Source organism: Marmota flaviventris, chromosome 1 (genome assembly GCF_047511675.1).
Source record: "Marmota flaviventris isolate mMarFla1 chromosome 1, mMarFla1.hap1, whole genome shotgun sequence".
Classification (NCBI taxonomy): Eukaryota; Metazoa; Chordata; class Mammalia; order Rodentia; family Sciuridae; genus Marmota; species Marmota flaviventris.
Window position 1 is genome coordinate 171,010,544 of NC_092498.1, and position 144,179 is coordinate 171,154,722.

General features: G+C 39.3%; 1 long non-coding RNA gene across 2 annotated transcripts; it reads left to right on the plus strand.

Annotated features, from left to right (window-relative positions):
• The first annotated feature begins 37,567 nt into the window (after positions 1–37,567).
• LOC114104988 (uncharacterized) lies at positions 37,568–75,532 on the plus strand. Of its 2 annotated transcripts, none has more exons than XR_003584927.2 (4): positions 37,568–37,699; positions 40,825–40,977; positions 42,576–42,708; positions 75,329–75,532. It is a non-coding gene; the product is annotated as an uncharacterized lncRNA (long non-coding RNA). The 2 variants fall into 2 exon arrangements; XR_003584928.2 differs by having other exon boundaries at positions 40,884–40,977.
• Positions 75,533–144,179: the final 68,647 nt, after the last annotated feature.

Here is a 144,179-nt window from a genome sequence, read left to right on the forward strand (position 1 = left end):
TTTGGTTTTAGTATTTCTAGTCCTCTTTAATTATGCAACAGATGAGGAATGTAGAGTGGTTCAGCCGTTATGGACTGTCTGGACCTAGTCCAATTAAGTATACACATGCCCTGTGACCCAGAGATTTCACAAAAGAGGACATGGTTGGCAATGCTTATCCAATTCTTATTTGTTGGGTGTATAAGAGATGTGTTAACTTAAAATGCATATTTCCAAAGTAACATATATTTTTTAAAAAAGTGCATGCTCATTCTAAACATATCCCAAATGGGGATCCTCTTTGAGGATGGGGAATAGGAATGAAGGGAGTAAGCAAATAAACAAACAAGAAAAGGGTCTTGCTTAGGCCAATCAGAAATTTGCTATCCAACATGCCTGACGGCTCCCGTTTTGCCAGGAAAGAAGGAGGTTCTGGGGGTCTCATTGTTTATTCATTTGTTTTGTCCCTTTTCCCAACTTCATTGTGTTTCTGTTTCTCTTGTCACTTGATGCAATATTTTGTCTGTTTATGAAGTCCCTTATCTATGGGGGATATGTTCCAAGGCATGCTGCAGATGCCTGAAAGCTGGGGCAGTACTTTATATAGCGTTATGATTTAGATATGAGGTGTCCCCCAAAAGCTCATGTGAGGGACAATGCAAGAAGGTTTAGAGGCGAAATGATTGGGTATTAATACATCCAGTCAGTGAATTAATCCCATTATAGGGGTTAACTTGGTGCTAAGTATAGGCAAATTTTTATGTAGTTAAACAAGTCTAAATTCCCTTTTATTAAGTGCTGGTTAAGCAGATCTTATTTCCAGCACTCCTGTATTTTACAGGTAGTTTCCTGAATTTTCTTCTAAGGCATTTTTTACTGAGATATAATATTTGTACATCTTTTTGGGGGTACATGCTTATGGGATAATTATGGTCAACTGATGCATATACACAAGGTGTAACAATCAGATCAGAGTAATGAGCATTTCCGTCTTTTTAAACATTAATCATTTTCTGTGCTGGGAATTTCATACTCTTCTCATTATTTTGAAATACATCATAGATTGTTTTCACCAAGTGTTACCCTATTGTGCTATGGAAAACCCAGAACTAATTCCTCATCACTAACCATGGTTGGGGGCCTCTGATTTGGCTTCTTTCCATCCACTTCCCCCTACTCTTCCCTTTCTCTGGTGACCCCAATCCCATTCTGTTCTTTTGCAAGATTGACTTTTTAGTTTCCACCAATGAGTGAATGGTATGTGTTTTTTAGTGTTCGACTTATTTCACTTGACATAGTGATCTGCATTTCCATCCCATATTGTTTCAAATCACAGGATTTCACTGCTTTTAATGGGTGAATAATATCCCATTGTGTACATATGCTATATTTTCTTTATCCACTCATCCACCATTGAGCATCTACATTGATTCCTTATTTTAACTATTGTGAATAGAGTTCCAATAAACATGGGAATGCATATATGCTTTTCGTATAATGATTTCATACCCTGGGAAATTATAAATTATATGTCCAGTAGTGGAATTGCTGAAATATGTAGTAGTTCTATTTCTTTTTTTTTTTTTTAAGCATCTACATGCTTTTTTCCAAATGGCTCCACGGACAATGTATGAATTCCCATTTCAATGCAACTTCACCAGCCTTCCTTTATTTATTTATTTTTGTCTTTTTGATGATACTTGTTCTAACTGGGGTGAGTTGATATCTCATTATAGTCTTGATTTACATTTCTGATGACCAGTGAGCTTGAGCATTTTTAAAGATTTCAGTTCACTCCAGTCAGAATGGCAATTATCAAGAATACAAGCAACAATAAATGTTGGCGAGGATGTGGGGAAAAGACACACTTATACATTGCTGGTGGGACTGCAAATTGGTTCCATCACTCTAGAAAGCAGTGTGGAGCTGGTTCTGGAGCTACAGGATGTGAGTGGAAATGTCTCTAAGTCATGGAGAGCAAGTGCTGGTGGGTCAAGACTTGTGGCATTGTAGCCATGGTCCTGTAGGACATGGATGGGACCTTGCCTAGGTCACAAGGGACAAACTTGCATGGTGCTAGGCTCTTGGCACCAGCAGTCATACATGGTCCTAAGGCCATGGGTTGGGGAGGAAAGCTTCTCTACTTCCCACAGGATGAGGGCAGCAGTACCTGGGATTGGGGCTGCTGGTTGCCATGTTCTTGGTTCTGCAGTACCCACGGTACCAAGGGACAGGCATGGGTGATACCAGGATTTTGGCACCAGCAGTCCCCACATCAAGACTATGAGTTGGAAAGATCTTCTCTAGCAACCATGGATGAATGTAAGTAGTGCCAGGGATTGGGGCTTCCAGAAGCACATCCTAGAGCTATGGAATGTGGCTGGGATGTTTCCCAGTTCCCAACAGTCAGGCTCAGGCTGCCAAGGATGCTTTCCTTAGCTCCCACCAGGTAATAGGTGGTGCCAGGGTTTAGTGATGCTGGTAGCTGAGTCCTAGAGCTGTGGAGGGGTGTGGCATGAGCCTTTCCCAGTTCCCAATGGACAGGTAAGAGTGAACCCAGGACTTTGTACCAACACCTGTAGTCCCTAAGGCTGTGGTCTGGGAAGGAGACCTTCCCTTATCCCTCAGTGCAAGTGTGAGTGGGACTAAGGCTTGTAGCTATGACATCATGTGGTTCTGAAAGTGCTGTCCTCATGAAGCATGTGCACAGGCCTAAGTCTTCCGGCAGCATCAGGGTGCCGGCTGCCAGCCCCCAAGGCAGGACAGCAGCTAGCAGCCGCTGTTCTAGCAGGTTGGGTTCTAGTGACTGCGGGAGACCAAATGTGGATTCCTTCTTTGGACGAGAGCAGTCACTCTTAGACCAGCCAGCTCCACACACTGGATTTAAAGCTTGTGAAGACTGTGGAATTCTGCAGTTAGGATACCGGCAGCTGCTATGGTTGGGGTTCCGACATTTTTCTGCTTACCTTTTTCAGGTAGTGTGATGTTCCCCCAGCCAGAGAGCAGGTATCAAAGTTGCAGTGTGCTTTTTTTTTTTTTTCTCTAGGCTGCCTTTCTGACTTTTTTGGGGGTGTTAGGGTCCCTGCCACTTTTTATTTCTTGCTCTGGTTCTCTGTGGCAGTCAGGTACAGTGTACCTACCATCTTGGATCTATGTTGATTAAATAATTTTTCAAAAAATTTTTACCTTTATATCTTCATCTGGAATTTGCTTTTTTGGTAATGCGATATAGGGGCATGACTTTCTTTCTTAAGAATATCTAGTTGTGCAAAGTATTACTAAGTAAATTATTTCTAATTATTAAAGTAAAATTGGAACTTTGTCATCTTGCTATGTATTTTACTCTCTTTTATCGTGGGAGTCTATTTTGGGATTATCAATTCCCTTCTACCGATCTGTTTGTTTCTATGAAAATACTACATTGATTTGACCTCTGTGGAAAGGAAAGACCTGATGTGTGCAGAATAAACAGTTCAGATAAAAATGATCTCAAATCAAGATAATTTTAAAATCGCTAATCCTGAAAGCTAGAAGGCATTAGGACAACACATTTGGAAAGATTTTCCAATTTTGCATTTTTTTGTAGTTTTTTTTCTTTTTCTTTTCTTTCTTTCTTTTTTTAATTTTCGTTTTTTTTTAAACCAGGGATTGAACCCAGAGTCACATCCCCAGCCCTATTTTGCATTTTATTTAGAGACAGGGTCTTGCTAAGTTGCTTAGGGCTAAATTGCTGAGGCTGGTTTTAAACTCAAAATCCTCCTGCCTGAACCTCCTGAGTTGCTGAGATTACAGGTATGCACCAGCACGCCTGGCTTAGAATAGAGGCATTTGAAAACATACAAGATTGCAAAATATTTACCTCATGCACCTTTTTTAGAAATCTACTGTAATACAAAATATATAGGAGAGCTGGGCATGGTGGCAACACGCCTGTAATCCCAGTGACTAGGGAGGCTGAGGCAGGAGGATCATGAGTTCAAAGCCAGCCTCAGCAATTTAAGGAGGCCCTAAGCAACTCAGTGAGACCCTGTCTCTAATAAAATATAAAACAGGGCTGGGGATGTGGCTCACTGGTTAAGCAGTCCTGGGTTCAATCCCTGGTACTATACCCACACACACATTTTATATATATATATGAAAATCAACATAGAGGAGAACGGGAAGCAGGAGGTAGAAGGTCTGGTGGAAGGGGAGAGATAAAGGAAGTTCCAGATTGAGGGCAAAGGATGACACAGGATAGGTGGGGTGTATCAGGCAGAGAGGAAAAAAAAAAACGAAAAATGGATCAGGTCACAAAGCTCCAAGACAGATTTCTTTAGGAGGAAGAAACTGATCAAAATCTGATGTGTCTGATGGTCTTGAGAGGAGATTGAGGAACCTGACAAAGAGTTGTGGTTTGAATTAATTTCCAATAAATGTCTAAAACACTAAGCAAATGATTTAACAGCAATACCGTTATTAGCATCAGAGAAAAATTTTTAAAAGGCAGAAATGTAAAAATGAATATAGTTCATTTCATATCTGTGCTATGAATAGTGTTGATATTATAATTTCTGCCATCATGGTAATTGATCTGTTCTATAGAAGCATAATAATAGTGAAAAAAATGGACAGAGCTGAGTGTGTGGTAGGAGAAGAAAGAAACAGGTCCTCCTCTTCCATTGTGAAAAATTTGGAAAAACCCAAAACAATATAAACACCACGTTATTTAAGGATCTGGATGAATATGCTAAAATAATTACTTAAGTTCTTGTCTTTAAAGGCAAAATATTAGAGGCCAAGGAATTCCTGTTTTTCATAAGCAAAAAACTCAGACAAGTAAACAAAGTCATTTTCAAATTAAACTTCCCAGGTGTATTTTGTTCTGTGTTTAAGTTATCATGGGCAGGGATTATTTCCATAACATTTAAGAAAGTGTTTACAAAATGATCCTAAAATTCAGAGACTCTGTCTTTTCTTCGTAACAGTACAGTCTTAAAAATTCAGAGCAGGTTCTTCCTGGATTTTTGTACACAGTCCCTCCTGCCACACTGGGGCTGGGTGTGTAAATGTCTTGGGAAACATGAAGGAGGGGTGAGAGTCCCAACATGGGAGGTGATTCAGATAAGTAGTTCTTCACTTTGGTTTGGATGAAAATGGTGGGAAAATGTATAAAAAGCTTGCCTGCTGTATTTTTTGTCCTTGTTCCATTTCTAGCCTCAAGCAAAAGTACTAAAAATCAGCGAGTTCTTCTGAAATTTCTAGTGCCGGGTGTTCTGATTCAAGACTTTAATAAGTTCCAGTCAGTCTGGGGGGAAGCAGCTCAACTCTGATTCAGACTTCTGCTTTGGAAAGGTTGACTTCTTGCCTTTTATCCTCTTGAATCTTTTCGGAAGGTATTTTCTTTCTCTCTTTCAACGTGCCTGTCGATGAGTTTCTCTCAAAGCCTGCTCCTCTTTTCAAAATGGATCTGTTCAGTGAAGCATTTCAGGGGCAAGTGATCACCTACTCTTTTACACTGTCCCGTTAAGTGGGTCTCTGTGTCAGTCTTTCTGCATTCTGGTGGGCTTTTAAAAATCGGAAGAGTCCTTCAACAATGGTGTCTTTGTTCTCCTTCTCTGGATGACTCTTCCATTGTGAGGCTTTAGCACAGAAATGGGAAAGAACAGTGCTAATTATGCAATTCAGAGTTGAGAGGTATGATCCTGACCTATATAAGGCTAACACGTGACGGAGGTAAATGTGTATTTACTTTAACTTCTGGGGGAGCAGGCTGTGATTTGGTTTGATATTTTATTGACATTTGATGTGCATATTTTTTTTTTGCATATATCCTTTAGTAGTTTTGCTATAAGGCTTTATACATTTTTGGACACGATCATTCATGCTCTTATAGTTTGGTTCTTTTTGTTCCCTTTATGGGTTTGGCCACATATGTGTCACCCAGAGAGAAAGACTCAGGATCTACTGCAATTCAGACTCTTGAATAACACCTGTTCTTTGTTGAGCTCTTGATGGATCAATATATACAAGTTTTTGGGTATACAGTAGGTTCTGATATCACTGACTACAGGTGATAATCCTAACAAATAAGGCTGAGTTAACCCTTGGTTGCAGTCTGGATGGTATAGAAGTCGGGTCTACCTTGTGACATCCATTTCTTGTCAGTTATTCTTTTCATACACTTATTCAACGTATGCCCATTAAGTCCTGAGGGTTTATTAATGGAAGCCTATGCAAAGCTTTGTCCTTCCTAGGTTCCTTTGTGAATTGCTGTATGGCTCTGTGTCCTTCCCTGAGCATCCTGAGTTTGTGTCAGTGTTTCTTTGGTATTGCCCTCTTTTTACAGGGTTAGCATCCCGAGTGGTTACATCCTCAGCCTTCTGTGGTCATTAAAGGGGGAATGGAACACTCTGGTGGGAACAGTCTTTTCCTCTTAAGAGTCTTGTCTTAAACTCAGCAGTTCTTTTCTCAAGCCCGAGCCCTTCCTGTGGAGGTCGACGTTAGTTCAGGGCAATACGGTTTAATCCTTTAAAATTTATTTCATTTGGCACTGATGGAGGTTGGGTTGTGCATTGGGGTATGGTTTAGATATGTGGTATCCCCCGGAATCTCATGTGTGAGACATGGCAGGAATTTTTCAGAGGGGAAATGATTAGATTATGAGAGGTATATCCTAATCAATGGATTAATCCAATGATATGATCCTCTGATATGGATTAACTGGGAAGGAACACTAGGTAGGTAGAGTGTGTCTGGGAGAAGCAGGTCAGTGAGATGCGACTTGGGGTTTATATTTTGTGCCTGGTAAATGGAGCTCTCTTTTTGCTTCCAGGCCACTATGAGCTGAGCTGCTTTCCTGTGTCATATTCTTCTACCATGATGTTCTGCATCAGCTTGGACCCAGAGCTATGAGGACCATTGACCATGGATCGAGCCTCTGAAACTGTAAGCCCAATATTGTTCTTGTCAGGTCTTTTGCCCATAACGATGAAAAACCTGGTTAAACCAGTATGCATATATATAAGCATTTAGGTGTGTCTGTATATGTGTAAGACATGTGTATATGTATATATTATGTGCATATACACGTAGATGCATAAATATATTTGTCCCTTGATAGAGTCAAGAGACTGGTCCCAGGACCCCCCTCCTCCCCACCCCATGGATACCAAAATCTTTAGATGCTCAATTTTCTTATATAAAGTGGTGAAGTATTTGCACACAACCTATACCCACCCTCCCTTATACTTTAAATCATCTCTAGGTTCCTTATAATACCTAAAACAATGTACATGCTGTAGAAATGGTTGTCAGTAGTCATACTGTATTTATGTAGGGAATAATGACAAGAAAATAAAAAGACCTGCACGCATTCAGTGCACATGTGATGTTTCCCCAGGTACCTTAGATTCTGAGCATGCCCATGGGAAGGAGTTTTCCAGCCCTGGATTCACTTCTGTTTGCAAAGAGCCTAGAAGAAGGTTTCTGGAGACAATATGGTGTTTGTTCTTTCAGTTCTGTTTCTCAAAATGGCCAGAACTCAGACTGTCCTTAGATTTTTGTTATCAATCAGGGTGCTCTGATCTATGGATTCTAAATGCAATACTTTTATATATTTTTCTTTATGTACTTTCCATATTCTCTATTCAAATATATAATTTTTATAATGGGAAGTGTTATGGTTTGGATGGGAGGTGTCCCCCAAAAGCTCACATGTGAGATAAAGCGGGAGGTTTCAGAGAGGAAATGACTGAGTTGTGAGAGCCTTAATGCAATCAGTGAATTACTCACCAGATGGGATTAAGTGAGTGGTCATTGAAGGCGGGTGGGATGTGGCTGGAGAAGGTGGGACATCGGGGGAATGGTTTGGGGGTATATATTTGTATCTGGCAAATGGAGATTTTTCTCTCTGTGCTCTGATCACCATGTGAGCTGCCTCCCTCCACCACACTCTTCCGCCATGATGATCTGCCTCCCCTCCAGCCCCGAGGAATGGAGCCTGCTGTCTATGGACTGGGACCTCTGGAACCCTGAGCCCCCAAATAAACTTTTCCTTCTCTACAATTGTGCTGGTTGATTCCTTTAGTCACAGCAGCAAAATAGCTGACTAAAACAGGAAATATGTATTAAACCTTTTCAATCTACCTATGCCTTTGCAATGTAAAGTCTTTTTTCCATGAAACAGCAGATTTGGGTTTTGTGCTTTTTTTTGCCTTTTGTTGGTGTAGTTGTATATTTTGACATAATCATGCAATGGGATTTTGTGCTTTAAAAAATCTAGTATGATGATTTTTGGATTGACATGGAATATAGATTGAAATGTCCATTTACAGTTAATATAATTACTCATCTGGTTGGATTTTCATCTACCATATTGGTATTTTATTCCATTTATCCATCTTTTTTTTATTTCTCATGTCTCAATTCTTTTGGGTAAATTACTGCATTTAGCATTTCCTTTTATTTGTTCTATTGACTTTTTATTTATATCTTCTTGTATTATTTTAGTAGTTGCTCTAGAGTTAATATAATTTAAGGTTAAGACTTTCAAAGGACATGAACAATGTAAGAGCATTATGTCAGCATAATTTATTTCTCATCTCCCTCCCCCCCACTCTTCTGTTGATTCTTGTTATGGTCTGAATATGTCTTCTTAATGTTCATGTAATAGAAATTTAATCCCCAAATTCATATATTAATGCTATTTAGAGGTGGAAGCTTTGGGAGTAATTAGGATTAGATGAGGCCATGAGGTGGGACTTCCATAATGGTATTACTGGCTTTACAAGAAGAGAAAGAATGACCCGAGCTAGCATTCTTTCTTTGTGCCACTATGTGATGCCCTCTGCCCTGTTATGATGTAGCAAGAAGACACTTTGCCATGTGCTGAGCAGATTCTGGTAGTATACACTTGGATTTCCAGCCTCCAAAACTGTGATTTGGAGGCTGGATTTCCAGCCTCCAAAATAAACTTCTAATCTTTATAAATTATCCAGTCTCAGGTATTTTGTTATAGCAACAGAAGATGGACTAAGTTCTCAACTATCCTTTCTATCTTTGCTAACATTCCTTAAATGTTCACACATTTTCCAAATTTTATACTTGTTCCTTTAATATGTTTTTCACAATTTCTTAAAAGTCTCTGTTGATAAATCCAATATCTGAGCTTTCACTAGATTTGTTCCTATTGACTTTTTATTTTTCTTGATTATGAATCACATTTTTTTTTCATGTTTCTTCACATGTGTCATGGTTTTTAGATTTTATGCCAGGCATCATATGTAAAGAAGAGTATAACAATATTCATCACCATAAAAATGGTGTTGCTTTTTATAACAAACTGTTTGTATGAGAAAATAAATCAATGTAATTTGCAGTCAAGCTGAATTGGGGATTTGACCCCACTTTAGTCATTTATAGTCACCACTGGCTCCAAATGCTTTGAAGCATGAAGCCATGACCTTCAATAGGGTCTGCTAAAACTCCAGAGATTCCCAGTTGCTGGCTTTTAATGTCTCTAGGAGTCCTCTTTCCTATCTTGGCCTGCCTCCAACCTTTTGCAGCTCAGAGTACCTCTGTTCACCTCGGTGCCCTACCCTTCCCTCTGGAGGGGAGTACCCTCCATCTAGATCCAGGATACCTTGGATGGATTTCCCTTGGCATTTTGAAAAATACTTTTAGGCATTTTATATTATTTGTTACTTGATAAAGTATTAGATACTTTATTGAGCTGAGAAATTCGTATGTTACAAAATTAACCTCTTTAAGTCAGTGATTGGGGAGCATCTAGTGCCTTCACAATGTTAATTCATGCAAACACTACCTCTCTCCAGTTCCAAAACATTTCCAGCACTGCAGAATAAAGCTTCATACCCATTAAGCAGTTTCTCCCAACTGGCACCTTCTCTCCAATCTCTGACAGTCTCTTGTATACATTCTCTTTCTATAGATTTATTTATTCTGGATATTTCATATATAGAGAGAATCACATATTACGTAATGCTTTCTGTCTGGCTTCCTTCACTTTGCATAAGGTGCTGGATGCTTTCTTGGTGTTGTGCCCTGCCCTCGGCTTTGAGCACCCACACCCATCACTTGGTGGAAGTCTGGTCTCTGTCTTGACCTTGGGCTTCAGTGGGCCACTGCTTGATATTTGTATTTGGCAAAGGCTCTCAGCTCTGTCTTTCTCCATACATGGGCACTCCAGTAAGTTCTATGGAAAGAGCTGACAGGGTGGGAAAGACTTGCTCGTGATTAGGATTTCTTAGATTAGAATTCATCACAGAAGCCCTGTGGAGCTGTTAATGGTTCCTTCAAAGTTTGGCTAGTTTCACCTTATTTTTATCTTTGGCAGATTTGTCTCGTTTCTGCTGTTCTGCCAAAGGATAAGGAAACTGTGGAATCCTGGTTAAGATTCATCACTTTTGGGAATTTGTTTGGCTTTCTTTGCATCTTCAAAAATCTGATGAACCTTTAAAAAGTGTAAATGGGTAGCTTTTCTGGGTTGTTTTGATTTTGGGGTTTGAAGTGACATCTTGTGACTTTTTACACCCTCCATTTATTTTTTAAAAAATTATAACATATTCTTAAAATGCATTTTTAAAAAATGTTCATTCATTGTTTCACTATTATAGTCAAATGAACATAATGTGACATGTACCATCTTCAGCGGTTTTTGAAGGCACCGTTCAGTGATATTAAATACATTCCTATTGTGCTATCATGGCCGTCATCCATTTCCAGGATGCTTTTCTTTTTGCAAAACAAAACTCTGAACCCATTAAACAATCACACCAGTTCCTTGCTGTCTTCAGCCTCCAACAGCCAACACTCTGCTTTCTGTCTTTATGATTTTGACTGCTTTAAGTATCTTATATAAGCAGAGTCACACAGGATTTGTCTTTATTTGGCTGGCTTATTTAACTTAGGATAATACTCTCAAAGTCCACCCATACTGTCATAAATGACAGGTTTTCTTCCTTTTCGAGAGGCTGAAAAAATTCTATTATATGCACATATCATCCTTTGCTTATCCATTTATCTGTCGATGAACTTTTGATTTACTTTCATATTTCAGCTATGAGGAATAATGCATATAATACTGTTACAAACATGCATGTAGTAATATTTCTTTGAAATTCTGCTTTTAATTCTTTAGGGTTTATTCTCAGAAATGAGATTGCAGGGGGCAGGGGTGGTGGCTCAGTGGTAAAGTATTTGCCTAGCATGTGTGAGGCACTGGGTTCGATTCTCAGCACTGCATATAAATAAAATAAAAAGGTTCACCACCACCACCACCAACAAAAAGTTAAAAAAAGAAAGAAAGAAAGAAATGAGATTGCAGGATCATGTGCTAATTCCATTTAAAAATATTTGAGGAAACAACATACTATTTTCCATAGTAGCAGTGCCAATTGAATTCCCAACATTGCACAAGGGTTCCTTTTCTCCATATCCTCATCAGTATTTATCTCCCTCCTTCCCTCCCTCCCTCCCTTCCTTCCTTCCTTCCATCTTTCCTTCCTCTCTCTTCCTTTCATAGTAGTAGCTCTCCTAGTGAGTATCAGGTTGTTGGGGCAGGCCTCCAAATCAAATGACACTACCTGTGGACTATGTTATATTTCAGGTGTGTATTCAGGGCTGGAACTAGCTATGTTATAGTTAGCCAAAGCCAGAAATACTGTGATTCAGCATATAGACTCAAGTTCATAAACATTATCTTGTGAGCATGTGTCCCCTTAATCAACCTGTTGGCACTGTGCCTTTTTTGTTTGGCTTGCATATAAAAAGGGCCTATGGTCATGGGCTAGAGAGAGGCTAGAATGGAACTGACTGGGGCTGAAGCTGAAGTTAGTAGCTGCTGGCTCATGGCTGTGGCCACCACTGAAAGAAGCATGTCTACTATCCTAATTGCATCTTGCATCTTCTTTCACCTGCTGAACCTGAGTCTGTTTCCTGGGTCAGAGCCCCCGCCACGACCCAGATGGTACCTCATTGTGGTTTTGATTTGTCTGTCCCTAGTGATGAGTGGTGTTGAGCATCTTTGCAGGAGCTTAGAGATCTTTCTTGTTTGGAGAAATATCCAAGTCCTTTGCCTACATTTAAATTGGGTTGTTTACTTTTTATTGTTGTGGTTAGGAGTTCTCTATATTCTGGTATCCTTTATTAGATGCATGATTTGCAAGTCTGTCCCCCCATTCTGCATATTGCTTTTTCACTTGGTTGACAGTGTCCTTTAACATACACAAGTTCTTAACGTTCCCAACATTCAGTTGGTCTGTTTTTCCTTTTGTTGCCTTGTCTTTGTGCCGCCACCGTCCAGCGCGGACAACTGAACCAAAGTCACTCGTGTGAATTTGGAGTGACGCAAAATACCACGCAGACATGGAATACCTTTTTATATGAGCTTCAGGATGGTTTTCCTGGCTCCCAGCCTCAGGTTCCCACGAGGGGGGCAAGATAAAGTCACGAGAGGCTGATGAGAGAGAGAGAGAGAGAGAGAGAGAGAGAGAGATGGTGGTGCAGGGTTTGGAGTTGGCTTTTATTGGGGGACTCTGTTTCTTAGAACATTCTATCCAAACAAGGGCATTGGGTAGGATTACAAAGGAACAGGTGAGGGTAACTCATCCCCAAGGGTTAACCTACTCCTGGAGCCTCACCTCTGAGCGGAGGTAAAGCCCAAGTTATTGTGGGGTACAATAATTGTTCAGTATCTCTTGCTCAGGACTAAAGGGCATGTATTTCCAGGGCAGCTCCTGACACCTTTGATGTCATATGCAAGAAGTCATTTCAAGTCCAGTATGGTGAAGTGTTGCCCTGAAGAGTTTTATAGAGTTAGCTTTTTTGATTCTTTTTTGAGTTAATTTTTTGAGTAAAGTGTCAGATAAGGGGGTATGTGCATGCAGATTCACAGGCTTCTTTTTTTTAAAAAATTTTTTATTGTTGGTTGTTCAAAACATTACATAGTTCTTGATATATCATATTTCACACTTTGATTCAAGTGGGGATTCACAGGCTTCTTAGCAGCATTTGGAAAGACTTCTTTCCCCATTGAATGGTCTCAACACTCTTGTTGAAAATCATTTGGCCATACTTGTGGAAAAATTTTTTCTGGGTTCTCTATTCTCTTCAATTGGTCTATATGTCTGTTTTTATGCCAGTACCACAGTTTTGGGTTCTTTCTTTCTTTCTTTTCTTTTTTAAATTTCTGGACCTTTGTAGTAAGTTTCAAAATTAGGAAGTGTGATTCCTCCAACTTGGTGTTGTTTTTCAAGATTGTTTTGTTTTGGCTCTGTGGGTCCTTTAGGATTCCATGTTAATTTTAGTATGGATTTTCCCATTTTAGCCAAATGTATCATTGAGAATTTGATAGTCATTGCATTGAATCTGCAAATAACTTTGGGTAGTGTTGATATTTTAACATGGATGCATGGGTAGGGGGTTGTCTTTCTATTTATGTCTTCATTCATTTCTTTGAGCAGTGTTTCGTGGTTTTCATTACACAAATGGTTCATCTCCTTGATTAAGTTCTAAGTTTTAAAAGTTCTTTTTGATAACATTATCAATGGAATTATTTAATTTTTAAAAAAAATTTAGATTATTTTTATTGTTAGTGTATAGGAATGTAAATGATTCTTAAGTGTTCATCCTACTCTGGTCAGAGAAGATACTTTTTATGATATAGATCTCTTTTAAATATATTGCAACTTAATTTTTTACCGAATGTGAGGTCTATTCCAGAAAATGTCCCATGTGAATCTGAGAAGAACATGGTCTGTTGTTCTTGGATAGAGTTTTGCATGTGTGTATGTTAAATTAACTATTTGAGCAAGTTATCTCCTCTCTGGTTATTCTATTCAGTAGCGAGAGTGGGGTAATGAAGTCTCCAACTATTATTATCATTATTATACCTTCATGTTTTACTAAGCCTTCTATTAACATATTATATCCTGTCTCTTATAAACTGTTTTAATTTAAACCCTCTTTTGTCTGGTATTAATATAGCCACCTCTACTCTCTCAGTTAACTATTTGCATGAAAAAAAAAATCTTTTTCCATTCTTTCACTTTCAACCTATTTATATGTTTACATCTAAGGTATACAGCTACCACATGTATTGTGGCAACCTCTGTCTTTTAAATTAAGGGTTTAATCCATTTATATTTAAAGTAATCATTCCTAAGGAAGGATTTTTTTTTTGGTTATTTTGTTATTTGTTTTATATAGGTCGATAACTTTTTTGTTCCTCATTTCCTGCATTAATTTATTTTGTGTTTACTTGCTTTTTTGTAGTTAAAGATTTTAATTTCCTTCTCATTCCATTTTGTGTACATTTTATAATGATATTCTATATGGTTGTCAAGAAGACTGCATTCAACATCTATGATTTAACTCTCTAATTTGTATTTAGACCAGCTTAATTTTCCTGTTTCATTGAGCTTCATGTTTTTTTTGTTGTTGTTGTTGTTGTTGAACTCAATGTTTTAATCTAATAAAGTGATAAGTCAGATTTTCCCCCTTTCCTCAGGGTTTGCTGGGTTTTGTTTTTGTTTTGGTTGTTGTAGGCTGTCTCCATGCCAAAGATGAACTTGAGACATAAACATAAGATCATGTCTCCTCTTTTTTTCTGAGCCTGCTCCTTTCCTTGGGCATGCAGAACAACATTGTAATTTTCCCCATATATGTGGTCTCCTAAAAGGAGAAAACAGAAAATGGAAGGGTAGAGAAGGTGCCAGACCTTTCATTGTCCTGGAAGTTATTTTCAGTTTATAAGGCAGAGACTTGTAACGACGTGGGAGGGTTGCAACAGTGGCCACTTACCTCTGTCAGCACCTCCCTGATCACAAGTAGCAAATTAGCTACCAAAGCACAGATCCCTGTTATTTGGAGGACCAGTGTGTTACTGCCCACCTTGCTCTTACAAGCTGTGTTCAAGCTCACACACAGCCTGCTCCAGGGACATGTGTGTGGCTGCTTGAGGGATGGGTAGCTGTTGCTGAGGGAAGACCTGAAACTGATCAAAATTAACTGCAATTTACTGTCCAACCCTTCTGGAGGTTGCAAGCCTCCAATAGCCTCAAGTTCCAAAATTATAACACGAGACAGATTTTTCTCATGGGATTGTTGTCAAGGTGTGGAGAAGATTCGTGGTTCTTCCTGCTCTGCTGACTTCCTAGAATCCTCTGCCCGTACTTGAATGTAAATTATGAATATAATTTTGAAATAAGTTTATAGGAAGTGATGACCAACTTAATAGCAAGAATCTTTTCAGTTTCACTGGAAGTGCCTGATTGTGGCACTCAATTCCATCTCTTTGCTTCTTTCTCACAAGTCAATTAATTGGCCCAGGTTTTGCATTTATAATTTTTTTTTCATTTAAAGCAGTTTTTCCACATAAGTATGAATCCTAGTAAAATATACTTCTTAGACTTGAGTGTTTTAAACTCAATTGGTTATCTACATTGAGGACAATAAAATCAGATTCTCACCTTAGATTATATACCAAAATCAATCTCTTCGCTCGTCAACCCAGGCATTCCGACTTCTGCTTTGACTATTTTATAAAATCTGATATAGACAAAATTTTCACTGACCTTCATTCTGTTAAATCAAATCCAATGGCCATTTTCCTCTCAATATTCCTATTCAACCTTTCAGCACTATTCATCATAGCAAATGGTTTCTTCTCAAAATAGTCTCCCCCTTTGGCTTCTGTGATATTGTACTCTTCTGATTTTTATTCTCTCCTTGTAGCTTTGCTGCTCAGTCTTTTCCTTAGCACTTACTCTTCTACTTGATCTGCACATTTTAGAATTCCTCAGTGCTCAATCCTTTATGTTTTTATACTTTCTCTGTAGATAATCTTATCCATACCCATATATTTACCTATAACTACATGGTGATGACTTCTAAATTTGCACCTTGAAATTTGTGCCTTGGACCTCAAAATTCATTTGAATTCACTTATATCTCTGCTGGATATATGTGGTATCAAGTCTACAGGCTCTTCAAAAATTAATATTATTGCAACTAAACTCATAACATCTTGTGACAATGCTCCTCTCACAGTGTTCCTTCATCTCAACAATCCATGTAGACGTCCAAGTCCCAAACCTAGAAGTTTTATTATACTCTGTGTGCTCCCCACTCACTAACTAAATTCATGCAATTTCTTCATGTTGAGTTTTGTTAAAAAATGTTTTTAGTGATAGATGGACACAATATATTTATTTTTATGTGGTGCTGAGGATCAAACCCAGGGCCTCATGCATGCGAGGCAAGTGCTCTACCACTGAGCTACAACTCCAGGCCTCATGTTAAATTTTGAAGATGGATCTGAAACTCCTCTGCTTTTCACTGTCTCTACTGATATCACATTGGTTCATATTATCTGCAACCGTGGTCTGGTGTACAGTAACAGCCTCTGGATGGATTTTTACTCTTTTCCTCTACCACGTCTCTACAAATCAGCCTCTGAAGTCTCTCTCTAAAAACATAAATGATATTACCTTGCTTAATACAGTTCAATATAATTAAAACGAAATCCATACTCCTGTCAGGCATGGTGGTACACTCCCATAATACCAGCGGCTTGGGAGGCTGAGGCAGGAGGATTGCGAGTTAAAGCCAGGCTCAGCGATTTAGCAAGACCCTAAGTAACTCAGCAAGACCCTTTCTAAATAAAATATAAAAATGGGATAGGGATGTGGTTCAGTGGTTAAGTGGCCCTGGGTTCAATCCCCAGTACCAACAAACAAACAAACAACAAAGCCCCCATACTCCTCCTCCTCACAACAAATGGGGGTCTTCCTTTTCCTGCTTACTTCCCCATTTTCCTCTGAGCCATGAGAACTTTTCCTCAGAATGCTTCACACACACTTATATTCTTCCTGTTCTTGGAAGAGGTGAAGCTTGTATGTCACAGTGAACCCCAGCTATGCATAAATATAACACACCAATTAAAAGATATAGAAGCCGGTGCACTAGCGCATGCCTGTAATCCTAAGGGCTCGGGAGGCTGAGGCAGGAGAATTTCGAGTTCAAAGCCAGCCTCAGCAAAAGCAAGTACCTAAGCAACTCAGCGAGACCCCGTCTCTAAATAGAATACAAAAAGGACTAGGGATGTGGCTCAGTGGTCAGGTGCCCCTGAGTTCAATCCCCGGTGGTCACACTGCCTCCTCTTCTTTTGTCTGTGTAGGATCCCTTTGCCTTTTTTGACATAAGAGTACTTGTGATGGCATTTAGGGTCCATCCAGTTAATTTAGGGTAACCTGAACTCAAATTCCTTTATTACTCTACACCACCAATCCCCAAAAGCCAAGAGACCAATGTTCTCTCTGATATGTGGATGCTAACCCATAATAAGGGGGGAGGGAAAAATAGAAGTTCACTGGATGAAAGGGGAATGAAGGGAAAGGGAGGGGAATGGGAATAGGAAAGACAGTGGAATGAATCAGACAGAACTTTCCTATGTTCATATAGGAATACACACCAGTGAAACTCCACATCACATCAAACCACAGAAAGGGCTCTTCCTTAGAATAAGTTATACTCTATGTATGTGTTATTTGTCAAAATATAGATTCAGAATACGTTTTTTTCCACATAAATTTTGTGTTTATTTTTTACTTACTGGTTTATTGGCAGTTTTTCTTAGACCGGTGCTAATGAATAGAAATGCAATAAGAAACACATATAAAACTTTTAATTTTCTGAGAGCCACAATAGAAAGTGAAAAGAGACGTCTAAGATTAACTATGATGGTATGTTTTATTTAATCCAGTGTCACCAAAATCTCCCCATTGCAACATGAAAACAATATGAAAATTATTACTGAGATGTTTTACATTTTTTGGCATAAAGTCTTCTTTCTTTGGTGTGTATTTTATAGTCACAGATTTGAGTTGGTCACATTTCAAGGGCTCAATAGCCACAAATATCTAGTGACTACTAAACTTAATGAGCACATGGTAGATATATAAGATATGTGTATTTTGCTTTAAGGCCAATACAATGCTTGCAAAGAATATATATATATATATATATATATATATATATATATATATATATATATATATATATAGTTATTTTATGATATACATTATATACACATACAAATGTACATAAGTGTATATATTTTACATACATATATATTTACATATATGTTTGTATATTATTTTGTGAATAAGAGGCCAGCAAAATGTCATTCCCAACCATATAATAAACCTTTTTAACATCGGTATAGATATATATTTGTAGACTCATGTGTATCTGAATTTAACTGTAACTAGAAAATTAAGTGTTTGTGATCATGAAACATCACTGGATGATAAATTTCACAAGTTTGTCTTCTATTATATCAGAATATCTTATTTGCATTTTAGGGGCATTTGTGAATGTTCAATATTCTGAGATTTGGTGAAATGGATCTTAATACATATTTATTATAATGTTTTCTTCAGTTATGGTGAATTCAATTAGAGAGAATTACTGTGGAATTCATCCTCTTAAATATTTATTGTCACATAATATTTTAGATTTGAACAGTGGGGAAATAACACAGAAGCTCATAGAAAAATTAGAAGACTAATGAGATTCAATCTTTAATTGTGTATGCATAATTTTGAATCGACTAATGCTAGGCAACACATGCATATTCAATTAAAAATATTAACAGTTATTGAGGGGAAATTTTTAGTTAATAATAAAATAAAATAAAAAGCCTCTTTAATCACTGGAAGAATCCTCAGAAGTGAAAAAGAAAACTCTACATCAACTTAAACATTTCAGGACAACCAATTTCATTAATTTAAAACAACTTCCAGTGCTAAGGATCCAAGCAAATGAGCTATTTTCTTTAAAAATTCTGGTTCATCTTGGGAGCATTAAAATTAATAGAACTTATGATCTTGAATTCTATTCATTTGTGAATGTGTTTTCTGTAAGTACACATAATTGGGGTTGGGATCTGACAGCCCCTCATATATAACCACCATGAATACACATTGAGTTTTACACTATTAATATTTCAGGGGATTCGATTCATAATTATAGAAATCGAACACACTCATGAATGTACTAATGTAAAAAATCTTATTGCAAGCAAGTGCAGTGCCCTGTCTTCATACAGCATTAGGATTACAAGTACTAAGCCAATATATCAATCCAAGGCCTGGTTCTTTTCCCTAGAGCTCTGGAGTGGGGAAGGTGATAGTGTAATGCCAGATTCGTGGGACCCCAATAGACCTCCAGGAGCCGAATCTGATGCAATCACACAAGAGTCTTTATTGCAAGCTCGAGCCTGGATTCATAACCGTTTCCGACGCAGCGGTTCCAGGTAGTGAGTCCTGGTCCTTTGTTCAGTGAGATTTTATAGGTTTTGGGGGGATACTCTATGCGTCACAACATCACACAGCAAATCATTCCATACCACGGGAAAGTTAAACAACAGCTCTTAACATTGATTAGCACATTCACTGGTGGGAACAAGTTGGGTAGGGGGTGATTGGTTAGTACAAGAGGGGATTTGTTTGAACTGATTGGTTTAAGCCATGAGGGGTGTACATGCTAAACTACATGGTTTCCCAACAGGTTATCAACCGTCATAAACTACTTTGGTGCTCCTCTGGCATCTCAGGTATTTTCCCTGTCTCCTGCTGATTGGTGGTTGCTAGGGGGTTGCTATGGGTCCTCACCTAGCCTGACTGAGTCAGGGACACCTGGTGCCACAGATCTCTCCTGTTATTTGCAGACAAACGACTCGGCAGGGTGGGTATGTGCCTAGGAGTGCTCTGTGGGTTTTTCCAAGGACAAGGGTCATGCCTCCTCCCTCTGGACAGGACTTGAGTTAGAAACTATTTTAAAAAATGGAGACACATCAGTCTCTCAATAGGAGATGCAGTGGAAGGGAGGTGGGAAGGCCAGGATAGTCTTACACTGGAGTCACATTTTGTAAGATGAGAGCTGGTCATTGCTTCCTGCCTGAGAAACGGGTTCTCAAAATTGAGGATCACCAGATCTTTGTCTAGGCATGCTCATTTGCTTTCTCCCAAGTTGACTCTTCCTGGTCATGTCTATGTCCTTGATACATATTTTCCTGGAGGCACAGCCGGGCTCAAATTCTGAGGCTGTTCTGGAAAAGGCAGGGGGAATGCTCAACACCTCAGTTCTACCAGTCAGTGGTGTCTCAGTTTGCACTACTACCACAGAACTGGTGATTGCTGTGCCCAGGGGATGCTCCGTGGTTGGATGAGGCCACTTGCCATGGGACTTTCCTTAGCTGACCTGTTTAGAGCTCTGCTTCCCTCTCAGCTCCTGCCATTGTTAGTCCTCTATTCCTGGAGGTGGATATTACCTTTCAATTAAAACGGCAACAAAAACCTTAGACCCATTTCTCTAAGATGTAACTGTGATGATTGTTGATTTTTGACTGTATGATTACTAGAATGGGATTTCTGTGATTTATGAAAGTCATTTTTTTTTTTTTTGATACTGGGAATTGAACCCAGGGGCGCTTAACCACTGAGCCACATCCCCTGCCCCCTTTCACATTTTATTTAGACACAAGGTCTGGATGAGTTGCTTAGGTCCTCACTAAGTTGTTCAGGCTGGCTTTGAACTTGTGAATAGATTCCTGAATCGCTGGGTTTATAGACGTGCCCCACCTCACCCAGGTATGAAAATCACTTCTGAAAACCTCAAGAAAGTATGAAGTAGGTAGTGACTGCTTTAAGAATTGTACACGTTTCTGAGTAATAAGCACAAAATTTAATAGATGTCATATATTTTGAACTTAGTATAATGCTTAAGAATGTTTAGAAGAGTTAAATGTGTGTGTGTGTGAAGAATTGTGACTAAAAGAATTTTAGGTATTTTCAGTATTTACATATGTAATCTGGGATTTAAATGTTTAAAGAACTGTAAAATGGCTTAATTAGGGGAACTTCTGAGAATATGCAAAAGAAGTGCTAATAAACCATTGGAGTCCAGATCAAATACATTGAGAATCAAAAATGAAAATCTATCACACTGAAGGAAAACATCTATGAAGAAAGAAAGTGGGAATGAGAAGAGAAAAACTCCTTAGGACTAAAGAAATAGAATGTATTTAGGTGATCATGTAATCACGTAGAACATAATACAATGATATAATCATATGATTGTATTATCTAGTATATACACATAGTTTGGTATACATTATAATATGTACTTTAATATCATAAGGAATATATTATAATAAATATGAGCCCTGAAAAAATGTAGTTCATCATTGCATATCACATTTACTTAGCAGGCCACTGGATACAAATATACCTTCATAATCAAGAAAACATAGTTTCCCATATAGTTAGCTATATCATTTCTCAGAAGTACTGGTATTTCAGTACAATTCAAAACGGGATGGTATTATTCACAATTTCCACGTGCAGAATTTTGACTTTGTTTATGCTTTTAAAAATCCATGAGTGTGTACAATTCAAAAGCTTGATCATTTGACTCAGATTCTGTATCTATTTTTTAAATTATTCTTTATATATATATATATATACCTTTATTTAATTTATTTATTTATATGTGGTGCTGAGGATCAAACCCAGCGCCTTGCATATGCTAGGCAAGCACTCTACCAGTGAGCCACAACCTCAGCCCTCAGATTCTGTATCTAAGAAACATTTGGTATTCAATTATGCTAACAATAAACTTTATGAATATGCTAATAAAATGCATATATTTTACTAATAATAATTAGGATCGGAAAGAATAATGAGCATTATGACAGGTCAGATGAATTTCCACAAATGACATCTGGTCTTTGGTGTTAAGATGTGAATGCTTTATGATTAAGAAGCTCATGACAGCTAGTTACAATATGTGTATCATGTTCATTTCCATTCCTTCATCTAAGCACTCCCACAAACTTAGATATCTGTGGTAGATGACATCTGTGGGAAGTAGGTTCAAACTGTCAGGACTTTTTCAGACACTCTGCTGACTGCTCCAGACTTGGAATAACCCTATAGCATCTGGATCCATTTTCTTGCTGTCCAATTCCTCTGTATTTGCTGACCATTCCTTTTTCTGATAATCTGTATTAAATTAGAGAATTAGACAAAGAGAAAAATACTTGACCTTCCCACAGATTCACTTCCTATCCTTCACTGAATTTCCAAGGTAGCAATAGAGACTCTTTCCATAGATCTCAAAGTAAATTGCAAAATTCTCAAGCTTTTAAGTCCCATTTCATTTTCATTCATTTTAATATAGAGTGCAGCGTGGAGTTCTTTAAGAAGAGGAAAGGGTATTGTGGAGCCAAATAAGCACTGCATGGGTGTTACGGGGGCGCTATGGTGCCCCAGAGGCTCGATTCAAAAGTATTGGCAGCTTAGCAAATGGATCCCATAGTACAATGGTTCAGATACATTTATTTTGAGAAATGGGAATGGATGAACTACTTTTCTTCTTGTTTATGTCTCTCCTATTTGGTCTAGTCACGAGATGGGAACACAGAACTCAAATATTCTACCTTGGTTAACTTCCTTACATGGGTGGGTTGCAGGCAGATTTAGAATGATTATAAAAGGAACCTTTAAACTTGATTTTTAAAAGTAAAATATAGTTTGTGCTTTAATATCTTTGTTCCATGCCTCTAACCCTACCCGCTATCAACCCACACTGTATCCCTGGTTCTGTCCTTGAACTTCATTCAATCCCTGCTTTCCATTCAAGCCCAGATTCACTCCTTGTCCTGCCCCCATCTCTTAGTGAGGTGCTGGTCACTTAGGGATGGATGAGGGATGGAGTGTGGGTTAGGGACAAAGTAGGGTGAAGGGCGAATTGAGGGTCTTTTAAAAGGTCATGGTTAGATAGATATTGCAAAAATTATTTATAATATTTAAAATGCTGGTTTGACAGTCCCTTCAATCAACTTGGCACTCTCAGAACATCTGTGTCAAAATATCCTGCCACTTCACTAGACAAAAATGTCGTCCTTTGACCATCAGTAATCTCAATGACTTTTTACCTAGAACATTGATGGGGGAGAGATTACTGGGGCTGTCAAAGATTGTTTTACAAATTTATCAACAGAGATGGAGAAGAGGAAGAGTTTTTGAAAGTTGTTACAGATTAATATGTATTCCTATATTTCTTTTTCTGCGTTTGGCCTTTTATCTCATTATCTCTCTTCTACATGGACTTCTGGAAATTCTGCCAGTGGTTCTTTCTTTGTTTGTTTTTAGTACCAGGGATTGGACCCAGGGGTACTTAACCACTGAGCCACATCTCCACCCCCCCCCCCTTTTTAAATTTAAAGACAGGGTCTCACTGAATTACTTAGGGTCTTGCTAAATTGCTGAGGCTGGCTTTGAACTTAGGATCTTCCTGCTCTCTACCTCCCAAGTTGCTGGGATTTACAGGCACATGCCACATGCCCAACTCTGCCAATAGTTTCTGACTCATCAAAGACACTATCTCTAAGGGCATTTGCACACACAAATTGGTTGGAAATTTTGTGTCACCAAGAGGCAGCTTTACACACTATGGAGGCATGAATATAAATATATTGATTCCATGTCAAACAAAGATAAAATATGAGTTTGTGTGGGTGAGGAATGGGGTAGGTCATAGATCAAAGTCTCAAGAGGTAAAGGGACCCTGAGCAGTCCAAAAGCAGAGGCTTAAATTTGAGCTCAAATTCTTTTGTAACATCTCCAACAAATGGTCAGACACAGCACGTGACCAGGAATGCCGCCCTCATATGGTATAATATTCCATTTCCAGTTGATTCTAATTCAAGCTTTTCCTTAATTAGAGCTGAAATCTGCCTTCCAGGTCCCTCTCCTTCTATTCCAAGTGTAATTCTCTGCAAACACAGACTGAGATTATCCCATCTTCCCCCGGACCACTTTTCAAATATTTCATGACAGACCTAACTAAGCTCTAACTTTTGATTTAAATGAAGTCTTACCTTTAAAGTGTGACACTGAGGGGTAGATCAGAAATGATAGAATCTTGGCATTGATCAATCAAATGCCACCGTGTGACTTTTCTCAAAATTTACCACCTTATCCATCACAGTACAGTGCTGCTTGAGATCAGGTGATTATTTACAAAATCCCTGATGTGTGCAGATTCTCAGGACTTAGAGTTGCATTTATAACCAAACATACTGGCAGATGAAAGGGTTTTCAAACAATAAACTAACCTTCAGGAGACACCCTGTGGGTCCAGATAAAATAAGGTTTTTGAAAGGTAGATTTTAAATATATTATTCTGATATCTTTTTTAAAACTCTATTTTATCTATTTATTTTTATGTGGTGCTGAGGATTGAACCCAGGGCCCTGCATGTATGAGGCGAGCACTCTACCACTGAGCCATAACTCCAGCCTTTATTCTGATGTCTTAAAATAATCTATAAACTGGCAAATACTTAAATGTGTATTATTTAAATATTTTTAGCTTAATCATAATTTTATACTAAGAGAATTGGAATATTTTCTTTTTTAATAGAAAACATTTAATTAAAATAGACTTCCACCTGGGCATATAGCAAACACCTATAATCCCAGAAGTTCAGAAGGCTGAAGCAGGAGGATTGCAAGTTCAAAGCCAGCCTCAGCAACTTAGTGAGGACCCAAACAACTTAGTGACACCCTGCCTTAAAATAAAAAATAGAAGGGCTGGGGATGTGGCTCAGTTTTTAAGCACCTCTGGGTTCAATCCCCAGTACCAAAAATAAATGAATAAGTAAATAAATAAATACACAAATACACTTCCATTCTATGCTATAGATGTTTTTATCAATATTCTTTTCCTGAAATTTCTCTATTTTTTGCCTATTTTGTTATCTGAGATAAAATTCTAAGGCTTTGCCTCCATCTCTTATGTTTTAATGCAGAGATTAAAGTAATCCTTTTTGAAATTATGATGACAGTAGGCCATGCTGAAATATTTATCAAACATATTCATAATTTCTTTATTATGTGACTCTTTTATCTAATAACTAAAAGTTGTTTTAGACAGAAAAGGATGGGATTAATTTTTCTTGTGAAGAAAAAATGAGAAGAAAAAATAAATAATTTATTACTGCACTGTGGGTTTTTAAACTTAGTAAAGAATAGCAATGAAAATAATTATAAGAAAGTTGGAGAATTTCCATATTTTTAGATGGTGAACTGAAAATGTTTTCTTCTTAAGGATGAGTGAATTTCTTCTGTATATTGAACAGAAATTTTACATCTTGAAGAGTGGGGGATGTTTTTCAGAGTTGGATCTCTTGTAAGGTATAAAGTTCTTGAGAACATTTAACATCTTCATTCATTTATTGATCATTTCTTCATTATCATATCATTCTTCACTTATCATTTCTTTTATTTTAATTGGATGATAACATGTTTTTTATTTGTTCTTTTTAGTTATACATGGCAGTAGAATGTATTTTGGCAAATTATATATACATAGAGTATGACTTATTCTATTGAGGACCCTACTCTTGTGATTGAACAGGATGCAGAGTTACCCTGGTTTGTGTATTCAATTACAAGGCTAGGAAAGCTATGTCTGATTCATTCTACTATCTTTCCTATTCCCTTCCCACATCTCTTTCCTTCATTTCCCTTTGTCAAATAGCATTATTTTATGATGCTACCTTTGTCACTGGATAGTTTTTAAAATATCTGTATAACTTATAATTTCCTTGGGGCAGGGTCTGTGTTGTTCCTGTTTGTATTATCTATAAAGCTGATAGACACTCAATGTAATTTCCAGTTCCTTGGACTCTTGATATTGCTACTGAGTACCATTTTCATGTTGCTAAAAATCTGTGCCCTAAATAATTCTCAAATATAGATTTGCATTACAATGCTAATTTATTTAATTTTCAAGGAGTTTGAAAATACATTTCAGAATTCTGTAGGGCCCTGCAAAAAAGAATGTGTTAGACATAGGGTGGTTTTTTTATTGGTGAACAATTAAACCATGGGGAGGAACAATGTTGAATACCAAAGCCATAAAATGTGACCAATGGGTCTGAGAGTATAGGCAGAGCATAATGTATTTTCTTCAGCTCCTAAGCTAAGTGAAAAAGAAATTTGAATTCATATCCCACCTATGATTTTATAAGCCTTGCAAAACCATTTTTCAATTTGGCATTATTAGCAGCCTGATTGGAAGCCACAGAGTCTGCCGACCAGATCTGATGAATTGAAAATCAGAACGAACGGGTTTTAAGATAGCAACATATAAGCAGAGCCGCTTTACAGAAATAACACCAATAAATGACAGAGTTGCTATTCTAAAAAATACTTGGAAGCACTGAAATGGATTTATTCATGACAATGACAGTTATTTTTTTTTCTAATCTAGATTAATTGATAGAGAGCAGGTTTAAGGAAGTAGGAAAGTTTTAATTCAATGACATCAAATGACAAAAATCATTGAACTAGATCTTTATCAAAATGGATATAATTTTAGGTTTTAAGTAATACAATGCAGGCTGTTCATGAAAGGATACTTTATTGGCAGCAGATATAACTCTGCAGGGGGCTAAAACAGTATAGAGCTGTACAATCCAAATGAGTATCGGCTGGAGAACAGCCTCAAATAGATTTATTCCACTCTGTAGGAATACAGAAAACACGAATTTTTCAAGAATGATTTGAAAACTCTGAATCAGTGGAAGTACTGATGGCTCCAAACATTGCTACAATGGATTTTCTACCTGAAATTTTGATGGCTCCTTAGTTATTTCCCAGATATATCTTTTACCAAAGAGAAAAGAGGCTCTGTTCCATTTATGATGTAAAGGAAACAGTCAAATCAAAATTGTACACGTTAAAGAAATGTGTGTGTGGGTGAGTAAGTAGATCATGAAATAATTTAGAAAAGTTGTTCCTGCGATTCTGAAACCTGAGGTGTGAAGTCCCATAGAAAGGACCATAAGATACAAGAATCCTGCTGTCCTGGGATTGACATGTTTGGGGGGCGGTGGTGGTGAGATGACAAAGAACTAATAATAAATTATATAGTGATTTATTTATTTATTTACTATTGGTTCTTTTTATCCATGATACCAGAATCCATTTTGATATAATTATAGAAACATGGGCTATATCTTATTTTAGTTAGGATCCCTTTCTTACTGGGATTCACTGTGCTATTTTCATATATGTACATGGGAAAATCATGTCAGATTCATTCCACCATCCTTCCTTTTCTTATCCCCCACTTCTTTCCCTCCATTCCCCATTGTGTAACCCACTGAACTTCTATTCTTCCCCTGACCCCTTCCCACTTATTGTGGGTTAGCTCCCACATATCACAGAAAGCATTTTACCTTTGGCTTTTGGGGAGTGGCTTATTTCTCTTACCGTGATAGTCTCCAAATCCATTCATTTGCTGGCAAAAGTAAAAAAGTCATTCTTCTTTATGGATGAGTAATACTCCAATGTGTATGTGTATGACATTTCTTTATCCATTCATCTATTGAAGGGCACCTAGGTTGGTTCCATAGCTCGACTCTTGTGAATTGAGCTGCTATAGACATTGATGTGGCTGTGTCACTGTAATATGCTGGTTTTAAATCCTTTGGATATATAATAAGGAGTGAGATAACTGGGTCAAATGGTGGTTCCATTCCAAGTTTTCTGAGGAATCTCATACTGGTTTCTAGAGTGGTTGCACCAATTTGCAGTCCCACCAGCAATGTATGAGTGAACCTTTTCCCCCACATCCTCGTCAACATTTATCCTTATTTGTCTTCTTGATTATTGCCATTCTGACTGGAGTGAGATAGCATCTCAGTGTAGTTTTAATTTGCATTTCTTAATTGCTAGAAAAGTTGAACATTTTTTCATGTATTGTTGACTATTTGTATTTATTTTTCTGTGAAGTGTCTGTTCAGTTTCTTTGCCCATTTATTGATTAGGTTATTATTTTTTTGTTGTTGTTTGTTTGATGTTAAGGTTTTTGATATATATATAATATATATATATATATATATATATATATATATATATATATATATATATATATTAGAAATTAATTCTCTATCTGAGGTGCAGGTGGCAAAGATTTTCTCCCTTTCTGGAGACTCTCTCTTCACACTCTTGATTGTTTCCTTTGTTGCGAGGAAGATTTTTAATTTGTTGCCATCCCACTTATTTATTATTGATTGTTACTTCTTGTGCTTGAGGAGTCGTGTTAAGGAAGTCAGTTCCTGAGCTGATATGTTGGAGTGTTGGGCATATATGTTCTTCTAGCATGTGCAGGGTTATGGAAATAGAAAAAGCAGTTATGAATTCATTTGGAAAAATAAGAGGCCCAGAATAACCAAAGCAGTCCTTAGCAAGAAAACTGAAGCAGGAGTCATCACAATACCAGACCTAACATCATACCATAGAGCTCTAGGGACAAAAACGGCATTGCATTGGCATCAACAGAGGCAAGAAGACCAATGCAACAGAATAGACACACAGAAACAAACCCACGAAAATACAATGACCCCATAGTAGACTAAGGCATCAAAAAGCATAGATTGGAGAAAAGATAGTCTTTTCAACAAATGGTGCTGGGAAAACTGGAAATCCATATGTAGCAGAGTGAAATTTAACTGCTGTCTCCCACCCTGAGTTACCTAGTTATTTATAGGGGAAAAGTGAAATGACAAAGATTAAGGAGGGAAGACAGAGAGCAAGGAGGGCGTCTGGAGGGCAGCAGGAGACTGTGCTGGTTGCTGTATTGGATGGAGTGGCCACGGAAGGCTGGACTGAGGCAGGGGTTGGGGTTCACTCTGGAGAACTGTAAGGTCAGAGTCAAGTAGATCAGAGGGAAAGAGGAGAGGGAAGGCGACAGGTAGCAAAGCCACGGAGAGAAGGGGCCTGGCAGATCACATTTGGTTTGTCTCAAGACCCATTTAGCACCTTTGGCTTCCATTATGAGGGGGATGGGATGCCACTGGAAGATCTTGAGCAGAGGATTTTAAGATTGAGAGCTCAGTCTCATTTTTTCAGTTAGTGCTGTGGGCTGAATTATGCCACCCCCATTCATTTGCTGAAATTTTAGCCTTCAATGTGACTGGGTTTGGAGATAAGACTTTTGGGAGGTAATTAATGTTAAATGAGGTCATAAGAGTGGGGTCTTAATAGAGTAGGATTTTTTTTTTTTTGCTACTGTGTATTGAACTAATAGTCACTTGACTACTGAGCCCCATCCCCAGCCCTATTTTGTATTTTATTTAGAGACAGGGTCTCACTGAGTTGCTTAGGGCATCTCTTTTGCTGAGGCTGGCTTTGAACATACAATCCTCCTGCCTCAGCCTCCCGGGCCACTGGAGATCCCAGTAGGATTTTTGATCTTACAAGAAGAGAACAAGTTCTCTCTTTTGTCTACCACCCATTTTCTTTCTTTCTTTTTCTCTCCCTTCTCCTTTTTCTCATTCATTCTCTTCTTCCTCTTTCCCCCCTTTCAATTTTTTTCTTTTCCATTTCTTTTTCTCTTTTCACCTTTCTTTTCCTTTCTCTGCCTCTACCCCACCCTGTTATTATGTGAGGACACGAGAAGGTGACTGTCTGTAAGCCAGTAGGAGAGGACTCACTAGGAAACAAATTGGTCAGACTCCTTGAGCTCAGACTTCCTAGCCTCCAGAATTGTGAGACAAGAATCTTTTGGTGTTTAAGTCTCTTAGTTTAGGGAATCTCATTATGGCAGACCACATGCACAGTATAAAAAAATCTAAAAAACTGCAAATGGTAAAGCACAGTTCAGATTTTCTATACTGTGTATAGATTTTCTATACTGTATGTATATATATATATGTATGTGAGTGTGTATGTTTGTGTGTGTGTGTGTGTGTATGTGTGTGTGTGTGATGCCTGGGTTTTATGACTCTCCTTTGTATGTGTAGTGAGATGAAATCAATTGTTGTTTTTTTTTTTTTTGAACTAAATGTTAGCTTATTTATTCTGCCTTCTAAAGTAGAATAGCTGTTGGAAAATAAATCTTCATATGGCTTGTTTCAGTTTTTGGAGGGCATACAGGAACTTGTCAGGCACTTAATTCTGAAGCATTTTATTTTAAAAGACTGCAGGGAAGTCCGGGTTTCTTCTTTGTACTATATTTCAGCCATTATTGGTTAAGTGGGTTTTAATAGGCCATCCTGGAAGCATTTGTTGTATTATTTCTATGAAAAAATGCAATCTGATTCCTAAATCATTGACTTCCATGTGAGCTTTAGGAACACAATCCATTAGCACTCTGGAAATTGCCTATCCAATCCGCGACAAACAGGTAGATTTGGTAACAATCAACCTTCAGTAGACCGAATAGTTATCAGTGAGTTTTTCAAATAGGACTGTCTTATTCATGCCTCTGAAATTCCTCCGGGGGTTTGGTTTACAATCTTTGGACGATTTCTTGATTGGATTTGAAATTCAGACTGCTTCAGAGATTTCGTCTGCAATTAAACAACCAGGGTAGGGCTCAATCCATACAAGTTAAGAATAGAGAAAGTTCCCCCTGTTTCTTCATCTGGTATGTTCCCTCTGTGAAGAAATTTCTGGTGGCTTTTCTCAAGAGGTATTGAGGTGGAGGTCTAACCTCCTGGGAGGTGGGTAACAACTTTTGGAATGAGCGTTCTAGCACTGCAGAGAAGAGATGTTGCAAAACTATAAGGAGCAGATATTCTGCAACTGGGCAGAGTATCTCACTTTTGCAAATGATCAGCTATGGGACTTCGAACAGTTTCCTTCTTCTCTTAAACCCAGTCGTTCACTTCAACATTAGAATTCTACCTACTTGATTTGAGCTGAATGAGGATCAAATAAAGTAATATTTGTAGTACCTGGTATTTACCAATACCTGCTACTTATTGGGTATGGTAGATGAATGGCAAAAATGACCATGATTTGATACTCTTTCCTGTATCCACACCTTTTGAAATATGACTTTAGAGTTTCTCCTCTCAAGGGATATAATCTATTTTCTCATCCCTTGAATCTGAAATTTTGGACATCTGGCCAATGTGATATGGTGGCTCCAAGCTTCTACTTCAAGAGTCTTTACATTCTTCTCCTCTTCTCTTAGAACTGTGTGCCTGTATTGCAAATGAACTTGAGCTATATTGCTGAAGGATGAGAGAGCATGTGGAACAATCTGAATCGTCTCATCTGAGTCCACCCCAGATCAACTGGACCACTGGTAACTCATCAGTGATGGCAGATAGAGGGTGATGAACTTGACCCAGATCAGTAAAACTTCACAGCCCATCCGAAGACTTATGGGTTGACTGAGCCCAAATATAATACCACTGAACACCATCAAAAAAATCAATGTTGGTGTTCGTTATTATTATCCTTTTTTGAGGTACAATTGATATACCATAAGAGTATCTTTTAGTCAGACTTTTTGTTGCCAAGATCCAAGAACCTGACAAGAACAAATTAGAAAAGGAATAGTTTATTGGGGGGCTCACAGTTTCCAAGGTCTCAGTCCAGACAGTGGCTCCATTCCCTGGGGCTCAAGGTGAGGCTGGACATCATGGCGGTAGGGTATGGTGGAGGAAAGTGGATCAAGACATCACACCAGGAAGCAGAGAGAGACTAAGCTCAGCTCACCAAATATATATTCCAAAGGGATGCCCCCAGTGACTGAGCTCTTCCAGCCACACCCCACCTGCCTTCAGTTACCATTTGGTTAATCCCTATCAGGGGCTTAATTCATGGATTGGGTTAAGACCCTCATAAATCTACCTTTTCACCTCTAGGCCTTCTTGCATCTTCTCACATATGAACTTTTGGATGACACCTCAGATCCAAACCATAACAGTGTACGTATCTGAAATACATAATTTGATGAGTTTAATATCTGTGGTGATGAAGAGTATGTATATACCAATTAAGCCATCACCACAATCAAGCTAACGTAGCCATCACTCCTCAAATTTTCCTGTGCCCCTTTCTAATTGCTTCCCACCATCCCACTTTCCCAACCCATGGCGTCTCTGACCTGATTTCTATTACTTTAGATCAGCATGTATTTTCTAGAATTACATATAAATGGAATCATATAGTTGGCATTCTTTGCTGTCTGTCCTTTGACTCAGTGTAAATATTTTAAAATTCATTCATGTTGTTCTGTGTAAACTGCTGAATAGTATTCCATCTTATGGACATACCAAAAATAGTTTTATTCGCTTATTAATAGACAATTGGGATGTTAGGTTCACTCAATATTATCATAAATAATATTTCCATTCTCTTTAAGTGAAATTTATGTTATAAATTATAAGTGTGTTTTAAAGTTGTACACTGAATAACATTCTCATAACAAATACCAGTTTTATTTTAATGACACTAACTCATTGTGAGTTTATACGGAAAAATAAGTCAACATGAATAATAAAGAAAATTTTGGATCCATGAAGACTAGCCTATCAACTCCGTATTCACAGAAAAAGAAATGACAATGTCTTTCAAGTGAATATTGAACTTTTAAACTATACTCCTAATAAAATTGAAGCAAAAATTAAAATGTTTTTATGCATCAGTTCTCATCAGTGACATTGGTCAAAACTGAAATTTTGAAAAAAAGGAAGAAGCGACAAAGATCAAGGAAGTGAAGAAAAAGGAGGAACAAATTTGTAACTACTGCCCAGGCAGCACATTCAGCAACCCATTCCATTTTCTAAAATTCACTTACCTGTGGCCAGAAATTCCAACCCTCAGACCTGCCACATTTACGACCCACAGTTTCTTGCATATGTTTTCAGAAATATCCCCTGCATGTACTTGCAAATACAAAAATCACTCTTCTTTGCCTTTTATTTATTTATTTTATAATGTATCTTTGCACAGGCTCTGGTCAATTCCCAGTACTGCAAAAACAAACAAAATGAACTAAACAACAACAATAAATATATCTTGCAGATCTTTCCTGTTTATATTTTTCTTTTCCTGTGCTGCTGGGCAGTGAACCCAGGAACTTGCGCATGCCAGGTAAGCTCTCTATCACTGAGCTACCGCTGGTTCCAGATCTTTCCTTTTTAATTGCTTCCTACTTTCTGTTGTAAGATTTGGCCACATATGCTAAGGTTGACCAAGTATGTCCTGGAGACTGAGATCTATCCTGTGCCCCATTGGCATGAAGCTGTGAGAGCCAGGAGGAGGAATGTATATTTAATTATTTCACACAAGAAATGGATCGGATGAGGTCTACCTCTTTTTTGCAATTGGTTCTCCACTAGAAAGTCCACTTTTTGTTGGTAACCTGCTTCCATGTTCCACAGAATGCCTCTTATCAATAGGTAATTTTTTTTTCTATCCCCCTTGGTACAACCAACACCATAGTGATTTTTTTTTTCAAGTGGCACAGATTGAACCCAGAGCCTCTCACATGCCACTGAGCTACATGCCCAGTCCAGCCTTGAGGTATTTTTAATGCTGAGTGACACAGATTAACATGGGGTATCTTTGCCAACAGGGTCTGAGTTATTTTCTGGCCTTAACAGGCTACAGTCTGGCCACATACCATCTTATTTAGTATTCTCAGACTTCCTGCTAGCCTCTGAAGCCGTTTCACAGGTCTAAGATCAATTGCCTAAGTTTCAGAGCTGCCCTTAACTTTGGCAGTGGCACAGGAAATTGTGCCTGCACCGACACATGTCTCTCCATATGTCTCAAACAGAAAAATTAATAAAAGGAGAGGGGTGCGGAAAAAGCCTGACACATGCAACATGGGCGCCTTGGAAAGGAAACTGCATTTATTGGCAAGGAGATGAAGACAAGGAGGAAAGCAGGGCTACCATCTGTATCTCCTTTCTGAAGTGAAGCTGGAGAGAACTCCCCGACGCTGCCGGACAGAAGAGTCAAGGCCCTGGAGGAAGAAGGCCTCCAGTACTTGGGAAATTGCAGTTAAATTCAATGTCAAAATACTTTCCCCTGAATTGCCTGGCTGCCCTGCTTTAATTGGTGTCACTGAATCTCCCTCCTTTTCTTGACACAGCTGGTCCCCTTTCTGCTTCAGGGAAGAGTGCTCGCCAGCTTCTACCTGTTTTGTTTGTGGCATGTGTAACGTTAAAAAAATTGTGCTAGAATAGCTAACATGACATTTATCATTTGAGCCATTTTAAGGGTACAGTTCAGTGGTGTTAAGTACATTCACATTTGTTATGGTTTGGATGTGAGGTGTCCCCGAAAAGCTCATGTGTGGTTAGGGAGCCTTAAACTAATCAGTGAATTAATCCCTTAACAGGATTAACTGAGTGGTAACTGGAGGCAGGTGGGTGTGGCTGGAGGCAGGTGTGTGTGGCTGGAGGAGGGGGCATTGGGGGCGTGGCTTTGGGGTCTCTATTTGTCTCTGGAGAGTGGAGTCTCTCTCTGCTTCCTGATCACCATGTGAGCTGCTTCCCTCCACCACATTCTTCCTCCATGATGTCCTGCCTCCCCTCCAGCCCTGTTGAATGGAGCCTGCTGTCTACGGACTGAGACCTCTGAATCTGTGAGCCCCTAAATAAACCTTTCCTCCTATACAGGTGTTTTGGTCAGGTCTTTTAGTTACAGCCGCAAAAAAGGTGACTAAAACAACATTGTTACACAACTGTCACCAACAGTCATCTCTAGGACATTGCTCATCTTATAAAACTGAAAATCTACGCCCTTTAAAAAATACCTCCCAATTTCTCTCTCTCTCCTCATGTCCTAGTAACCACTACTCTATTTTAAAACTCTCTCTCTCTAAATTTGGCTATTGTATGTAAGTAATTCATTCAGGCAGAATCATTTGAGTTTTTTATTTTTGTGATAGTCTTATTTCACTTATGGTAGTATCTGTGTACTATGTCTTACAATTCTCTTCCTTTTTAATGATGAATGACATTCTGTTGCATGTATTCATGACACTTTGTTCATTCATCTGTTGATGGGCATTTGGGTTGTTTCAGTCTTTTGGTGATTGTAAATGATGTTGTCATGAACATTGATATACAGGTAACTGAGTTCCTGCTTTCAATTCTTTGGGGGTATATACCTAGAAGTAGAATTGCTGGATCGTCCAGTAATGTGGTGCTTAATATTTAAAGAACTATCATACTATTTTCCACAGTTGCTGTACAATTTTATGTTCCCATCAGCAATGTACAATTTCTCCATATCTTTGCATGGAACATGTAACTTTTGATAATCACTGAAAAATACCTATTTCTTTGTTTGATAGTATGATACTTAGAGAACTAATAATTCTAGGGAACTAGCTATTCTTCCAAGTCCTTAGTTCAAAAATAGAAAAAAAAAATATATATATATATCTCCTATTAAATATATAATGCATGGTATATACATACATTGTATATGTAACATATACAACTATATATAAATATATAATACTCGTCAAATATATATTCAAAAATACATCAGATAATGTATATATCTATCAAAGGACTGATGCATGAATATTTAAAATACACTCTCCTCCCCACACTTTTACTTCATTCCTTTCCTTCTTTGGACATTACTCCATCTCTGTGCTTATTTTGAGCATCCAAACCCCATATAACAGCGATAAATAGTTCAATTTCAGCCTCCAGGCTCCTGAGAGAAATGTCAGGGCATTTTGTTCTGTGCCTAATGGAGGACCCTTTACAATGTGGATTCTACTTGGCAGTTACTCGTTTTGTCAAACGCAAATGAAGAAATATGCCATTGTTCCCAGGCAAGATCAAATTTTCAAACCTGGTGGCAGATAGATTGCAATGAGACCTATAGCCAGGATAGAGAGAGAGGACGTGCCTTGACAAGAGGGCCATGATGCCAACTGGCATCTGGCAAGTTACATCACAACAAAGTCAGACTTCCTTAAATACCAATTGACAGACATTCTGTGCTAAGAAATCAGGACATTTCTGCCATCATAATAAATTCCATAACAATGGAAATTGCAGTGGGTCAGTCACAGCCTGTGACATGGGAGGAGGAGCAGCAAGACACAAGCAAAACCAATAACAACAATAATAAAAGAGATCATCTATTGAACCCTAATTATGTGCAAAGTACTTAATAATAACTATTATTTTGTACCCTGTTATTAGGTACCAGATGCTGATGATAATGTAGACCCTTTGAATGTGTAATCTTGTTTAATCATTACCATGCAACTATCATATCAACTAGGTTCACCTAAGTTGTGCAACAGTAATAAATAACTCCCAAATCCCAGTGGTTGAGTGTATTAGGTGCTTATGTCTTGCTGACATAAAGACTGTTATGATGGAGGTCCCCGATAACTCTGGAGGGCAACTCCACTCTGTATTTCAGCTCAGAAATTCTAGCTGCTTCTATTGTATTACATTTCTGTATCAACACACCCTGCCATGATCCATTAAACCTAGGAAGAAAGATGTGGAATATCAAATACCTGTGACTAAATGTATCCACCTGGAAGGGACAGGTGTCAAAGCTGCTGACATCTTATTGACTAGAACAAGTCACATGGGCAGAACTAACTATGAGAGGGTAGGGAAATGCAATCCTTTGGAAAGCCCAGAAGGAAAGGGACCAGATCTTGGAGACTATGCATGCATGCCTCATTGGTAAGTACCACTATTATCTTCATTTATAGATAATAAAACCAACACAGAGAGATTAAGAACACTCATCCAAGGCCACTCTGCTGCTCAGGTGGCTGGGTTTAGATGAAGGTGTGTCTAACTGCTCAGCCCGGGCTTTTCACCACACAAATGTTTGCCTCCCCCAAAGAAACCACATTGAGCTAAAGTAGACACAGTTTTCTTCATCAGGGTTCGTTGAGTATTTTCAACAATGTCTGAAAATGAGAATTAGAATTTAATATCATAATCCACTGAACCACACTGTGTGAAAATTAGAGTATTCAGGAGGAGAGGTGAAAGAGTGAGATTATGCTTAATTGTGTTGAATTGCAGAGTAAAGTGTGTGGTTCTCTTTCCTGAAGATGACTATCTCATCCTTAGCTAATCCCAAGGCCCTAGTTGATGGGAACAAACACCCTGAACGGATTGCTGTCCTGGATAAACCCAGTTTAGTGCGAACACACACACATTTTCACAAAGGACGGTTGAAATGTTATGCAGGAGGAAGGAAATAATTGATATTCAGAGCAAACACTGACCGTATCATCTGTGGGGTTAAAAATACCTTTGTGTTTAATAAACAACCTTGATTGGCCCGTGTTGCCATAGGAGACTAAGGCCCCAGGGTTTAGATCAGCCCTGTCCAGTAGAAACCAGATGTGTCACATATTTGAATGTAAGGAACAGCTGCCATAGACAGGCTGGGACATGCTGGGACTCACTAAGTTGCTGGCCATAAGGAACAACAGCCATAGGCATGCTTAGTCATGTCTGGTTGCAACTGATAAGGAGCTCTAAGGGGCACTAGCCACAGGCACACTTAACAATGACTGGTTACAATCCATAGGGAGCATAGCTCCGTGAACATGCGCCAAGAACATGCCCTTTTGCAATTACATCATCTCACAGGATATAACCAATGGACGTTGACTTTCACTGGGTGAAACTAATCACCAACATACACCGCCAACTTGGAACTATTTTTAAATCTCTTGTCCTGCCACATCAATGATGCTGCTCCAAAGACATCAGGGAGCCTGGCCACCTTGCTGTCCATGCCCAGGTCGACTCCACCATTCCTAATGTCAAACCGCTGGCTGGAGAGAACTGCCCTTTGTCTAAGAGAAGTTGCATGGCATCCAAGGTATTTTGGGGCTTGTGGTTGCCCTAGGATTGTGTGATTTGCTCGTGGTGTTAATTAATGTGCATTAAATGCTAGGTGGGATGCTCCAGCACACCCAACACTTTTTGCATTCATTGTTATGTGTGATGATTGGTGTGATTGAATATATGCTTGCATTTAAAGACAATCTGCCTTGGAGTAATTATTGATAAATGCTGCTTGCAACATTGAATTTTCTGCTTAGTCACATTAAAAATTAGTTTAAAAGGAAAGTGAGATGAATCTTAATAATATTTCTTATTTAATCCAATCTATTATTATCTTTTAAACCCAATATGCTGTCATTCAACATTCCATGGATTGTAGTTTCAGAATATAATCAATATAAAATTATTCATATTATGTATTATTACTTATCAATTTTTTTAAAAAGAAAACCTGTTTCAAATTCTGGTGTGTATTTTACACTTACGACATATCTCAGTTTGGATTAGTTACGTTTCAGGTGCTCAGTAGATGGCCACTGAACTGAACATGGCAAGTCTACATTGAGAGGAAGGCAGAGGAGGAAAGGGTGAACTGTTCTGTATGAAAAAATGTAAGAATCATGAGTTTCCTGGAAGGTAGGGCAGAGTCAGCAGGAACAACCAGGGAGAACAGTGCGGGATTCTGGAAAGGGAGCCTGTGGGGAGATTGGTGGCTTGGGAAGAGGGGAGATGTCCTGTAATTCATCATAGTATAATATGGAGTAAAGAAAGCAGGCTCAAGATGAGAAACACAATTCAGTCCAAAAAGTTCAGGGTCCTGAAAATCAGTGTGGGGATGAGATAGGGATTTAGGATAAATCGAGAGAGAGAAAGAGGGAGAGAGAGAGAGATACACTAAGTCTTAAAAGAGAAACTCCCAGGAACCATTCAGATACAGAAAGCACAGCTGTAAATCTTGAGTGACAGGCTCTTGGCCCATGCCCTTGTAAAATAAGAGAAATTTGAAAGATCAGGGAAAGATGGTGTGAAATTGTGCAACTTCACTTTGACTCCACCTCCAACCTGGCCCCTAACTACAGCCCTTTGAGAAATACTGGACTCCCAGTCCAAGGTATAGCTCCTCACTCCCTTGACTGTGTATCTACTTCCTCACTAAATCTCTATCTATGCCTCTGTCTGGCCCTGGTTGAAATTCTTTTCTGTTACATACATCCATTCCCTGGATGCTTCTCGAGAGACTTCTCTTCTCCCATGCAGAAAGGGCACTGGGATTCTGGTGCCTGCAATGGGGGCTTGAATTATTTAAGGTTAAAGGTTAAAAGATAGGGAAATACCTGGTAGCCAGATTACCTCTAGAGAGAGGGCATCTATGTTAAATAGAAGAGCTACAATATCAACACCATGAAATCTTTGCTATTCTTTTATGATACTTTGCCCAGTGGTAGGTCACAAGAGGATTAAAAATGACCCACTCTACAAAGACGGTAGGTCTTATGAGAAACATAGACTTGATACTGGTGTTGAGAAGCAGGTTCGACTCCTGTTTGCTGGGTGTTGAAGACTGGACACCTGAGAAAGAGGCAAGAGCAAAAACTTTTATTTAAAGGATGGGAGAGGGAGAGGGAGAGGGAGAGAGAGGGAGGAAGGGAAGGGAAGGGAAGGGAGAGATGCTCTTCAACAGAACAGGGGGTCCACGTTGGTGCCCGTGGGGGTGAGGGGTGTCCTGCACCTTTTATAGATTTTAGATTTCCTTTGTTCTCATGCCCCTTCCCTCTCAACCTGCCTAAGTGACCCAACAGGTAAAGTGATCTAAGGGTTGGAAGGAAGCTGGCCAGGGGTACAGACAGGGAGAGAGTCATCCAGGGGGTACTCATTAACTCCTTGCTGGGAGGAACAATTCCCTGGAGGCTGATAACCTTGGCAACAGGTTGGAGGAGGGGTAGTGTCCTCAAGTTAATGTTTTTATCTCCTTTGACTCATCCCCCCCATCTTCCTGCCCAATTGGTCATTACCTACACTGACTATCCTTTTGTTCCTTAAACTGGAAATAAAATCCTGTATCTGTTAAGACTACTTAAATATATTGTGATATAAGTTAACAGCTCATGGTGCAACTGTTTAACAAAGTGTGCCATTTTATTTCACAATCAGACAATTGAGTAAACTCAACTGTTTGAACAACTCAAAGATCATTTGCAATATTTTTCCTACCCTAACCATTTATTTTCCCTTTAAACTTTTGATCACTTTTTTAAAGTATATTTTTTTAGTTGTTGATGGACCTTGATTTTATTTATTTGTATGAGGTGCTGAGAATCGAACCCAGTGCCTCACACATGCTAGGCAAGTGCTCTAACCTGAGCCATAACCCCAGCCCTTCCTTGATCACTTTTTATTTGGGGATTTTACAAATTTTTCCTGGGAGACCTTAACTTTGACATTTATGTCCTCTTCCCCCAAATTCACAGAGGTGCTTTAGAGGAATCAAAATCCCGATTAAGGGCTGGGGTGGTGGCTCAGTGGTAGAGTGCTTACCTAGCAGGTGTGAGGCCCTGGGTTCGATTCTCAGCACCACATATAAATAAATAAAATAAAAGTCCATTACCAAATTAAAAAAAAATATTGAAAACAAAAATCTGTATTAAGAAAAAGTCAATGGGCTGGGGTTGTAGATCAGTGGCAGGGCACTTGCCTGGCATGTGTGAGGGACTGGGTTTGATCCTTAGCACTACATAAACAAAATAAAGGCATGCTGTCCATCTACAACTACAAAAAGAATTAAAAAAAAAAAAGAAAGAAAAGAAAAAAAAAGTCAACACAGCTTATTAGGAAATGAAGGATGAAAGAGCCCTCGAGTTTGATGAAGTGGGTCACCCTTTGTTTTTGTGGGGTGGCTGACTAGGGTGTCCTTGAGAAGGGTAACCACCATGAAAGAAGGAAGCAAGCAACGAGAAAAGATGAGGGGGGGTCCATCATGATGAGAGGAAAACTTAAAAAGAACAACTTATTTCCCAGTGAAATCAAACCAACAGGCTCATTTGTTGGATAAGAAACATCCAGAGAAAGGATGTTAATAAATAGTCGTAGTTATCCCGCTTTGAGGTTTGCATTACATTTTTGTTCACGTATAAGTACATTTTATGCGGTTTCACCTGCCAGATTTTGGTATGGAGGATCAAAGTGCCCCGAGACTGACTTTTCTTTTCTATGAAAAAAAGAAAATTCTGGAGCTTCGAAAATTACTTGCATTAAAAAGAGAGAGAGAGAGAGCGAATGGAGGGCATGAACCTGGATGATTGGCAGAACAGGAAGGTAAGTCTTTGGTGGGTACATTTACTGCGAACCTGGGGACAAATTCTCGGAGGTGGAATGGGTGGCTTATTGTTCTTTTTGCTAAAATTCTTTCTTCCAGCTGAAAGATCATGACGAAAAGCCAGCTTTTTTTTTTTTTTTTTTTTTTTTTGCCTGTTGTTGGTCCCTTCAGTTAATTTTAGCTTGATTTTAAAGACCTATTTTCATGAAAGTTTTTTTATTTTTTATTTATTTTTAAAAAATTGAATCTCTTTCCTGTACTCAGATGGTCTTCTGCAAAGACCCAGAGACAGAGAGCCAGGAAGAAAGGACTCAAATGCTTGAGGCCTGACCATGTCCCTGAGGCCAGATATATTATCCTTTTGGGTTGACTTATGAACTTCTATAAGGAAGAATGAAGGAAAATCTGTTCACCTTTTATCTTAATAAAATATCACACCAGAAGGAAAGAAAGCTCCAGAGAGAAACAGAAAGATCACAGTGCTTTGTTTCGACCAACAAAAGTCATGCTCAAAAAATAGAAAAAAAGAAATTTTTGGAGGCACGTCGTGCCCACTAGGCATTTTGTTGTAATTAGGGAAGAGTCAGACAAGGCCACTGGAGTGAACAAAGCTACACATATATTGGCTTCCCTCTTTGATAAATTTTATTTTTTTTTCCAAAATGGGTTTGGTGTGTCTGTGCGTACGTGTATGGGATCATACTAGTGATCAGACAATGAAAGATTCAAACTAACCGTTAAACAGATGATGAAATTGACCTCAAAAGATAGAAAATAAAAAGTCCTAGAAAATGACAAATGAGAGCTTATTTCTCAGAAGAAACATGTTTGTTCAGAACAGCCAAAAGGGCTTTGCGAGCTACGTTTGAGGCACAAAGAAGGGCTGGCCCAGCTTGGGGCAGACAATGTCATGCTACACAAATAAAGAGGAAAAGGGCCCTGCTGCCCAACTTTGATTTTTGCTTTTCTGTTTCCAAAGGGGAATGAGATTTAAGCAAGATGGATAAACTAAAAATCAGTGAAGAAGAATTAAAGTTTGAGAGAAATTTTGAGAAGAGCTGTTGGGCCCTGGCAAGAGACCAGATCCTGGGCTCCTCCATTATGGTCCCGTGAAAGAAAGTCATGGAGTGGGGGTGGGGGTGTGTGTGTTTCTAGAACCCTGGGGAGGAACAAACATCTCAGCTTTCAAAAAAGAAAAGGATGAAAGAAACAGCAGGCTAATAAGCTTGACCTTGATCTGAAATAATTAAAAAAAGACTCTTTGTGAATAACTAGGAAAATAAAAATGGTAATGTCTCACTCTTAGCTTAGGTTTCTCAAGTCAGGCCTTATTATTATTATTATTATTATTGATTATTCACTAGACCAGTGGAGACTCAGGGAATACCATAGACAGTGTAAAATGTCATCATTTATGGTTCCATATGGACAGTCACCTCTTCAGAAAAGCAACCCCTTCCTTAGCACCTGGTCTACAGCAGTTACCTAGGTAGTGCCCATAAAAGTCTACCTTATTTTATTCATAACATGAACCAGTATCTAAAATTACATTGCAATGCCTTTATTTGTGTGTAATCTGGCCTCTCTTTCCCACTAGAATGCAAACTCCATGGAGTTGAGAATCAAAAGTGTCCTGGCCTTCTCTGTATTCCTACTATCTTAAACAGTGCTGTCAACAGCAAGCATTGAATAAATGCCTATTCGGTGAATGAATGTTGCGTTTTTCTAGTGTAAGTACTTTATCAAATATAAATGTGGGGTATGGTTTTTATTTCATCAAGGCATTTTGATACCGGTGATGAAAATCAATCAGAAGGTCAAGTTCCGTTTCCCCAGATGTGAAGATTGAACACCTGAGAAATGTGGAGGTAGGTGTAGAAAAAAGTTGTATTTAAAGGGTAAAACAGAGACTTCTGCAAAGGGAAGGGGGCGCAGAGCTGGGTGTACGAGGAGGTGGGGTGTCCTGCCCCTCTTCTCTCTGTATCTTGCCTAAGTGATCAGAGGCCAAAAAGTGGGGAAGAAGCCTTGCACCCCAGGTGGGAAGAAAAGAGCCACCCAGGAGGTATTTATTAACAACTGCCACAACTCCTTTCAGGGAGGAACAATTCCCTGGAGGCCGGTAGCCTTGGTAACAGGTTGGAGGAAGAGGAGGAGGAAAAGGAGGAAGGGCTTTGGAGATATTAGCATTTGATTTCCATTCCTTTGGAAGCATCTAGAAACAAATTGGCTGACCCCTCTTGTAATCTCCTTCTTTGACGGTTTATTCAATTCTTTAAGGATGTGACTCTTGGCAAATAGGACAGTCAATGCTCTGAAGAGGACATGGTTTGTTAATTTCAATACTGAGAGTTGAAAGCATTTGTTGACCATTTGATATGAAACACCTCATTAGGACTCTCCCCTAAATGAGAATGGCTTTCGCTTCACAAAATTCTATTGAGCATCTACTATAGGCCTGGCACTAGGTGCCGTGGATCTAGCAATTAACGAACAGAACTTGCTGATTCTGTTTTCATGTGAAAACAATTTACAATTTCATCGAAGATTAGATTGTTTGTATAATCAATGTTAATACGTAATTATTGTGTGCACATTTTGGTTAAATATGATGACTTTTAAACGTTCAGATTCATGTCATTTATTTGTGTACTCTGCTCATGAAGGTAGCCCCAGATCACAGTAGTTCTTGAGCACTTGAAATGTGTCTAGTCTGAATTGAGATGTTCCTTTAGTGTAGAGCACACCAGTTGTCAAAGAATTATTATTAGAACACAATGTAAGATATCTCTTTAATAATTTTGCATGGATTTTATGTTGAAGTATTGTTTTGTATATATTGAGTTACATGAAACGCTAGTAAAATCAATTCCAGCTCTTTTGATTTTGTACTTATGTGGCCTTAAGAAAATTTAAAAATGACTTATCTAGCTCCCATTTTATTTCTATTGGAAAGTAGTCTTCACATTATCTCCCTTTAAGCTTGGCTGGGGTTTATCAAATACAGATTTTTAGTAGATAGGAGCACTGGGGTAAGGAAAGTCTCAAACATTTATTGCTGGGTCACAGAATCCTTCATATGGAAGGTAGAAGATGTGAGTTTCCATGGGGACAGGAATGACCTAGTGTTTCCCGAGTCCCCTTGACCATGAGCCTCCTTGGAACATCCTTTCCTCCTCACTGATCCAAGTGGCACGATTCTGTTTCTCTTAGAACCAGGAATAAAGGACCGAGAGCAGAATAGGCTGTAGTTCACAAGGTCAAATCTTCAGTTTGCTTTTTTAGATTTTTTTTTTCTTGCTTTTCTCAATAAAAATCTGTTGATTGTTTTAAAGTAAATCCTATTTTAAAATGTAACACACCAAATCTTGAAAAGTGTGGTTGATTAAAAAAAAAATATTGACTGGATTGACCAGAATGGTTTTCAAAATAGGTAGTTGTGTAACACGGAATGTGGTTGGGTGAGTTCTTTGTCTTGTGAATTTGAAGAATGAGATCCACAGACACTAGGGTGAGAGTGAAATAAGGATTTATTAGAGTGATAGAAGAAAGTAGATCACTTGAAAAGGGAGGGGTCCCAAGAGAGATTGCCCATGAATATCTGTTATCTAAGGTTTTGTTTTGTTTTTAAGCAAAGTATACCTTTATTATCTATCTATCTGCTTATTTGTTTGTTCTAATTAGTTATACGTGACAGGAGAATGCATTTTGACACATCATACATAGACGGAGTATAACTTCTCATTCATCTGGTTGTACATGGAGTAGAGTTACACAGGTCATATAATCATATATGCACATAGAGTTATAATGTGTGATTCATTCTATGATCGTTCCTACCCCCATACCTTTTCCCCTTCCTTCACTACTCTCTGTGTAGTTAAAAATACAACTATTCTTCCCCCACACCACACCCCATTGTGAATTAGCATCCACATATCAGAGAGAACATTTGGCCTTCCATTTATCAGCAAATGCCATGATTTCATTCTTTAAGGCTGAGTAATATTCCATTGTGTATATATAACACATTTTCTTTATGTATTCATCTGTTGAAGGGTACCTAAGTTGGTTTCATAGCTTAGCTATTGTGAATTGAGCTGCCATAAACATTAATGTGGCTGTGTTACTGTTTTTATGGGTTTCCTCTGTCCCTTTGTTTGATTGGTATGATGACATGTAAATACAGGATTCAGAAAGAGGTCAGTCAACTCTGTTTCATGTTCTTCGACAAATTGGGAGAAAATTGATCTCTAAGCTTTTCAGTACAAGAGTGGGGCGAGAGTTTGTTGGCACAAGAGGAAGTGTTTTAGAGAAGATTTTGGGGTTGGCCATTGCTAGGGGTGATTAAGGTAGAGCCACTGTGGTTGAAGCTGTCAGGGGCAGGGACCAGATGCTCTCCAGACTAGGATGGCATTGTCTCATTCTCTCCTTCCCTTCTCCTCCAAGGTCCTTGTCCTGTCTCTGCCTATGGGTGGCCTACCTTTCTGTCCGGTTGTAGATAGGCTTTTTCACTTGGACGGTAGTAAGAGAGAGAAATCCAGTGAGGAATGGTGCAGAGTTATTAGTTGATAATAATAATGATACTAAATAATCAATTAATAATGAATTATACTCAATAATTATTAATTAATTAATGTTAATTAATTAAATAATGGTACCAGGGATTGAACCCAGGGGCACTTAACCACTGAGCCACATCCCCAGCCCTTTTGGTATTTTATTTAGAGACAGGGTCTCACTAAGTTGCTGAGACTGGCTTTGAACTCACAATCCTCCTGCCTCAGCCTTCCGAGCCTCTGGGATTACAGGTGTGTGCACCACCGTTCCTGGTGATAAGTCACATTTTTGACAGAATATACCGTTTAAAGAACCTGTATTCTGAGAAACGATAAATCCCAGAAAAACAATTGAACTGGGAGTTACTCCAGAGATAAGTTACCATTTATTATGTTCAGAAGTCCTTGTTATAAAGGTAACCAGGTGACATCTGGGTGTCTGCTACAGTGTCATATGCCTCAAATGAGTTGTTTTCCACCTCCCCAGAGTGTCTACTCCAGAGACCCCAATTCCATGCCTTCAGATCAACAGAATCACAGCTCTGGGTTTCTCATAACTCTGCTTGATTCTCAGACTTTCATGCCAACATTCTCTCCAGCATTAAACCCACTAGTTATATGTTCCAGGGACAAGCTATAGCATTGGCTTTCTGGTGTAGTCTACGTGGATTTTTTTTTTTTTTTTTTTTTTTTTTGTTAACACAGCTTCTGGCAGAAACTAGAGTAGAAACTCTCCATCCTAATGATTCACCTGCGGTAGCCACTCCCTACAGTGAGAGAAGAAACACTGGCTGCGTGAAAGGTCCCTTTTGATCTCCCTGTGTTTTCTACATCTTGTAATTGAAACTAAAAAGAAATGTCATTTTTTCATAAATGACAATATATTTTTATTGTCTTTTGTGTCAGAAAACATATCAAATAGAAATTAATAAGGTTCAAGAAATGAGACTGTGGAAAAACTGAGTGAGTGAGTCTTTGCCAAAGGTCGTGTCTGGGTGATACATCCAAATTGGATGTGGCAGGGTCGGTCTGACTGTGGGGTCAACTTCATGGGGAATTTCTGCAGTCCATTGACACAGCATAGCAACAAGTTGAACTGACCATTAAACCAGTTTAAATGGTAAGCCAAGGCTTTTGCTCAGTCATACCAATGAAGTCATAAGAAACCACCGTCCAACTAATAAATGAAAACAGTATAAAGTGAATGATACAATTAAAATTCTGCTTTCCCATTGGTGTCCATTCAGTAGACCAAAACGCCTCTTTTTTTTTTCTTGGTGTGTGTGAATGTACTGCAGATGCTCCAGTGTGAACTTGTAGATACTTACTTTTAGATACTTATTTGCAAGGTGGCATTGAAATTTTAATCTAGAACTGAAAAATGCTGGCTTGCTATGAAGACCATCATTTCATCATATGTATATGTGTGTGTACTTGAGCATATTATGCATATCTACTTATTAAGAACTGCAGAATGCCAGCTCATCAACTAATAATTAAGTTGCTATAAATCCGAATCAAGATGACACTTTTTATTTCCACAGGGAAAGTCACTTTTTGAGTGCTTTTAATACAAAACAATACATTTCACAGTATAAAAGTTAGAATTCCTAATAGGCAAATTAAAGGGAAAAATTAGCTATAATTTTACCACCCAGATATAACCCCACTAAGCTGTTCATGTCTGTCCCCCTTCATATTAGAAATGAGATCATACCATAAATTATATTTTTCTAAACTGGATTTATAATGTGATTATTTATTCTTCCTTGTTTTGTTTAGATTTAAATTATAAAAACCATGAATGCATGCTCTCTTATAGCATATGAAGAAATATTGCTGGATAATTGTTTTTAATTGTTTGCTGTTACAGATCATTTCAGGGAGTCTCTCTGCTCATACATTTTTTACACTTGAAGTGATTATTCCTTCAATTGGAATAGATGAGTCAAGAAATAAGTATATTTTAAAGGTTTTTTTTTCTGATACATTTTACCAAATTGCCTTTCAGAAATAGTTTCCCTGTCAGCACATAATTAATTGTCTGATAAGCACCAAGATAGTGAAGAAATCCACGACTTTAGGAAACTGACAACCTACGAGGATGATACTTAGATATAAATACCTTTTGAATAGTCAATTATTGTCATTTTGCAATAACATTACCACTTAAGAAAAGCTTTCAAAATAGCACATCTAACATTTATTTATTTATTTTTTTTTTAAAAAATAAGCCCTTAACAATGGTTTAAGTAATTTTTATTTATTTATTTATTTTTGGTCCTACTTAATGGCCAAGTTCATAAAGTCTGAACTGACTGTTAAACCAGACCAAATCTGCTAAATTGTCTGTCCTCTTGGTCTGAATTCTCCAGTCATGCAAACACCCCAAAATATGTAAACCGTAAAATCACAAATTGTAAATGTGTGGAATGTTAGCAGCACCTCCGGACCCATCTTGAGCTGTTGCTGAGCTGCTTTCTCTCCATCACAATCCAAATAACAATACTCCGATGTCGTGCGAAACTTATATTAAGTAGGTTTGTCTGCTTTGCTTGGGTTTATCTGTCTGTCTCAATTCAATACCCAGGCTCACCCAGGGAACTGAAGAGGAGAGGGGGGGAGTTTTTGTCTTCCTCCATAATATATAAAATGGAATATTATCCATCCTTAAAAAGGAATGAAATTCTGACCATGCTACAAAATAGGTGAACCTTCAAATATATATGGTAAAATTGGTAAAAAATAATTGGTTTGGTAAAATTGGCTAGAAAAACAAAAGGGCAAATACTGTATGATGATAGGAGCTACCTAGACGAGTCACATCATAGGGACAGAAAGTAAAATCCAGGTTACCAGACATGGTTGGGAGGGAAAATTAGAGTTTCAGCTAGGAATGATGAAAAAGTTTTAAGGTGGATAGTACCATTGGTTGCACAGCGTTTGATGGTACCCAATGCCATTGACCTGTACATTTAAAAATGGTTAAAGTACAAATGGTTGTGGAGGCACATGTCTGTAATTCCAGGAGGGTCATGAGTTCAAAGCCAATCTCAGTACTTAGCAAGGTACTGAGCATTTTAGTGAGACCCTGTCTCAAAATAAAATATAAAAAGGACTGGGGATGTGGCTCAGTGGTTAAGTGTCCCTGGGTTCAATCATATATATATATTTTTTTTTTTTTGAGATACATATATGTGTATATATATATATATATATATATATATTTTTTTTTTTTTGAGATATATATATGTATATATATGTGTGTGTATATATGTATGTATATATATATATATATATATATATATATATATATGGTAAATATTAAGTGATATATATTTTACCATGTAGAAGAAAGGTAGTGTCTTTCCTAACTTCTAAAGCCTTGATTGGTTTTGTGTGGTTTTTGTGCTATATGTAAAGTGAATCATGTAACATAATTTTTTTGTGTCCGGCTTCTTCCCGTCAATGTTACTATATGTACAATCCATCCGTGTTGCTGGATGTGATGGTTGGTATACACATGAGAGAAATTGCTGCACCACATTGTATACTGACTACAGTGTAGGAGAGCAGTGGCTATTGCCATTCTGGTCAACACCTGGTATTCCTATTTGTTTAGCTATTGCATTGGATTGTGGTGGTGTCTTGTTGTAGTTGTAATTTCATTGATATTTTCCTGGATGATTAATTGGTAGTAAATACTTATGTTCCAAATATCAGGATTCTTAATTTCACAAGAAAAAAATACTTCTTGATATTAAATTCCAAATAGACCCCAGTACAATAATACTGGGTGATTTCAACACACCTTTATCACCAATAGAGTTTATCAAAACATAAAGTCAGTAAAGATATTTCTGACCTAAATAAAACTGTAAATCAAAGGAACCAAAGAATTGACATCTACAGAATATTTGACCCTACAACAGTTGAGTTTACTTTCTTCTCAGCAACTCAAGGAATCTTTTCCAAAATAGATCGTATTCTAGCTCACAATGTAGGTTTTTAGCAAGTAAAACAGTTGATATAATCGCATGAATACTACCAGATAATGAAACTAGAAATCAACAGCAAGTAAAATAACAGAAACCACATAAACACATGGATATTGCACCATATTCTTTTTTTTTAGTTGTAGTTGGATACAATACATTTATTTATTTATTTATTTACGTGGTGCTAAGAATCAAACCCAATGCCTCGCACATGCTAGGCAAGCGCTCCACAGCTGAGCTATGACCCCAGCCCGAATCATACTCCTTTAAAAGATGAATAGATCTTAGAAGAAATGAGAGAAGAAAACAAGATATATTTAGAAACAAATGAGAAAAGAGATGCAATACATCAAAATCTCTTTTAATATGTGCATTGGCCATTTGGATATCCTATTTTGTGAAGTAACATTTACCTATTTTTCAAATGGATTGCCCTTTTATTTTTCTTATTGATTTCTTTCCCCTCAGTACTGAGAATCGAACACAGGTCTTCACACACGCTCTACCACTGAACCACACCCCCAGCTCTTTCTTATTGATTTATAAGTGTTCATTATTTTTGAGCTTTTATGGGACACATATGTTCCCAAAAATATCCCAACATTTTTTTAACTGTCTTAATGAGGACTCTTGATAAATGTAAATCTTTAATGTAGCAGAACTCTTTTTCTCTGTTTATGTGTTTTAAGAAATCTTTGCTTATGCCCAGGTCCTGAGACTATTCTCCTGTGTTATCTTCTAATACTTCTGTGGTTTCATATAGAAACTACATATTCTTTTGCAAGTAGATCTATAAGGTATTTGGAATTAAATTTTGTGTGTGATGTGAATTTAATGGGGTGGGGGGAGGATGTTGAAAGTCATTTTGTTTTACGTACTGGTAGCCAATTCACATCACAACATATAGTGAAATAATTGATTTTACCCTCTACCCTTAAATGCCAACTTGCAAATGCATTTGAGACTAAAAATCTTCCTGTAAGAAGTGTGTGTGTGTGTGTGTGTGTGTGTGTATCATATATATATATATATATTTTTTTTGGTACAGAGGTGCTTGACCACAGAGCCACATCCCCATCCCTTTTTATTTTTTATTTTGAGACAGAGTCTTGCTAAATTTCTTAGGGCCTTGCCAAGTTGCTGCGGCTAATCTTGAACTTGTGATCCTCCTGCCTCAGCCTCCTGAGTCTCTGGGATTACAGGCGTGTAATCCACTACAGGTGTAACCCACTACACCTGGGTTACACCACATTTTCCTTAACTATTCATCTGTTGACAGACCATGAAGTATCTAGGGCATAATTTTTTTCCCCTTCTTTCTTTCTCTTTCTATTTATCCTGTTGGGGATTTATAGTATTTTTGGAGTTTTAGGGCTTAGCATCTGCTTACCATTGTTTTGGGTTTTTTGTAAATTAAAAAAAATTCTCATACATTATCTCTAAGTTTTGTTTTTGTCCTGTGTTTTCTTGGTTCTTTGGGGGATCCCAGTTTTGATTATCACATCGTCAGATCTTCCCCCTCTTCACACCTAGTCCTTAGCTATTTTTCCCATCTCTTTGACTTCTTTGATTGCATATTTTCTTCAGACTTATCTTCCAGCCTATTGATTTCTCCTTTTGAGCTGGGATTATTTTGCTTTTTAACCTATTCATTGAGTGCCTATTTTCTTTCACTAGATTTTTTTTTCTTTTCTGTAATCTCATGTGATTTTTATGGTTCTCAGGTCTTTGTTGAAATTCTCTTTTGTCCTTTACTATCTTAAATATTGTATTTAAAATACAGTACTTAAATAGAGTGCTTCAAAATCCCAGTGTAATTATTTTAATGTCTACATCTTCAACAGATCTATTTCTTTTGACTTTTATTCTTTTGATTTTTTTTTTTTAGCTAATTTTGGGGGCATGTTTTGTTACTTTTAGCTGACTGCAGCCACTTTGAGAATTATAAAGATGATTTGTCTGTGGATCCTATCTTACTTTGGAGAGGGTTGACACTTGTCCCTAGCAGGCAGGTAGCACAGGAACACGTCACTACCACCTGCACCCCAGTTTCAGCCTTCTGAGACTGCTCAAGCTCCGCTCAGCTCCACAGACTTTCAGACACGACTTTCTGTTCAGTCTTTCTCATCCTTCAGCTGCTGATTGAAAGTTGGCCAAGGGCTCAAAGGAAGAAGAGTTGCCGAATGCCAGTCCACATCTCTGGGCTTCTCTCTTTTCTCTAAAACCCCGTCTCGGTTGCTCTCTGCCACCTTCAAATAGATGTTTGTTTGATTTAAAATTTCAAGCCTTTCTGAGTGGATTTTGTCAGTGAGGTTCATTTCAAATAAGCGAGTCTGACATCTTTTGGGAAAGGAAAACTCAGCACCACTCAGATTTATATTCTGTTTTCATTTCGGTAATTTTCTCATACTTTTCCTCTCCCTTTGATAGTGAAACGTACAGAGATTTTGATTAAGAACACAGAGCTGAGATTAGAATTCAGGTTTCCTGACTACTGATACTGAATCTAGAGCTTTTCTTGGGTACATATTAATTAAAGTACTTTAGCAATGTTTTGTTGTTGTTTGATGAGGTGCCGGTACTGGGGTTTGAATTCAGGGGCACTTGGTCACTGAGCCACATCCCCAGCCCTGTTTTGTATTTTATTTAGAGACAGGGTCTCGCTGAGTTGCTTAGGGCCTCACTCAGTTGCTGAGGCTGGCTTTGAACCCAAGATCCTCCTGCCTCAGCCTCCCGAGCCCCTGGGATGACAGGCGTGCACCACTGCACCCGGTTTGGTAATGTTAAGAATAATAATCTGAGATTGTGTATGCTACTTAGCAGAAGCAATCCTTTCCATTTATAAATAATTAAATTCCATTCATACCGAGTCCTGCATTTTATTTGGGCTCAAAAATCTGTAATAATCTACGTATTTTGGATACTTAGTTGGTCAGGCATGGCGCTAGGAGTTTTATGTTCAGTCCTCATCGCCACTTTCTGAGGTAGGACATTTTATCACCCTGCTTTTTGAGATAAGGCAGCTGTATTTCAGAGAGGCTCATTAACTTGCTCAAGTCTCACCATTTGTAAGTGACAGAACAGGTACTTGAACCTGTGTGATGTAGTGGAATGAACGGTGGCATCTGGAGTCAGACACACCAGGCTTGATAGGTTGGTGTTGTCACTGAGGAGCTGTGTTACTTGGAGCAAGGTCCTCCATAGAGTCATCGAATCCTCATTTAATGATGATGAGACTCTATAGTAACAATGTGATGAAGAAAAAAAATCAAATCATGTACGTGAGCCCACCTGGTAGGCATGAGGCACTAAACAAACACTTCCGTCCTATTTGGCAATAAGCATTTGTAAAGGACTTTAAAATACACGAAACCTTTTAAGAATAGGATCTATTGAAACCTTACTACAATTCTGAACAGCAGTCTGGGTAGGGAGAGATGTGGAAACCATGCACCAGAGAAATGAAATAACTTGCCTCCAATGATGCAGTGTACACATAGGAGAGATGAGCTTTGTTGATTGCAGAGTCTAGATTAGCACCATATGCAAGTCCCCAAAATGGAGTTTTTGTAAATTAGTTAATATTTCAAATGCACAAAAGGAATCTGTTATGTAAAGAATCCCCGTAGTGAAGGCTTTTGTGAAGTCAGGATAATTCTAGAAATGTAAATTATATTGCACTAATTTATCTGTTTTATGAGTTTGGCTTTTCCTCTTTTCCTTGTTGTGTCTGATATTGACTTTTCCATTCCCAAAAATGTCTTCCTGTTGATAAGATATTGTTACTTCATTTCTGGAATCTAATTAAAGTTGAGAGTACTCTCAGGGACAGCAAATGTCAAAATCCACTAGGGTTAATGGTTTTGAATGTCTTGTAAAAGTAAAGGAACGTATAAAATCAATGAAATTGTGGGACCAGAATTAAATTATCCCGAGACCGTTTTCCTCAAATGTATGATTCATTTTGAACGTTTTAATGTTTTGTTCAAGAGAGACATTTAAGCTGCAGCTAATGTCCACAACCGTGTGTTGTTCTGATCAGAGAGGTCGGCTTGGATGAGTTCCGTGTACAGGTAAGGTGGTCTTTGAATTTCAGGTAAGTGTTCTAGAAGGTTCCATGACTTTCTGAAGAGGCCCTCAGTTCTACCCACCCGATATCCAGTTGATTGGAAGATTCATCATCCAGGTTCTTGGCAGAAGACAGATTTTCAAATTCCTTTTTGCCCTGGTCTTAGCAAGCTTACCAACTGACTGTGTTTGTATTTACAAATGTCTAAAGCGTCTTTGCTCCGTGTATTCCTCAAGGTCAGTGGCTTTCTATTTCTTCTCAGAGATAAGCAGAGGAAAGTACTCCAGGCACAGCATACTTGTGTGGCCAAAGTCGCTCATGGTGTGGTCTGTGGAAAAACTATGGGGTTTGGGTAGGGGCCTGCTGACTTGGATTCTGCCTCTTTCTCTGCTATTCCTTGCACTCTCCAGGGAGCTGATGATCCTAGCATTGAAATCATTGCAGCTAGACATTCACCATCTTATACTTGGATGACACTTTTTTTTAAAATTGTTTTTTTATATATCTATTTTTTAGTTGTTGATGGACCTTCATTTTACTTATTTATTGGTATGCAGAGCTGAGAATCAAACCCACTGCCTCACACATGCTAGACAAGGGCTCTACCACGGAGCCCCAGCCCCAGCCATTTCATGATTTTGACCTGTCATGGAATCACTCCTGTAGAATTGCTCTGTGGTGTTGGGCCCTAAGCCTATGTTGAGAAGTGTGAAACTTACTGTGTAGTTTAGGGATGTCCAGTGGTAGCAAGCTGGTAGCTACACGCGGCCATACTAAACAGTTAATTGATAGAAAGATACACTGCATATATTGGATAATTAAAAAGAAAGGCAGTAAGTACTTAAACCTTATCCCTTCCTAATTATTCATCTGTATTTTACTCTGTGCTCTGGAGGTTATTTGTAGCAAGTGTATCAATGTGGAGGAAATCCTGTATATGGTGGGCTATGGCATATCTCTTCCCAACTCCAAGTTCAGAGATGTCATCTTGGAAGCCTCAGGTGGCCATGGTTGGAATATTTACACCACAGAGATACTTCTCACGTCAGCTACCTCTCCCCCAAGCCAGTCATGACACCTGCCAGCCCACAACTCCATGTTGATGAAGTAGTGCTACCCCCATGGAGACTGGTGGGAGGGCTTCCTCTTAGGTCTCGGGAGCATGTGAAAGCATGGACTACATCTCTTCAGGCACATGTTTATTTTTATAGCCTTGTGATTATTTTTAGTAGTTCTGCTTCTTCTTTGCTTTGGTTGCTAAATACCAAAAACCAAACTTCTAACACCTTTATTTTACTGGGGGGTGGGGTACCAGCAATTGAACTCAGGGCCACATCCCCAGCCCTATAATGTATTTTATTTACAGACAGGGTCTCACTGAGTTGCTTAGGGCCTCTCTTTTGCTGAGGCTGGCTTTGAACTTGTGATCTTCCTGCCTCAGCCTCCTGAGCCGCTGGGATCATAGATATGTGCCATGTAGCTGACAACTTCTAACACCTTTCTAAGAAACAAATTCCCAAACAAAACCCAATTCCCTTCCCAGCAAATTTCCCACATGTGTAGAATTCATCTTGTTTTCTATTACTTTCATTTTTCCTACCTGCGTATCTTCCTTCCTTCCTTCTTTCTCCCTCTCTCCCTCCTCCTTTTTCTCTTCATTTCCTATCTTCCTTTGTCTTTCCAAGTCTCTATTTTTGTTCTTTCTCTTTCTTTTATTTTATACTGTTGTGCATATAGATTTTTTTTTAAAACCATCTTTACAAATTTTAGAATAATGTGGGGGTATAACAGTAAGCAGCATACTTTTCTGTACACTCATCTTCTAAGAGTAATTGAGAATAAATGGTTTCTGCCTTATTCATAGGTCATATCTGAGTATAAAAATCTATTAAAGCTTCTTCCTGCTTTTAATATGAAAAAAATCTGATGCAACTAAAATGTCACTTAAACTGCAAATAGGCTTTATGAAGGACCCATAAAAGAGTATAGTTCACTTACCATACTTTCATATTGTCTGTTTTCCTCCTCTGGAATGTAAGTACCGAGAAGGCAGGATCTATCTCAGAGTGTTTAGAATTACAGGTGGCATTGAATACGTATTTTCAAATGAACAAATGACTAAGTCATAAGTTTTCTAATATTTGGTGGTTATGGGAACACCAACATTCGATTTTTTTTAAAAAAGCAAGTCCTTCATATAGAATATTTTTTATTTATTCTTTTTAGATATACATGACAGTAGAGTATATTTGGACACGTTATATACACATAGAGTATAAATTATTCTAATTAGGATCCCATTCTTGTGGTTGAACGTTGTTGAGAGCCACAGCCGAAGGGGCCCTAGCAAACTTCCAGGGGGCCCCAGCAAACTTCCAGCTGCCAGCTGATGATTGGCTCACAGCAGCCTCAGCAAATTTCTAGCTGCCAGCTGATTGGCTCCTCTGCGGTGATGCTCATTGGACTGTTTCCCCGCCCTTTCAGACCATGGAGCTGCTCATTGGGGGACTTTTTTTTGGCTCCACCCACGCGACCTAGCCAATCGGCCTCAAGAGCAGGAGGAGTGGGGGTGGGGGGTTGAGAGGCTTGTGGGAAGCCGGTGGTGGCAGTTGGGCTCTGAGGGAATTCCTGAAGAGCTCTGTGGTATGGTGTGTGTTCTAAAAATAAAGTTCCTTTCTGCTTGATAAGTGGCTCCTGAATTGTGCCCAGCCAGACTGAGGCAGAATGTGATGTGGAGATTCTCTGTAGTGTATTCGTATATGACCATAGGAAAGTCATGTCCAATTCATTCTATTGTCTTTCCTATTCCCATCCCCTCTCCCTTCCCTTCATTCCCCTTTGTCTAACCTGCTGAACCTCTATCCCCCACCCCACAAAATGTGTGGTAGCATCTGTATATCAGAGAGAACATTTGCCCTTTGGTTTTGGAGATTGGCTTATTTCACTTAGCATGATAGTCTCCAGATCCATCCATTTACCAGCAAATGTCATAAAGTCATTCATTTTTATGGCTGAGGAATATTCCATTGTGTATATATACCACATTTTCTTTATCAATTCATCTGTTGAAGGGAACCTAGATTGGTTCCATAGCTACTGTGAATTGATCTGCTATAAACATTAATGTGGCTGCATCACTGTAGTATGCTGATTTTAAGTCCTTTAGGTGTATACTGAGGAGTGGGATAGCTGGGTCAAATGGTGGTTCCATTCCTAGTTTTCTGAGGAATCTCCATACTGCTTTCCAGAGTAGTTACACCCATTTGCAGTCTCACCAGCGATGTATGAGTGTACCCTTCTCCCAACATCCTCGCCAACATTTATTGTTACTTGTATTCTTGATAATTGCCATTCTGACTGGGGTGAGATAAAATCAATATTTGATATTTTTTATGTTTATATAATGTATTCCTTTATAATTTTTTGTTCTTTTAAGTTATACCTAATAGTAGAATATATTTTGACATATCCTACATACCTGGAACATAACTTCCCATTCTGTGGTTTTACATGATATGGAGTTACACTTGTTGTGTATTCATATATGAACATAGGAAAGTTATGTCTGATTCATCTACTGTCTTTCCTACTCAATATTTGATTATTAATTATGGCATTACACAACACACACACACACACAAAAAAAAAAAAAAAAAAAAAAAAAACTTCACTTTCGTACTTACCACCTTCACTTAGGCTGTTTCTCTAGATTGTAATTTTTTAATTAAATATGCACTGCTAATGACATTTTTTCCACCAGATTCATAACAATATTGTCACACATCATATAAAAAAAGCCATATGGCATTTTCTACCCATGTGGAAAGCCCAATTGTTCTAAACTAACCTTAAAGTTTAATATCTCGGCATTCCTCTGACGAGTCTCATAAATCACTCAGTCTAATTCTGTGGCTTCATTTTTTTTTTCTTGAGCTGGGAAAGGAGAACTAATATTTATTGAGTGCCTACTTTGTGATAAAAATCTTGCTGTGTGTTTAATTACACTTAGGTCATTAACTTCCACACAACCCAGGAAGCAGGGACTGCTACTCCCATTTATTAGACTAGACAGCTGGGGCTCAGAACAATTACATAACTGTCCCCTTCACTGGTGACTCTCTGTCCCATTGCATTCAGCTTCAGATCAACACCCACCTCCTACCCTGATCACTTGCTTCTGCCTTGACCTCGTCCTTCGCAGGTCTGCCTTGAATGCTGCTTGAATTCCTTTCTGTGGTTGGTAAATAAGTCTTCCCAGGCCAAGCCTGTGGTGTTCCGTGACTGGGAAACCACTGAAATTTTTTGAGCAGAGAAGAATCATCCAGGAAACAAGGAGGACAGCCCATTACCCCTTGGGAGTTGAAGGCACGTGAATGGGGCTTGGGACATTCAGAAGTATGGCTGGCCAAATTATGTTTCCCTATATGTCGGTCTCTATCACTGGAACTTGTGAATATGTCTTTCCCATGGCAAGAGGTCTTGGCTGATGTGATTCGGTTCAAGAAACTTAATCACAGGAGCAATTACCGTGGGTAATCTGGATGAGTCCAACTGAATACGATGCATGCTTAAAAGCACAGAATCCTTCTGCAGTAGCCACAGGGATGTGTGGCCATGGAGGAATGGTGGCAAAAGTGTGGCGTTGCTGCCTTTGAAGGTAACGGTGGGTGGCCTCTGGGATTTGGACCAGCCAAGGAAAAGAAGTCATTCCTAGAGTCCCCAGATAGGAATGCAGCCTGGCGGACACCTGGATTTTAGTCCAGAGACCCATATTGGACTGCAGAAATATAAGATGGTAAATTTCTGTTATTTTTTTTTTGGGCGGGGGGTGTACCGGGGATTGAACCCAGAGGCACTCAACCACTGAGCCCCATCCCCAGCATTTATTTTGTATTTTATTTAGAGACAGGGTCTCCCTGAGTTGCTTAGGGCTTCACTTTTGCTGAGGCTGGCTTTGAACTCATGATCCTCCTGCCTCAGCCTCCTGAGCTGCTGGGATGACAGGCGTGCAACAGCTAAATTTCTATTATTTTAATCTATTGGGCTTGTAGTAATTTGTTACTGTAAGACGGGTAATAAATTTAAACTGGAGTCGGCCAGTAGGGATTTCACTCTTCAGTTCTGAAAACTGTTGTGTCCCCTCTTTCCCCTCACCTTCTCGTCCAAATGTCACCCGTCCCTGTTGCTGTTCTTCCTTGTGGCCTCTTCTTGCTGGACCCTGGTCAGGCCACTCATCTCCCTGCCCCAGGAACAGACTGAGCTTCATTTCCTGGGTGTACATAATGTTCCCTTCCCAAGAATCATCCCTCCCTCCCCCAGCGTTTTTCTTCCTCTCTCCGCCCTCTTGATCTCTGTCTTCTCTGATGAGCTTCAGCATCGACATCCATCCGGGAGACAGCAATAGCATTCCATTATATTCACACCTTTTATCTGTGCTGCACCATATCAGTTTTCCTCAGGGCTTAACATATGCTATTTTGTATTGGCTGCAACTGTTTTTTTAACAGCACACATTATTCTGTAATCCATTAGAAAACAGAGGGAAAAGATCTTGTGCTTTGAATTCTGACTCAGTAATTTCCTAGCTGTCTATCTTTGGCAAGATACTTAACCTCTCTGAGCCTCAGTTTCTGTATCTGTAGAATGCAGATAATAGCTACTTTGCAGGATTATTGTAAAGATGAAAGAAAGCACTCTACCGTGGTTGCTTCCTGTGCTCCTGAAGGCAGAGACTGTATCTTATGACTCCCTGGTATCCATATCCCAACATGGTGCTTAAGCACATAGTAGGCTTACATACTGACTTCAACGAACTTTGGCATCTCGTTAAAGAGTTTGCCGTCATTCTATGTTCGCACACCCCACCGCTAACCTTTCCTGTGGCACTCTATAATAGAGTCTTAGAAGTCTATTATTTTTTTGTTAAGTCTGATTAATTAAAAGCCTGGATAGTCTATTATAGCTGTCTTAGAAATCTTAGCGTCTTCTATTGTCTATTTAACTTCTGACAGACCTCTGAAGTTAATTTTGCAAAAGATTTCCAGAGCATGATCTCCTCCAGATAAATCTCCTCCCCCTGTCCCTGGGTACTTAGCAAAGACTTTCTCAGTGGCCCCTTTTGTACCATTTCCTGATCACAACATTCTAGCTCCCCAGAGCTGGCTGGCTCTGTCTCGATCCTCTCGAGGATTTCGTTTACTGTGGACACCCTTTTGGCTTTGTTGCTCTTGGATCCAGGTGTTTCTGCCACAGGCAAAGTGTTTTATAACATCTCAGTACTTTTGTTCTCAGATTTGGGGGTGCAGGTTATCTGCTCTCTTGAAACCTTTGCTGGTTCTCAGTTTCAATCAACATAAATCCTTGGTGGGTCTCTTCGGCTGCACTTTTCCTGTTTGAAATGTGTTTCTTCTGTTGCCCCGTTGAGCCAGGGAACAGAGCCTTTCATTTCTTGAGAAAGTCTCTGTTCTTCCCTCTTCTCTGATTACATCCTGCTGACACTCTTATGAAGCGTGTGGATCAGGTGCACTTTGCTTCCTACCATTGTGCTGTGATAAATTTTTATGCAAGCATTATAGTGTCTGATATCTGCTTGGCTTGGGCTTGCTGGAAGAAATCTTTATAGGTGAGATGATTTATTGCTGAAAATCGAATCCCAAATGTGTCTTATGAAACTGTATTTTTTTTCCTTTCGGTATAGATTTCAGGAGAATTTTGAGCGAGACCTCCTCTCCTGATTTTATTGATTTCCTGTGGCTGGGTGATATTTGCAGTTTCAGGCTAACACCTGTTTTTGGAAATCAGCAATCATAATTCTTTGAGACTATTTTTAGCTCTAGCATGTCTAATAAGTCTTTCTTTTTTATAGGTGGTCAGTACAGTGGTTTTTAATGGGGAATACCTGAGAAGTGATATATGGCAGATCCTTGTCTAGAAATGTTCCCAAATTTTGGTCAACATAGGAGATTTATTTTTTGCTATCACAAAGTCATGCTGTTTTGTTGTTAGAGGGCTATGTGTCCCGTGGATCATTGATCCAAACAGACCATGGAATTCACTTTGTGGTGGGGAAAGGTTTATGGCAAATACACGTTTAAAAGCATAGCATCCTGTCAACCTCATGTCAAAGAAAGAGTTCTCATTTACTAGGATGTTGATTCTCAGCCTCCTTCATTCTAAGAGATTGTGGTCAAGGCAGAAAACCATTCTCTAAAGAACACTGCGAGAAGGCCAAGGGTAGTTATGGAACTGCAGATCTTTTATAGAGGTGTGAAGCATCATTATATTGCAAAAATTCATGTTTGGTCAATATTTGTGACTTTTCCTAATGTTGTCTTGAGTCTCAGGATACTTTCAATTATCTAACCCAAACCAAAAAAATCTACTATGTAAAGGTGTGCCGTGAATGTACCAAAGACGAAGGGGAAGCAAGCCTGACTATGCTGTATATTTTTTTATTTGGGTTGGGGACAGAATGGACCATTTGCATTATTAATTACTCCAAAAAGATCCATGTCCTAATTGCCCTTCAATTTTTTGAAAGTCGGTGGGAGCCTACCTATAGCTGTGTCCGAAAATAAGACTGTGACTTTCTGAAGCACTTTTCCTTTGCTCATAGGAGATGCTCAATGATTTCCATTCGTGCCCTTCAATACCCACAGATTGCAGAGGTGAACAGGTGGGCTGGAGGCAGCCTTCTGACACAGGACTGTGTTTGACCCTCTTCTTGTAGTCCCATCAAAGCAAGTGTGCACTGTGCAGAGGGTTTTCTAGTAGTGATTTATCATGGCCTTCACTTGCAGGGTAATAAGGTTAACAATAATAATAAGGGGACCTATGTAGACCAGATTGCCTGTTCATGAACTTGATGCTATTTTAATGCATTTGTATCAATTTGTAACCAGAGGGGTGAGACATTTTTTTTTACTTGCTTTTCTATTGCACACTTCTGTGGGATCCCTTTATTGAAAATTCCAGAACTGTCAGACTTATGACTAAATACAACAGATTTTCAGATTTGACTGAGGGCCAGAGTTTCAAATATTGATAACCTTGCCAGGCGCAGTGGCATATGCCTGTAATCCCAGGAGGCTGAGGCAGGAGGATTGCAAGTTCAAAGCCAGCCTCAGCAACTTAGAAAGGCCCTAAGTAACTCAGCAAGGCTCTAAGCAACTCAGCAAGGCCCTGTCTCTAAATAAAATACAAAAAAGGGCTGGGGATGTGGGTCAATGGTGGAGTGCCCCTGGGTTCCATCCCTTGTACCAAAAAATAAAAATAAAAAAGAAAATCTGGTAATCTTGCCTGTTTCATTCATTCAACAGATATTTAGTGATTTTTCATAACATTCTAGTCCCCCAGGAAAACTCCAAAGGAAGATTAGGGAACAAAGCACCAGAAAACCAGGCTAACTAAAGGGAGTGTCTTGGGGTTCTGCTGTTATCTTTACTACCTTGTTTGCCTTATTCAGTGAAAGAGCTGCCCTTATAGAAATAATTGATGTATTTAAAAATCTCTTTCATTTATCACTTGGGGGGGCGGAAAGGCTGCAAGTCAAGGAATTGTTACGAACCCTCTCACTGAATGAGAAAACCAGGAACTCTTTTTTTTTTATGTTTTTATTTTAAGTTGTCCCCAGGGAACTAGAGGACCATAGTTATTAGACTTCGACCTGAATGTTAGTTCCATATTTCCACCAGAAGGGTGCACTGTTGTATCTTAGTTACTGCTTGGGGGGTGGGGGGAGAAGAAAAAGAAAATAACAACAATGTTCTTTCCAACCCACTTAATGTATATATTTTGGTAATCTGTCTTTTCTCTTGAATCTGATTAGCATCCTTGCTTCAATTCTTGATTTCTTGGGTCCCGGTCACTCCTGTCCTAGTACCAGTGAAGGAAATGAAAGTTCCTGGAGGAGAAAGTTACTAGGGTGTTAGAGGACTGAGGATACAGGATTATTTTTTGCCTTTTCTCATTTCCCTCTCCTGCGAGGGAGCCATTGATCACCTTTGTTACAGATGGGACACGTTTGGCAGTAGATGCCTCCAGATGCAGAGCTCTGGAATGTTCCCAATCTTAACATCTGGGGTTCAGATGGCTCATTTCCAATGTTCTTTCCTGTTTTCCTGGGCTGAAGTTATTGTTGTGGGGGTTAATTACTCTCTGGTTCATGTCATTTGGGGCACCCAAACTGTTACCGAGGTAACAATTTGAGGTGTTAAATTTTCTGAGGAAAACATGTGTTATTCTAACTATTCTTAAAAAAAAGAAAACAATAATAGCAAATGCTTTATTCCAAGAGCTTTATTACTCATAAACTATTCTAGAAAAGAACAAGACATATATGAAAAAAATCTTTTACAAATTTTCTTTGAAGGTTCCCTTTTTTGGTTATAGTTGCATAGATACAGAAGTACATGTCGGTCAGATTCCTCAAGTGTGGAATTGGTATTTTTACACTTCTGAAAGTTGATGTCTAGTCCTTTGTTAGCATTATCTCAGAAGTCTCTCAAGAATGTTTTTAAATACACACTATCATGATTTTTAACTAACAACATCTGAAAATATGAAAGCATGGCTTCTTAAATAAGTCCAAAGAAAATGGTCAGGCATGCTGAAGCGATAAGGTTTGGAGGACCTCTGACCTGTGTTTAAAATGTAGAAAAAGAGTTGTAGGCACTGGTTGGTAGGAGTGTAAAGATTTCTTTCTACTTCTTGACCCTTTCCTGGTGTTCGAATGATATGCGATGAAACTGTTTCATTTAGAATTAGCAAAGAGAAAGAAAAATAAAAATAAAATGGCTTCTCCTGTACTAACTGAAGTAGTCTAAGCAATTTAATAGGAAGCTTCCCAGTATGGTTTTGTTACAAAGAACAGATTTTAACATTTAAAGGAAAAAGTATTAAAATGTAAATGGTCATACGTGTTTATAGATTTAACATTTAAAAATCAAACCCCAACGGAACGATGTCTAATTTCTAAAAAGATATTTTGCTACGTACCTGTGAATATTGATTTCATATCTGAAGCTACCATTTTTTTAAAAAAATATTTTTTAGTTGTCAATGGACCTTCATTTTATTTATTTCTATGTGGTGCTGAGAATCGAACCCAGTGTCTCCCACATGCTGGGCAAGTGCTCTACCACTGAGCCACAACCCCAGCCTGAAGCTACCATTTTTATGGTAGTTTCCATCCCTACTCAGTATTTGGTAATCATATCTCAAGTTTAATAAGTGACCTGACTACACTCAAATAAAATAGCTCATATCACTTTTCTTAGGTTTTTTTTTTCTCTCTAATTTTTGGCTTAGCCAACTTTTGGACTAAATTAACCCCCAGCTGATAGGACCTCTGTATCATGTAAGCACAGCTCTAGAAAAAGAAAATATTCAAATCAACCGATAAGCCACCAGAATTTCTTTAGCATGCTGCTTCTGCTTCAATTTGTCATTTTAATTTTTTTTTTTCTTTTAGGACAATTTCAGGAGTCTGATTCTTTGTAGCTACAGAAGAAACAGTAGGACTTGTAGTGCAATAGTTTTTACCAGGGGATAGCAAAAGTGATTTTTCCCAGCGTAGGTTCACTATAAATAGGCTTTTACTCAGGCATGAATCTTGGAGTAAGATGAGTGAGGTATTTGCATAAGTCCCCGTCTTATGGATAACCCTGGTAATAATTAACCCATGAATGTTTTTCTTTCCCCCTAAACATGACTCTAGTTAAAATATGTGCTTTTATTTAAATATCACTTATGGGTTGTGGTGACAACTCATCTAACCTGGAAACACTTTTATGTCATTTGACAATTTGGTATGTAACCAGTTGGCCAGGATGTTACTTTCCCAAGGTCTCCAAGGTCACCCAAGTAACTGTGTGACCTAGTTGACACATTTTGCTCCATAGGAGTAACCCCTCATGCTCTTTTGAGGTTATTTTGCATTTGAATCTATATACATGGTTTGAATATTTTTAAGGCTTTTCTATAAATGTCTGTGAGTCGATGGTTTATGTTCCTGCTTTGCTCAAAATGTAATTGTGGAATTTGAGTCAAAGGAGTAAACATTCAAAATGATGAGATGTGTATTTACTACATCATCGTTTTTCCTGTGTTACTGTACTACACTGTACTTCATATGAAACTCCAGTATACCTTATCTGCTTAATTAAATAATTATTATATATGACTGATGTTTTCACTATTTTTAGCTCTATCAAATATTAGAGATATGGAACTTTTTGTTGTTGTTGTTGTTGATAAGAGGGATTAGACTCAGGGGCATTCAACCACTGAGCCACATCCCCAGCCCTATTTTGTATTTTAGTTAGAGACAGGGTCTCACTGCATTGCTTAGGGCCTCACTTTTGCTGAGGCTGGCTTTGAACTTGCGATCCTCCTGCCTCAGCCTCCGGAGCTGCTGGGATTACAGGTATGCCACACTGGTGCTAAGCTTCTAGATACAAAGCCGTGAGGAGCTGTACAACAGTTTTATTTATTTTTTATTCTACATAGGTTCTGAGATGGTTCCCTTTGTCATTTCTTTGCTAGCCTAATATAATTAGTATCTATGAAATTGTGATATAACAAAAATATATGTTTGGTCTTCATTCCTAGTTCCTGGCACAGAGCTCCTATAAATCCTTTGAATTCTTTGAGTGATAGGAGTGAGAGGAACATTTTTATTAAGTCCCTTCCAGTTACACCTGAGTTAATGTTAATGAGGTGATGCTTGGAGAAAGAATTATTATGGCAGTACATAATCACTTTAGAAAAATAATTTTTAATCTGATCACTTACGAAAAATCATTGTTGATGTACTATGAATGATTGTATCCATTATTTGTCTATGGTTCAGCATACTCACACATACATTATTTACACACATAAATGCACACCAACACAAAAATAGAAGTATGCAGTGTGACCACACTGTTTGATAACCTGATTTTGTTTAAAGATGTAAAATATCATACATCTTTCCACGTCTGGAAGTGTACGTCTACATTTTTATTTTATGGTTGCTTAGTTTTCCATTATTTATGTAATTGATCATAAACTTTTCATTGTATGAAGGCATAAAATGTTCACAATTTCTTGTTAGGTGTCTAGCCTGTTTCTAGTTTTTCATTATTATAAATAACATTTAAGTGAGTTAGCCATATTCCCATGATTGTATACATTAATTATTAGTTGAATGAATCATTTTCTTAGGATAAATTCTTAGCAATGATATTGCTTCATGGAAAGAGATACACATTTCAAAGGATTTAAACAGAGTTTGACAAATCATTCCCCATACTTTTGGTACACTAACTTATTCTATTACAGTGCGTAATGTGTGGACAGGTGTAGGTATCAGGCCCTAATCCACAGAACCTGTAAATGTTGCCTTATTTGGATAAAGATTCTTTGCAGATATGGATTAAATTATGGATTCTGAGATGGAAGGGTTGTCCTGGATTACCAAGGTGGACCAAAATGACATCATGAATGTCCTTATAAGAGAGACAGAAGGAAATGAATGTCCTTATAAGAGACAGATGAGAAGACAATGTGGCCATTCAGTCAGTGACTATAGTGATGTGACCACAAGCCAAAAAATGCTGACAGCCACCAGAAGCTGGCAAAGGAATGTACTGAAGCTCTTCCCAGAGCCCAGAGTGACTATGTTCTTACCAGCATCTTTTTTTTTTTTTAATTTTTTATTGTGGGTTGTTCAAAACATTACAAATTTCTTGACATATCATATTCCACACTTTGATTCAAGTGGGTTATGAACTCCCACCTTCACCCCATACACAAATTCTTACCAGCATCTTGATTTTGGCTGAGTGATACAGATTTTTGGAAATCTAGCTTCTAGAACTGAGAGGGAATACATTTTTATTGTTTTAAGCCACTAACTTTGTAGTAAATTTTAAATTGTTTTGTGGTAAATTAACAAGAGCCACGAGAAACTAACACGATGCATGAATAATTTCTTCTGTGCCTTGGAAATCTCTGGCTATGGTTGCTGGTAAACCTCAACTTTTCTCTCTTTCAATATTTTTTGAATGTGGACAAATCCTAGGCTCTCTCTCTACATTTCTTGGCTAATTTAAATCCTTGGATTTGAGGTCAATTGATGAAACAGTTGACTTAAACCTACTCATTTATTTTTTAATGAAATAATTACTGTTTTCACAATGTTCTCTCTGATGCAAAAATCTAATAAGGACGGCCTAAAATAAAAAGAGATTGGATTCAAGTAATGTATGTTCTATGTTAATTGTTCTGTGATTTTTAATTAGTGTTTATGATCCATTATGAAGAGGTTGCTTATATCAAATGCTTTCTTCTTTTATGGAGTGTGAATTTAAACTTCGAAAGTGTGTAGAATACTTCTTGAGAATTTCACGTCTACTTTCATCCTCTGAGCAATTTGAGCAACTCCTGTGAACAGAAAAGAACCAAATAATTTAAAAATAGTTCAAAAAATAATTTTCCACTGGAAACTAGTGAAGTATGTTATATTTTCTTCATTTTCTTTTTGTCGTACACAAGTGCCCACACACAAACTCACATATACCTATGTGGGATCACGTTTATATGACTTAAGAGTGTAGTATTTTAGGCTTTCCTTTCAAAATGTAGCATTTTTTTTTGCCTGGGCTATAAAATTGCTGAGGACAAGGGTATGATATTTTTAGTTTTAGTAAATATTGTTAGATTATTTCAAAAAAAGGCTGTTCCAATTCATATTTTCATCAGCAAAGTGGAAATATGTCCATTTTCCTGTCATCCCCATGAGGGGTAAGATGTTCTTACTATTTAAATTGTGCCTTTCAAGGAGATAGAAAATTATCGTTCTTTATTATTGCTTTTCCCTTTTAATGAGGCTGATCATCATTTTCATGTATCTATAGCCATTCACATTCATTCCTCATGAACTGTCTTTCCTTATTCTTTCCCCGTTATTCTATTTGGATGTTTGTCTTTTCCTTATTAATTTACAAAATATCTCTCTCTCTCTCTTTTTTTATTTGTTCTTTTTAGGTATATGCAGGAAGCCATCCATGATTTACATGCGGGGCTTCTCTCGGTTTGGTAGCCAGGAAGATCTAGGTTTGGCATTGTGAGCTGTCCCTGGCTCTCCCATGGCAATAGGTCGCCCAGTGCAGGTGACTTTTATCTCAGCTCTCCTAGGAAGAACCCTCTTCGTAGCTCCAGAGATGGGGCTTACCTGTTAGGACCTGGACAGCCACCTTTTAACCTTTTCTGGGGAAGAACATGCTATGGAAGGCCTTTGATGCTTCCCAATATAAATAAAGCAGGCGCGAGCTCCATTTTGGCAAACTATAGAAGCTAGATCTGCATGATTGGCCTGCCTGTCCTACCCCCACTTTTCAAAACTATTTTCTGTGTCCTGTGGTTTTTCCATCATTCTATTTTTCTTAGCTTTCATTTCTCAGCCACCCCCATTCCACCAAGGGGAACCCCATTTCCATGCCCACGTGGGATGTGGGCAGGAGGTATACATGACAGTACAGTGTATTTTAACATATTAGACATTCATGGGGTATAACTTATTCTAATTAGGATCCATTCTTGTGGTTGTGCATGATGTGGAGTTTCACTGATCATGTGTTCATATATGAGCAGAGGAAAGTGATAGTTGTTTCTTTCTACTGTCTTTCCTATTCCCATCCCCACTTCCCTTCATTCCCCTTTGTCTAATCCAATGAAATTCTGTTCTTCCCTTCCCCACTTGTTGTGTGTTAGCATCCGTGTACCAGGGAGAACATTTGGCCTTTGGTTTTTTGGGGAATGGCTTTTTTCACTCATCATGATAGTCTTCAATTCCATCCATTTATAGGCAAATGTCATAAAGTCATTTCTTTTAATGGCTAAGTAATATTCCATTGTGTATATATGCCACATTTTCTTTCTCCATTCATCTGTTGAAGGGCACCTAGGTTGGTTCCATAGCCTAAGCTATTGTGAATTGAGCTGCTATAAACATTGAAGTGGCTATGTCACTGTAGTATATTGATTTTATGTTCTTTGGGTATATGCAGAGGAGTGGAATACCTGGGTCAAATGGTGGTTCCATTCCAAGTTTTCTGAAGAATTTCCATACTGCTCCCAGAGTGGTTGCACCAATTTGCAGTCCCACCAGCAATGTATGAGTGTACCTTTTCCCCCACATCCTCGCCAACATTCACTGTTACTTGTATGCTTGATAGTTGCCAATCTGACTGGAGGGAGATGGAATCTCAATGTCGTTTTAATTCTCATATGTCTAATTGCTAGAGAAGTTGAACATTTTTTTTCATGTATTTGTTGACCATTTGTATTTCTTCTTTTGTGAAGTGTCTGTTCAGTTCCTTTTCACAAAAGACCTTTACATATTACAGGTATGAACCCTCTAGATATCATTTCTATTGCAAATACATCCTCCAACCTGTATTTTGTTTGCTGACTTTATGACATCTTTTTCCCATAAAAATATCTAACAATGATTTATAATTTGAATTCATCTTTTCTTTAATGTTTCTGGGTTTCTGCTTGAATATAAAAGTCTTCCATTAGATGATACAGGTAATCTGTAAAATTTATTGCACATATTCCTTTTATATGTTAGTTTTCTGATGATAAGTTGCAAACAGAGGGCCAATATTTTCTTGTAGATGAATAGCTAATTTGGTTAGTACCATTACACCCTCCATCCCTTCCTTGCTGACTTGAAATAATTTTTTTTTGATATATCTATATATGTGTAGATCTATTTTTATATCTATTATATATTTGTGAATATCTTATTTAGAGCACTTATAAGAATCTGATTCTGAATTTTCTGTTAGACTCATCTTCTAGTGAATAGGCTACTGCAATTAGGATATGATTTTGATTATGATATAATTGGAGAAAGTTCTAATATTGGATAAGAAAAGGCATTCTTCATTGTTCTTCAGGTTTGTCTTAGTCAATTGTCAGCATTTTCTTCCCTTAGGTCTAATTCCTAAAGTGCACCTAATTCCTAAAAATCTCTTTCCTCAGTTTTAATTGTATTAAATTTTTATATTGACTTTTGGGGTCTTTTAGTGAATTTTATGTCTTCCCATTTAAGAATATATTAATTACTTCGTTCCATTTATTTAGAGGGATATTGATTCTGTATATTCATAGATACCTAGATCTTTGCTAAATTCTCCTGTGAATTTATTAAGTAGTTTATGGAGTTTCTTCTGTATCCAAGGCACATAATACTATAATTTTTAAAACTCCACATTATTTTTATGTGGTGCTGAGGATCCAACCCAGGGCCTCACATGTGCTAGGTGAGCGCTCTACTGCTGAGCCCCAGCCCCAGCCCCCCAAAAAACTTTTTTATATTTGAGTAATTGCCTTATATTCTATTTTTTTTGGGGGGGAGAGGGTACCAGGGATTGAACTCAGGGGCACTCAACCACTGAGCCACATCCATACCCCTGTTTTGTATTTTATTTAGAGACAGGGTCTCACTGAGTTGCTTAGTGCCTCACTGTTTGCTGAGGCTGGCTTTGAACTCGAGATCTTCTTGCCTCAGCCTCCTGAACTGCTAGGATTACAAGGGTGCACCACTGCACCCGGCTCTTAAAATTCTCTTTTTATGTAGATTTATATCAGTGATGGCTGCTTTATCAACATCATTTCAGAATTGAAATACTGATATATTTTGGTTTTTACTCTTTAATGATATGATGAATTATAATTTTGTATTTCCTGGTAATAAATCACCTTGCATTCCTAGAATATGCTTAAGTTGATCACATGGTATTACCATTCTTTGATTATTTGCTGAATTCCAATACTGTTATTTAAAATTTTAATCTTTATTCATAAATTACATTCTTCTGTAGGTTTCTATTGTTTTTCATTTAAAATTGTGTTGATGCTTTATTGTGTGATTTAAGGGAAAGTAAAATTTCATCTTATGTATTATATCGACGTGGAATAGATTTCTCTTACCTAAACTTAACTGTCCTAAGTAACATCTAACCCTAGTGAATTTCTCAATATCTTTTTCAGCATACATTTATTCTCTTTTAGGGTAGTTAAATTTTTTTCCTCCATCTTGGTTTAGTTTTGATAATCTGTTTTGCTACAACATGATTTTGCAACTCCAAACTAGGGCATTTCATTTTGTGTGTTTACCGTTTTGCTGTGGCCAGTGGATTGGGGTGATAAAGTGTTATATTTTGCTTTCTGGATAGCTTTTAAGGATACTTTGGATTTTTTTCTTAACCCAAAAGTTATATATGTGTTTTTTAAATTTAAAAATAGTTAATGTACTTTCATCTCTCCTTCCTAATATTATCCATAATATATCATTCAGTGTTGGTCATAGAGAGTGGCTCACATCAACTCTACTTTTAAATATCTGTTAAAATATTCTTTTGAAGTCAAGTACAAAATCAGATTTTATGAATACAAATATTCTCTCAACAAATAGACCTTGAGCTCAGCTCCTTCCAGCTCCTTTCTAAGTGTGGGCGATAAAGTTTTGAACAGATTAGGTCTTTACCTTGCTTTATGGAGTTTATATTTTGGTAAAATTACAGTTTCCCACTGAGAAATGTATATAATCAAGTTTATTGATTGTTTTATTCAATTCCTCTATGTCCATAGTTATTTTTTTTCTTTACTGTTACTGTTAAACTCTAAAAAAATTTCCCACTGTTATTCTTGTTTATTAAGCTCTCCTTCACTGGTAATATTGTTGCTTTATAGATTAGATGCTTTTTGTTTTTAAATGACTACAGACTTCTTAGAGCTTCTTCATCAATTGTACTTTGATAATTACATGATATCCATTAGATTTATTCTCTTTCCTAATATTAATTTTCCTGTTGCTGCTTTTGTTTGCCTTGCCCTGATATTAAGTAATTTTCAACCTTCTTATTCCATTTTAGTTGAATGAACACAGCTGCATTTTTCTTTATACCCTAATGTGACAGTCCCTTATATGAGGACCTGGTTCTCCCATATTTACTATTGTGACTCTAGAGCTGATTTCATTCCTCTCATTAATTTACTCATTTATTCTACAAACACATTTTAAGTGCTTACTGTGTGCCAAATATACTGGAGATTCTGCAATGAACAAAACAGAGAAAACCTCAAACTTGTGGTATTTATATTGTAGCTGGGGAGATAATGATGCTAAATGTAATAAGTCAATTAAATATTAAGTATGACTTTCCAGGCTTAGGTACTTGAAACTTGATTCCCAATAGCCCATGTCGGGAGATGGAACCTTTAAGAAATGTTGAGGTCATGAAAGCTCTGCCATCCTCAGTGGATTAATTCTCTTTTAGTGGAAGTTGATTCTTTATAAAAATGTGATCGGCCTCCTAGTGTTTTTTTCTCTCTCTGGCCCTCTCTTTCTCCTTCTGCCATGTGATACCCTCTGCCATATTGCAATGCCACAAAAAGACTATTACCAGATGCTCTTAACTTGATCTTAGACTTCCCAGGCTTCAGAATTATGAAGAAATATTTTTTTCTTTATAAATAACCCAGCCTTTGGTATGTTGTTATAGTAACACAAAACAGACTAAGATAGGAAGTCACAATTTTAATTATGGTGGACTGAGTAGATCCCACTGGAAAAAAAAAATGACAACCCATTGCAAAAAGAATTGGGAGAGCTGGGGGAAGTGAGCTAAGTAGGTGTCTGGGATAATATTTTTCCAGGCAGAAGGAATGGCCATTGCCTAAGATTTTTTTGTGTGTCTGGCATGTTTAAAGCCATCCAGAAGGCTAATGAGGAAGGTTTGGAAGAGAGTTGAGAGACAGTGAGTTTAAAAGTTCCATAGTCATTTAAAAAACTTTTATTCTAAGTGAATTGCATAGTTATTGTGATATTTTAAAAATTTTATTTATTCACACTTATTAAGGTATACATTCATACACAATGAAATAAATGTACTCTGTTAAATTTTGATGTATTTATGTATTTGTGTAACTGTCACCATAATTGAGATGTATACAATTTTCATGACCCAGAAGGTTCCTTTGTACCCTTCTTAGTCAAACCTAGCTCCTATCCCTGGCTTCAGAAAACCACTGGTCTGTTTATCATTAAAGATCAGTTGGGTTTTTCTAGACTTTCAAATAAATGGAATTAGGCAATATCCTTTGGCGTCTGGTTTCTTTTGCTCAGAGTAATGATATTGAGGTTAACCCAAGACGTTGTGTCTATTAGTATTTTGTGTCTTTTTATTGCAGAATAATATCCCATCGTAGGAATACTTCAATTTACATAACCATTCACCTGGTGATGGATAGTTGGGTAGTTTTCAGGCTTGGACGGTTATGAGTAAAGCTGTCATGAGCATTCATATGTAAGTCTTTAGGTATATTTTCATTTTTCTTGGTTAAATACCTAGGAATAATGGAATGGCTGGGTAATACAGTAAGAGAATATTTAACATTGTAAGAAACTACCAAAGTGCTTTCCAAAGTGGTTGAAGCATTTGATTTTATTAGTAATTAATTAATTAAATTGGTACCTGGGATTGAACTCAGGGTCACTTAACCACTGAGCCACATCCCCAGCCCTTTTTTACATTTTATTTAGAGACAGGTTCTCACTGAGTTTCTTAGGGACTCACTGCTGAGGCTGTGTTTGAATGCATGATCCTCTTGCCTCAGCCTCCTGAGCCCCTGGGATGACAGGCGTGTGCCACCACCAGGTGATGGCAACATTTATATTCCCACTGGCAATTTTGGGAGACTTCCTATTGCTCCCTGTCCCCATCCACACTTAGTATTGGTTCACTTTCAAACTTTAGTTATCCTACATCCCACATGATGTATAAATTTTATATTGTTATGTGTCAGTTAAAATAAATTTAAATTTAGAATTATAAAAAATTATAGTCATTCTATGCAACCACTATTTGACCCAGCTATCCCACTCCTCAGTTTATTCCCAGTTTATATTTAAAATCAGCATACGACAGTAACGCAGTCACATAAATGTTTATAGCAGCTTAAGTCACAATAGCTAAGCTATGGAGCCAAGCTGTGCACCCTTCAATAGATAAAAGAAAATGTGGTATATATATACACAATTGGAAAACTACTCAGCCTTAAAGAAGAATGATATTATGGCATTTGCAGATAAATGGATGGAGCTGGGGAATATTATGCTAAGCGAAATAAGCCAATTCCACAGAAACAAAGTCTGAATGTTTTCTCTGACATGTAGATGCTAATTCACAGTAAGTGGGGGCAGCTAGGGAAAAACAGAGGTACTTTGGTTGAGGCAGAGAGGAGTGAAGGGAGTGGGGGGTACACTGGAAGAAAGGATAGTAGAATGAATCAGACATTATTACCTTAGGTGCATATATGATTACATGACTATTGTAACTCTACATCATGTACAACCAAAAGAATGAGAAGTTATACTCCATTTATGTATGATGTGTCCAAATGCATTCTACTGTTGTGTATAACTAATTAGAACAAATTAAAAAGATAAACAAAAAAAATGTAGTCATTCTAACAGACAAGAAGTGCTATCTCATCGTGTTTTTAATCTGCATCTCCTGGATAACTCGTGGTATTGAACATGAGTGCTTATTACCTATTAACGTGTCTTTTGTGGAGATTCTGTTCTAATATTTGCCTATTATATATTTTTTTGCTGTTGATCTTTTATCAAATTGTAGGGTCCTTATGTATTCTTGATGTAAGCCCTTTGGTATCCGTGTTCACCATATTGTATTTTTATGTATACCTACGTATACCCTCATATATGAATATATAGTCAACCACAGCCAATGTCAAGAGAGTAATATCTAACAATGTATCAATTGGTAAACAATGATAAAAGTTTATTGAAAGTTAATTTTTAAAGAATAATTTATGGGTCAGGGCAATAGATTGTATGAGACACAATACTCGTAACCCCTAAATTCTGGACAGGAATTTCCTGCATGGCACTCATTAGTGTCTACATATTTTTTGATGCACTGTGCAGAACTATTGCAAATTCTTTCATTTCAAATCATATCTTTAACTCTCCACTGGATGCAAACGGAATGGCTTGATTTACTTGACACATTCTTTCCATCCCCTTTGGCTTGCTGAAAACGCATGCGTGGTCAAGACATGGCACCTGCAGATTTTACGCATTACATCACGGTTCAGGCTTCCTAACCATCCCTTTCTGTTTTCAGCTCGATTGATCTGTAATTACCTGATTATTTATCTAGGATGACCTTCTGAAATGTCACAGGGATGAAGTTATATGTCAGAGGCTTAAAAAAAGATACGTTTACTATTTTAGCTTCCTAGGGACAGTGGGAAGATCTATTTTCCCAGCAGTTACTTAATTCCATCATAATGTCCCCTTTACCTGAAGGGAGAGCCACAGTGCTCAGCTCAGCCTGCCAGAGGAGCCCTCCTGTGCTCTATGTTCTTTCTCCTCTGCACCCTCATCCTGTGCTTGCTTAGTGTGCACATACCAGAAACCCACCTCTCCATTTCCTCCAATTCTGGAAATATTATCCCAGCCAGCGTCTTGTTGAAAAATTAAATTTAACAAATAGAAGTGTAGTGAAGTTTTACATATAGATCAGATGTATCCCTAGGATTTGCTTTTAACTGCACACCTTCTAAGAAATTATATATTTTTTTTTACTCCCCGCAAATTACCTAGCAGAAAAAAATGACAAGAGTAATCTATTTTTTTTCACAGCTGGTCGGTTGGCCAGAGTTTCTCATCAAGGAGTACATGCTGTTTGCTCCCCAGATGGACAGCCTGGATGAGCTACAAATCCACAGAGCCTGGGACACAAGGTGGAAATTATACTGCCAGGACTTTTAATCTTGCACAGCTCTGCACACTTGAAATTGCAAGTGGCCCATTTCCAAATGAGCATCTATTGGGACAATCTCCTATATCTTGTCAGAATGATTCCCATTAAATCCTCAGCTGGAATTAGACCAAAAACTTGTAATAATTACGGGAAACTTATTAAAAAGTGGAAGCCCTAGACTGTGACAGGGAAAACACTCAGGCAACATTAACAGTAATTGAAATCTCTGAGTTTTTCTTTCTCAATCAGTGGTGGTTGATGGCCAAGCACAGAATGCCTGAATGAGAAGGTGTGAAACTCAGACGCCCAATTTCCAAAGGGTAAATTGTCTTTTGTTTCATTATAACAATGTGGTATGAGAGTAGGGTGAACCGTTCACTCTCAGCCAGAGGCACCTGCCAAGCCCTCAGGGATGGGTGCTAACTCAGCCTCTAACCTGTCCCATGGTCCTGTGGGTCCTCATTCCTCCCTCCTTTGACAATCCACCTTTAATACCCACTGCTTCTCCGACTAAATCCCAAGAGGTTAAAGACAACCGTTTTAAAGAAATAATTTTGAGACCTGTCCCAGCAAATATTTTACTAGTATCTTTAGGGTTTTGTTTCAAAACTAGGAGCGTCAGAATCATCTTTTCTTAACTCCAATTGCAAGAATATCCCTCACTGCCGCAGTCTGGCTGGGCACAATTCAGGAGCCACTTCTCAAAAGAAACGAAATTTATTTTTAGAACACACACCACACCACACAGCATTTCAGGAAAAACCCTCAGAGCCCAACTGCCACCACCGGCTTCCCACAAGCCTCTCAACCTCCCCCCCCTCCTCCTGCTCTTGAGGCCGATTGGCTGGGTCGTGTGGGCGGAGCCAAAAAAAGTCCCCCAATGAGCAGCTCCGTGGTCTGAAAGGGCGGGGAAACAGCCCAATGAGCATCACCACAGAGGAGCCAATCAGTTGGCAGCTAGAAGTTGCTGGGGCCCATGTGAGCCAATCATCAGCTGGCAGCTGGAAGTTTGCTGGGGCCCTTTTCTGCTGTGGCTCTCAACACCTCACTTTCAGTTTCTAGTTGGGAAAGTTCTTAAAAGGGAATTTATAAAGTTAGGAGACTTTTACAGCTTGTTTTTCTGTCATTTAAGACAGAGCCATATGACACCTAATCATGTTTGACTTTTTGTTTTTTTTATTCCTGGCAGTGATTCTTAGGCAAACTTAAGTTTGTTTTGACTTTTATAGCTCATAAGGACGTAAAAGATAATTTGGACCCTTGAGAGAGCAACAGAAGAAAACAAAACAAACAAAAAAACCCTCAAAATTTGGGCTCATTAATGATAGGTCATTCACAATGGCAAGTCATTAGACTCCTATAATAAACCCAAATTCTCTCTCTCTCTCTCTCTCTCTCTCTCTCTGGTACTAGGGGTTGTATCAATTCTTAAGGGCACTTAAACACTGAGCCACATCCCTAGCCCTTTTTATTTTTATTTTGAGATAGGGTCTTGCTAAATTGCTTAGGGCCTCACTAATTTGCTGAGGCTGGCCCCCAACTTGGCCATCGCCCTGCCTTAGCCTCCTGAGCTGCTGGGATTACAGGTATGTGCCATATTGCCTGGCCGTATCTCATTTTTGTAGAAATTCTAGTGCTCAACCAGGGTCCCAAGTAGGGAGCCAAGCCACAACTGTAGTACCAAGCTGAATTGTGATTATTGTTCTGCAGAAGGGACAGTAGAAAACTGGAGTACAACTAGAGTAGAGGAATAAGCATGAGGTTATAACCAAACCTCATGGAAGGGAGACCTGACTTGGGGAAGAAGGAGTCAGCTTATTCTGCATAACTTTACAGTCATGGGCAGTGGTACCACTCAAGGGTGCAGAGAAGGGACATCAGGTAGGTGGTTGCCCAAATTGAGGGAAAAAGCTGTAAAAGATGAGTGAGTAATTCCAGGCACTCGAGAGGCTGAGGCAGGAGGATGGCGAGTTCAAAACCAGTCTCAGCAACTTAGCGAGGCCCTAAGCAACTCAGCAAGACCTTGTCTCTAAATAAAATATAAAAAAAGAGCTGGGGATGTGGCTCAGTGGTCGAGTGTCCCTGAGTTCAATCCCCAGTACCCTCCCCTCAAAAGAAGATGAGAGCATATGCATTCCTATACTGGTGTGCAGGAAAGGGCTGGGTAATCATTGGAGTCACTGTGGAGGAGACTTACTTATGGTAACCAATTTAAAAATAGCTCTAGGCCCCTTCCACTTTGAATGCTCTATGGTTTTGTGAGACTGGATTTGTTTTTTCAAGAGGATGAGGCATATTTTGTAACTAGCATTCAAATGAAAGCTAATATTCTACAGGAAAGTCACTTTTCTTAAGTATGTTCCAATTCTACTTATATGATCTTCTTTGCAACCTTTATCTTCATATGGATTTTATAACCTGGATGCTGCTCTAGTACAATTCAAATTTATCATGGATTCTGAAGTAGCTAAAATTTAACATATTTGCTTTTGGAATGGGAAAATAGATCCTCATGATGATAATTATAATTATAACCACTTTAAGTACTTGTTTTAAAAAGCAAGATAACATATTTTAAAGGTATCTTGTTTTTTTTTTTGGCCTGAGAAATATTTTTTTTAATATTTATTTTTTAGGTGTAGATGGACACAACACAATGCCTTTATTTTTATGTGGTGCTAAGGATCAAACCCGGGTCCCACCCGTGCTAGGCGAGTGCTCTACTGCTGAGTCACAATCCCAGCCCCCTGAGAAATATTTTTTATTTGTTCGTTTTAGATATCCGTGACAGTAGAGTGTATTTTGACATTATACATACATGGAGTCTAACTTCTCATTCTTGTGGTTGGACATGATGTGGAGCTTCACTGAATGTAAGAAAGTTATGTCCCATTTATTCCACTGTCTTTCCTATTCCCATCCCCTTCCCTTCCATTCATCCCCCTTTCTCTAATCCTATGAACTTCTCTTCTTTCAAAAAATTCTCCCTATTGTGTGTTAGCATCTGCAGATCAGAGAGAATATTTGGCCTTTGGTTTGGGGAGATCGGCTTTTTTCAGTTAGCATGATAGTCTCCTGTTCCATTCATTTACCAGCAAATGCCGTAATTTCATTATTTTTTAAGGCTGAGGAATATTCCATTGTGTATATAGACCGCATTATTCAACCGAAGGGCACCTAGGTTGGTTCCATAGCTTAGCTACTGTGAATTAAGCTGCTATAAACATTGATGTGGCTGTGTCCCTGTAGTATGCTGATTTTAAGTCCTGTGGGTATAAACCAAGGAGATGGATAACTGGGTCCATTCCATTCCAAGTTTCCTGAGAAATCTCCATACTGCTTTCTGCACCAATTTGCATTCCCACCAGCAATAATGTATGAGTGTATCTTTCCCCCTACATCCTCATAAACATTCACCTTTACAGATACTCGTATTCTTGATTGTTGCCATTCTGACAGGAGTGAGATGGAATCTCAGTGTAGTTTTAATTTGCATTTCTCTAATTGCTAGAAAAGTTGAACTTTTTTTTCATATATTTGTTGACCATCTGTATTTATTCTTTTGTGAAGTCTTATCAGTTCCTTTGCCCATTTATTGATTGGGTTATTTTATATTATTATTATTATTATTATTAATTTGGTGTTAAGTTTTTTGAGTTCTATATGCATCCTGGAGATTAATGCTCAATCTGAGTTGCAGGTAACAAATATTTCTCCAGATTTAAGGCATATTTAGAATGGAGCCAGAATTGCATGAGTAGAATTTGCATCCTGAGTCTTCTGTTGTAACAGCACAGTTATGACGTCACTGGCTATTTCATCACTCAAAACGTGTTCCTGACGTGAGATGGCTGGAAACTCTGGAACAGAAATTCAGTCTTTGCCTCCTTAGGTAATAAACTATTCTGTTGTTATGAAGTGTTAGCCCACATAAAGCAGCACTTCAGGGTGCTCTAATGTTCCTTCCACAGAAACCTAAGTGAGGTGGCATGGGAAAGTGTTGAGTGACAGCGTGGAATATGATGAGCACCATGTTCATTCCAACCCAGAGCTGGGATGCGCTTCCCTGAACAGGGAGCCACAGGGTGTGCGGTGCCTTGGCCTGATTTCCTGCTCAGGAAAGGATTAACCCTAAGACAATCAGAAGACCAAAAATTTCAGACAGTGTAATCACACTCCCTTTCAGGGTAGGTAGGGCAAAGGAGGTCCTGGAAGCTGTGAAGAATGACAAGAGTCTGGAGAAGAGAATTGGAGGACAGCAAGATATACCATCACTTCTTCTCTAACACCATTTAGCTTACCTTAATAAATCCTCTTTCCTCAGTTGCTGTCCTCCTCTCAGCCACTATGACATCTTCTTTGGTTTCTGCTTGTGTCCTACGAGACCCAGAAGGTCTAATCACTTTTCCTAGTTCCTTGGGGAATAAAATAACAAAGTGGTGGCACTTGATATTCAGTTTTTTAAAATCACCTTTCAGCTTCATTTTCTCAGCGTCTACTTGGCTCTTGACCTGACTTCTTTCTCCTGTTTCTCAGCCATGACTAGGAAGTGGAAGGTTTTTGCTGTTCCTCTCAGTGCCCTTGGCCCTGCCAGAGAGCCAGGATCTACTACAGAGAAAGAGGTTTCAGGCTTTGGGGGATTTGCCTTAATTCTTAAGAGCTGTCAGAATCTGCCTGGTTCCCCAGGGCAGACCTGGAGGAAGTCTTCCTTACCCAGCAAACGGAAATGTGGGAAAAGAAGTTTGAGAGGGGACACAGAGATCCAGAGGGAAGTTCAGGCCCTAAATGAAGCGGCAAAGATGGACACACAGTTGGCATCTCTCATGTGGTTCTTCCCAGTCTACCTGCGTTCTCCTTTGTTCTGTGGCCCTCAGCTTCCTTTCCTTCCCTGCCAAAACACACTTGCTTATGAAAAAACATGTGCTTGCACCCGATCCCATTCTTAGCAGTGGATCCCCCTCCGGCCACCCCTGGGGTTCTGCATTCCTTGCTATTTCCTCCACTGACACCTCACAATTTTGTTCATGATCATGATGCAGAAGTCTGGTCCGTGATCACAAATGGCAATGGGCCTACTTCCTGGGTAATGCAACGAGACGCATGGATCTTAAGATCATTCTGCACAAATGGATTGAGTAGTGTATTAGTGTCTCATAGCTGCTGTAACAAATTTCCACACGTTTTGTGGTTAATAACAATGTGGATTTATTCTTTTAGACTTCTGGAGGTCAGAAATCCAAAATCAACGTGCTGGTGTGCCTTCTGGAGGCTTCAGGGGGAAAAATCTATTTCCTGGATTTCCTAAAGGCTGCCTGTGTCCGTCAATTTGTAACCCCTTCCTTTGGCTAATCCACCCTCTGGCTTCTGCCCTCACCACTTATGAGGACCTTAATGATGGCAACTGGATCTTATATCAGGGCAACCTGGATATCCCAGGATGGGGTCTTGTCATACTATCCTTAAATCATATTGGCTGAGTCCATTTATTTATTTATTTATTTATATGTGGTGCTGAGGATCGAACCCAGTGCTTCACACATGCCAGGCAAGTGCTCCACCACTGAGCCACCACCCCAGCCCCTGTCTAGTCCTTTTAACTATAAGTAGAAGGTAACATATGCATGAATTCCTGCAATTAGGATATGGATATTTGGTGTGTGTGTTTGGGGAGGGATATTTCAGCCTACTACAAGTGGTATTTAAGGTAGATACTTTTTAACTCAGTGTTTCTTGAACCTAAGCCATAGACTGCTTTTTCAAGGAATAAAATTTTATAGACACCCTCAATTTGACTTACGTTTATTAAATTGTTACATAAATACATATAAATGTTAAACTGCTTATAAAATCCACGTGTATAGCTCTTATGCAACAATATAACTAAAACAAATTTACCAATTAAATGCAAACAAGCTATAAAGCGAATAAAATCCAAATTAAGCATTTATTTAATAGGAGAGAGAATGTGGCTTCCCTGAACACGGAATTATTAAGAAATGACAAATATGGTGCTGACCACTAGGGATCCTTGTCCTCTGAACCCAAAGCAGCCATGCTATATCATCTGTGGGGCGAGGACTGAATTTTCCCTTTCAAACAGTGGCAATGTTTCCTTTATAAAAGATGCTCTGGTATAGTTTGCCTTGCACTGTCTTGAATATTTGCTTATTTCACTTCTCTTCTTTTCCAATTTGCCCAAGACAATGAAGGTATTACTACTTGTTCCCAATACAGACTTTGAATCCACAGGTAGAAAATGTGAATTTTCTGAATTCACATGGGATAGAAAATGGTTCTTCTCGTGATCCAAAATATTCTTTCTTTTCTTTCTTTTTTTTAAAGGGGACTACTTTTAATTTGAAAAAACAATTATACTTTCTTATAGAGAATTAATTCGAGAAATACTGTCTTAACCCTGACTTTACAGGTAGAAATAATAAAATAATAGGCAAAGTAGGAAATAGTTTTCATCAAGAAGATTCTCTCCGGGTTTATCTTACATCACGTAGGTTTTAACTTTTTATGAGCTTTACAAGACACACCCAAGCTTTCAAAAGGGGTAATTGAATTTTTGTTGTTGTTGTTATTCACTTGATGGAAAAAAAATATATATTGAAGAGGAGAGAACAGGAGAGAATGTGAGAAGATGGGTGGGGAAAATGAGTGAATGAGAAGATTATAGATACAGTATTTTCTCTCCATCTTCCTTCTGAACTAGTTTTTTTCTTTTCTTTCTTTTTTAAATTTATTTGGCTTATTTATTTATTTATTATTTGATTTTATTTGATTTATTTTAAAGTTCAATCTCCTATACATCAAGAAGTCATAGTTTTCAGGAGTTGGAATTTTTTCAGTACCTGGGGTAGGAAAGGAGCCAAAGGGAGGAGATAGACTTACCTGAGCTCCTGGAAGCTAAAACCCATCGCTCTTACCATTTTGATGGACATGACTCACTCCAGGACACATCTCACCCCACCCTTTTCCTACCTCCTCCTAAGGAAACGCTTCAGAAGTGTTGTCTACACTGAAGGTCTGCAGCTCTCCTCCCATTCTCTTTTCAGTCTTCTCCAGTGACAGTGTCTTCTCCGCCATGCCACCCGGGGCGTCATATCCAGGGGTCAGTCCTCAGTCCTCTTCCAAGTTCTTTCATCTGGGGCAAGTGTCTCCTCAAACCTTGCAGTCACCCTGGACTCCTTTCTCTTACCCTCCACATCTTAAATACATCAGATCCACCTTCCAAACATGCCCAGAATCTGACCCTTCTCGCCCTCCTACCACCACCATCTTGGCCCAAATTGTGGTCACTGTCAACTGGGTTGTCGGCAGGTAAATTCCAACTTTTTATTTCTTTTATCCCTAATATGATCTGAATGTTAATCTCTCCCTAAAATTCATACGCTGAAATCCTCAACCACAAAATGATTTTACTTGGAGTTAAAGCCTGTGGGAGATGATTAGGTCATGAGGGTTAAAACCCACAAATGAGATTAGTGCCCTTGTGAATGATACCCCAGAGAAACCCCTGGCCACTTCTGCCAGGTGCCGTTAGACCGAGAAGACAGGTGACGGAGGAAGTGGGCCTTCACCAGATGCCAAATCTGCCACCACTTTGATCTGGGACATCCAAGCTTCTGGATTATGAGAAGTGAATTCCTGTTGTCTCTAAGCCACCCATCTGTGATGTTTTGTTATAGTAGCCTGAAGGGATGGAGGCAAGGTTCTCTGCCCTTTTCTAGCACATTCTTGAAGTAGAAGTCAGAGTGACTCTTAATCTTAAAACGGATCACACCCTGTGTCCAATGGCTGCTCACCTCACTCCAGGAAAACCTGAGAGATTATGCCATGATTCACATGGACTGCCACGATCGGACCTTACTTTGATGTCTTCTGTCATTTCCTTTTGCTCTCTCTGCTCTGGTCACTTGGGCCTCTTCGCTGTCTAAGGAATGTGCCAAACTCGTTTGCTCATCAAACCCTTTGCCATTTGGTGCTTCCTATGCCAAGGGCACCTTCCGCCAATCATCAGTGGCTCAGCCCCTCACTTCCCTCAGCTCAGTTAACACTGAAGGCTCTTTTTAAGCAGGGGAGTTCCTTCCAGCAATTTCTACTCCTCTCACCCTGCTGCCTATCACCCCGTCATGTACTTTATATTTACATACTCATTTGCTTATTTTCTAGAGCCTGTCCCTAAAATATAAGTTTCATAAAGGAGGGAGCTGATTTTTGTACTCTGTTTTCCCCAAGGTCATGAATTATGAACATCAACCAAGGAAAAATTTGTGGTTATGAATAAAAGAATGAAGGACTTCAGTATTCTTGATATTATATACCTAATTCATTTTTTTAAATGAAAGGGTATCCTATAGAACATAACCTAATTTTAAAAATCTAATAATTTGTAGGCACTTCCCCATATCCAAACCATTCCTCTGTGAAATTTTTTCAAAATCATTCCTTAGTATATCTATTTTAGAGAATCATGAAATTTACTTACTAAATTCCTTATTGTTTTTAGTCAGGTTTTCACCGCTGTGACTGAAAGACCTGACAAGAACAATTAGAGGAGGAAGAGTTTATTTGGGGCTTACTCTTTCAGAGGTTTTGGTCCATTGCTCTGGGTTCAAGGTGAGGCAGAGTATCATGGCAGAAGGGCGTGGCAGAGAGAAGTGGCTCAGGAAGTGGGGAGGGGAGGGGAGGGGGAGGCACCACTCACCAGGGACAAAATATAAACAGCAAAGTCATGTCCCTCCCAGTGACCCACCTCCTCCAGCTACACCTTACCAGCCTACAATTATTACCCATATCAGAGGATAAATCCACTGATTGGATTTTAACTCCCATAACCCAATCATTTCATCCCTCAAGGTTCTTGCATCGTCTCAGATATGAGCTTTTGGGGGACACCTCATAGTCAAACCATTACACTTATGGATGCACATTTTGATGGTGTGCAGAATTTTGTAGTTTAAAAAAGCTTCAGAAATACACAGCCCCTTCTCACACATGCTCTCTTCCTTTCTATGGAATCACACGTCCACTAGAGCAGGAGAGTCAGCAGGCTTGGAATTCCTCTGCTGGCCTCCAAACTTGTTCGACCATATGAGGGGCTTTGGTTTCCTCCCTTTATAAATTTCACATAGCCACCCAAATGTTGGTCGTTACTGTCCGTGTTCTACGTGGTACATTTGAGTCAGAAACAGAAAATAAGCCTCTGATTTCTTTTTTCCAAACCAATATCCAGTTCTGTTGTAGTATGGTATTTCAATTCTTCTCCTGATAGGATGTATAGCATATCAGTCAATCTGTGATTTTTTTTTCCATCTTAAGAGATTTCAGTTGAACATTCAAGGATTATAGCTTATTGTGTTTTGCTAATTTCATGCACACTTTTGCCTGAGTTTATCTTTAGCACCTCTTAAATCAGTGGATCAGAGGTAATTTAGATAAGGCATCTGCTTTTACTTCTTACCCAGTGATCAATAAGTAACTGTTAAGTAATAGCTAAGTGTGCGCACTTTGAAATGGGTAACAAGTACCATGTGCCTGGGTTATTAATACACAAACTTGCTGTTGTGTGCTAAGGGGAAATGTTTTCCTCCATGGGAGAATATGTGCCTTTTAACATGGACTTGGCCGTAAATCAGACTCATCAGCCTAAGGAACTATCCTTTTTCCATCTTGCAGAGAATGCAACATGTAAATTTGCATTCTTTTAAATTTGTTTGCCACTAAAAGATTTAAGGAGATCCCAAGTATTTTTATTTATTCATTCAAGTGGGCTAGCTCAAGATGTCCTTAATCAATATCTCAGAATTAATAAAAAAATAACATAGGACTAAAGCTATTGGATGCCTAGGAGTGGCAGAATTGTGTGTATCTGTAAAATATATTCTATGTATTACCTATGATAGACATAATGATAATGATCCCTATTCTTAATATTTTTAGTTTAGAAAAGTCTTGTGCCTGCTCTGTTCCTTTTACAACCTGAATATCTTTACTTATTGTAGAGGGGGGTTGTGTTTGGGGGATGGGGGATGTAGCTCAGTGGTAAAGTAGTTGCCTATCATGCACATGGGTGCACGCATGCGCGCGCGCACACACACACACACACACACACACACACACACAATATTAACCTCAGAAATTTTTGAGTTTTGCAGGTCCATGGTGAAGTCAGAATTTCAAATCCCGACTTCTGATTCTAATTCTTGTGACAGAACCTATGAATTTGGAACTACCCAGTGTTCTTCACCCTTCTGCATATTAGTATATCACCTGGGGAGCTTTGTCATAAAAACGGCTAACTGGGCTGGCCCCTCTTGGGGATTCCACATCATCAGCTGAGCCAGGAATCTTTGTTTTTGGGGCCAGGGGTAGTGCTCAGTGGTGGAGCACTTGCTTAGCCTGCAGAGGACCCTGGGTTCAGTCCCCAGAATTAAAACAACAATAACAAAACTGTTTGTCTGCCAAGGGGCTCTCCACGGCAGAGATGAAATAATATGCAATTAGCCACTCATCAAGAGAAGCAGCAATTTAGCTCAAGAAAAAATGATGTCTTGGGCTGGGGTTGTGGCTCAGTGGTAGAGTACTTGCCTAGCATGCATGAGGCACTGGGTTCAATCCTCAGCACCACATAAAAATAAAATAAAGTTATTGTGTCCACCTACAACTAAAAAATAAATATTGAAAAAAATGTCTTTATTTTGCTGTCCCTCTGATGTCATTAGAAAAGCTCATGGGAGTGTAAACAATTATCACAGAGAGAGACTTTTGCTTTTCATTTCAAATGATAGTATAGCAGAAGGTTCTAGATATTGGATGGGCCCCCTCAACGAGGAATCTGCCCTCTCTGGGCTGACAGAAGACTCCTTTCACAGCAGTGTATGGTCAATCGATTAGCTTATGATCAACCAATTTTGACACTGTTCTCCTTTTGATGATGCTAAGCGATGTTCATCAAGGTTGTCTGCTTGAGTTCATCATAAGAATTGACCCCAGTCTGTGAATCTCTCTTCTTTGTTTAAAGTTTTGAAATGCAGAGACTTGACAGTTCTGTTTGTCTTTGCAGTCTAGTCTAGATGGGGTTGGCACCTCTCCAAGGCTCCAACTGTTTGGGTATTTTTCACACTCTGATCTCAGGAAAGTGACGGCATTCCCCGCTGTATGCACATCAGCACTGTTGGATCATGAAAGGGCTTCTTTGGACTTTGGTGGTGCCTCTGCAAGGGGTCTTCACTATGCATATTTTTTTCACCAGTACTGATGCTTGATTGATTTTTGCCCCATCTGTGCTGCCTGGGAAGAGCCTCCTTGCAATTCTAGTCCTGTGTTGGTTATCTCTATTCATGTGCACTGACCATTGTTGCTGCTTTTAAAGTAATTGGCTTTACTGAGCCCAGTATTTTGGATCCAGATCCACCTGTCTTGGTTGGGGTTGTGGCACTGCCATTCATGAGCTGTGTGGTTAGAACTAAAATATTTATTCTGTGAGCTTCTGTTTCTTCGTTTGGTTTGAGAATTAAATAAGATAATTTATGGTAAGTGCCTGGCTGCACAATCAGTGTTAGTCTGTAGCCTTTGTTTTTCTCAATTGGATATTTTATTTTTTCTAATACTACAATAGTCCCCTATTATCTGGGATTTTGCTTTGTTTTTGTCTGTTTGGTTTTGATTGGGGAGGTATCTATTTGTACTGCTGGGGATTGAACATGGTAGGCAAGCAACCTACCACTGAGCCATACTCCTAGCCCCTGTGGTCTTGCTTTCTTAGGTTCCAGTGTACTGAGGTCAACCATGGTCTGAAAATTATAAATGGAAAATTCCAGAAACAATTGATAAATTTTAAACTGTATACTTTCCTGAATAGTGTGATGAAAGTTTGCAATATTCTGCTCAGTCCTGTCTGGGATGAGTCATCCCTTCACCCACTGTATCCACGTTGTATATGCTACTCACCCATTTGTATCCCTGTTATCACATGGATTTTTGTATTCTTGCAGTACTTAAATACAAAGTTTTGTACTATCTGAATTTTCCAGCATCCATTGGGGGTCTTGGAACATATTCTGTGCAGATAAGAGGGGTAATTGTATTAATTGCTTAGTTCATTCTGCCTGTGTTATCTTCTTCCTTCAATACATAGGTCAGGATATCCAACAATGCAGTTTACTAGGCTCTGAATATTCTTCCATGAAACCATTCAGAATGTGCACAGGCCTTAAATTTGCAAGTCACCTGGGAAGAGAAATAGTACTTATTAAATATGCCTTCCTCAAAAAATAAAGAATGTCCAAACTAGAGATGATTCCCCGCCCAACACACACAACACAACACATGGTGTTCAATGCACCATGTTCCGGGTTTTCCTCACAAAATCTTCATGAGGTCAGTGGCATCAGTATTCTAAATTCAAAATCTGGATTAGGAATTCAGAGGATTTATCTTGCTCACAGACACAGCCAGAACTGAAATTCCAACTCTGATCTGTCTGGTTCTGAAGATCATTGCCTTGTTAGTAAGTATGACTATTTTTTTTTTCTTTTTTGATAGAAAATCTATTTGGAGAATAGTAAAAGAGATATTGAACTCTCAAGTCCAAGTTATCACCTGTTTTCCAAGCTCCAACCTTGAAATATTTGGATAGGGTAACCAATGACACGTTTGGGGTGCTGGTGATTCTGGTGTGCTGTTGTGTTTGTGTGTGTTATCAAGTGTGTGTGTCTGCAACACGAAGGTGATTATCATTAGCCAATTCATAAAACTTCCCACCTTAAGTGGCAAAACTCTGCATGTTGAGAAAACAGGGAGTCTTTAAATAAGAAATTTCTCATAGGAATCAAATATCAATAAAACATCTGTGTGGCTAATCAAGAAAGTACAAGGCCACACTTAGTCAACAGGAAGATTCCCTCTAGAAAGACATTAGTAAAAGGAGTGCCATATGATTTATTTGCTGTAACTCAATTTCCATCTGTCTCATAAAATGAATTGTGTACACACCGAATTCCCAGGCATCCAGCTAGGGCAGAAGCATACCAAGGAGAAGAGAACCTTCCCTCCCTTGGGCTCTTGGTGACATGCTCTGCAAAGAGCCAGGCATGGCCCCGGGTGGTCCACAGGGATATGAGTTGGGCCACCTGACTGACATCTCAGACCTTTGGGAGTGGGCTGCATCATGGGCCTTTGAACAAGGTTCTGTAGCAATAATGGGGCCAGGTGGATTTTGAACATTCTGTTTTTTCCCCAGAAACTCTTTTGACTCACATTTGCAAACTCCAGATGGTAATTTTGCCAGTTCAGGCAAGATGCTGTTCAGAGTTGCTTGTATTTCTCACATAGATGGAGAATGAGCCAAATAAATGCTTTCTTGCTATAGTGTGTTAAAGCAAATCAGGTGAAACTGAAACCTATTCTCATTCTGTAAACAGAGTTTACAAAATACAGGAACTGCTTTTGGCTAAGTTAAAGCCAGTGTGATCCTATTAAACCAAATGGTTGAATAAGAACCCAAGATCTCCTAGAGCTTTCTGAATGTTAAGGGTTATTTAGAAACGAACATGTCTTCTCCTTGTTTTTTCTAGGTAAAGAAACGTCACCTGTTTTGTTTGTAAAGTCTCCTTGTTTAGCTTCCTGTAACTTATCAATACAATTTTTTTCTTGTTTTCTTTTCCTTGTTTTTTTAGTACTGGGGATTGAACCCAGGGGTGCTTAACCACCGAGTCACATCTCCAACCCTTTTTAAATATTTTATTTAGAGACAGGGTCTCATCAAGTTGCTTAGGGCCTCACTAAGTTGCCAAGGCTGGTTTTGAATTTGTGTTTCTGCTGCCTCAGCCTCCCAAGATGCTGGGATTACAGGTGTATGTCACTGTACCCAGGCCATCAATAGATTTTTAATAAAAAAGATTTAAGTAAGTATTTATGGAGGAAAATCCCCCCCTTTTGCATTTCCTTTTGTTAGGCAAAACTATTTTACTGAAAGTTGGGGCTATAACATGTTTGTTGTGCAGAGGGCAAAGTCACTGTGAAGGCACTGTCAACAGCACCCCGTGTTTGTTCCACCAGACCAGTTGCGTTTCTGCACACCACATTCTGGCTCTCTCTGAATACGGACAATTGTTTAGGGATGCAGAGATTTAATTCCCTCATCTGCAAAATGGAGATTATACATATGTTATGGCCTTATCTTGAGGGAGGACATAAAATGACATGATTTCATGTTCTTACTCTAGGATGCTCTAGATCTGAATTACTTAGATCTGAATCTGAATGTCAAGTTCCACACAGGATCTGCAGATGGAGCATGATAGTTCTTGCTCCTTTGGGTGGTAGAATGTGCTGGATGAGGAGTGTGCTTACTCATTAAGTCACTCAGCAAACCTCGCATAGAATCCCTTGTGTGCCAGGCACAGTGTTGGGTGCTGAGGAGAGAGACAAATAAAATACCTCTGGCTTCCATAGAGCTTGTGGCCTAGCTGGGGTTGGGGGTTGGGCTTCAACTAAACAAACTTCTGTCCAGGGGCCAGGTGCAACAATTGAATCATGCTGGATCCTGGGTCACTTACTAGAATGCACTGTCAGGTGATTTCATCACTGTGCTAACATCATAGAAGGTCCTTACGTATTTTAATCAGCTTTTTCATCTCTGTGACCAAGAGACTTAACAAGAACAATTAGAAGAGGTGCAGTGGTGCACACCTATAATCTCAGTGGCTTGGAAGGCTGAGGTGGGAGGATCACAAGTTTGAGGCCAGCCTTAGCAACTTAGTGAGGCCCTCAGCAAGTGAGCAAGACCATGTGTGTAAAAAAAAAAAAAAAAAAATGGAGGACAATTTTATCTTTGGGCTCATCACAGTTTCAGAGGTTGGGTCCATGGTCAGCTGACTCCATAGCTCTGGGCTCAAGTGGAGGTAGAACATCAAGGCAGAAGGGCCTGGTGGAGGTAAGCAGCTCAGGACATGTCAACAAGGAAGCAGAGAAAGCTCTGCTCACTAGGGACAAAAGTGTATACCTCAAAGGTATACCCCCTGTGACCCACCTCCTCCAGCACACCCTACCTGCCGACAGTTACCACCCAGTTAAAAATACATATCAGTGAATTAATGATTGGGTTAAGGCTCTCATGACCGGATCATTTCACCTCTAAACTCTTGCACTGCCCCACACCTGAGCTTTTGAGGGGCACCTCACCTCTAAACCATGACATTACACTAAAACAGTTAAAATGGCATTGGGTGATAGGAATTTTTACCTCTGTTATAATCCTATGTGCTCTGTCCTTGAGTGACCTTATGGGGCTCGTGACTGTCTGAAGTAGGGGTAACATACAACAAAGATTGACAGAGTGAGGCCATGGGTAAAATCCGGTCTGCTGTCTGTTTTTGCAAATAAAGTTTTATCAGCACACATTCTGTCCATTTGATTATGGACTATCTGTGGCCACTTTTGCCTGTAGAGTGACACGGTTGGGCATCTTCAACACAACTCTAACGTGGCTTGGCATTCCTATAAAACACCACAATAAGCAAAATTGTGCAATGAGAACAACAGGCACATGGGGAAGATGGCACTGGGTACAGCACTCTGAAACTTGGCCAGTGGCATTTAAAAAACAGACCGATGCTTGTCCAAAACATGTTTAAATTTCATATCTTTAAGATGGAGAGCACCCCTCCAAAGATGAGGATTGACACTAGATGGAAAGAAAGATTCTGTTACTTGCAGGCCCTGGGGGATATGTGGCATGCCTGGAGGCCAAGTACACACACCCTGAGGTCAGGGAGGCTGTGGAGAGAGAGCGGACCCATAGGCCAATGAGTTTATTGGACCCAGAATGTTATCTAAATGATTTCCCCGCAGTCAGTTCTGTGTAGTGAGTTTAAAGCAAGCAGACTTATGTTCCAAGAGGTCACATGGCAACAGAGAGGCCGCCATGGTGCAGGTCTACACAGTGCATTCAGGGTGGGTGGGTCAGCGGGTATGGTCAAGCAGGCTACCTCTAACTGTCCCAGCTCAAGTAGGCTGCCTCAAACTGGAAAGTGGTCACCAGGGAGCAGTTGTAGGAGGCAGATATCAGGATTGGTGACATTGAGGAGCTGATGGGAAGGCAACAAACTGGAAATTGCTATGAACTGCTGGAACTGTATGGGGGAGGTGCAACATTTATTCAAAATGAATGCCAAGTCCTAACGGAGTTCTGAGTCCTCACTACAACATGGCGACCCAGTTTTACACCTGTCAAATGGTTAGGAAACATAAATACCTGGACAAAAGTGGAAGCTTACCTTGAAAAGGACTTGGCATTTGCTTGTGGAGTGGGTATGATGAAGGGTGCTGCTAGTGGGCTCCTGTGAAGGGTGGCAGGGGAAGATCTGAAATTGGACAGAATTTTCCAGCACCAGATGTGCACAGTGTGGCTTATCCCACCCACAGTGACCCAAGAGTGGGTGGTGGATGTTTGAGGGTCGAGAGTGTTTTCTGTATTCCCACACATTCTGTTTCATCTGGGTGCTGTTTTCTGCCTTCACCTAGTGTGTCTCACAGAGGAAATGGTATCAAGCAAATGTGAAATCTGTGTTATGTTCATATTGTTCCCTGATAGATTAATCACCTTGGAACAAATTGGTGTTTTGGAAACAAATGTTATAGCAAAATTGATTGCTGTTGCCATGAAGACCACGTGGCTCACAAATCCTGGCTTATATACCATTTGGCCATTTCTAGAATATATTTGCTGGCCCCTGAGCCCAGAAGAAGGAGGGGGTCCCAGAGGGTATCAAGTCTGAACTGTGTTTAGGAGTTTGGCAGGTAACACTCAGGACCAAGAACATTTTGTGACTTTTAATTATTATTTCCTTGCCTTTTCATATATTTGTTTCATATGATTATATTTCCTTGCTGTGCATGTGTCTGCATTCACTCATCCTCACCTTGGTCCAAAGCACTGAGCTTCCACCTGTGCAGAGGGACCATGATGTAATACCATGGCATGATGTGATGTGTCCCAGTCAGCCTTAGGGGGCAGGAAATGTTCCTCTCATTCAGGAGCACATAAGTGCTCAAAATTAACTACTCTCATCTCGTATCTGGGAATAGCACAGGTCTCGGGCAATCCCTTCCAGAGAGAAATGCCTATTGGTTACCAGATGGGTTGGCAGCGTGACCTATCATGAAGTTATCACAGTTCCACACCATTTTCCCATGTACCACTGGCAGTGTGAGGTTCAACACCTTTCCTTGGGTCTGACCACCTCAAACCTATTCAGCCTCCTCTCTGAAAACCCCAGGAAACTGCCCTCAATTCCCCTCTGAACATTAGGGGTCTGGACACAGATATGCAAAACTGATTTAAAGAGATGGGCTGGTGTCTAGATCAACAAAAGGAGGATGTTCTCATGAAAATAATTGGCCTTAGCACAGAATGGTGACACCAATAAGGAGAGAGAATCAACTATGTGGAAAAGAAAAAGGAAAGAGGGTATCTGGGTCTATGTCTTTTGAAGTCTCTGCCTCTGTTTTTTATTTATTTATTTTATTTTTATTGGTTCTTGTTTTATTATTCATGACAGTAGAGTTCATTAGGATGAAATTATACATGCATGGAATATATCATATTCTAATTAGGATCCCATGCTTGTGGGTGTACATGATGGTGGGATTCACTTAGGTATTTTCATATCTGTGCATAGGAAAATGATGTTAGATATATTCTACTAGTTCCCTCCCTTCCCTCCATTTCCCTGTGTCTAATCTACTGAACTTCTCTTCTTCCCCCCACCCCTTTATTGTGGATTAGCTTCCACATATCAGTGAAAACATTCAATCTTTGGTTTTTTGGGATTGGCTTATTTCACTTAGCATGATAGTCTCCGGATCCATCCATTACGGCAAATGTCATAAAGTCATTCTTTATTGAAGCCTATGTTCTTATCCAAGCAAAGATAAACATGTCAGGCCACCTTTGCCTTATTTCAGAAAACAATTACCTTGCTTCATGATTATACTTTGCCTTGAGGGAAAACATATCGTGGCTATACCAATGGGATTACCCAAATCCCCGTTACTGCTCACAGTAACCATTTGGTCTTTTATGTCAGGTTTCTGAATATGGTGAATGTGAGTCTACCCTGAGAGGAGGTTCTATTCCCAATTCTAAAATAAACTTAGTGACTGGGACTGCAAAGTGGAGAACTATTCTGGGCTTCACAAATATATTCCACACGATTGTCACTCCCTATGAGTCTTTATATCACCTACAGTGATCTCCCCCACCACCACTTCATTGTCAATCCTTTTTTTTTTTTTTATTGAAAAAAATATTCAGGTTTATTTTTTAGTGGTTCACTTACTTATCTTTCAAAAAAAAGGCTGAGTTATGAAATTAACCTTAGCATTTTTTTTTTTTGCTTATCAATATGATTTTCTTTTTTTCTTTAATTTTTTTTTATTGGTTGTTAAAAACATTATAAAGCTCTTGACATATCATATTTCATACATTAGATTCAAGTTGGTTATGAACTCCCAATTTTACCCCAAATACAGATTGCAGAATCACATCGGTTACACATCCACATTTTTACATAATACCCTATTAGTAACTGTTGTATTCTGCTACCTTTCCTATCCTCTACCATCCCCCTTCCCTCCCGTCCCATCTTCTCTCTCTACCCCATCCACTGTAATTCATATCTCTCCTTGTTTATTTTCCCATTCCCCTCACAACCTCTTATATGTAATTTTGTATAACAATGAGGGTCTCCCTCCATTACCATGCAATTTCCCTTTTCTCTCCCTTTCCATCCCACCTCATCTATCTGTTTAATGTTAATCTTTTCTTCCTGCTCTTCCTCCCTGCTCTGTTCTTAGTTGCTCTCATTATATCAAAGAAGACATTTGGTATTTGTTTTTTAGGGATTGGCTAGCTTCACTAAGCATAATCTGCTCTAGTGCCATCCATTTCCCTGCAAATTCTATGATTTTGGAAGTTAACTCAAAGTGGATCAAGGAGCTAGATATCAAATCAGAGACTCTGTGTCTGATAGAAGAAAAAGTTGGCTCCGATCTACATATTGTAGGGTCGGGCTCCAAATTCCTTAATAGGACACCCATAGCACAAAAGTTGATAACAAAAATCAACAAATGGGACTTACTTAAACTGAAAAGTTTTCTCTCAGCAAGAGAAACAATAAAAGAGGTAAATAGGGAGCCTACATCATGGGAACAAATTTTTACTCCTCACACTTCAGATAGAGCCCTAATATCCAGAGTATACAAAGAACTCAAAAAATTAAACAATAAGAAAACAAATAACCCAATCAACAAATGGGCCAAAGACTTGAACAGACACTTCTCAGAGGAGGACATACAATCAATCAACAAGTACATGAAAAAATGCTCACCATCTCTAGCAGTCAGAGAAATGCAAATCAAAACCACCCTAAGATACCATCTCACTCCAGTAAGATTGGCAGCCACTATGAAGTCAAACAACAACAAGTGCTGGAGAGGATGTGGGGAAAAGGGTACTCTTGTACATTGCTGGTGGGACTGCAAACTGGTGCGGCCAATCTGGAAATCAGTATGGAGATTCCTGGGAAAGCTGGGAATGGAACCACCATTTGACCCAGCTATTGCCCTTCTTGGACTTTTCCCCGAAGACCTTAAAAGAGCGTACTACAGGGATACTGCTACATCGATGTTCATAGCAGCACAATTCACAATTGCTAGACTGTGGAACCAACCCAGATGCCCTTCAATAGATGAATGGATAAAGAAAATGTGGCATTTATACACCATGGAGTATTACGCAGCACTAAAAAATGTCAATCCTTTTTTGAGAGTCAAGCCCAAAGCATGTCACTCTTATGAAACCCCTTTCCCCAATCCTAGCCAGTACTGACCTCGCTGGCCTCTAGAGCACATTATTTATAGAGACCCACCTTAGAGGACTTGAATATTTTCTCTTATGCTCTAGTTATTTGCCCATGGGCCATTCTTTTGTCTAAACATGGAACGAGTGCCCAGTTGCACACAGCACAGTAAAGTACTTATTGAACTAGTAGCATCTTGACAGCATTGATAGGCATAGTCATAAGGGTGTGGTGGGGGGAGGGAAGGAAGGAGGGAGGGGAGGGAAAGAAGTTTGCATCTGGAGCAGAGGAATTTTGCTGAGGGAGGATCTGCCCAGTCAAAATATCACATGGGAAGAGGATGGGACTGGATAATGAAGCATAGAATGAGAGCCCAGGTCACTGGAGGTAGACCCTGTTTATATACCAACTCCCTTAGTCCTCTTGATGAACTTGTGGTGCAGGTCATGTTCACTCTCTCACTTGTACAGGTCAGTAAACTGAGGTCCAGATTAAGGAGCTTGTTTAATGTCAAATACTTGGTAGGTGGGACAGCTCCACTCTTCATCCTCTAGAACATCATGAAAAACTTCTTGCCAGGCCTGGCCTTGGTCCAGCTCCATGCAGGGGAGGTGGTTAAGCCAGTGGTAGATGAAAAAACAAACAACCCAATCAACAAATGGGCCAAGGACCTAACAGACACTTCTCAGAAGAGGATATATAGTCAATCAACAATATATGAAAAAATGTTCATTATCTCTAGCAATTAGAGAAATGCAAATCAAAACTACTCTAAGATTTCATCTCACTCCAGTCAGAATGGCAGCTATTATGAAGACAAACAACAATAAGTGTTGGCAAGGATGTAGGGAAAAAGGTACACTTATACACTGCTGGTGGGACTGCAAATAGGTGCAGCCAATATGGAAAGCAGTATGGAGATTCCTTGGAAATCTGGGAATGGAACCATCATTTGACCCAGCTATCCCTTTCCTCTGTCTATACCCCAAAGACTTAAAAATAGCATAATAAAGGGACACAGACACATCCATGTTTATAGCAGCACAATTCACAATAGCTAAACTGTAGAACCAATCTAGATGTCCTTCAGCAAATGAATGGATAAAAAAATGTGGCAAATATACACAATGGAATTTTACTTAGCAATAAAAGAGAATAAAATCATGGCATTTGCAAGTAAATGGATGGAGTTGGAGAAGACAATGCTAAGTGAAAATAGCCAATCCCCAAAAAACAAATGCGAAGTGTTTTTTTCTGATATAAGAAGGCTGACTCATAGTGGGGTAAGAAGGGGGAGTATGGGAGGATTAAATGAATTCTAGATGGAGTGAAGAGGTGGGAGGAAAAGGGAGGGGGCAGGGGATTAGCAAGGATGGTGGAATGTGATGGTCATCCTTATCCAAAGTACATGTATGAAGACATGAATTGGTGTCAATATACTTTATATACAACCAGAGATATGAAAAGTTGTGCTGTATATGTGTAATATGAATTGTAATGAATTTTTTTTATGTAAACAGTAATATAATAATTGTTTTATTATTATTATTATTTTTTTTAAAATTTTTTATTGTGGGTTGTTCAAAACATTACAAATTTCTTGACATATCATATTCCACACTTTGATTCAAGTGGGTTATGAACTCCCACCTTCACCCCATACACAGATTGCAGAATCACATCAGTTACACATCCATTGATTTACAAATTGCCATACTAGTGTCTGTTGTGCTCCGCTGCCTTTCCCGTCCTCCACCCTCCCCCCTCCCCACCTCTCCCCTCCCCTCCCCTCCTCTCTCTCTACCTCCTCCACTGTATAACCCTGAGGGTCTCCTTCCATTACCATGCAATTTCCCTTCTCTCTCCCTTTCCCTCCCACCTCTCATCCCTGTTAAATGTTAATCTTCTTCTCCTGCTCTTCGTCCCTACTCTGTTCTTAGTTACTCTCCTTATATCAAAGAAGACATTTGGCATTTGTTTTTTAGGGATTGGCTAGCTTCACTTAGCATAATCTGCTCTAATGCCATCCATTTCCCTGTAAATTCTATGATTTTGTCTTTTTTTAATGCAGAGTAATACTCCATTGTGTATAAATGCCACATTTTTTTTATCCATTCGTCTATTGAAGGGCATCTAGGTTGGTTCCACAGTCTTGCTATTGTGAACTGTGCTGCTATGAACATCGATGTAGCAGTGTCCCTGTAGCATGCCCTTTTTAGGTCTTTAGGGAATAGACCAAGAAGGGGAATAGCTGGGTCAAATGGTGGCTCCATTCCCAACTTTCCAAGAAATCTCCATACTGCTTTCCAAATTGGCTGCACCGATCTGCAGTCCCACCAGCAATGTACAAGTGTACCCTTTTCCCCACATCCTCGCCAGCACTTGTTGTTGTTTGACTTCTTAATGGCTGCCAATCTTACTGGAGTGAGATGGTATCTTAGGGTGGTTTTGATTTGCATTTCTCTGACAGCTAGAGATGTTGAGCATTTTTTCATGTACTTGTTGATTGACTGTATGTCCTCCTCTGAGAAGTGTCTGTTCAGGTCCTTGGCCCATTTGTTGATTGGGTTGTTTGTTCTCTTATTGTCTAATTTTTTGAGTTCTTTGTATACTCTGGATATTAGGGCTCTATCTGAAGTGTGAGGAGTAAAGATTTGTTCCCAGGGTGTAGGCTCCCTATTTACCTCTCTTATTGTTTCTTTTGCTGAGAAAAAACTTTTTAGTTTGATTAAGTCCCATTTGTTGATTCTAGTTATTAACTTTTGTGCTATGGGTGTCCTATTGAGGAATTTGGAGCCCGACCCCACCGACTGTAGATCGTAGCCAACTTTTTCTTCTATCAGACGGCGCGTCTCTGATTTGATATCAAGCTCCTTGATCCATTTTGAATTCACTTTTGTGCATGGCGAGAGAAAGGGATTCAGTTTCATTTTGTTGCATATGGATTTCCAGTTTTCCCAGCACCATTTGTTGAAGATGCTATCCTTCCTCCATTGCATGTTTTTAGCCCCTTTATCAAATATAAGAAAGTTGTAGTTTTGTGGATTGGTTTCTGTGTCCTCTATTCTGTACCATTGGTCCACCCGCCTGTTTTGGTACCAGTACCATGCTGTTTTTGTTACTATTGCTCTGTAGTATAGTTTGAAGTCTGGTATCGCTATACCGCCTGATTCACACTTCCTGCTTAGCATTGTTTTTGCTATTCTGGGTCTTTTATTTTTCCATATGAATTTCATGATTGCTTTCTCTATTTCTACAAGAAATGCCGTTGGGATTTTGATTGGCATTGCATTAAACCTATAGAGAACTTTTGGTAATATCACCATTTTGATGATGTTAGTTCTGCCTATCCATGAACAGGGTATATTTTTCCATCTTCTAAGATCTTCTTCTATTTCTCTCTTTAGGGTTCTGTAGTTTTCATTGTATAAGTCTTTCACCTCTTTTGTTAGGTTGATTCCCAAGTATTTTATTTTTTTTGAAGATATTTTGAATGGAGTGGTTGTCCTCATTTCCATTTCAGAGGATTTGTCGCTGATATACAGGAATGCCTTTGATTTATGCGTGTTGATTTTATATCCTGCCACTTTGCTGAATTCATTTATTAGTTCTAATAGTTTCTTTGTAGAGCCTTTTGGGTCTGCTAGGTATAGAATCATATCATCTGCAAATAGTGATAATTTAAGTTCTTCTTTTCCTATTTTTATGCCTTTAATTTCTTTCGTCCGTCTAATTGCTCTGGCCAATGTTTCGAGAACTATGTTGAACAGAAGTGGAGAGAGAGGGCATCCCTGTCTTGTTCCAGATTTTAGAGGGAATGCCTTCAGTTTTTCTCCATTCAGAATGATGCTAGCCTGAGGCTTAGTATAGATTGCTTTTACAATATTGAGGTATGTTCCTGTTATCCCTAGTTTTTCTAGAGCTTTGAACATAAAGGGATGCTGTACTTTGTCGAATGCTTTTTCCGCATCTATCGAGATGATCATATGGTTCTTATTTTTAAATCTATTGATGTGGTGAATAACATTTATTGATTTCCGTATATTGAACCAGCCTTGCATCCCAGGGATGAATCCTACTTGATCATGGTGTACAATTTTTTTGATATGTTTTTGTATCCGATTCGCCAGAATTTTATTGAGGATTTTTGCATCTAGGTTCATTAGAGATATTGGTCTGTAGTTTTCTTTCTTTGAAGTGTCTTTGTCTGGTTTAGGTATCAGGGTGATGTTGGCCTCATAGAATGAATTTGGAAGTTCTCCCTCCTTTTCTATTTCCTGAAGTAGCTTGAAAAGTATTGGTATTAGTTCTTCTTTAAAGGTTTTGTAAAATTCTGCTGTATACCCATCCGGACCTGGGCTTTTCTTAGTTGGTAGTCTTTTTATGGTTTCTTCTATTTCCTCAATTGATATTGGTCTGTTTAGGTTTTCTATATCCTCCTGACTCAATCTGGGCAGATCATATGACTTAAGAAATTTATCTATGCCTTCACTATCTTCTAATTTGTTGGAGTATAAGGATTCAAAATAGTTTTTGATTATCTTCTGTATTTCTGAAGTGTCTGTTGTGATATTGCCTTTTTCATCCTGTATGCTAGTAATTTGAGTTCTCTCTCTTCTTCTCTTCGCTAGCATCGCTAAGGGTCTGTCGATTTTGTTTATTTTTTCAAAGAACCAACTTTTAGTTTTGTCAATTTTTTCAATTGTTTCTTTTGTTTCAATTTCATTAATTTCAGCTCTGATTTTAATTATTTCTTGCCTTCTACTTCTTTTGCTGTTGTTTTGCTCTTCTTTTTCAAGGATTTTGAGATGAAGTATGAGATCACTTATTTGTTGGTTTTTTTCTTTTTTTAAGGAATGAACTCCAAGCAATGAATTTTCCTCTTAGAACTGCTTTCAATGTGTCCCATAGATTCCGATATGTTGTGTCTGTGTTTTCATTAATCTCTAAGAATTTTTTAATTTCCTCCTTGATGTCTTCTATAACCCATTGATCATTCAGTAACCTATTGTTCATTCTCCAAGTGATGTATGCTTTTTCCTTCCTTCTTTTATCGTTGATTTTCAGTTTCATTCCATTATGATCAGATAAGATGCATGGTATTATCTCTACTCCTTTATATTGTCTAAGAGTTGCCCTGTGACATAATATATGATCTATTTTAGAGAAGGATCCATGTGCTGCTGAGAAAAAAGTGTAACTGCTTGATGTTGGGTGGTATACTCTATATATGTCAATTAGGTCTAGGTTATTAATAGTGTTATTGAGTTCTATAGTTTCCTTATTCAACTTTTGCTTGGAAGATCTGTCCAGTGGCAAAAGAGGTGTGTTGAAGTCTCCCATGATTATGGTATGGTGGTCTATTAGACTCTTGAACTTGAGAAGAGTTTGTTTGACGAACATAGCTGCACCATTGTTTGGGGCATAAATATTTATGATTGTTATGTCTTGTTGTTGTATGGTTCCCTTAAGCAGTATGTAGTGTCCCTCTTTATCTCTTTTGATTAACTTTGGCTTGAAATCTATTTTATTTGATATGAGTATGGACACTCCTGCTTGTTTCCGAAGTCCATATGAGTGATATGATTTTTCCCAACCTTTCACCTTCAGCCTATGTATGTCTTTTCCTATCAAATGCGTCTCCTGTAGGCAGCATATTGTTGGGTCTTGTTTTGTGATCCATTCTACTAGCCTGTGTCTCTTAATTGGTGAGTTTAAGCCATTAACATTTAGGGTTATTATTGAGATATGGGTTGTTCTTCCAGCCATATTTGTTTATTTCTGTTACTAAACATGGTTTGTTTTCCTCTTTGATTATTCCCCCCCCCTTTACTGTCCTACCTCCCACTGTTGGTTTTCATTGTTATTTTCCATTTCCTCTTCCTGTAATGCTTTGGCGAGGATGTTTTGAAGAGATGGTTTTCTAGCTGCGAATTCTTTAAACTTTTGTTTATCGTGGAAGGTTTAATTTCATCCTCCATCCTGAAGCTTAATTTCACTGGATACACAATTCTTGGTTGGAACCCATTTTCTTTCAGTGTTTGAAATATGTTATTCCAGGATCTTCTAGCTTTCAGAGTCTGTGTTGAAAGATCAGCTGTTATCCTGATTGGCTTACCCCTAAATGTAATCTGCTTCCTTTCTCTTGTAGCTTTTAAAATTCTCTCCTTATTCTGTATGTTGGGCATCTTCATTATAATGTGTCTAGGTGTGGATCTCTTATGATTTTGCACATTCGGCGTCCTGTAGGCTTCTAGGATTTGGGATTCTGTCTCATTCTTCAAGTCTGGGAAGTTTTCTTGTATTATTTCATTGAATAGACTTCTCATTCCTTTGGTTTGGAGCTCTGCACCTTCCTGTATCCCAATGACTCTTAAGTTTGGTCTCTTAATGTTATCCCATATTTCTTGGATGTTCTGCTCATGGTTCCTTAACAGTCTTGCTGAGCTGTCTATGTTCTTTTCCAGTTGAAATACTTTGTCTTCATTGTCTGATGTTCTATCTTCTAAGTGTTCTACTCTGCTGGTAGTATTCTCCATTGAGTTTTTAAGTTGGTTTATTGCTTCCTGCATTTCTAGTATTTCTGTTTGTTTGTTTTTTATAACCTCTATCTCCCTGTATAGTTGATCCTTTGCTTCCTGGATTTGTTTGCGTAATTCGTTGTCGAAGTGATCTTTCATTGTCTGATTTTGCTGTTTAATGTCTTCCTTGATACTCCAGATCATTTGAAGCATGTATATCCTGAATTCTTTATCTGACATTCCATCTGCTGCAGCTGTTACCTCTTCTAAAGTTGCGTTGACCTGCATTGCTTGTGGTCCTTTCTTTCCTTGTCTTTTCATACTGTTTGCGTATCTTTCCTGCAGGTGCGGGCGGCGGCTCTGCTCTCTCCTTATTCCAATTGGGGTTTCGTGGCTACCACGCCGGTAGGTCACTGGGCCTGTTCTGGGAGCTGGCGGCGGCTCTGTTCTGCCCCTGCTCCGATTGGGGTGACGAGTGTACCACGCCGGCAGGCCACCGGGCCTGATCCGCCGGTCGGTTGCAGGTTTGCCTACCCTGCAGGCGCGGGAGGCGGCTCTACTCTGCCCCTACTCCAAATGGGGTGACGTGTCTGTCGTACCGGCAGGCCACTGGGCCTGTCCCGCTGGTCGGTCGCAGATCTGCCCACCTTTCGGGCACGGGCGGAGGCTCTGCTCTGCCCCTACTCCAATTGGGGTGTCATGACTACCCCGCCTGCAGGACGCTGGGCCTGTTCCTGGCATGGGCGGTGACTCTGCTCTGCCACTACTCCAATTAGGGTGGTGTTTGTACCACGCCGGCAGGCTCCTGGGCCTGATCTGCCGGTCTGTTGTAGGTCTGCCTACCTTGGAGGTGCGGGCGGCGGATCTGCCCTGCCCCTCCTACCACGCCTGCGGACCCCTGGGCCTGATCTGCAGGTTGATCACTGGTCTGCTCACCCTGCGGGCACGGGTGGCGGTTCCGCTCCGCCCCCACTCCAATTGGGGTCACGTGACCACCACACCGGCAGGGCCTGATCCGGGCGTGGCAGAAGGATCTGCTCTGCCCCTACTCCAGTTGGGGTGACGTGTGTACCACACTGGCAGGCCACTGGGCCTGACCCGCCAGGCTGTCACAGGTCTGTTTACCTTGCCTGCGCGAACGGCGGCTCTGCCCTGCCCCTCCTACCACGCCCATGTACCACTGGGTCGCGGGTCTGCCCACCTTGCGGGTGCGGGTGGCGGCTCCGCTCCGCCCCCTCTCCAATTGGGGTCACGCGGTCACCACGCTGGCGAGCCGCTGGGCCTGCTCTGGGCGCTGGCGGCGGCCCGGCTCCTCCCCTCTGGCTCGACGACAAATTGAGGAGACTCGGGTGACTGTGCCTCACCCCCCCTACCAGGAGACCAACTGCTTATGTCACCGCTGGTATTGATGAAGTTCTCTCCTCCGCCGCTTTCTGCTGACATCAGATCTCTGCCATGTTGGTATCCTATGCGAATGGCAGCATTTCGTTCCCCTTGCCAGGCAACCAAAGCAACGGGTGAGTCCTGACCGGCCCTCAGCAGGACCCGGACCGAGAAGCAGTTTCCGCGGGCTCCTAGCCCCGGGCCAGGGAAGTTCCGGGAGCCGGAACTCGGCCGCTCCGTGCTCTGTGTAAGCTCCTATAAGTGTAAGCTCCAAGAAGCAGTCCCCGCGGGCTCAGTTCCGGGAGCCGGAATTCGGCTGCTTAGTGCTTGGTGTATGCTCTGATAGGCGCAGGGTCCAAGAAGCAGCCTCCGCAGGCTCTGCAGCCCTGGGCCAGGGCGGTTCCGGGACGGTTCCGGGAGCCGGAACTCGGCCGCCCCGCGCTCGGTGTTCGCTCCGATAGGATCAGGTTCTAAGAAGCACCCAGGCGCTGAACCCTAGCAATCTGTCTGCAAGCCGCAGGCGAATTGCAGCCTGAAATTACCTGATCTATGGCTGAATGAGCTGCGGTCAGTCGAAAACAGGGGTGGTGACGTCAGTTTACCAACATGGTGGCTGCTGGCCTCCTCTGTGGTCTGACTGGTGTGGAGAACCGAGATGGACCGCTTCCTTCCCCCGTCTCGAACCCAGAATTCAGCCCTGAGTACGGTGCTTGCGTGGCTGGCAGAAACTGCAGCGCTGTAACCCTGCGTCTCTATCCCAGCGCGCTCTGCAGACTTTAGCCGCGGGGCGATTTGCTGAATAAGCAGTGTTACCCTCCGTGCAACAAACCTCTCGCGTTTGAGTCCCCGTAGCCGATCCTCGTGCGATGGAAATCCTTCCTCCAGGTTCCGGAGCACCCCACTATTGCTGGAAATTCCTAACAAAATATCCTTTAGCCATCCTGACTTGTCATACTCCCACACAGTGAAGCAGCACACGGGGACAATGCACTCCCCTCGCCGCCATCTTCCTTCTCCTGTAATGAATTTTTAAAAAGAATAAAAAGGAAAGGCTTGGGTTCAGATTCCCTGGCCCTTGCATGGTCTGTGGACTACCTGTGGGGTGTGTTCTGATGGACAGCCTCAGGGCTGTGCTGCCCCTGCTCTGGCCTCTGTACAAAGTGCCACCTTTGAGTGGGTGCCAGGATTTGTTGGAACTATTTTTGGAAACAGATACCAAAGAAGAATGCCTGAGCAGGTTAACTTGTAGAGTAGGGGGCTCGATGCAGGGTGACATGCTCAGGTGACAGGAATGCTTGGAAGGAAGAGCATGTGGGCATGGGAGGAGGACCTATGAGATCTCTTTCAACAGACTTGAGAGATCTAAGAGGGTTCAATTTCTTCCCCCAAAGCTATAAATAGAGTATGGCTGATAAATGTCTTGCAATGGAGAGAGAATGGACAGCTATCTGCAGGCAGACTGGTCCTGCTCTGCTGCTGGGGACTTATTAGGTGACTTGGGGACTCACGGTGGCCAGCCTTTCTCCTTCAGTCTTTTTATCAGTAATTAAGAATAAACTGCCTCTGACAAGGGGGTCTTTGAAGGAGAAAATCAGATTACAGGTGTGAATGTGTTTTCCAAAAAAGTCGCAGAAAAGGCACCAGGTCACATTCTGTGTGTTTTCTAGAGAGGGAAATTTTTAAAAGTGATTCCTCCCTTGTGACTTGAAGGGTATTATCACAATGGCTTTGAGATTCCAGTTGGTATCCACTTAACATTCAGTTGGAAAATATTTTTCTTTTCTTCTTAAAAAAATAAAAAAAGAAGCCTGTGGCAGGCTCAATAATGTCCCCCAAAGAGGTTCACATGTGAATTCATGGAACCTGTGACTATGTTATCTTACATGTACATGGAGAAAGGGACTTTGCAGATTTGAATAAATTAATAATCTTAAAAAGGAGTGGTTATCTTGGATCATCTGGGTGAGTCCAGTGTAATCACAAGGTTCTTATAAGAAGAACCTTACAAGAAGGAGGGAGCGGGAGTCAAAGGACTGGGGTCAAGGAATGCAGGTGGTTGCTGGAATCAGGAAAATACAAGGAAATGGGTTCCACCCCGAAGGCCCCAGAAGGAGCACAACCATGCTAACACCTTAACTTTATGTGTTTGACCTCTAGAACTAGAAGAGAATAATAAATTTATGTTTCTGTACTAAACCCCGCTAAATTTGGGGGCTATTTGTTATAGCAGCAATAGAGAACTAATACAATTTCTTCCTTTCTTCCCTCCCTGTCCACCTTCCCCCCTCTCTGTGCCTTTCACCCCCTTTCTCCCTTTCTTTTCCCTGGCTCCCCTTCCCTTTTGAGAGTAAACAAACTAAGTAGCAGTTAGTAAAAGACGGGATGATTTAATAGTGGCAATTTTTTGGTTTATATGATATTAAAGTTTTCTTCTGATTATTATGAGCTCCAGCAAAGAGATTAATTCAGTTACCATGATTTGTTTCCTTGTCTCAACTTCATAAAAATCGCAGAGATACAATAATATAGTTATACATCCGCTGGGCTTGAAAATGCCCAGTAATTACAAGTGATTCACGAGAACAGCTTAACTTGTGAGGGATTGCATTGTGCTCTGTGGTAAGCAGTCGTTTATTGAGCTTTAAAAATGCCTTTAGAAAGGATAGAATGGGATCATCAATTAAAAGTATGTTTGGGAAAAACTCTGGGACTGTCAGTAGTAATTCTTCACCCAAACCCTCCTTTCCAAAGCTACCCATTTGCATATGGCTGAGGGATGCCTGTCCTCCTTTTCTAATCTTCCTGATGCCTCTAGTGCCCCCTGAGGATAGCCTACACCTCACACAGTGCCAGGTGTATGGGTCACAGGCCATCCAAGGCCGTGAGACTATGGCTCTCTTCCCCAGCTCAGTCATCTATCACTTGATTACCACATTGGCACGTCTTGGCTAATGCACCTGATACTGTGGGAGAGATGCACCGAGCCACCTCAGGCAGTGGGCTTGCTGTCCCCATTTTTAATGCTCAGTGCTGCCATTAGCAGATGGCTAAGAGTGGCTTTTCAGAGGAACTCAGCCCTTGTGTGGCAACTGTTGCTTCTGTGGTAGAGCAAAGTGGGAACTTCAGCAGTGTAAGAGATGATAGGCTGTGGTTTTGCAAGCTCACACTCAGCAGCTCTGCTTACTGTCATTTAACCATAGAGGCTTGTAGCAGCTAACAGGTACCTGTAAAAGATAACTGCAGTGGCAGAAGCAGGAAACACAGCAATGGGGACAGAACAGTCCCCTTTTAGGCTTAGTGCAGTGAAAGTCCCTAAGTCGTATGAGCTAAGAGTCCCTAAGCTGTTCACAAGCTAGGACCCATATAAGGAATGTAGAATGCACCCTCCAATAGAATCGCACCAACTTTCCTTAATGTGCCCCAAACTTGCTTATGTATAAAAGTAAAAGCCCTGCTGTGCTCGTGGCTCAGACTTTGGGAATTATTCCTCAGCACCATTGTGTCACTAATCAAGTGCTGCTTCCAGATCTCGGTGTCCTGACATATGTTTCTTTGCTACACTTTGAACAGGCAGCTTCTAGACATTTCTCTTTTCTTCTAGTGTGGCCAGAAGGGCTTGATTCGGTAGACTGCTTTTGAAAGAACGATCAAGGCTTGCCGTTGGAGAAAATGCCCCTTTATTGAGGAACAGCTCTGCATATTTATAGAGCTGGGGGTGGTTTGAAAGTTATGACAGTTTAATGGTTGAAGGGTTTGACAGTTGGCATGGGGTGCTTTTTGATTGGTGGGTAAAGATCCTGTGAGCCAGCAGGGCTAGTCTGATTGGTGGGTAAGGATCATGTGAGCCAGCAGGGCTAGTCTGATTGGTGGGTAAGGATCATGTGAGCCAGCAGGGCTCACCATTGGACGTCTCTTCTTGGGGGATGGGGAAGTTAGTCTTCAGAGCCCGGTGGACTCCCAATAGCTTTCCCCTCTACCTTGTTGTAGACCAAACCCGGAGAAGTCCATGCTGCAGGTTTCCTTCCTTGGCAACATTTCCTTCCTTTCTTCTCCCCAGAGTTGGTTTCTGGCTGAAGTCCTGGAGTCTTGCTTTCTGGGAAAGACCTTAGACTGTGATCTGCCCACCGTGGCTGCCCTGTGCTTCTCTGTCTCTTTCCTCCCCTTGCCAGCTTTACTCAGAGGTAGCTTGCCTCTCCTCACAGCTCCTGCTCCCATCTGCATCCTGTGGTTTCTGGGGACCTGCTGCTCCCTGGCCACTCAGGCTCCTCCCAGCCTTCCTCCTCACCCGCTCCTCATGGACTCTTCTCCCTATTGAAATGGATCTACCTTTTTCATCTTTTTTCTTTTTTATTAATTTTTTTATTTACATATGACAGCAGAATGCATTACAGTTTTTATTACACATACAGAGCACAATTTTTCATATCTCTGGTTGTATACAAAGTATATTCACACCAATTCGTGTCTTCATTCATATATTTTGGATAATATTGCATTCCACCATCATTTCTAACCCCATGCATCCTCCCTTCCCCTCCTACCCCTTTGTCCTATCTAGAGTTCGTATATGCCTCCCATGCTCCCCCTCACTACCCCACTATGAATTAGCCTTCTTATATCAGAGAAAACATTTGGCATTTGTTTTTTTGGGATTGGCTAACTTCACTTAGCATGATCTTCTCTAACTCCATCCATTTACCTGCAAATGCCAAGATTTTATTCTCTTTTATTGCTTAGTAATATTCCATTGTATACATATGCCACATGTTTTTATCCATTCATCTATTGAAGGGCATCTAGATTGTTTCCACAGTTTAGCTATTGTGAATTGTGTTGCTATAAACATTGATGTGACTGTGTCCCTGTAGTATCTTTGGGGTACAGAGTGAGGAGAGGGACAGCTGGGTCAAATGGTGGTTCCATTCTCAGTTTTCCAAGAAATCTCCATACTGCTTTCCATATTGGCTGTACCAAATTGCAGTCCCACCAGCAATGTATGAGCAACAAAATGAAATTAAGCCCCTATCTCTTACCATGCACAAAACTCAACTCAAAATGGATCAAGGACCTAGGAATTAAACCAGAGACCCTGCCCCTAATAAAAGAAAAAGTAGGCCCTAATCTCCATCATGTGGGATTAGGCTCTAAATTCCTTAATAATACTTCTTTGGCGCAAGAATTAAAATCAAGAATCAATAAATGGAATGGACACAAACTAAGACGTCTCTTCTCAACAAAAGAAACAATCTGTGAGGTAAGTAGAGAGCCTACATTTTGGGAGCAAATCTTTACCCCTCACATAATCTCTAGGGTATATAAAGAACTCAAAAATCTTAATACACCAACACACAAAAACAAATAACCCAATCAATAAAAGGGCCAAGGACCTGAACAGACACTTCTCAGAAGATGATTTACAATCAATCAACAAATATATGAAGAGATGTACATCATCTCTAGCAAGTGGAGAAATGCAAATAAAAACCACTCTAAGATTTCATCTCACTGCAGTCAGAATGGCAGCTATTAAGAATACAAACAACAATAAGTGTTGGTGAGGATGTGGGGAAAGAGGTAGCTCTTCCATCTTGAGACACTCAACACTGTGCTCCCGGTATTCATTGATTTTGGTCTCCCCATTCCTTTCCAAATGCATTCATTTCTCTACCTCTTATTTCCCTTGAAGTCCTTGAAGTCTGGCTCCTATCCCCAGGATTCCCTCCTGAATGGCAATCCCTGATCTTCCTCTTTCTTCTTGGATCAATTCTCTTCTCATTTTTCTTGGTCCATGCTATTTTCGATACTAGAGCATCTCCCATCCCACCCACCCCAATTTAAAATTCACTTCCACCTAATTTCTAGTCTGTCTTCAAAATCCTCCTGTTGATTTTTTTTGTCTGCAATTTATCTTGTATTTTTAATGACTAGTTGAGTTTGTCCTACACCATTAACATCATTCTCTTTCTCTATTTTGGTCATCCTGGTTTCCTCATCCTTCTCTCATAACTGATGTTTATGTTTACCTTTCTGACTTTGCTCATCGATTTTATTCATTCAGAAAAATTCATTGAGTATCTGTTCTGGACATAGTGGTACAATGGTAGGTAAAACCAATGGATTTCTGCCTTCATGGAGCTATTCTCTGTTGAGGAAGACCAATGTTAGCCCAGTAATCACACAAATAAGACTCAAATTTGCCATTTGGTAGGTTTTTTTTTTAAATCTTTATTTTGTTTATCTATTTTATGTGGTGCTGAGAATCAAACCCAGGGTCTCACACATACAAGGCGAGTGCTCTACCTTTGAGCCATAACCCCAGCCCATGGTAGGAGTTTTGAAGGACAGAAAGATAATATCTTGAGGGAATATCAGTGTAGGGAGGGGGTGCAGTGAGGAATCTAAGGAGAGTAAAGAAGGGAGACTTGAAATCTGAAATTTGGTTAAATGCTTTTTACAGGGAGTGAGTAAAAAGCTTTATGAGCAGCAGAAACAGCATGTGCAAAGACCCTGTGTTGACTAAGTTCAAGAAACATGGTGTCAGAAATAGCTAGAGGTGGGAGAGGAGTATCACTCCGTGAATGTACAGGGTTTGAAGACCACCCCGATAATGATGGATTTCAATAGAGGTAGACCTGCCTTTTGAAAAGATCCCATTCATTTAGCCTCCATTCATACAGAGCACACACTTTTAAAACGTGCTCTGGCTGGGTGACATTGCCCTGATCTGACACTCAAGAGCAACAGCTGGCACTGAGAGGAGGTGGTAGCAGAGCTATGTGCAGGTTTCTGTGGGTAATTGGAGATTAAAAAAAGGGAAAGTGGTTCATCTAATTACGTTCAAAATTACAGCCATTGTTCAATTTGTTTCTTAAAAGTACTTGATGCGTTCAAGAAGAAAAGGCTTTTCTAGAATATAGGAACAATGGGGGGGCAGAAGGAGGGATGAATGTACCTCTATTCCACATTACCTTAGACCGTTATGTTTCTAAGTGCATACTTGAGTTGCTTACTCAATTATTTTCACTGTGTGCATGCTAGCGGTAATAAACTTGGAAAACTGAAACACACGCGTCTACAGTAATTGTTTTTTAGATAGTATAATAATTCACGATAATTGCTTGCAAAGCATTTTTCCCCTTGTCTACAGGGGTAAATACATTAGAGCCACATTCTCGTATACTATTTTACAATCTATTAGCATAATAACCCATTGTAAAATAAGTCCTGCTGCTGTGGGAAAGTGTGTGATATTGGTCCATTAGACACTTTTGTCGTGTATACAAGCAACTAATGGCACTATTTATGGCCGTCATGTTAGCTTGGTATATCCTTGTTACCAACTAATAGATTCAGAGCATGAGGCGCTGTTTGATAAAAGTTATCCGGCACTAACCGTCCACCATGGCTCGAGCCTGGTTCTTGCTTGAAAATTGCTTTAGCCCCACATGAATGGAAAAAGTCATCTTGATAAATTTAGCTGCAAGCCAAGTTATAGCCAATATTCACAAAATGTAATAAAATCAGATCTTAGAGCCTTTAATTTCATCATTAGCATATATTATTTCTTTCTCAAACATAGTAATTAAATAGCATATTAGGAATAGATTTTTTTTTCCCTTTTATACACTTATGAGGTATCTGGGGTTAAATTTGTAACCCGGTTATGGTACACATCTGTTTTATTCTTAAATTAGATTGGCTTTAATGATACCTAAAGAATTAAAAAAGTAATTGGTTAACTAAATGGAGGGAATTTGTGGCAAATAAGATATCATTATGTTTATCCAAGCACTGTTATAATACAGGAGTTGTATAATTAGCCAAACGATACAGAAGGAAATTAGACACTCATTATTTACTTTTCTTGGACATTTTGTGGGTTTGTGCAAAAACTTTCACTGCACACAGGAGATTAATTCTTCCTGAGGTTTGCATCTGGTTTAACACCAGTCAAGTTGAGAATTTCAGATAAATGCTCTTTTTCCTAATCCCACTTAGCAATAAGAAATTATGGCTTGGCAATTACAGAGTAGCTACTGCTACATGGAATGGAGGGCCCACGGTTGCACATAGAGGCAGAACAGCGGGTTCTATGGTGATGGAGACACAGAGGGCCCCCTTTTGTGACCGCCGTACTGTTCTGGGTCTCCGGGCAGGGTCAAGTCTGGGTCTCCAGGCAGGGTCTAGTCTGGGTCAGTTGGTTTCCTCTGCTTTCACTCATCTCCCTTCCCATCTCAAACAGGACCTGCTTACTGGATTTGGTCTCGTGAATTCTCAAGGAGCTGGTAGCTCCGTTCTCAAGCTGACTGCAGGTCAGAATCACACAGGAAGCTTTAAAAATCAGATTATTGGCTTCACCTCCTTCCAGGGATTCCGATTCATTTTATGACCAGAGTGGTACTGATTGTAGGAGCTCCTGCAAGGAGGAAAGACAAATGCAGCTCCTGGCCACATGGTCACACCTGCCAAGGACTTGGGGTGGCAGCATGCTTCTTCTGAGCCGAGATTCACCTTCTGTAAGCTGCTGCCGACTGGACACACAAAATAAAGCAATAGGGCTTGAGGTGTGATTTTAGAAGTACCACGGACAGGGAATTCACTCATTCCTTGGACAGCTATTTAATGAGCATTAACTTGCTGGGTGCCAGGCACTCTTTAGAGAGTCTGGGGATATAAGAGTAAATAGGTGTGTTTTGGAACATGGTGAGGAAAAAGAAAAAGAAAAGAGAAATAAATAAAAATGCATATAGTATTGCAAATGATTTTTCTGGAGAAGAAGCAGCCTTCAAGCTAAGACAGACAAGGGCAATTTCAAATTCTGGCAAAGACCTGCTCACAGAGGTGGAGCCCTGGCCATTGGAAAAGATGCTAGTAGGTCATTCTGGACAACCAGAGGCTGAACCCTTGTTCTCTCAACTTGCCTTTTCATTCACAATAGTTAAGTTTTTTTTTTTTTGTACCGGGGATTGAACTCAGGGGCACTCAACCACTGAGCCACATCCTCAGCCCTATTTTGTATTTTATTTATAGACAGGGTCTCACTGAGTTGCTTAGTGCCTTGCTTTAGCTGAGGCTCTCTTTTAAAAAATATTTATTTATTTTAATTAGGTATTTATGACAGCAGAATGTGTTTTGATTCATTGTACACAATTGCAGCACAACTTTTCATTTCTCTGATTGTACACGATCTAGATTGCACCATATGTGCAGTCATACATGTACCTAGGGTAATGATGTCCATGTCATTTCACCATCTTTCCTGGCTCCTATACCTCCACCCCTCTTCTCTATCCCCTTTACCCAAAGTTCCTCCATTTCTCCCATCCTCCCCCCATTATGGTTTAGCATCATATCAGAGAGAACATTTGGCCTTTGGTTCTTTGGGATTGGCTTACTTCACTTAGCAAGATATTCTCCAACTCCATCCATTTACCTGCAAACGTCATAATTTTATTCTCTTTTAATCCCAAGTAATAGTTCATTATGGATAAATACCACAGTTTCTTTATCTATCCATCTACTGAAGGGCATCTAGATTGCTTCCGTGCAGTTTAGCTATTGTGAATTGTGCTGCTATAAACATTGATGTGGCTGTGTCCCTGTAGTATGCTGTTTTTAAGTCCTTTGGGTATAGACTGAGGAGAGGGATAGCTAGGTCAAATGGTGGTTCCATTCCCAGCTTTCCAAGGAATCTCCATACTGATTTCCATATTGGCTGCACCAATTTGCAGTCCCACCAGCAATGTTTGAGTGTGCCATTTTCCACACATCCTTGCCAACAATAATTGTTGTTTGTATTCTTAATAACTGCCATTCTGACTGGTGTGAGATGAACTCCTAGAGTAGTTTTGATTTGCTTATCTCTAATTATTAGAGATGTTGAACATTTTTTCATATATTTACTGATTGAATGTATATATTCTTCTGAGAATTGTCTGTTCAGCTCCTTAGCCCATTTATTGATTGAGTTATTTGTTTCTTTGTTGTTAGGTTTTTTGAGTTCTTTATATATCTTGGAGATTAGTGCTCTATTTGACATGTATGTAAAAAAATTTGCTCCCAAAATGTAGGCTCTTTCTTTACCTCATTGATTGTTTCTTTTACTGTGAAGCTTTTTAGTTTGAATCTATCCCATTTATTAATTTTTTTATTTTATTTCTTGTGCTTTAGGAGTCTTGTTAAGGAAATTGGGGACTAATCCAATGTGATGAATATTTGAGCCTACTTTTCCCTTGTTAGGGCGTAGGGTCTCTGGTCTAATTCCTAAGTCTTTGATCCACTTTGAGTTGAATTTTGTGCATGATGAGAGATAGAGGTTTAGTTTTATTTTGCTGCATATGGATTTCCAGTTCTCCCAGCACCATTTGTTGAAAAGACTATCTTTTCTCGAATGTATGTTTCTAGTGCCTTTATCTGGTATGAGATAATTGTATTTATGTGGGTTTTTCTCTGTGTCTTCTATTCTACACCATTGGTCTACATGTCTATTTGGTGCCAATACCATGCCATTTTTGTTACTATAGCTTCATAGTATAGTTTAAGGTCTGGTATTGTGATGCCTCCTGCCTCATTCTTCTTGCTAAAGATTGCTTTGGCTAGTCTGGGTCTCTTATTTTTCCAAATGAATTTCATAATTTTTTTTATTTCTATAAGGAATGACAATGGGATTTTAATCAGAATTGCATTGAATCTGTGTAGCACTTTGAGTAGTATGGCCATTTTGACAATATTAATATTGCCTATTCAAGAGCATGGAAGATCCTTTCATCTTTTAAGGTGTTCTTTAATCTTTTTCTTTAGTCTTCTGTAGTTTTCATTGTAGAGGTTTTCATCTCTTTTGTTAAATTGATTCCCAAGTATTTTCTTTTCTTTTTGAGGCTATTGTGAATGGGGTAGTTTTCCTAATTTCTCTTTCAGAGGATCCCTGACTGATGTATAGAAATGCATTTGATTTATGGGTATTGATTTTATATCCTGCTACTTTACTGAATTTATTTATTAATTTTAGAAGTTTTCCAGTGGAGTTTTTTGGATCCTGTAAGTATAGAATCATGTCATCGGCACATAATAATAGTTTGAGTTCTTCTTTTCCTATTTGTATACATTTAATTTCTTTCATTTGTCTAATTGCTCTGACTAGTGTTTCAAGAACTATGTTGAATAGAAGTGGTGAAAGAGGGCATTCCTGTCTTGTGCCAGTATTTAGAGGGAATGCTTGGAATTTTTCTCCATTTAGAATGATGTTGGTCTTGGGTTTATCATAGATAGATTTTTATGATATTGAGGTATGTTCCTACTACCCCTAGTTTTTCTAGTGTTTTGAATACAAAATAGTACTTTATTTTATCAAATACTTTCTCTGCATCAATTGATATAAACTTATGATTCTTATCTTTAAATCTATTGATGTGATGAATTATATTTATTGATTCTGTATGTTGAACCAAACTTGCATCCCTGGAATGAACCCTACTTGATCATGGTGCACTATTTTTTAAATATGGTTTTGTATGCAATTTCCCAGAATTTTATTGAGAATTTTTGCATCAATGTTCATCAGGGATATTGGTCTGAAATTTTCTTTCCTTGATGTGTCTCTGCCTGGTTTTGGTATCAGGATGATACTAGCTTTGTAGAATGTGTTTGGAAGGGTTTCCTCTTTTTCTATTCATTGGATAGTTTGAGGAGTATTGGTATTAATTCTTCTTTGTGGGTATTGTGGAACTCAGCTGTGAATCCATCTTGTCCCAGGCTTTTCTTGGTTGGTAGGCTTTTGATGGTGCCTTCTATTTCCTTGCTTGAATTTGATCTGTTTAAATTGTGTATGTCCCCTTGACTCAGTTTAGGTTGATCATATGCCTCTAGAAATTTGTCAGTGTCTTTGAGGTTTTCTATTTTACTAGAGTATAAATTTTCAAAATAGTTTCTAATTGTCTTCTGTATTGCAATAGTGTCTGTCATGATATTTCCTTTTTCATCACAAAGTTTAGTAATTTGAGTTTTTTCTCTCCTTTCTTTTCATTAGGGTGGCTAAGGGTCTGTGAATTTTATTTATTTTTTCAAAGAAACAGCTTTATGTTTTGTCATTTTTTTGAATTATTATTTTTTGTTTCAATTTCATTGACTTCTGCCCTGATTTTAATTATTTCCTATCTTGGTGTTCTTCTTTTTCTAGGGCTGTGAGCTGTAAAGTCAGGTCATTTATTTGTTGACGTTTTCTTCTTTTAATGAATGAACTCCATGCAATGAACTTTCCTCTTAGTACTGCCTTCATGGTGTCCCAGAGATTTTGATAAGTTGTATCAGAGCGCTCATTTACCTCTAAGAATTTTTTTTAATCTCTTCCCTGATGTCTTCTGTTATCCATGCATCATTCAATAGCGTATTGTTTAGTCTCCAGGTGTTGGAGTAGCTTTTATTTTTTATTTTATTATTGATTTCTAATTTCATTCCATTATGGTCAGATAGAATACATGGTAGTATCTCTATTGTTTTGTATTTGCTAAGACTTGCTTTGTGGCTTAACATATGGTCTGTTTTGGAGAAGGATCCATGTGCTGCCAAGAAGAAAGTGTATTCACTTGTTGATGGATGGAATATTCTATATATGTCTGTCAAGTTTAAATTATAGATTGTATTATTGAGTTCTATAGTTTCTTTGGTTGGTTTTTGTTTGGAAGATCTATCCAGTGGTGAGAGAGGTGTATTAAAGCCACCCAGTATTATTGTGTTGTGGTCTATTTAGTCCTTGTAGTTGAGAAGGGCTTGTTTGATATACATAGATGCCCCCATTGTTTGGGGCATAGATATTTATGATTGTTATGTCTTGTTGATGTATGAATCCCTTAAGCAGTATGAAATGTCCTTCTTTATCCATTTTCACTAGCTTTGGTTTGAAGTCTTCTGTATCTGATATTAGGATGGAAACCCCTGATTGTTTACATGGCCCATGTGAGTAGTAATGTTTTTTTTTTTTTTTTTGCCTTTTTACCTTTAGTCTGTGGATGTCTTTTCCTGCGAGATGAGTCTCTTGAAGGCTGCATATTCTTGGGTCTTTTTTTAAAAAAATCCAATCTGTCAATCTGTGTCTTTTAATTGATGCATTTAGGCCATTCATATTCAGGGTTATTATTGAAATATGATTTGTATTCCCAGGCATTTTGATTTATTTTTGGCTTTTAACTTGACTTGATTTCTCCTTTGATTGGCCTTTCCTTTAGTCCAGTTCCTCCCTTTGTTGGTTTTCATTTTGTTTTTAATTTCCTCCTCCTGGAATATTTTGCTGAGGGTGTTCTGTAGTGCAGGCTTTCTCGCTGTAAATTCTTTAAACTTTTATTTATCATGAAAGGTTTTTATTCTGTTATCAAATCTGAAGCTTAATTTTGCTGGATATAAGATTCTTGGTTGGCATCCACTTTCTTTCAGAGCTTGGTATATGTTATTCCAGGATCTCCTGGCTTTGAGGGTCTGGGTTGAAAAATCTAATGAGATACAAATTGGTCTCCCCCTATATGTGATCTGATTCCTCTCTCTTGTGGCCTTTAAGATTCTATCCTTATTCTGTATGCTAGGCATTTTCATTATAATGTGCCTTGGTATACATCTGTTGCAAGTTTGTGTTTTGGGTGCCCTATAAGCCTCTTGTATTTGATTTTCCAATTCATGTTTGGAAAATTTTCTGATATTATTTCATTGAAGAGATTATGCATTCCTTTGGTTTGAATGTCTGTGCCTTCCTGTATCCCAATAAGTCTTAGATTTGGTCTTTTGATGCTGTCCCATAATTCTTGGATGTTCTATTCATGGTTTCTTACCATTGTCACTGTATGGTCAACTTTATTTTCAAGATTGTATATTTTGCTTTCATTATATGACGTTCCATATTTCAAGTGATCTGTTGGTGATGCTTTCTATTGAGCTTTTTATTTTGTTTATGGTTTTCTTCATTTCAAGGATTTCTTATTTTTTTAAAAAAGAATCTTTATCTCTTTCTTGAAGTAATCTTTTTCCCTGTATTTACTCCCTTATCTCTTTGTTGGCAGGAACAATGGTTGCCTATATTTGCTCTCTTATCTCTTTGTTGGAGTGATCAATTTTTGCCTGTATTTGCTCACTTAGGTCCTTCTTTAATTCATAGATAATTTTAATTATGCACATTTTGAACTCCTTATCTGACATTTCATCAACTGTGCTGTCCATGGATTCTATTATGACGGTACCTTGGTTTGTTTGGGGTACTTCCTTCCCTTGTTGTTTCATGTAGTCTATGTGTCTTCTTTTCTTGCAGTGAAGATCTGAGGTATTACCTACCCTATACTATACTCTTGTAGCTTCCCTGCAGGTTACCTATACCTCACCTTGGTGTTGGGCTTTTAGTCCCCAGCTGATGTTCCATGAAAAATGCTACTGCAACTAAAGGTGATGGTGGAAATAGCAGAATTAACTCATGATAGTAGTGGGGGGTGTCCCAAGATGGCTGCAACCACTTTCAGAGATGGGGCTGAAAGGGTGGGCTGCCTGCTCAGAGATTCAACCGCCTCCATGCCCTATCTATTGTTCCAAGATGGAGGTTACTGCATGGGGAGGGCTATAGCTAAGGCTGCAATGTCCCAAGATGGAGTTGGGATAAGCCTGGGATCCAGCCTGGGTCTACCAGTCAGTGGGAGCAGTCCTAGGCCTGAGCCTGGGCTCCAGTGTGGGTCTGCTGGTTCTGAGGCTGGCTTTGAACTCATGGGATTACAGGTGCCCAATGAAATAGTTAAGTTTATATCCTGTTTGTGGCATGAAGTCATTGGTACAATGATTTGCTTTCCTTGGAATCTACCCTTTGATATGCCCACCTGATTTCTGCCATAAATGTGCTTGGAGTCTCTCCCATATCCTTCTGCTTGGTGGATGGCTGGTTTTCAGCTTAATCTGCAGAGAACAGACTCCTGCAAAAGACCTTCTCATTGTTCTTCTGTCCCTGGCCCCCATCAGAGCTGAAGGGCTTAGACACATCATTCCTTTCCTGAAGATACCCCTGGGCACAGGCTGCCCCTGGGAATAGAACAATGACATTCGAAAGGAATTCTCACTCCCACGAGGGAAGCCCTCAGTGCCAAACTGTTGACACTGCTTCATTCTCTCTGCCACATTGAATAAATATATTTAAAATGGGATTAGTTTGTGAGTCCTTGGCTTGGGTTATAATACATTTTCTATTCAGATATGTGCTGCTAGTGTTTATCTCTACAAAATAAATATTAAAATTGCGTTTGAACCTCACATTAAATTTATATTCATGCTATTACAATTTTATTTCTGTCAAGTGATATTCAATTTTCAAACAGAAGGCAGAAATGAGAGCACATAGGCAAATAAAAGTAGTTATTATTATTTCAGTTTCTCTTGATTATCTTCTTAAGATATTTCCCTGGGCCTGCTCCTTTCCTCAATATGATCTACATAATGAGGGCTGGGGAGATGAATACCAGCTCCTTGGTTCTCATCGTGTGTCTGGAGTTTCTGTTAATGAAATCCCCCTCCACTTCCACCAGCACTCGAGGCCCAGGTGTATGAGAACAATGGTTCCTTTGCCATCTGATGAGTTCCTATTGGTGTGAGGGATCCTTGATTGGCAGAACATGGCTTCTGAGTCATATTTCTAGTGGTAGAAATGGTAACTGCCACACATTTTTTAACTAGCTGCTCTTACACCAAGTGGCCCATGACCATACATGTAGCTCAAGTTGGCATCCAGTTTTGCTTCCAGAATCCTGCTTTGCATTGGTCATCACACTGTTCCAAAGTACTGCAATATCACACCTCAGGCTAGAGCAGGAATCATAATAGGAATAATAATGACTGCAATGACCGTACTTCATTCTGTTTGAAATCTTGATTGTAGAATGAGGGTGGGGAGAGGTGATGTAATTTTACAAATTTTAAGGAAATTCTATGTCAAATAGTGGATTCTACTCTTAGGGAGTATTCAGTGATATCACTTTGGACAGCACAGTATTATAATCCAAAGTCATGGGCGTCCCAATGGGTCCATGTTCAAGGTTGCTTGGGTTGGGATTTTTAACTGGAAGCAAGTAGTTTAGCCATAATAATGCCCAAAGAAGTAATGAGTCTTGCCTTTTAGGGCTACTTGACAATCTTTCATGGATAATATTATTAAAAATGAGAATTATCACAGCTACCATGTAGCAGATGCACAATTACCATGAAGAGCAGCCCACACAATTATTTCAGTTACTCTCTACAGCAAACCTAGGAACTAGGTACTATCACTGTATTCATTTTATAGAGGAAAGAAACCAAGACTTTAAGAAAGTAACCTAGTAAAGTCATTTCAGTGACTCATTGGTGGAACCGAGACTCAAAGAGATCTGTGTCATTCCTAAATTGACATTCACACCCAGCAGCCCTTATTCTCCATGATGAAGACTTTTTTGAAAAATGCAAAAGATAAAGTGGATATGAAATTTTAGCTGTTCATCAAGTGTACATAAGGAACAATGAAGTTAAAGGGAGGCTTACGTTTCAGTCTGGGCTTAATCACTTGCTACTTTTCTGTCCTCAAACAAGCAGATTCACAATTTGAGTCTTAATATCATCATCTAAAGAAGAGGGCTGATGATACCTAATGTGAATGAGATGATGGGAAAGCATTTTGTATTTTAAAGATGCTGTGTGAATGGGTTCCATTAGCATTCTACACATTCTCTCTGTGGTTCTATCTTATTTAATCTTTTCATTATCTCCAAGACAGGTAGGTCATAATCAACACATTTGTAGACAACATAAGCCTGAGAGGGAAAACTAATTTTGTTGAGTGAGGTAATCAGGATACAAAAGGGTATCTGTGGGCTGAACTAAGAGATTAAGACGTTCAAGATAAAATTTAACCCCTCTGGAAAGTCACATAAAAGACAGTGAGTGGTATTCAGTTCATTTTAAATGAATGCCTAACATTGATTGAGCACCAACTGTAAACTAGGTGCTATTTTACATTCTTTTTGCATGTTGTCAATGATTTCAGCGACTTTTGGTAGGTAAGCTCTGTGCATAGGTAACCCTTACAGGTCAGGAAACCGAGTCACAAAGATTTTTCCTCCTGAAATCATACAGCTCATAAATGGAGATCCCATCTGAACCTAGGAAATCTGGGGTCTTGAAGTCTACACCACAGTACACCATTCAAAAAGGCAAAACAGTTTTTTGTACCTATCAATAGTAATACTGCATCAAGGCAAGACTTAAGGAATCTCAGCCAACATTGTTTTGGATGGTTCCACAAATTTTAGACATTTAGAGTCATATACCTAGAAGCCTTGACAAACTATAGCGCAAGCAGAGAAGAGCACAACTAAAGAAATATTTAGGGGAACCCAAAACTGTTGAATGCAAGAGATGAAATTCTGTGGTACAGTTGTCTTCAAATCTTTGCTGTATAAAAGTCAGAATTCAGTTCTTTTGTAAACTCCAGGAAGAAGATGGAAAGTTATGGAGGCAGTTTCGTTTTCAGCATAACTTGTTGCAGATCTGAGGGTGAAGTGTGCCCAGCCCTATCAGGAGTATGTGCTAAAAAGTATTCAGGCTGAGAACACTTCCATCAGGAAAGCTGAGCTGGTAGGGAATTTTTACACAGGTGGGGACATGATTGGATGACTTCTTCTATCCACCACTCTGTTCACTGTGTCTCATGATTCATCTTTAAACACATTCTTTGAGGTTAACTCCAAAGGGTTAATGCTGAACTGGGCTTCAGATTTGTAAATTTCATAGACAAGGCAGCCATAGCTTGATGAGGGCAGAGGGTGAACATCAGAACCAAGCAGGTTCAACCAGATTTTCTCTTTTGAAATTGGAAACTGGTGTTGGGTCTCTCTGGAGCTTGGAGGCCCTGGAGCTGTGTGCTGGGGCGGCCACTTCCATGCCATAAGTTTTGGATGGTGTCCTGGGGAAACATCATTAGACAAGGTACTCCTTCATTAGCAATGGAAACAGGAAACACTGGAAGGCAAAGAAAAAGATGGCTAATGCAAATGCATGGTAGGATGCAGAAATGAATTAACATGACCTAAGGGAGGGAAGGAGAAGGAGCAAGAGATGAGTTGGTTGCTTCTTTGGTTTCCCTGGGCTTGCAAATTCTGGATTCCAGTTCCCCAAGCCCAGTTGGATATGGTGCCTCTGGGTTCACTGTTGATACTCTTAGTTAGATCTCATTATTTTGCTCCAACCCGTCTGAATAGATTTCTGTAATTTGCCACCCAGAGTTCTCTGACTTTGGACAGTTCTTTTCATATATAGGGTGACTCTTCTTTCTTGGCATGGAAAACTTGCTTTCGCTGCTTTCAAGTGGCCACTTGATAGTGGCAAGTCATTACAGGTACACATTTTCTCCCAAGATATAATGGTTATAATTAAGTGATTCGGAAGTACTTTTGTGCAGAAGGGCCAGGGCTATCCAAATGTCAGACTAAATTATAAAGTGAGCAGAACTAAAATGCCACAGGATGCAATCATGCATAATTTATGAGTAGCAGGATCAGATCAGTCCATAACATGAGGTAGAATAATTTTTTCATGGTTTCATATGTTTTTATTTTTAAAATATATCTGAGGAGCAGTGAAAAATTAAGGATAAATAAAATTACAAAAGACAGAAGTGTTCTCACCATATCCCTGGAAGCCCATGTTTTGGATGGTATACTGCGGATATCATTAGCTGAGGCACTCTTTTATCAGCCTGTGGGAATCTGAGCCATGAATATTTTAGGTGGGACACGGGTTCTCAGGGGGGATCTCATGCTGCTGTGTTTGCCATGGAAGAAATTTCATGTGTCTTCCAGGAGGGACACCCTCTGAGATGGGGGTGGGTAAAGAAAACTCCGTAGGTTTTTGGAGCAGACCCCTGCCTGCCAAGAATAATTCCAAACTCAAGGTTATTTGAAATGAGTCTAGGTGACAGAAACATTTGCAATGCTGTTGCTGAAAGTGTTTGTGTTGCTGGGCCTCCGTGGCAAATAGGATACAGATCAGTGAGCAAAGAAATGGTTTGCTGAGTAGGTTGGACATCTCTGATGAAATGTTTGCAGGAAACATGGACCCTGAGTCTTGCTTCTGAGCCCCATTGAGGAGTTGTCAAGCCAGCCAATGGCATTTCCTCTCAGCCTTTGTGAGAAATGAGCTGAAGTATTCGTCATCTTTAAGGCTGCAGATGGCTTCCTGGGAGTGTGGAACCTTCCAGCCATATTATAAGTTCAGATCAGGTGCAGGACAGCTGCCCTTAACACTTAGGGAATAGATCCATAACAGAGAGCTGACAGGTAAGTCATTGCATAAGTAAATTCCAATTTCCCACTGATGTACTTTACAAAATGAGAGACAAGTCTTCTGGAAAGAAATCTACCTCATTTCTGGTGAGGAGATAGTGGAGGTGGTCTCCATTGGAATATTATGGTGGATTCCACCAAACACCCTCATTCACTGATGGTTGAACAAGATGTGGGTTCACTTCAGTGCCTCAGTTTTCTTAAATGTAATTTCCTGATTTCAGGGCTTCTCCCTAAGCACTATTCCATGAACTATACAATTTTCTAAGTTAGGAATTTTCTTATTCTGTACTCGTGATTTTAATTCCCTCCTTCTCTTTTGATTTCTCCGCATGATTCTTATATTCTCTTATTTATATTCTTTAACCAAGCTGGACCATGATATCATATGCCAGTTTGAATCTCCCAAAACATCATAGTTGTGATATTAATATGCAACTGGAAATCCCAGTGGATATGTGAGCCTCAAATACATTATTTCTAAATTAAGGAGTAAATCAGGAAAATAAAACCTGAGAGACACAGTTATAATCAACTGAATGACTTTCCCAGATTAGAACTACTGTACATATGTGTAAGATATTATCAATGAACTATGGAAAAATGAGTTAGAATTCATTAAAGTAGCATTTTCTTCTCTACAAAATTATGCTTCATTTTCAACACATTGTTTTGAGTCTAGAAAAACACCAGTTATTAATCGTCCTGTAATTAGCAAAATTTATCTTTTGGTCACGGTTGGTTTGGGAGGGAGAAGGGAAGCTGACCTGTTGAAGTTTGTGCTTGAAGCTTCTATTTTATTAGTATTAAACACAACATTGCTTTGCCTGGGAGGGAAAGTGAATATTTTGAGAAATGAGGAGAAATAACTTCTGATGTTAACTAGATTCCTCAGAGCTATAACACCAAGGTTTCATTTGTTTTTCTGAATTTTAATAAGTAGCATTGGGGTTTGTTCAGCGTCCCTATTTTAAAGTCTTATTATATGCATCCAGTGAGAATGATAAAATTTCTATAGTTCTAGAGGTTTAGCATTTCACAAATTTAGTTAAACTCATTACAATGTACCTAGATATTCCCTAGATCCAGTTCCCCAATGGCTTATGTTGTGTCCTGTATATATTTAATGAGGTGCGGTGCATTTCTCAGGGTAAACTCAGTCACAGTTCTCTTCTTGGCCCCACTCATATTCTTGGGACAAAGATATCATTGGCACCAAACTATGCTTCCTTCAACCATCTTTTCCATCCAGGGCTCACCATGTGCTGGGTACTGTGCTAAAGGCTTTGCTTGCATTATCCCAATCAGGGATCTAACTAATTTATTTCCATGTCCCAGCTGGGGAAATCCAGCGTTCTGCCGGTGAATGACTGTGTTTAAGCCTACACAGCTAGTGACAATGGCTGAGCCAGAACATGTATAACCACACTGGTCCCTGCCAGGGTTCAGACTTGTCATCACTTTGTTCAAATATCTCTTTCCTCTACTTGCCATTTTTTTTAAACAACCACTTGATAGAAGTATGATTGGCATATAAGAACTTGTACATATCTAGTATCTACAACTTGTTGAATTTGGAGAGACAAATACATCCACGAAACCATCATTACCACATATAAAATAAAGAAGTTACACCATTGTGTACATTCACAAGAATGGGGTCCTAATTAGAATAAGAAATATTCCATGGGTTTATAATTATATATCCACATCCTTAGCCCTTTTTTAATATTTTATTTAGAGACATGGTCTCTCTGAGTTGCTTAGGGCCTCTCAAAGTTGCTGAGGCTGGCTTTGAACTTGTGATCCTCCTGCCTCAGCCTCCAGAGTGATTGGAATTATAGGTATGTGCCACCATGCCCAGCTCTACCCTGGAACATTTTAAGAATACTGTATGCACTATCTTGTACAGATGATCTCTAGGATTTATTCAACTCCTATCATGGCAAAATTGTGCCCTTTGACTAATACTTTTATGTTTCTCTTCCCCATCCCACCCTGTCCCCCTGGCAACCACCATTCCACTCTGTTTCTATGAGATTGAATGTTTCAGATTCATCACTTAAGTAGTATCAAGCAGTATTTGTGCTTCTGGGTCTGGCTTTTCTACTTGGACCAATGAACTTCAGGCTCATCCATCTTGAGCCTGAATGTTAGGATTTCTTTCTCTCTAAAAGCAACAGTATTCATTATGTGTATATATTTCATTTTCTGAATCCATTCATCCATCAGTGGACACTTTGGTTGCTTCTGTATCTTAGCTATTGTAAATAAGTGGCAGCACAGATATCTCTTGATCATACTGATTTCAGTTCCTTTGGAGACATAACTGGAGTAGAATTGCTGCATCATATGCTTGTTCTGTTTTAATTTTTTTGAGGAACCTCTAAACTATTATCCATAGCAGATACATCAATTTACTTTCAGCCAATAGTGTACCAGAGTTCCCTTTTCTCCACAGCTTCAGGAACATTTGTTACTTTATTATTATTATTTTTTGATAATAGCCATCCTAATTTGGTAGCCACTCAATATCAGAGCTGTTAGATAACTCCACATCAAAATGGGAACACTGTGAGTGATCAGAATCAACCATTTGATCAAGAAGTTTGTTCAAAGGATTTTTGACAGAGTGTGGACCCTAGCCAGGTGTTTTCTGTGTTTGAAGGCACCAAGAACTTAGCAGATTTTTATTGCTCTTAACAGACTTTGTGATAAGTCTATAGCGTATCATTGACCGAAGAGAGGACAGTTGCAACCCCACAGGGGAATTTCTGTTTCATGAATATTCTATAAATAACTCAGGTGATTAATGGCTCTGTTTATGGAGAATGGAAGTCCATGATATTGCCCCAGACAACAAAACAGTTCTCACCTTTGCTTCCCAGGTATTTCCCAGCTGGCCTGCTTCCCTGATTCACCTCTTCACTTTGACCTTTCCATGTAACCTCTATATATCTCCGAGACTTAATATATTCAGGAGGTATAACCACAACTCATGGGATATTTTTGCCTAAAGCAAGACAGAGCTATCCCTATATCTCTTAGAAATCAATCTTAGTGACCGCCATACTGTAGGTTAGGGCATTTACAAGTCTTTGAAATGAACTCAACAGATTATGGCAACAAAGGTCACCTTGAGGTGCAGTGACCCTACCACCACTATCACATCATTCAGTTATCCAGTTCAGAGGATGGCAAAACTGTAGGGGACAATGAGGGTATGATGGTAGGCTGTGTTAACTCACATCGGCCAGCTAAATAGCCATCATTTTGGGAAGGAACAATGGGAATTGAATGAATTGATTTGCTCATTCAAAAAAAGTAAATGTGGGAGCTTGAAGGAGATTTCTTCTTTGTGAAGAAGGATGGGATACATTCCTTGAGGATGAGGGGCCTCATGGAGCGGAGAATCCCAGCTGGGGCTCCATGAACCAACCAGTCTCTCACAGCACATTCATGTGAATGAGACCACCTGGACCTCAAGTTCCAGCTGACCCACCAGCTGCCTGCAAAATCACTGTTAAGCCACAGTCTTGTGAGCAATAAAAATTATTGTCCATTATAAGCCTTTAATTTAGGTATGTTTTTATGTATCAAGAGAGAACAATTCGGTATAGCATCAGCCTAATACACATACACACACACACACTTTAAAAATATAACTATATCTTGTTGTAGTGGAATTGTGGGTGATTTTAATTATCTTCTTATACTTTTATATATTTTCTAATAAACCTGCATTACTTTAATGGTAAGATTAATAATTAATGATGAAGAACATAGCACTGATTTTAATAGAATGATCATGGCAAACAACTAGTTACTGATTGAATGACTCAATCACTTCCTTTAGGGAGATCCTAGAACAGTGTGTTTCAGTTATCAGCTGCTGTCTAATAAACCGCTCCAAAACTTAGTAATGGAAGGCAGCAACTATCTCATGATGTATGGGATTTTGTGGATCAGGAATTCAGGCTGGGTGTGGTGAGGGTTGCTGAGAGCTCCCCTGGGCTCAGGTATCCAGAATGTTGGTTCTGCCTGGCTTCTTTAATATATTGTATCTTGGGGAACTCAAACATTCAAGATGGCTTCTTCCTCACGTTTCTTATACCTGGGCTGGGTGGGTCAGCAGAGTTTGGCTAGATAGCTTTCTCTCTCTATTCATGGTTTTCCATATGCCCAGCTTGAGTTGCAAGTTAATCTCAGAGTAGTAACATTTTTTTTTAACTTGATAACTGGCTTCCCCAAGAACAAATATTCTCAGCTGTGGAAGCAGCAAAACTTATGACCTAGTCTTAGAAGATCCAGAATGTCACTTCTGTTGTATTCAATTGTTTAAGCAAGCCACCAAAGGGAGATGCAAAGGGAGAAGGGTCACTAATAAAAGGGGTTAGTAGCAAAAACTTTTATGGTGATCTTTAGTGTACATAGTCTACCTTTTGGCCACAAATTATTCAACACATTTACATTATTCACATGTCTAAAATACACTCACTCTTTTCTAAGAACTCCTCCCAAATTACATCTTTTTAAAAAAATATTTGTTCTTTTTAGATATACATGACAGGAGAGTATATTTAGACATATTATACATACTAGGCATATTATACATACATGGAATATAACATTCTAATTGGTAACCCATTCTTGTGGCTGTATGAGATGTAGAGTTTCACTGGTTGTGTATTCATAAATGAGCATAGGAAAGTTATGTTCGGATTACATCTTATTATGACATGGATCATCAAGGGTCTCTTTATTGTAATAAGATCAGGTTGTAGAGAAGTCCCCTTAGATGTGAATCTTTGATAAGAGCTCCTTGCATGAAGGCTTTTCTTGGTCTGAAGCCCTGTAAACTACAGAAACAAATTGTTTATACCTGTGAACACCCAACCTACAATGGTAAGAAAGCCATTGTGTCACCAGAGTAGACACTTTGGTCCCAAAAGAAGTCAGCAGTCATTCATCTGCCACAGTTCCGAAATTCAGCCAGCCATAAGTCATTGATTCTTTCTTCTTTGGGGACAGGCATATTTGTTGATGACGGATCCATGCTGCTTTCTGGGAATGATTCTTGCTCTAGAAATTCTTCCCATTGGATCTCAGAGTGAAAAGAATCAGGTCTCCCTGGATTTGAATCCTGGCTGTATGTTTACTAGCTATGTGACTCTATGCAAGTTACTTTTACTTTTTCAACCTTGGTTCATCATCTGTAAAAAGTGTAGAGTAGATTTTATTTTTTAATGCAGGGTGATAGATACAGATCTAATTTCATTCTTCTATGTATGGATATACAGTTTCCCCAGCACCATTTGTGAAAAAGCTTCTCTTTTCTTCAACATAGGTTTTTGGCATCTTTGTTAAGAATCAGATGACTTTATGGATTTATCACTGTCTCTTCTAGTCTCTTCCTTGGTCTCCATGTCTGTTTTTATGCCAATACTAGACTGGTTTTATTACTATAGCTCCGTAGCATAATTTCAGATCAGGTTTTATGATTCCTCCAGCCTTGCTCTTATTGCTCAGGGTGGTTTTGGGTATTCTGGGTCTTTTATTCTTTCATATGAATTTTCGGATGTTTTTTCTATTTCTGTGAAAAACTTCAAGACCTAGAATTTGAATGAATTGAATGAATTGATTTGCTCATTCAAAAAAAGTAAGGGTGAAACTTCTAGAAGAAAACACAGGGTCAACCCTCTAATATATTGGAGCAGGCACCAATATGTTTAGGAGTTCCTTAACAGGACTCCTACAGCTCAAGAAATAAAACCAAGAATCAATAAGTGGAATGGCATCAAATAAAAATCTCCTGTACAGCAAAGGAAATTAGAGTGTGAAGAGAGAGCCTACATAATGGGAGGAATTCTTTGCCAGCTATTCTTCCAATAGGAGATAAATATTCAGACTGTATAAAGAACTCAAAAAAATTTAACACTGAAAGAAACTCATAATCTGATCAATAAATGGGCAAAATATCTAAATAGACACTTCTCAAAAGAAGAAATGCAAATGATCAACAAAATATATGAAAAACATGTTCAATACCCTTTGCCATCGAATATGCAAATCAAAACTACACTGAGATCTCACCTCACCCCAGTTTGAACAGCAATCATCAAGAACACAAATAGCAATAATTGCTGGCAAGGTTGTGAGGGGGAAAGGCACACTTAAATATTGTTGATGGGACTTTAAATCCATATTGCCACTTTGGAAAGCAGTATGGAGATGCTTCAAAAAAGTAGGAATGGAACCAGCACATGATCCTGCTATTCACTCTTTGGCATTTATCCAAAAGAACTAAAATCAGCACTGTGATACATTCATACCAATGTTTATCGCAGCATAATTCATAATATCCAAATTATGAAATCAGTCTAGATGCCTCTCAATAGACAAAGAGATAAAGAAAATGTATATAGGTACATACAATGGAGTTCTACCCAAACATAAGGAAGAGTTATGCCATTTGCTGGTAAATGAATGGAACCAGAAAACACACCAAGTGAAATAAGCCACACTCAGGAAGTCAAGGGTCAAATGTTTCAAATGTTTTCTCTTGTAGGTGTAAGCTAGGAAGAAAACAGGAATTTAAAAAAGGGGAATCTTATGAAAGTAGAAGGGAAATCTGTAGAGTAGAAGAGGGGTATCAAAGGGGAAAGAGGAGGGGAGGGGAAAGGGAAGAACTGGAGCAAGAAGTTGACCAAATTATGCTGTATGCACGTATGAATATGTCACAATCAATTCCACTTTTATACGTAACAATATTTTATCAATTAGAAAACAATAAGTAGAAAGAAAGAAATATACCAAATTATGCCATGTGCATGTAAGAATATATCACAATTCCATTTTTATATTACAATAATTTATCAACTAAAAATAATAAATAAAAGGAAGACCAATAGAGCAGAAGAAAGGGATTGGGAGAGGAAGGAGAAGGAGGAAAGGGGAAATACTAGGAATTGAAATGGAGCAAATTATGCTATATGCATTTATGAATATGTCAAAATGAACCCCACTATTATGTATGACTATAATGCACTGATAAAAATATTTTTAAAAGTATAAAGTATTACATTCTTGCTACCTTGTAATACCTTATTGCTATTAGTGTTATTGTGAAGATTGAATAAACTACTTAACACGATACCTGGCATTTAACAACTTATTTTCGTCTCTGTGTAACGTTTAGTCAGTGCAAAATTGTCACAGGACTTGAGAAGTGCACAGAAGTGTCTCAAAACAGAGGCTATTATGGAGAAATCTCCTACTGAATCAAGCAATAAATTGGTGCACATCTCACAGTATCGTTGAACAGTGGACTTCTATTGCAAAAAAGGAATCTTGTTAGCTTGGTTACCAAAAAAAGAAGAATGAAGTCTTTGAAAATTATCATGCCTCGAGGTCACTTGGTAGACGTTATTCTTCAGGCCCTGGGAATATTGTTTGTTTCATGGTCTACAATTTGCAGGATAACTTTATGATTTCATCTTCTATAAAGAAGCTATCCTGAGCAGAATCTCAAGTGCCCGGAATGGTATCAAAATTTGACCTTATCTTGCTAAAATGTTCAATCCTGCCATCTGGGCTCAGAGTGAACAGTTGCTCAGAAGGTTTAGTAGTCTCAAGCAGTTGGCTGAGATTTTGAGGATACCACACTATGAAACAAAAATGTAGTTAATGTCACCACTGAGTGGGGAGCAGGAAAGCAAGCACAGCACAGCCCTACTCAAAAATGCAATAAGATGCAATTGCAAGCACCATATTCAGATTACTGTATCAGGTGACCTAAAGAAAAATTGCACTCTTATGCAAATGCATGCCCATGGATAACAAGAAAATTGAAAAAATAAAGGATTCCAAGGTTCATGCAGACTGGTTTATTATACACATACCTTGTTCACCCTTCTAGAACTCTGCTCAGCAAGATAACTGACAGTGTCACCTGTATTGCACTATTGCATCGTCACCAGTTTCTTTGTCGTTTTCATGCCCTCTGTCTCTCACTGAGCTGTCACTTCCAACAGCTGGATCTCTGTTTGGAGGGCTGTCCACAGACTGTTGCTGCCTACTTTGCTGACATGAGCGAAAAGCTCATGTCAGATCCCTTTGGGGGCAGCCTCTCACCAATGGCTGACTGCATCTGAGGACACACTAAGGACAGCTCTGGGAAGGTGCTCTGCCATCTCCTGACCTCCCCTGCAGGATCAGGCCAATGCTGCCTTCTGTGGCAGTTGGTGTGGCATGTCACCTGTTTTGCTAGGGACTCCTCGCCCTCATGGTCTCACTTTCCCATGAACCTACTGATGTTTCCAGAGAACACCTTCTAATGAAGGCTGGGCTCCTCTCATGCCACACGTTCGTTTCCTGTTGCCCCACGTGGCCCTTCTGTAGCTGTTTCCTATTTACCGCTGTCTTTACTACCAGTTCGCATGCTTCTTCAGAACAGGATGTGTTTTTTGTCAGCATTTTTGTTGCTGTGACTAAAAGACCCAACCAGAACAATTGTAGAGGAGTAAAAGTTTATTTGAGGGCTCACGGTTTCAGAGGTCTCCATCCATAGACAGCTGGCTCCATTCCTCGGGGCTTGAGGTGAGGCTGAACATCATGGAGGAAGAGTGTGATGGAGGGAAGCAGCTCACATGGTGATCAGGAAGCAGAGAGAGACTCCACTCTCCAGAGACAAATAGAGACCCCAAAGCCACGCCCCCAATGCCTCCTCCTCCAGCCACACACACCTGCCTCCAGTCACCACTCAGTTAATCCCATCAGGGATCCATTCACTGGTTGGGTTAAGGCTCTTGTAAATCAATCATTTATCCTCTGAACCTTCTTGCACATGAGCTTTTGGGGGACACCACATCCACACCATAACATGATGGTACCAAATTATCTTTGTGCAGGCTACTTCCTTCACTACGGTTCCTTGCATATTGAAGGGCTCAATGATTTATTGTAACATTTTGGGAATTGTATATCCCTGATTTTTCCTCACTTCATCTTGAATAGTCCAATAAAACTTCAGCCAATTCCTAAAGCTGATCAGCCCTATTGCTTGATGGTATCCAGTAGCGTTCTTACTTTGTCCCTTACCTAACACTGAATAACACCACTCCAGAATTTTGTCTCATTTTCAGTACTTGCTTGTTGGACTCAAATTTGTTTGCATCTTTGGACTCCTCTACCTCCCAGAAACTTCAGGGAAAAAACCCTGTCTGAAATCTAGGACTCTGATACTTTTTTTTTTGGTACCAGGGATTGACCCTTGGGGCACTTAGCCACTGAGCAACATTCCAACCCTGTGTTATATTTTATTTAGAGTCAAGGTCTCACTGAATTGCTAAATTTCTGAGGCTAGTTTTGAACTCCTGATCTTCCTGCCTCAGCCTTCCAAGCTTCTGGGATTACACTCATGCACCACTGCACCCCAGCCTAATACTTGATTTCTGATGCTAATAATAAGTCCACTGTCCTTGATTAGTGAGAGATTTGGTCAAACTTAGTTTTTTTTTTTTTTTTTTAACTTTCAATTCTTGTTATCCTAATAACTGAAGGGACCATTTTTTCCAAATGATTTAGTTAAAACTTGAGAACATTTTTATTGTTTATCATGTTTGAATTATGTATGCTGGTTGGGTTTCCACTGTAAAAGAAAAGCCCAACAGCAAAAATAAATTGACTAATTGCTGAAATGCTTTTTTCTTACCCATTCACAATAGACTTCAATGTTAACTCCTAATTATTGGGCAACAACCAAATGCATTTGTAAAAAGATTCACCTTCCAAGTGGCTAGTGGCTCTCCAATGATCTCCTGCTGATAATAACTCCGGACGGTGGACATCCCATCAGAATTAATTGCAGCAGACTGGAGTCCTGCAAATGTTAAAATGTCTTTAGTTTTACAGACGAATAGATGCTACGGTTCAGTGGTTTGGCATTATTATTAGTAAGCTCCGTAAATCTTGAGGGAGACAGCCCCACAAACCATTCTAACCTTTATAAATTAAATGAGAATTAGTGACTTTGCTTGTTGTTTGCAGGAAGAGCAAGCATGCAGAAGACGATAAACAACCTTTTCCCCTACCCCCCAAATTTAACATACAAAAGCTTGCTTTGCCTGAAAAGTAGAAATAAGGCAGTTGGACAAACATAAAATATTCATCAGATGAAGGGGAAATAATCTGATGTGTTTAGGGAGTCCACTGATAGACAACGAAGAAGGAAAGCCCATTAAAAACATCTCAGAATGTAACCTGAGAGGTTAGTGGGTAGTGTATGGTACCAGGAAGAATTAGTCCCCAAATCAAGGTGAAGGTCTATAGTTTAACAGTCACATCTAAACCTATAAAGCACTGAGAGGCTGGGATTTGTACAAACCACTGGTTCTTCCTGTATCTACCTGTTTGTGTGGTAAGTGGAATAGTTTTATTATTGAGGGCATATAATAAATTCTCCATGGGTAAACTGTCAAAATTTAAAAGTTATCAGCCTACTAAAACCTGGGAGAAGTTAGAAGGTACAGATTAAGGGTGATAGGCAGGAGTAGGGAAGAAATTTGAGAGACTTGAGATGAACTAACAGAACATAGTCAGAAACCAGAAGTAGATTTTTTTAAATATTTATTTTTAGTTTTCGGTGGACACAACATCTTTATTTTATTTTTATGTGGTGCTGAGGATTGAACCCAGTGCCCCGCACATGCCAGGCGAGCGCGTTTCCGCTTGAGCCACATCCCCAGCACCAGAAGTAGATTTTAAAGAATGTTACATTAAGCCGGGTGCAGTGGTTCATGCCTATAATCCCGCTGGCTCAGCAGACTGAGGCAGGAGAATCACAAGTTCAGAGCCAGCCTGAGCAACTTAGTGAGGCCTTCTGCAACCCAGCTAGACCCTGTTTCTAAATAAAATATAAAAAAGAGCTGGGGTTGTGGCTCAGTGGTTAAGTGCCCCTAGGTTCAATCCCTGGTACAAACAAAAGCCCCCAAACAAACAAAGAACATTAAATTGGTAGAATTGATCTGTTACCATTGGCAATGAAGAGTGCCTCCTACACACAGCTGTTGACTGCATATAGTCTAGAACATTGTGCTTGAAGTCAGAGAGACAGTAAGACATTAGTATTCTTTTTTGTTGTTGTTGTTCTTTCATCCAACATCATTTATTTGCTCTCTGTGTATTAGGTATCGTGTTAAATGCTACAACAAGCCTGGCCAGTTCTGGTGCTTGAGAGGACGCTTGTCCATTGTGCCCCTGACACACATCCCCAATCAATCAATCCCAGATCAGGTGGAGGCTACTGCTGTGTATTGAGGAAAGAATGGGCGAGGGCAAGAGTGAAATGAAAAGGGTGAACATAGAGAAATGAATAAATTGAAAAGAACTAAAGAGTTGTAAAAGAGAGAGGAAATTATAAATGGCTGGATTCTGTCTGGGGATGAAAGTGTCGGGGGCCAAGTGAAAAAAAAATGACATCAAGATGTTTAACTTGGACAATTGGTGGACAGTAGGGAGAAAGATAACCCAGTTTTAAGTACTTTGAGTTGGAGCTCCCTGTGGGCCATCCAAATAGAGAGATCTAGTAAGAAGCTGGATATTTGAGTTTGTAGCTGAGACGCGTTTTCAGAGGTACAGAGGAGACAGTACAGGGTGGATATTATAGACACTGAAGATCCATTATCTGGGTTTGAATCCTGGCTCCATCAGGTGCCGAAGTGACCTTGGTCGACTTCCTTCATGTGTCTTAATCTTCTCTTTCCTCATCTCTAACCTGGAGATAATAGCAGGACCCATCTTGAGGATTAAGTGAATGTTTAGCGTGTAGATCGTGGGCTCTGTGAACCCTAGATTTTATCATCATTGACAGTGCATCTAAACAGGGCTCAGTAAGTATTTGGAAAATGAAGGGATCAATGAGATCACTGAGAGAAAGCATACAGAACAAGACAAGAGGAATAAAAATAGAAACCCGAGTTTATCATCCCTTAAGGGGTTAGTCATCTAGTTTTGATGAGAATTCAGATGATTTGAAGCATACATCAATGAACAAAGAAAGATTCAGATCCAAATAGGAAACTAGGATCAGGAGCAGAAAAGAAAGTTAGGATTCCAGAGGAAAAGGTTTTTGGAGAACCAATTATCTGAACCAATTAGGTCCTGCTAGAAGGGACAGGTCTATCCAAAAAATCAGGTATGGGCCAGCCAAGCACCTAGGCATGGTTAAAAGCTAGTCTGTGAGGGCTGGGATTGTGGCTCAGTGGTAGAGTGATTGCCTTGTATGTGAGGCACTGGGTTTGATTCTCAGCACCACATAAAAATAAATAAAATAAAGATATTGTGTACAAAAAATAATAATAATAAAGAAAAAGTAGGATGTGAAAGGAAGGGGCAAAATGGCGGTTTGGCAGAGTAATGGCAAGCAGCATGGTGACCAAAGCCATCGTTTCCATGACAAAGGACATAAAATGAATTCCCATATTTGGTACTTCCATAGCAAACATGCTCCTGAAAAGAGAAGTGAGAATCGCAGCAGGTAAATCAGATCCCATTTTATTAACTGGCTAGTCTGACTGGAGAAATGGTGCTTACAAAAGCCAGTGCTAGGATTGCCACCACCCTCCCACAAAGTTCTCAAGTCAGAACCCCCAAAGTCACCCTGGATTCCTTTCTTTGCTTTGCTTCTCCTAATCCCCAACACCACTGCCTCAATTCCTTGGCAGTCCTGCAGACTCTAAGCTTCAAGGACTTTTTCTATGCCTTATACTTCCTATATCTTCATACCTTTCACCCTGGCACAAGGCAGCACTTTCTCTCACCTGGGTGGTCTGCAGTTGCAGTAGTCTCCCTGCTTCTCCCTGTGAACCATTCCACAAACCAAGCCATGCAAATGTCCAGCTTATGGTAAAAATCCAAATTATTATTATTATTATTTGTACTAGGGATTGAATCAGGGGTGCTTAACTGCTGAGCCACATCCCAGTCCTTTTTTATATTTTAATTGCAAGACAGGGTATCACTGAGTTGCTGAGGGCCTCGCTGAGTTGCTGAGGCTGGCTTTGAACTCATGATCCTCCTGCCTCAGCCTCCCAAGCTGCTGGGATTACAGGTAAATCTGAATTCTTAACTGCAAGACTGTGAGTGATGTGAGTTCGACTGACCCCTTTCATCTTGTCCTTTCTCCTGTCTTCTACTATACTTTGGCCTCACGGTCCTTCTTATTTAAGCTCACCAGGCTCTTTCCTGCCATAACTGCTTCTGTGGAGTGCTTAGATTTTTCAGGGCACTGAGACCTCTAGGCATCGTGGCTTTTACTTCCCCTTCAGGGAGATCACTCTGGACATTCCATCTGTACAACCCCTCTCCCCTGGTCACTTTCTAAATTATCTTGTTTAGTTGGTTTCATTGTGCTTTTCTGGTATTCTCCCCTTGATTTATTTATGACTTGTTATCTCCCTCACTACAATGCAAGATCTATGACATCCAGAACCAGGGTTGGCCAGCGTAGCCATTAGGCAGAGTGAACCCTGTACTCAGGATCCATGATGCTTCCAGGTGCCCATGAAAATATTTTCTTTTTAGTTTCTTTCCAAATTAGAACATAATAATAATGAATTTGTAATCGTAAATGCAACTTGGATTTGAATTATCTTTATGCTTGATGTTTCATGTTATAAAATATTATTTTTAATTTTTAGTATTTTTTATGAAGAAAGAAGCCAATGATAGTCATTGTGCAGTCATGGATGGGACCCTGTCAATCTCTTCACCACAGTGTCTCTGGCACCCAGAGCTGTCATTGCCACACAGGAGGCCGTCAAATTGAATGCGTTGTCTGAATAAATGAAATGCCTTGAGAATCTGGGATCTGGCTTAACGAAATCGTGGTTTTTGCATGTGCATGTGATGGACAGCTTCAGTTTGTCCCTCTAGACCCACTCTATGCCCTTCTCTACTTGTCTCTGGGTCTGGTGAGGCTGATCTATGCATATGTCTATTAATAGCTTCAGGCTGGGCACAGACAGGTGTAGGCACTATCAGGAACTTTTAAGTACAGGGGAGGACAGTGAGCTTCCAGGATTTGTCCCTGGGATTCCCTAACTGCTCAGTCAAAATGGACTGAATCCTTCCATTGCGCTAATGAACAATACTAATATTGTCAATAATAATGCTACCTGATGCTTGTTGAGACTTTATCTGGTATTAATATGTTGATGGTAGCAAAATAGTATGGCAGTATGATGGGACAGCCTGTATTCAACACTTGAACTGTGTAGCACAGAAACGTCAGACGTCATCAGTTTCTTCCAAAGCCTCCCTTGATCTTTTAACATTCATATCACTCTCTTCCTAAGTCTCCATTCTCTCATGGTGCCGGGAAGACTTTGTCTCTTCTCTTGCTGACACGTCTAGCTTTATCGGATCCTCCTCTCTCAGTGGACTTAGTACGCAACTGTGAAACTTTCCAACATCACTGTCTATAACTTTCTGAAATCCTGCATCTTTTGCAGTAAGTGTGATTTCTTGAACCACAACTTTGCTCTCTGGGTTTCTCCAAACTTACCCCAATTAGAATGTTCTAGTGTTGTGAGCTTCTGGTATTAAGTGGCCTTTGTTTCTGCAAACACAACTAGTATCCTGTTTCCTGAGTTTCCAGCAGGTAAGAATCCACACCACAGGGCTGTGGCTGGGGCTCAGTGGTAGAGCACTTGCCTAGTACATGTAAGGCCCTGGGTTCAATCCTCCACGCCACATAAAAATAAATAAATAAAATAAAGGTATTGTGTTCATCTACAACTAAAAAAAAATCCACACAACACTTCAAAAACAATTTACTTTCAATGCAAAGATATTTTTTTTAAATCATAAAAATAGGAAGCCTAAGTTCTTCCAATAAGCACACACTATGCTATTCTTGGTTCCTAAGTCTTAAAGGGCATGTTCCTGCTTTGTCAGCTATCCTTGTTGCTTTTATTTCTTTTATTTACATATCTTCTCCAGAAAAAATCAAAATTCCAAACTATACGAAATCTAAGACCTGGAAGTCATTTCAAAGGAATCAATGGATAATTAAACAGCATACATAAATGTACTTTTAAAAGTATCTCAAGGTAATGACCTAGATACGTTTGGTTTTAATACATAATGATATTAGTCTTAATGGCCAAGTTCATTATACTCATCAGTATATGAATTTCTTGGTGATATGGCAACTGTTGAGAAGTACCACTTGTCATTTATTTGTGAAATGTGAGGTAACTAACTTTATTCATCTATTGTCACATTTATTTTAGACAAGAATATTTGTCCCATTTCTACATACCTTGCAGCTTTGTAGGTCAATTCTCTTGATTTCTTTATTTCTTCAGGTATCTAAATGGCAGTCATATTCTAAAATATTCTTAAATTCACTTGCTTTGGCAATCCATATAAACTACATCTCATGCCTAATTATTGGCACATAATTGTAGTCAGCCTTACATAATTGTGGTCGGCCTTAATGTTTCATTGTGATCATTGTTGTTTTCATGATGTTTTTTCGTTTTGTGTTTGACCTGCACCTCTGATCTGAGAAGGCCCAGTTGGACCCTCTATCTGGTCTGCTTTCCACTCTCCATGCTCAAGGTTGACACTTAGATTTGCACATGCTCAGAGGATCCATCCTTAAGTCATCATCCATTTGACCCTCGAGATTCAACATCCCCACTCCTTTGAAATCACCAGGTCTTATTGTTGTTTTTTTTTCCAGAACAAAGGGAGGAAGATTTCTGACAAGGAGATTTGGAGAGACACTGACCAGCCACAGGGGACAGCGGTAGTGGCAGATGAGCAGGTCAAGGAAGATGTTGCAGGGATTTGAAGTCTTGCTTAGGAAATTTGATTTTTTCCCCCTGTACTCAAAAGAGAGACGACGAAAAACAACAGCAGCATCAGAAAAGTGTAGAATTGGGAGTTAGCTTAATATGTGCAATGATGTCAAGGTAAGAGAGTTTCAGGTGCTGATGAAAGAGTCATTGAAGGGAAGATGGGGACCCAGGGTGGTCAGGCAGGAAAGCTAAAGGTGGAGAGAAGAGAAGAGAAGACTGTACCCAGGGAGGAAGAAATGCTACTAGAAATCAGTTTAGGAGGAATGAATAAGCAGGATAAATAAAGGATATAAGCCGGTGGTCAGAGGGACATCTCAGAGTTGGGGGTTCAAGACAACCCCAGGAATCAATTATTTAAGGATCATGGCAAATACTGTTTAAAGAGATGAGAGCCGTAAACCAGAAGGCTAACAATTTGGTGAGGTTATTATTGGAGATGTTGCTATTACATGACTGAGGATGTCACAACCGGGCAATCTCAGTATTCAGAGTGGAAAGAAAATCCTTAATATATGGAGAAGGTCACCCCTCGGTGCCTTTGTTTCCTCGTCTGTAAAATGTAAGTAATGATAATAATAACTGCATCACAAGGTTACATGTAATCTTTATAAAGCATTAATAAGCAATAAAGTATGTAATAGTGCCTTGCTCATAGCAAGTTCTAGTCAAAATTAGTCATTATATATTTTCTCTGATATGGTGGAAGAAAATTTTTAAAAAATAGAAGCTTTAAAAAATAGAAGTTCACTGGAGTAGACAAAGGGGAATGAAGGAAAGAAAGGAGGGATTGGGTAAGGAAAGCCAGCGAAATGAATCTGACATTACATTCCTACATACGTATATAAATATACCACAGTGAATCTCAAAAAAAAAAAAAAAAAAGACTTTATTTCCATTTTTTTTTTTTTACATTTGTGGTTAATGGCTTCAAGATATGAATTTTGGAGAGACACAATTTAGTCCATAAAAGGAGAAAGGGTCACTGTTTTCTGCTTCGTAGTCAGTCATTTCTGAGAAGAACTTAGTTCTTAAAACGTAGGGCAGATTTCCTCAAAGTTTGATTCTTTATATTTTCTCTGTCTAATGCACACACACATAAAACACATAAATACACATGCAAGATCTAGACTGGATATATCTGGGAACAGTATACAGGTGAAATCAATAATCAGTAAATTCAATAACACACAAGATGAAAATTAGGAAACATTAAAACTATGAGAAATAAAAACAATGTATAAATTCAAAAATTAACCATTATAACTCAGGGGAAGAGTGCCTACTTGCTTAAGATACTGGGTATTGAATCTGGGTCCTCCCCCATGCTAGGCAAGCATTCTGCCATAGGAGCTATATCCACCAGCACAAAACCCCACCTTCCTATACAGTGAGAAACATAGAGAATATAAGGTAACTTTTGGCAATGGATTGAACTTCCCAAGTGCTCAGGAGAATGACAACGGTCAAGAGGACTTGACCCATGGCCTAGACTATGGAAGACAGTGATGAGAGAGGCAGAGTTGGGAAGTAGACATGATGGACAGAAGGGGCTATTGAGCCTTGGAATTTCCAGTGGAACTTTGGAGAGGGGTGGGGGGTGACATGATGTTTGCAGGATTTCACTTTATGGCGTGGAGAATGGAAATGGTTATGACTGGTGTGGCTAGGTGATAGGAGCCTTAGAGTGAAGGTTTACTAGAATGCACTGTATTGGGTGTCGTGGGCAGCTGGAAGACCCTGTGTAGCCCCAACTCATTTATGCAGAAATGATAGATTCAAAATGTAAACATCTGCATACTTTCTGCTCTTAGAATTAACCCTAAAATTCTTGATTCTAACTTCCACTGAAACTCATTGAATATGACTTTGGATTATTGAGTTCAGTTTCAAGTTTGCTTTTTGGATCTCATCACTTAGTCTTCCTGGTTCTAACTTCTATTTATATCGGGAATGACTGGTGACCCCACTCCCCCGGCTCCACATCTTTGATTGGTTTACCTGGAGACATATCTAAAAAGGAAAAGTTGGATGCTGAAGTTTTATTAGGAAGTGATCTTGGGAGACACACGTGTAAGGAGGTGAGGAAGGCAGGACTGGGTAGAGGGAGAAGCTGAGATGAAGTCAGGCTGCACTTGAGCCTCAGCCAACCTGATGGGAGCCCTGAATATGGGGTGGTCCCTCAGAGTTGTCCAACTGAGGCCACGGAGCCCAATCTTTGTATGCCAGTTTTGGTCAGTCTTTGACTGTAGCTCTCTGGGAGTGGATGTAAACTTGGGTGAGGTCATTCCCTGAAGATGCAGGAATATCCCAGAGATGGATGCTGCTGAGGGCTTTCCTTAGCTGACATTCTCAGCAGAGGAAGGATAGGTGTATGAGCTCCAGAGAGCATCTCTGGATGGACCACTACAGTATCTACTACATTCTCTTCACCACCCAGCTGACCCTGGCTCCTTTAGAGTACAGTGATATTTGGTGAGAAGGAATGGAGGAAGGGAGGGAGGGAGGGAGAGAGAGTGGGAAGGGACCAAACAGGGAAGGTAGGAGAAGACTACATCATATCATATTCCCTTCATGATTTTGCCCACAGTTACCCACAAAGGCAAGGTCATAAATATCAGAGAACTGAGACTGGTGTAACACTGTGGTAATCACCTTGAGGATCCGTACAAGAAGGGAAAAGAAGTTGTACATTCTATACTATCTCTGTCCTTAACAGGCCACCTCACAGGTCATCTTTAACATCCACAAGGTCATGTCCCATTTGGCAGCACTACTGTGAAATTACAAAGAAATTGATCTCCATAGCAGATGGATGCTAACAGGGAGGAAAATAATCTTTGGGTCATTATTGAGAATTAAGGGGAGTATTATGACAAAACTACTGCTTTCTCCAGAGAAGCTACTTTTAAAGGGGGGAAAAAGCAGTGAATTCTTCCACGAGGAGCATTTTTTTTAAAGATAAGAGCTTGGCTAAATATTAAATTAAAGGAGATACAGGAAAAAGTATTAGGTCTTAGCAGCAAAAACAATGGCAATGTGGTTCTTGTATATAAAGTAATGGGAGGCCTGATATTAAAGTCTGGGTTGCACTAGGGTTCTAGAATTAATGTCAACGGATCTGTAAGATGCCTACTTTAGTGAGTGATCTCTCCGGCAGATATTTTGTGACTCTTTCTGGGATCATCTTTGTGCCAAAAATGTGCTTCCTCCCATCATGGGAACACAAAGATCTTTTTTTTTTTCAGAGCAATTATTTGAATAATTTCCTCTAACAGCCTGGAGAATTGTTGATTCCCAAGCCAAAAAATCAAAAAGCCATTGAAGACTCCTGTTCATTCACTGGGAAACTGTCTAAGCGATGGCAATTCTCTCTTTCCCTAGAAGAGAGTCAAGGAATACAGAAAACGTGTTAAAGAGAATCTTCAGATAGATCCCTCTCCATTAAAGTGTGCATTTTCCTCCAAAGGTGCTCATTTCCTAAGTTGTAAATCACAGAAATAAATAAATAAATAAATAAATAAATAAAATGAACCTGGCCTTTCCCAAGTTGATGAGATCATGCAGTCTTTCCTGATGAAAAATTCCCTGTTCAATGCCTGATTTGCTGCTAATGATAATAAGGTCATCCAAGTGCACAGCTGTTGGACTTCCATGCAACACACAATGACTGATTAAAATTACCTAGCAAAACCCTGGAAGTGGTAATAACACTGGTGGGAGATTTGTGCCTGGAATGAAGCCTTAGGCATCGAGGGGAGCTGGTTAGTTAGCCCGCTGTTAATTAGCAAGGGAAAATGCTCCTGTTTTCAATAATTTATATCTTCATCCCAAAGTAAATAATAGAAGGAGTTTAATAACATGGAAGCATTAAGGCTCACCAGGAGGTCTTTCCCAAACATAAATTACCAGCACAAAAGTACCTGGGTATGAACAGTTTGCCCCCTGATGAAGCTCAGCCTAAATGATTGACTCCTCTTGATGAGGTTATTTAACATATAACTGAAATTAGTTAATCTCTTAAACTAGCCACAGAGGCAACCTTTGGTGAGCAATAGCATCAGAATTCTTTTGTTTTCATTCTATAATTTTAGGAAAATGAAATGCACCCTTGACTTAGATCCTGCATCATTCCTTTTTTTGTCCTGTGGTCGAAATGGCTGGCAAAGCCATTGAAATATGTGTCATTTTATTGAATGGGAAAATTGCAGATTGATTCCATTCATATAAATAATAAATTCTCTGAACATATACAATATTTCTTGAGGTGCATTAGTGCACATTTGCATTTATTTCTCTTTAATATGAAACATCTGTTTTTTTATTATTTTTTTTCCATTTTGGGATATTTTAAAGAGAAGAAAAGGGTAGGGTAGAAACAGGAATAAAGCAACCCCACTACATTTCATTATAGACAATATCACATTAATTCCCGTCATTCCTGAATCTGATGGAGAACAGAAACTTGATTCATTTTTTAAACCCCTGAAAGTTAACATGGAAAATTTAACATAAGCATTTAAATTATCAACGTGGAATGAGAAAGGGAGTCAGCTCTGATACGCCTCAGCCTAGCTGCACCACTCTGAATTTAGGAGCCGGAAAGGTATAGAATGTACTTACATCAATCAAATCATCCTGGTGAAAAGTTACCATGTAAATCCCCATTTCTCACCTGGCATTCTCATTGGGATAGGAGAATCGATTTTCTTAGCAATAGAATAAAGCTACCTGCCTTCTCCTTTTGCTAACCGAGTTTCTTTATAATTATGCAAACTAAATTTCAGTCCTCTTCCTTATCATGGCCCTGGGAAATAAAAATCTGGCTGGTTAAATATGGTCAGTGTTTTTCATTATAGTTTGATAACCTCCATTCCACATGTATAACAATAACTGAACCCAGAATTGTTTTTTTCCTGACATCTCAGCTGAAAATCAAATTAATTTCCAGTCAACATAGAAGTGTGACTTCATATTTTCAGTGGGATTCTGAGTGCACGCTTTAAGAAGACACTTTTTGTCCTCTCTTTCTTGATTGTATGCTTTGGCACTAAAGCCTAGTGGGGGAAAAACATCGTATTTTAGAATCAGATATATGTAGCTTAAAATTTTGACTCTGCTTTCTAACCACTTTATGGATTTTTGACAAGCTAAATGAACTCTCTGAGCTCCAGGGTCTTTTTTTCTCATTTTTAAATGAGAATACTAATCATTGCCTCCCAAGATCATTCATCTGAGTATAGATGCCAGCATGGAGCCTAGAATCCAGTGAGAGCTCTCTGGTGGTGCCCATCCCTCTCCCTCTTCTTTTCCTTTCCCCTCATTTCCTAGCTCAAAAGACAATGGCTTGGCAGTTGTCAAGGACTCTATCCAATGCAGGCTGGGAGTCTCCCATAGTTTTGTAAAATGTTGTGCAACCTCTTCCCACAGAAGACAAGTTCTTGCAACTATGGACAAGACAGCATCCCTATTTGTATAGAAATGTCATCCCCAGGCTCAGCAAGGTGCATCATGTGTTGAAGGTAAGTCATACATGACAGCCTGGAAGCAGGGGTGTCCTGAAGTTCTCCTGTGATATTTGAGAGCAGGGCATCATCATTATTATGGTTTAGAAATGAGGTGTCCCCCGATTGTGTGAGACAAAGCAAGGGAGTTTAGAAGGTGAAATGACTAGGTTCTGAGAATCTTAATGTAATCAGACTAAAATACTCCCAGTCTTAGGGTAGAGTTTCTGAGTCTCCTTTAGAGCACCCAGGTGTGGGACTTG